This window comes from Bufo gargarizans, chromosome 11 (assembly GCF_014858855.1).
Source record: "Bufo gargarizans isolate SCDJY-AF-19 chromosome 11, ASM1485885v1, whole genome shotgun sequence".
In the NCBI taxonomy this organism is placed as follows: Eukaryota; Metazoa; Chordata; class Amphibia; order Anura; family Bufonidae; genus Bufo; species Bufo gargarizans.
This window is the reverse complement of record NC_058090.1, coordinates 29685784-29829962: the sequence shown is the minus strand read 5'-3', so window position 1 is coordinate 29829962 and position 144179 is coordinate 29685784. Positions and strand designations below refer to the sequence as shown.

General features: G+C 44.6%; 1 protein-coding gene across 3 annotated transcripts; it reads left to right on the top strand.

Annotated features, from left to right (window-relative positions):
* The first annotated feature begins 27949 nt into the window (after positions 1–27949).
* AKT1 (AKT serine/threonine kinase 1) lies at positions 27950–139537 on the top strand. Of its 3 annotated transcripts, none has more exons than XM_044271908.1 (14): positions 27950–28243; positions 42250–42373; positions 89638–89766; positions 96874–96985; positions 103871–104018; positions 108443–108574; positions 109838–109903; positions 112726–112794; positions 115838–115963; positions 120740–120868; positions 128893–129107; positions 130173–130260; positions 132742–132844; positions 139425–139537. In XM_044271908.1, exons 2-14 carry the CDS (start codon positions 42328–42330, stop codon positions 139502–139504), a joined length of 1443 nt encoding a protein of 480 aa, XP_044127843.1. In that variant the 5' UTR covers positions 27950–28243; positions 42250–42327; the 3' UTR covers positions 139505–139537. The 3 variants fall into 3 exon arrangements, with proteins under 3 accessions (XP_044127843.1, XP_044127842.1, XP_044127844.1); XM_044271907.1 differs by having other exon boundaries at positions 27950–28561; XM_044271909.1 differs by lacking the exon at positions 27950–28243 and having other exon boundaries at positions 42270–42373; positions 89709–89766.
* Positions 139538–144179: the final 4642 nt, after the last annotated feature.

The window sequence follows — 144179 nt, the reverse complement described above, 5'->3', positions numbered from 1 at the left end:
CAATCTGGCTTCATGTCAGCAGAGAATCAGTCTTCATATCATAGCAGAGAATCAGGCTTCACGTCAGCCACCAATGCAACAGTCCATTGTCAGATATTTAGGCCCAGCACCCAGGCAGAGGAGAGAGGTCCCGTAACAGACAATCAGGCTTCACGTCAGCCACCAGTGCAACAGTCCATTGGCATATATTTAGGCCCAGCACCCAGGCAGAGGAGAGAGGTCCCGTAACAGAGAATCTGGCTTCATGTCAGCAGAGAATCAGTCTGCATGTCATAGCAGAGAATCAGGCTTCACGTCAGCCACCACTGCAACAGTCCATTGTCATAAATTTAGGCCAAGCACCCAGGCAGAGGAGAGAGGTCCCGTAACAGACAATCTGGCTTCATGTCAGCAGAGAATCAGTCTTCATATCATAGCAGAGAATCAGGCTTCACGTCAGCCACCAATGCAACAGTCCATTGTCAGATATTTAGGCCCAGCACCCAGGCAGAGGAGAGAGGTCCCGTTACAGACAATCAGGCTTCACGTCAGCCACCAGTGCAACAGTCCATTGGCATAAATTTAGGCCCAGCACCCAGGCAGAGGAGAGAGGTCCCGTAACAGAGGATCTGGCTTCATGTCAGCAGAGAATCAGTCTGCATGTCATAGCAGAGAATCAGGCTTCACGTCACCCAACATTGGAACAGTCCATTGGCATATATTTAGGCCCCGGCACCCAGACAGAGGAGAGGTTCATTCAAATTTGGGTAGCCTCGCAATATAATGGTAAAATGAAAATAAAAATAGGATTGAATGAGGAAGTGCCCTGGAGTACAATAATATATGGTTAAGGGGAGGTAGTTAATGTCTAATCTGGACAAGGGACGGACAGGTCCTGTAGGATCCATGCATGGCTCATTTTTATGAACGTCAGCTTGTCCACATTGGCTGTAGACAGGCGGCTGCGTTTGTCTGTAATGACACCCCCTGCCGTGCTGAATACACGTTCAGACAAAACGCTGGCCGCCGGGCAGGCCAGCACCTCCAAGGCATAAAAGGCTAGCTCTGGCCACGTGGACAATTTAGAGACCCAGTAGTTGAATGGGGCCGAACCATCAGTCAGTACGTGGAGGGGTGTGCACACGTACTGTTCCACCATGTTAGTGAAATGTTGCCTCCTGCTAACACGTTGCGTATCAGGTGGTGGTGCAGTTAGCTGTGGCGTGTTGACAAAACTTTTCCACATCTCTGCCATGCTAACCCTGCCCTCAGAGGAGCTGGCCGTGACACAGCTGCCTTGGCGACCTCTTGCTCCTCCTCTGCCTTGGCCTTGGGCTTCCACTTGTTCCCCTGTGACATTTGGGAATTCTCTCAGTAGCGCGTCTACCAACGTGCGCTTGTACTCGCGCATCTTCCTATCACGCTCCAGTGCAGGAAGTAAGGTGGGCACATTGTCTTTGTAGCGTGGATCCAGCAGGGTGGCAACCCAGTAGTCCGCACACGTTAAAATGTGGGCAACTCTGCTGTCGTTGCGCAGGCACTGCAGCATGTAGTCGCTCATGTGTGCCAGGCTGCCCAGGGGTAAGGACAAGCTGTCCTCTGTGGGAGGCGTATCGTCATCGTCCTGCCTTTCCCCCCAGCCACGCACCAGTGATGGACCCGAGCTGCGTTGGGTGCCACCCCGCTGTGACCATGCTTCATCCTCATCCTCCTCCACCTCCTCCTCATCCTCGTCTCCTCGTCCTCCAGTAGTGGGCCCTGGCTGGCCACATTTGTACCTGGCCTCTGCTGTTGCCAAAAACCTCCCTCTGAGTCACTTCGAAGAGACTGGCCTGAAAGTGCTAAAAATGACCCCTCTTCCTCCTCCTCCTCCTGGGCCACCTCCTCTTCCATCATCGCCCTAAGTGTTTTCTCAAGGAGACATAGAAGTGGTATTGTAACGCTGATAACAGCGTCATCGCCACTGGCCATGTTGGTGGAGTACTCGAAACAGCGCAACAGGGCACACAGGTCTCGCATGGAGGCCCAGTCATTGGTGGTGAAGTGGTGCTGTTCTGTAGTGCGACTGACCCGTGCGTGCTGCAGCTGAAACTCCACTATGGCCTGCTGCTGCTCGCACAGTCTGTCCAGCATGTGCAAGGTGGAGTTCCACCTGGTGGGCACGTCGCATATGAGGCGGTGAGCGGGAAGGCCGAAGTTACGCTGTAGCGCAGACAGGCGAGCAGCAGCAGGATGTGAACGCCGTAAGCGCGAACAGACGGCCCGCACTTTATGCAGCAGCTCTGACATGTCGGGGTAGTTCTGAATGAACTTCTGCACCAACAAATTCAGCACATGCGCCAAGCAAGGGATGTGCATCAAACTGGCTAGTCCCAGAGCTGCAACGAGATTTCGCCCATTATCACACACCACCAGGCCGGGCTTGAGGCTCATCGGCAGCAACCACTCGTCGGTCTGTTGTTCTATACCCTGCCACAACTCCTGTGCGGTGTGGGGCCTGTCCCCCAAACATATGAGTTTCAGAATGGCCTGCTGACGTTTACCCCGGGCTGTGCTGAAGTTGGTGGTGAAGGTGTGTGGCTGACTGGATGAGCAGGTGGAAGAAGAGGAGGAGGAAGTCGAGTAGGAGGAGGTGGCAACAGGAGGCAAAGAATGTTGCCCTGTGATCCTTGGCGGCGGAAGGACGTGCGCCAAACAGCTCTCCGCCTGGGGCCCAGCTGCCACTACATTTACCCAGTGTGCAGTTAGGGAGATATAGCGTCCCTGGCCGTGCTTACTGGTCCACGTATCTGTGGTTAGGTGGACCTTGCTACAGATGGCGTTGCGCAGTGCACACTTGATTTTATCGGATACTTGGTTGTGCAGGGAAGGCACGGCTCTCTTGGAGAAGTAGTGGCGGCTGGGAACAACATACTGTGGGACAGCAAGCGACATGAGCTGTTTGAAGCTGTCTGTGTCCACCAGCCTAAATGACAGCATTTCATAGGCCAGTAGTTTAGAAATGCTGGCATTCAGGGCCAGGGATCGAGGGTGGCTAGGTGGGAATTTACGCTTTCTCTCAAATGTTTGTGAGATGGAGAGCTGAACGCTGCCGTGTGACATGGTTGAGATGCTTGGTGACGGAGGTGGTGGTGGTGTTGGTGGTACATCCCCTGTTTGCTGGGCGGCAGGTGCCAACGTTCCTCCAGAGGTGGAGGAAGAGGCCGAGGCGGCAGGCAGCAGAAGAGGCCGAGGCGGCAGCAGCAGAAGAGGTAGCAGGGGGAGCCTGAGTGACTTCCTTGGTTTTAAGGTGTTTACTCCACTGCAGTTCATGCTTTGCATGCAGGTGCCTGGTCATGCAGGTTGTGCTCAGGTTCAGAACGTTAATGCCTCGCTTCAGGCTCTGATGGCACAGCGTGCAAACCACTCGGGTCTTGTCGTCAGCACATTGTTTGAAGAAGTGCCATGCCAGGGAACTCCTTGAAGCTGCCTTTGGGGTGCTCGGTCCCAGATGGCGGCGGTCAGTAGCAGGCGGAGTCTCTTGGCGGCGGGTGTTCTGCTTTTGCCCACTGCTCCCTCTTTTGCTACGCTGTTGGCTCGGTCTCACCACTGCCTCTTCCTCCGAACTGTGAAAGTCAGTGGCACGACCTTCATTCCATGTGGGGTCTAGGACCTCATCGTCCCCTGCATCGTCTTCCACCCAGTCTTGATCCCTGACCTCCTGTTCAGTCTGCACACTGCAGAAAGACGCAGCAGTTGGCACCTGTGTTTCGTCATCATCAGAGACATGCTGAGGTGGTATTCCCATGTCCTCATCATCAGGAAACATAAGTGGTTGTGCGTCAGTGCATTCTATGTCTTTCACCGCTGGGGAAGGGCTAGGTGGATGCCCTTGGGAAACCATGCCAGCGGAGTCTTCAAACAGCATAAGAGACTGCTGCATAACTTGAGGCTGAGACAGTTTCCCTGGTATGCATGGGGGTGATGTGACAGACTGATGGGGTTGGTTTTCAGGCGCCATCTGTGCGCTTTCTGCAGAAGACTGGGTGGGAGATAATGTGAACGTGCTGGATCCACTGTCGGCCACCCAATTGACTAATGCCTGTACCTGCTCAGGCCTTACCATCCTTAGAACGGCATTGGGCCCCACCATATATCGCTGTAAATTCTGGCGGCTACTGGGACCTGAGGTAGTTGGTACACTAGGACGTGTGGATGTGGCAGAACGGCCACGTCCTCTCCCAGCACCAGAGGGTCCACTAACACCACCACGACCATGTCCACATCCGCGTCCCTTACTAGATGTTTTCCTCATTGTTATCGTTCACCACACCAACAAAAATATTATTTGGCCCAATGTATTGTATTCAAATTCAGCTGAATATAAATTTGAGGCCTAGTATTTAGGCGCTGGGTGACCGGTATGGATTTACTGACAGAATTAGACTTGGAAATGCACAGTAGCGTGTGTGTGAAGTTATTCTGAATGACCCTATGTGCACCTTGAATATTATATACCCTTTTAGGGATAGATTTCAAATAGCTCTGATATAGCAGAAACCACTAAATTATGAAATTGCTAAATTGGGAATTGTATTTCAACCCAGAACAAAAAATGTGCTTTGACGGACACTAAATAACTTGCCCAGCCAGAACAGTACAGCGGTAACGACAGATTTAGCGGGATATAAATTTGAGGCCTCGTATTTAGGCGCTGGGTGACCGGTATGGATTTACTGACAGAATTAGACTTGGAAATGTACAGTAGCGTGTGTGTGAAGTTATTCTGAATGACCCTATGTGCACCTTGAATATTATATACCCTTTTAGGGATAGATTTCAAATAGCTCTGATACAGCAGAAACCACTAAATTAGGAAATTGCTAAATTAAGAATTGTTTTTCAACCCAGAACAAAAAATGTGCTTTGACGGACACTAAATAACTTGCCCAGCCACAACAGTACAGCGGTAACGACAGATTTAGCGGGATATAAATTTGAGGCCTAGTATTTAGGCGCTGGGTGACTGGTATGGATTTACTGACAGAATTAGACTTGGAAATGCACAGTAGCGTGTGTGTGAAGTTATTCTGAATGACCCTATGTGCACCTTGAATATTATATACCCTTTTAGGGATAGATTTCAAATAGCTCTGATACAGCAGAAACCACTAAATTAGGAAATTGCTAAATTGGGAATTGTTTTTCAACCCAGAACAAAAAATGTGCTTTGACGGACACTAAATAAGTACTTGCCCAGCCAGAACAGTACAGCGGTAATGACAGATTTAGCGGGATATAAATTTGAGGCCTAGTATTTAGGCGCTGGGTGACAGGTATAGATTTACTGACAGAATTAGACTTGGAAATGCACAGTAGCGTGTGTGTGAAGTTATTCTGAATGACCCTATGTGCACCTTGAATATTATATACCCTTTTAGGGATAGATTTCAAATAGCTCTGATATAGCAGAAACCACTAAATTATGAAATTGCTAAATTGGGAATTGTATTTCAACCCAGAACAAAAAATGTGCTTTGACGGACACTAAATAAGTACTTGCCCAGCCACAACAGTACAGCGGTAACGACGGATTTAGCGGGATATAAATTTGAGGCCTAGTATTTAGGCGCTGGGTGACCGGTATGGATTTACTGACAGAATTAGACTTGGAAATGCACAGTAGCGTGTGTGTGAAGTTATTCTGAATGACCCTATGTGCACCTTGAATATTATATACCCTTTTAGGGATAGATTTCAAATAGCTCTGATACAGCAGAAACCACTAAATTAGGAAATTGCTAAATTAAGAATTGTTTTTCAACCCAGAACAAAAAATGTGCTTTGACGGACACTAAATAACTTGCCCATCCACAACAGTACAGCGGTAACGACAGATTTAGCGGGATATAAATTTGAGGCCTAGTATTTAGGCGCTGGGTGACCGGTATGGATTTACTGACAGAATTAGACTTGGAAATGCACAGTAGCGTGTGTGTGAAGTTATTCTGAATGACCCTATGTGCACCTTGAATATTATATACCCTTTTAGGGATAGATTTCAAATAGCTCTGATACAGCAGAAACCACTAAATTAGGAAATTGCTAAATTGGGAATTGTTTTTCAACCCAGAACAAAAAATGTGCTTTGACGGACACTAAATAACTTGCCCAGCCAGAACAGTACAGCGGTAACGACAGATTTAGCGGGATATAAATTTGAGGCCTAGTATTTAGGCGCTGGGTGACCGGTATGGATTTACTGACAGAATTAGACTGGGATATGGCCAAAAAATAACCACACTATTGCTGGTTAAATGCACTTGGTGTGACAGCTTGACCAACCACACTACTGAGGGTTAAATGCACTTGGTGACAGCCGCAGCTTGCCCCTGATGTAGTATATGGCCAAAAAATGAACAGCCTATTGCTGGTTAAATGCACTTGGTGTGACAGCTTGACCAACCACACTACTGAGGGTTAAATGCACTTGGTGTCGGGCGCAGCTTGCCCCTGATGTAGTATATGGCCAAAAAATAAACAGACTATTGCTGGTTAAATGCACTTGGTGTGACAGCTTGACCAACCACACTACTGAGTGTTAAATGCACTTGGTGACAGGCGCAGCTTGCCCCTGATGTAGTATATTGCCAAAAAATAAACAGACTATTGCTGGTTAAATGCACTTGGTGTGACAGCTTGACCAACCACACTACTGAGGGTTAAATGCACTTGGTGTCGGGCGCAGCTTGCCCCTGATGTAGTATATGGCCAAAAAATAAACAGACTATTGCTGGTTAAATGCACTTGGTGTGACAGCTTCACCCTGATGTAGGCTTTAGCCAAAAAACAACCACACCATTGAGGGTTAAATGCACTTGGTCGCAGCTTGTGCTGGCGCACCACAAGACACAAAATGGCCGCCGATCACCCCAGAAAAAAGTAACTGACAAACGGTCTGGGCAGCCTAAAAACAGTGAGCAATTGAATTTCAGCAGCTCAATGATCCACAGCTGCAGATCGATTGATTAATTAAGTCCTTTGGAGGAGTTAATCTGCCTAATCTCGCCCTACTGTCGCAGCCGCAACCTCTCCCTACGCTAATCAGAGCAGAGTGACGGGCGGCGCTATGTGACTCCAGCTTAAATAGAGGCTGGGTCACATGGTGCTCTGGCCAATCACAGCCATGCCAATAGTAGGCATGGCTGTGACGGCCTCTTGGGGCAAGTAGTATGACGCTTGTTGATTGGCTGCTTTGCAGCCTTTCAAAAAGCGCCAAGAAAGCGTCACAAAAGCGCCAAGAAAGCGACGAACATCGAACCCGAACCCGGACTTTTACAGTTCGAGTTCGCTCATCCCTAATAAGGACTAATATTTACTCTGAGCTCCAGAGCAATTCACCTAAAAATGTTCGAAGATATGTCAACTGACGCATTCATCAACGCCTTGAGATGTTTCATAGCCATTAGAGGTACCGTCAAAGAGCTTAGATCTGACCAAGGATCTAATTTTGTCAGAGCGAAGAATGAATTGAAGAAAGCTCTAAAAGAGATCGATAAAGAAAAAGTAACTGAGTATTTGTTAGAGAAACAGTGTGATTTTCACATGAATTCTCCACTTTCAAGCCATACAGGAGGAGTTTGGGAAAAACAAATCAGAACTGTAAGAAATGTGTTAAATTTAGTGTTGAAAAGGAACGCCGGAAGAATAGATGATGCTTCACTACTATTCTATGAAGTAATGTCTAATGTCTATTGTTAACTTACAGTTGATAACATCAACGATCCAACAAGTTTGGACCCTTTAACTCGCAACCATCTACTTCACCTTAAGTCTGATTACATATAGCCACCACCTGGCAAGTTCACCAAAGAGGATTTACATGCTAAAAGGAAATGGCGAAGAGTTCAATATCTATCAGAATAGATGGAGGAAAGAGTACTTAGCCAATCTAATGCTAAGAAGTAAATGTCAAACACCCAGAAGAAATGTCCAAGTTGGTGACATACTGTTAGTGAAAGAAGATTTACCTAGAAGTCAATGGAAATTGGCCAAAGTTCTAGAAGTTCAAAAGGATCAAGACAAACTAGTAAGCAGTGTGTTGTTACAAATAGGAGACTTAAAATTTGACAAAAAAGGAAAACGTCTCACTACTCCACTCAAGTTAGAACGTCCTATACAGAAGTTAGTTGTTCTACTTGAGAGTGATAAAAGACACTTGGAAGTTGAGAACCTGATAGGAAAGTTCAAGTTCTACCACTAAGAACATCGAATTTTAGGTAATTTTGGTGGGAGTGTAGCTGGCCAGCTAAAACCTGTGCTAGGTTGCTTATATGTTTATACAGCTAGACCTGCCAATAACCTTAATACAGGTCCTATGTTTATATGATACAAACAATTTTCTGTGAGGGGCATGGCAAGTTCCTAGAATTTTTATTATTTTTTTTGGCACAAGTTAGCGGAAAATTATATATATTTTTATTTTTTATTTTTTTTCTTACAAAGTCTCATATTCCACTAACTTGTGACAAAAAATAAAATTTTACATGAACTCGCCATGCCCCTCACGAAATACCTTGGGGTGTCTTCTCTCCAAAATGGGGTCACTTGTGGGGTATTTATACTGCCCTGGCATTTTAGGGGACCTAAAGCGTGAGAAGTAGTTTGGAATCCAAATGCGCAAAAAATGCCCTGTGAAATCCTAAAGGTACTCTTTAGAATTTGGGCCCCTTTGCGCACCTAGGCTGCAAAAAAGTGTCACACATGTGGTATCGCCGTACTCAGAAGAAGTAGGGCAATGTGTTTTGGGGTGTCTTTTTACATATACCCATGCTGGGTGAGAGAAATATCTCTCTAAAATGACAACTTTTTCTCTGTTTGTACTGCCCTGGCATTTGAGGGTCTCCACAATAATTACATGTATGGCCAGCATTAGGAATTTCTGCTATTCTCCTTAAATTGAGCATACGGGTAGGCTGAAAGATAAAATGAACGGCACAGATTTCTTCATTCGCATCGATCAATATGGATGAAAAAATCTCTGCCAAAAAATGTGCAAAAAAAAAAAAGAAGGGGAAAGGCGTCTGCCAGGACATAAGAGCTCAGCCCAACATCCAAACCCACTCAGCTCGTATGCCCTGGCAAACCCAATTTCTCCATTCACATCAATCGATGTGGATGAATAAATCATTGCCAGAATTTTTTATTTTTTTTATTTTTATACAAAGTGTTTGCCAAAGTATATGAACACCGCCCCTCAGCTCATAAGCCTCGGCAAACGTATCTTTTTTACTGCAGAGGAGAAATCTCGGCTTGCAGCGCCGCATACACCGACTTTTGTGTAATCTGACAGCAGCGCAATGCTTCTGTCAGAATGCACATCAGTGCTGCAGCTGGTTGATCGCTTGGTCCACCTAGAAGGTAAAAAAAAATTTTAAAAACAGGCCGCAACGCAATAAATGTATTAACATTAACTTTATATAACATTTGAACAGAACATTAACTTTTATAAACTTTATTGAACTTTGGAAACTGAACATTAACTTTTTTGGTTACCTGTGATTTTTTTTTTGATTTTTTTTTTTACCTTGAGAGGACAAACCTCTCCTTCCCCATAGGACAATGTGCAAAGCGCAAATCGCCCAGAGATGTGGCGAAGTACTTTATGCACTTTGTCCCAGGTGAAAGGAGAGGTTTGTGGCAGCTCTGTGTGAAAGGGCCCTAAGACCCCTTTGGGCCTGTCCTGTGTCACGCAATCCCTATACTAATAGTGTACCTGTGTGTGGTACTTGCGGAAACACTTCCCTAAGCATAGGGCAGGCTGGTCAGGACAGTCAGGACAAAAAAAGGTGGTGTCACACCTTATTCCACCCCTGCTACAGACGCAACATCTTTTTCATGGGGAACGTTGAGTTGGGGTACCAGGATAGACACTGGGGAAGTGTCTGCCATGTAGCCGGCTCACTACATCAGGGACTTGGGGAATTATTACCCCAGAGGAGAGGAGCTGAACAGACATTCACTCCACTAAGAGCTGAGCTTTATGGAAGCAAGAGGCCAAAATAGGTATTTAAAACAGTTATATAATGTTCCTATTGTTAGTATTGTGATTAGAACTGTATATTGAACCAGTAATATGTATGTTTACTTACAGTTCCAGCATACAACCACACAATCCAAATTGCATACGAATTCCATACAAGTTGCAAAATGCATACAAACTACGAACTGCTCATACCAGGTCATAAGCAATTGTATAGAGCAAACTGCAAACCAAGTTGAGCAAGTAGAACGATTGGTTAACCTCAGATATACCTCTCAGAGAGATCATAAAGCGCTTAAATAACTTAGAGTGACAGTACAGATACTGAAGAGAGAAATATATCCACCATTTTATATTGAATGACAAGATTGAACAGTTGAACCACCATCTTATGCATACCGCTATTTGTGATACTTTATTCAACACGTGTTTTGTACATAGACTATCTGCTGTGGAGGCGGCAGTGTTATATATGAAGAAAAGTTGAAGTTAATAAAGAAGTTATTTCAAGCATTTGATGTGCTCTTTAAACCTACTGTTTCCATAGAACGGCGCTAGAGGAATTACAGAGTAATAGACAGTCTGGTTAGACTAAAAGTCAGAGATATCAAAATTCTTCTAATGCCGCAGTGCAAAAGGCACTTCATAGTGCTGCGCCTGACACACTATCCCAGCTCAGGGTTGTATCCTTTCTGCTGCAGCTGGTGGCAGTTGAAGAATGGAACTGAGCATGTGCTTCCATCTCAGTGAGCCAGACAAAGAATTTAGAAAAAGAGCAAACAGCAGGTGGCGCTATACAGATATACCAAATTTTTAATTAGATGCAATTACAAAAGTATTCAGATCCAGGTGCTGGTTTGAAAAATGTAGAATATTTTTTGTGCAACAACCCTTTTAACTCTAATACCCAGTTCTAGTACAGTATACAATGATAACTACATAAGCTTTTAGATGGGAAGTTACATATAGGGGTCCCAAGGGCCACTGATGGTAAAACATTGGAGGATGAATCTGGGTCTGATCTGGGCCTGATCTCAGAGGAGTAAATACTTCTCCCCCATGTCTGTGATGAGGATCCAGACCTTTGCATTTGCTTAATGGGATATTCCAGTTTGAACAGCGGCTGGTTCAGCATGTGCACTGCCACTCCACTTAGCTCTATGGGCTGAGTACAGCTCTCTGCAATCTCTGGCAGTCCCATAGACTTTGAAAGAGGTGGTGGCCATCACTCCATTGGACCTTGGACCTTTGTTCTCATGATTGATGGAGGTTTCAGCAGTTAGACCCCCAACAAATCTAAGAGTGGATAGGAAATAACTTTTTCTAACTGGAATACCCCTTTAAGTATCATGACCGGTCCTCTTTTTATATTGCAAATATAATACTAAAATTTAGCTTCACATCTGCCACATCCTCAAATCTTCTTTGGCAGTTTCTTGCAGAATCAGCTTGGCCAACACAACTTTTTGCTTCTATTTACTTAAAAAAAGGAACTGATACTTTCCCCTTTTCAGTATTGTCTGAAATATTTCCTCTTAGCTTCCTGTGCTGGTTTTTGACAAACCTTTTTTTTTTGTTCATTAGATTTTAAGTGCAATGTCTATGAATGAGTTCAAAGGATCTTTCGGCTCTCCTATGTGGTGTAGTATAGCGGATCTGTTGGCTCTCCTGTGTGGTGTAGTAAAGAGGATCTGTCAGCTCTGCTGTGCAGTGTAATATAGAGGATCTGTCGGCTCTCCTGTGTGGTGTAGTATAGAGGATCTGTCAGCTCTTCTGTGTGGTGTAGTATAGAGGATCTGTCAGCTCTCCTGTGTGGTGTAGTATAGAGGATCTGTCAGCTCTCCTGTGTGGTGTAGTATAGAGGATCTGTCAGCTCTCCTGTGTGGTGTAGTATAGAGGATCTGTCAGCTCTCCTGTGTGGTGTAGTATAGAGGATCTGTCGGCTCTTCTGTGTGGTGTAGTATAGAGGATCTGTCAGCTCTTCTGTGTGGTGTAGTATAGAGGATCTGTCAGCTCTCCTGTGTGGTGTAGTATAGAGGATCTGTCAGCTCTCCTGTGTGGTGTAATATAGAGGATCTGTGGACTCTCCTGTGTGGTGTAGTATAGAGGATCTGTCGGCTCTCCTGTGTGGTGTAGTATAGAGGATCTGTCGGCTCTCCTGTGTGGTGTAGTATAGAGGATCTGTCGGCTCTCCTGTGCGGTGTAGTATAGAGGATCTGTCAGCTCTCCTGTGTGGTGTAGTATAGAGGATCTGTCAGCTCTCCTGTGTGGTGTAGTATAGAGGATCTGTCAGCTCTCCTGTGTGGTGTAGTAGAGAGGATCTGTCAGCTCTCCTGTGTGGTGTAGTATAGAGGATCTGTCAGCTCTCCTGTGCGGTGTAGTATAGAGGATCTGTCAGCTCTCCTGTGTGGTGTAGTATAGAGGATCTGTCGGCTCTCCTGTGTGGTGTAGTATAGAGGATCTGTCAGCTCTGCTGTGTGGTGTAGTATAGAGGATCTGTCAGCTCTCCTGTGTGGCGTAGTATAGAGGATCTGTCAGCTCTGCTGTGTGGTGTAGTATAGAGGATCTGTCGGCTCTCCTGTGCGGTGTAGTATAGAGGATCTGTCGGCTCTCCTGTGCGGTGTAGTATAGAGGATCTGTCGGCTCTCCTGTGTGGTGTAGTATAGAGGATCTGTCGGCTCTCCTGTGTGGTGTAGTATAGATGATCTGTCGGCTCTCCTGTGTGGTGTAGTATAGAGGATCTGTCAGCTCTCCTTTGTGGTGTAGTATAGAGGATCTCTCAGCTCTCCTGTGTGGTGTAGTATAGAGGATCTGTCAGCTCTCTTGTGTGGTGTAGTATAGAGGATCTGTCGGCTCTCCCGTGTGGTGTAGTATAAAGGATCTGTCAGCTCTCCTGTGTGGTGTAGTATAGAGGATCTGTCGGCTCTCCTGTGTGGTGTAGTATAGAGGATCTGTCGGCTCTCCTGTGTGGTGTAGTATAGAGGATCTGTCGGCTCTCCTGTGTGGTGTAGTATAGAGGATCTGTCGGCTCTCCTGTGCGGTGTAGTATAGAGGATCTGTCAGCTCTCCTGTGTGGTGTAGTATAGAGGATCTGTCAGCTCTCCTGTGTGGTGTAGTATAGCGGATCTGTCAGCTCTCCTGTGTGGTGTAGTATAGAGGATCTGTCAGCTCTGCTGTGTGGTGTAGTATAGAGGATCTGTCAGCTCTGCTGTGTGGTGTAGTATAGAGGATCTGTCAGCTCTCCTGTGTGGTGTAGTATAGAGGATCTGTCAGCTCTGCTGTGTGGTGTAGTATAGAGGATCTGTCAGCTCTCCTGTGTGGTGTAGTATAGAGGATCTGTCAGCTCTGCTGTGTGGTGTAGTATAGAGGGTCTGTCAGCTCTCCTGTGTGGTGTAGTATAGAGGATCTGTCAGCTCTGCTGTGTGGTGTAGTATAGAGGATCTGTCAGCTCTCCTTTGTGGTGTAGTATAGAGGATCTGTCAGCTCTGCTGTGTGGTGTAGTATAGAGGATCTGTCAGCTCTGCTGTGTGGTGTAGTATAGCGGATCTGTCAGCTCTCATGTGTGGTGTAGTATAGAGGATCTGTCAGCTGTCCTGTGTGGTGTAGTATAGAGGATCTGTCAGCTCTGCTGTGTGGTGTAGTATAGCGGATCTGTCAGCTGTCCTGTGTGGTGTAGTATAGAGGATCTGTCAGCTCTCCTGTGTGGTGTAGTATAGAGGATCTGTCAGCTCTCCTGTGTGGTGTAGTATAGAGCAGTGTTTCCCAACCAGTGTGCCTCCAGCTGTTGCAAAACTACAACTCCCAGCATGCCTGGACAGCCTTTGGCTGTGCGGGCATGCTTGGAGTTGTAGTTTTGCAACAGCTGGAGGCACACTGGTTGGGAAACACTGGTATAGAGGATCTGTCGGCTCTCCTGTGTGGTGTAGTATAGAGGATCTGTCAGCTCTCCTGTGCGGTGTAGTATAGAGGATCTGTCAGCTCTGCTGTGTGGTGTAGTATACGACGATCAGTGTAGTTTCCGTTTGAACTGCAGCTAAGTTTCTGCTTTTAGCTGCAGTCAATTTGAAAACTGCAGCAATCAGAACATTGGAATAGTTATGGTCGAGTTGTGGCCACGGAGCATCCACTGTGTGTGAACACAGCCTAACTATGTAAATACATTGTTGTTGTTTTTTATCCTCTTGACCTGAGTTATACTTCTAAAGGTCTCTCAGAATAATAATTGTGTCCGTGTTGGGATCAGATGGATGAAGAAGTATTATTATTTCTCTTCTTCCTATCTGTATAATTATTGCTGTGTTCTCCATCTGCCCACAATTATAAGATGAGTCCCCAGCTCGTATGAGAGAGGCACTCAGGTTTATAATGTCTAGAGTGGAGATGAAGTGTCCGTTTAGTAAATGGTTTGAGAACGAAACATCTTTGTAATATCTTATGTGTTCTCAGTTTCCCTGCTGAGAGTGTATTGCCTAAAAATGTCTGCACTTCATTTACATTGCATTATTATTTGGCCAGCATCTCCAAAGCATCAGGTCCGGAGTAGAGTTTGCGGTATGTGGTCCAAGGAATGACAACTGGTCTTGGGCACATACCTTCCAACTTTGTAAACAAACAAAGCGGGACACGTGCGGCGCGCAAAAGTTCTTCAGCACTAGGCCACGCCTCTAACTCAAAACATAACTATACACCTAATCCCACCCAGTCCCCTAATGCCCCCACATAGTAATTATTCCTCCTTCATGCCATAGCACAGTATTTATGCCCACATTGTGTCTTTACAGAATTATGCCCAGCTGTGCCCCCATTAATATGCCCAGTTATGCGCCCCCAGTAATATGCCGTTATGTGCCCCCAGTAATATGCCCACATTGTGCCTCCCAGTAATATGCCCACAATGTGCCCCCAGTAATATGCCCACAATGTGCCCCCCAGTAATATGCCCACATTATGCCCCCCAGTAATATGCCCCCAATATGCCCCCCAGTAATATGCCCACAATGTGTCCCCCAGTAATATACCCACATTATGCCCCCCAGTAATATGCCCACAATGTGTCCCCCAGTAATATGCCCACAATGTGCCCCCCAGTAATATGCCCACAATGTGCCCCCCAGTAATATGCCCACAATGTGCCCCCCAGTAATATGCCCACATTCTGCCTCCCAGTAATATGCCCACAATGTATCCCCCAGTAATATGCCCACAATGTGTACCCCAGTAATATGCCCACAATGTGCCCCCCAGTAATATGCCCACATTATGCCCCCCAGTAATATGCCCACAATGTGTCCCCCAGTAATATGCCCACATTATGCCCCCCAGTAATATGCCCACAATGTGTCCCCCAGTAATATGCCCACAATGTGCCCCCCAGTAATATGCCCACAATGTGCCCCCCAGTAATATGCCCACAATGTGCCCCCCAGTAATATGCCCACAATGTATCCCCCAGTAATATGCCCACAATGTGTACCCCAGTAATATGCCCACAATGTGTACCCCAGTAATATGCCCACAATGTACCCCAGTAATATGCCCACATTATGCCCCCCAGTAATATGCCCACATTATGCCCCCCAGTAATATGCTTACATTGTGCCCCTCACAGAAAGTAAAAAAAAAATAAACACCACATACCTTCTTCCTAGCAGCATCAGGACATCGGCTGCTCTAGTCTGTGAAGAAGGCGGAGCCGAGGCTGACTGTCGTCCGGCCCCGCCTCCGCACAGACCAGAGGTGTGGAGAGCTGGCAGGGAGGAGGAATGATGAAGCAGGGAGTCGATGCGACTCTCTGCTTCCTCATAATACAGGCAACTGTCTCTGCTTCGTTTGGAAGTCCAACATAATTGGGGGTTTGCCCCAACCCCCCTCCCTATTCTTGCACAACCCTTTTAAATTGGCCCTGGAAAAAAAACTAAAAGTGGCTCCCATGTTGTAGGCGGGACAGAAGGTAGGCCTAAACAAGTAGGTGGGGCCAGCAATACTATAGTGCAGCACAAAATACTGCCCCAGCGGAACCACATACCTTGGTGCTGTACAGAATACTTCTCCAGAAGCTGCCGTTCTGTGGTGGCCAGCACCAGATGCCACGTTCTGTCTTCCTCCAATTGTTTCTAATTAAAGTGGTTGCCTGGTTTACCAATGACCTATCCTCAGGATCAGGGAGCAGGGACAACGGGCCAATCAGGCTTGATGCCGATGTCACATGATTCCTGTCAGTGGGAGATAAAAAAGGCAGCTGCTGGCAACCAGTGCCTGTGATTGGTCTTGCCACACGTACGTTAGTATATTCTGGAACTCCTGGATCTTGACTTCTGCTTTGACTTTGACCTTGCCTCTGACTGCTGATTATATTTCTGATGTTACCTCCTAGTATTGACTGTTATTTGACTCTGTGACGATATTCTGTTTGGGTTCTGATGTTTTACCTTCCTATTCTTTGTCACTTGGCATTTTTACCTCTTATATTTAGTCCCGTGCACTTACCGTAGTTAAGTTAGGGACCGTTGCCCAGTTGGAGGCCTTCATTTAGGATAATGGAGTGGTAGGGATAATGGAGTGGGTGGAAGTTTAGAGCTGTACTATTCCCTATCTAACATAACACTCTACCTTCGGCATGCTACCTGGATTGCCCCTAGCAATGAACCCTAAAGTGCCCCTAGTGGTATGCTCCCCAAGTGGCCATTAAAGGAAAAAAAAATACTGGAGTCTGATTCCAAGCTGGTGTCTATTACAACTTGCATCCTTGCACCATTTGTACATTGCCTGTGGTCTGTGGCCTATGAGGGTGAACAGCCAGGCAGAGAACCATGGGCCCCCAAGCCCTGCTGCAGTATTCAATTGTATCACCATCCTGAGGATGGCAATACTATTGAATTTAGGAGGCCAATGGTGGCCACCGGCCAGGTACATACTGTAAGTACGGTATCTGAAGCTGTAAGTGATAATTAACAGTGAGAGCGTCATATCATTATGTACCCGGCCAGTAGCCATGAGCTGGGCTTAGGTGGTCTCCTGAGGATCGTCCCACCAGGATATTTCCCTGTAGGGTCTATAGCCGGTACACCTCTTGGACTAGACAACGGCGCAATAGAAGAAGGTGGCCTAGTCACTTACCTGGAGAAATGATGGCACCTGATGCAATATAGAAAGAAGACAACCCAACAGAGACAATGTGATGCTCTAGGCAATGTTCTACTGGGAAACCTTGGATCATGTGGATATGACCTGTACCACCTACTTAAACATTGTACAGACAAGTCTCCCCCTTCATAGCAATGCTATTCTGTAAAAGCAGTAGTGTGTTTCAGTCGGCAGGTTTGAGGAACACAACATCAAGGTGTTAACTTGGCCTCCAAATTACCTAGATTGAAAGTTGACGACTTTGTGTCATCTACCAAGGTACACCTTCTGAGGTCTTGTGGAATCTATAACTCAATAGGTCAGTATTGTTTTGGTAGCGCAAGGGACCTACACAATATTAGGTGGGAGTTTTTAATGTTGTGGCTAATTATTGTGTATTCTATGACCCCATGCCTCTGATCAGCTAACCGGAACTGAATTTTGCCAAACTTATATGACTTTTAGGGCTGATTCACACGATCGGCCCCATTTGTCGCCTGCATCTCCTGGGCCGACCGCATCCCCCCTGACCAGAGTAATTTATGATACAGTCAGTTCCTATCTAATAGTGGGTCTATTGTACTGTGCTTACATGAGCACGAGTACGATATAATAGACCCACGATGACCAATCCAATAGAAATTGACTGTATCATAAATCATTATAATGTAGTCAGTTCAGGTCAGGGAAGCCGCGGTTGGTCCAAGAGATGCAGCCGGTACACCTGTCATGCTTCCCAGACAGAGGAAGTTATATGAGTCAGCCCTAACTTGTATGAATTTTTAGATCTACTTTATTGTTTGTTGAGTTTTTTTTGGAGTTTTTTACCCCTAAAAAAGCCATAGAAACCGTTTGTGTTTTTTTTTTTCAATACTTAGTAAAAAATAATTATTGCATTTTATTCAGTGAAGCTTTGTCAAAACATATGTGTAGATGGTGTTTTTTCATGCCTTTTTTTCATCTCCTTTTTAAGAAAAAAAACACCATTGCTAAAAAATGCCAGTAGCTAAAATACACTTGCTGGTTTTGCATTTCATAATTCCCGTAGACTTTCAGATAACATCTGCAGCAGTTATTTCTTTCTGTAAAAAAAAAATGCACCAGAAACTTCTCTGTGCAAAAAAGAAAAAAAAAACACAAAAAAAGTCACAAACAAACCTATGTTTGAATCCACTCTAATGGCTAATGCACATGTCCGTGGGTTTTGTCCGTATCAGAGCCGCTTTTTTTGCGGATGGGATGTGGACACATTCACTTCAATAGGGCTGCAAAAGATGCGGACAGCACTCTATGTAATCTCTGCTTCCATATATCCGTTCCGCGGCCCCGCAAAAAAAATAGAACATGTCCTATTTTTGTCCGTTTTTTGGGCAAGGATTGGACCGTTCTACAGAGGGCAGGATGTTCCGTTCCGTAAAATCCAAAATGCACATCTGCAATTTGCGAACCGCAAAAATGGCAATGGCCGCGTGCATGAACCCTAAGTAAAACAAATGGCCTTGGGCTGGTGCCACATAAGGCTGGTGCCACATAGCGATCTTGGCCACGACATCCATTGCACGACCAAAGGGTACTAAGTAGCAGTGCAGACATTGCACCGAGTGCTGGAATTTTTTTGCAATTCTGGGGTCTCTTGCAAGTTGCGCTGCTTCGCCATTCAGTTCAGTGGCTGCACTGCGATTTTTGGTCACACAAAGGGTATCGCAGCCAAGATCGCCATGCAGTCTCGGCCATCCTAAGACTGCGTTCAGGGACACAAGTTTGGATCGTTTTTAACCTTTCTTATGTCACTGCACAATTTCACAGCAGATTTGCAACATACAGTATTTGCAGACAGAATGCCCTAAAATCCATGTGCATTGGGGGTCATTTACAAGACCAACTTTTTAAGCTGCTGGAGGATTCACCTGAATTATGACAAGGCCAGGCATAAAAAAAATAGTAAATGTGTCAAACCTGATGCCCCGTCACTCCCTCACCACCCCCAAGTGGAGAGGACGGAGTAAAAAGGGCCACTGCAACTTTTTGTTTACGCCAAGAGCAGGCAGTGCAGGACTCGCAATGAAGATCTGCGACAACCTCTCCCATCTGAATGTGCCCTAAAGGAGTTTTCAAGATTTATTCAAGTCTCAGAATACCCCGTCAACAGAAATGCCCCATTTACGTATACATCCCTATGTGTCTGCATGGGAATTAAAAAAAAAAACTATTTGCATATTTATTTTGAAATTGGTTTTCTTCCCTTTAAGACAGTAATCTAAAACAATTATTAAAGAGGTCACACAGAATTCAAAAACGGCATCAAACCTGCCCATAGAATTTGCATGGTTTTGCTGCTCATTTCTATTTGCTTCATTGGAGCCAAACTGCTATACCATCCACAGCCCGAGGACAGGAGTGGCGCTGTTTCTGGAAGAAAGTAGCTGTCTTTTTCTAATTGTGGACAACCCCTTTAATTATTCCAGCGAAGCAGTTCAGTGGTTAACGCTGCTGCCTTTTTGCACTGGCATCATGGGTATGACGTCACAATGGTGTCTTTAGTCTTCTGGCATTTCGGACCATGTCTCATCATCTGCTGCTTCATACAAGCTGAAGTGTGGGGTCAAATGCTCCACTTCTGTGGGTAAACAAAGGATCTACTTTTTGTCTTAAACTTGAGTCCTGCCTCATCTCCCTTTGTATTTTTTAGGGAACTAAGGATCAGATTCCCCAGGTCTCTGCAACAATGGAGGATCCGTTATCTCAAAGTATCCACAGAGCTGCCTTTATGAATGCAGACAAGCGAGATGGACAAAGGTTTGTAGCCGATGGGGTACTACTGAAAGACATGACTCAAACTGCAGTTACATAAAGGGGTTGTCCAAACCTTTACAAGTGATGGCCTATCCTATGGATCGGCGCGGGTCTGACGCTCCGCACCTTCGTCGATCAGGTGCTCTGCAGTAGCTCCAGCACCTGAACAACACAGAGCTGCTCCCATTGAAGTGAGCTGCTGTAGAACAGCTGGTCAACGGGGGTGCGTGGTGTGGGACCCCACTGATCAGATGTTTTCAGCTTTTATTGAGGATAGACCATCACTTGTAAACGATTGAGCAGCCCTTTTAATGTACTTTATTTTTTTATGTCATAGTATATATTACTGGATGTAAACATACAAGGCCGAGATGAGGGGTAGCCAGAGTAGACAGTCGCCTATGGCATCAATGGTTAGGGTTAATGCAATTTATAGTCCTTATCAATTAGACACCATGGTGGTCATTAATTAAGACTAGCATTTTAGGCACCTGCTTAGAAGCTGAGCAGGTGCTGTCGCCGCTGGGTGCATGATGTTTTACATGTCCATGATTGGCGATAACGCCAATCACTGACTTTTAACCCATCAGATGTCGTGGTTAATTGAGACCACGGCATTTGAGCTATGAAAACCTAAGAGCACCATGGCATCCCCAAGCCGAGATTGAGGGAGAATCAGAGGCCTGCCACAGCGATTTTCCTGTTAGGAACATAGCGAATCTACCATATACTGCAATGTTAAATTATTGCAGTAAATGAGAGAAGCGATCAGACGATTGCATCTTCAGGTCTCCTAAGGAGACTTAAAATAGGTGTTGAAAAAAATAAAAAGGTTTTTTTTTAGTATAAAAAAATTATATAAAAATTCTAATTAACCCCCTTTCCCTATATTAAAAATAAAAATAAACATGACAAAATAATTGCCATCGGCGTGTCCCAAAATGCCCTTAGTATTAAAAAATAGCAGTATTTGTCCATTGTGGTGAGCGTCATGATGGAGAAAAAAATCTAAATGGCTAATTCACTGTTTTCTGTCGCTTCACAGCCCCCCCCCCCCCAAAAAAAAATTTTTTTTTATAAAAAAGGGATCAAAAAGTCATAAACACTCCAATATAGTATCAATAAAAACTACAGCTTGCCCCACAAAATGTGATCCCTCACACAGCTTTGTAGAAAAAAATATAAAAAAATGTTATGGGGTCAGACTATGGCAATGCAAAGAAAAAATCATTTGTTAAAAAAATAAAAGTGAAAACAAACCCATAAATTATGGTGAAATTGCATATTTCCATATTTCCAATTCCACCTAATTTTACAGCTTCCCGGTACATCCTACTCAATAAGATGCCATTACAAAGTAAAACTTGTGCCACATACAGCTACATGAATGGAAAAATAAAAAAGTTATGGCTCTGGGAAGGCAGGGAGTAAAAAATGAAAACAAAAAATTGTCTAATTCCTTAATGGGGGCTTGTCCCCAATTTTTCCCTTTTTTTTTATTCTACTCCACCCAGTGGGACCTTTGTAGAGATCTATACTTACCCGCAGCTCTGTGGGTTCCGGGTTGTCTTCACTGAATTTCCACTCCTCACCTGTAAATTTCCTGCATGGACGGGGTCACGTGTGCTGCAGCCAATGACTGGCCTAGACATGTCCCTAAGTGTTACATCACTGCTGGCTCACATGCCGCTTGGGGACATGTTGCAGCGTTGCACGTGACCTCGTCCTTGCAGGAAGTTTTACATGTGGGGACAGGAAGTGCAGTGAGGAAAACCCTGAGCCCATAGAGAAGCAAGGAGCAGGTAAGTATTGTTCCTATTGGGATGGGGGGGGGGTAAAAAAATTGTGGACAATCCCTTTAAGCACAGGTAAGCCATATAATAAAAGAGGAGGGCCATGTGCAAATGTTTGATGCGGGATCCCATATTTCTCTTTATTAAGGCGCTCTTACTCAGAGTTCATTTTTGTGTGTAAACAATTTGCAACATTGCTCGTTGGAGGTTTGTATCTGTGATAGCCGAGTACAGGAAGTGGGTGACAATGTTTCCAATAAATACAACCGTATTGCACAACTCTGAAAAACACAAAACACTGCTTAAAGGGAAAGCGTCATCCTTGAAAGGTCCCTTTATGTTAAGGCATCTAGTAATACAAAGTGTCCAAGAATATGTGGCATATAAGCCCTTCGCCCTTGGGTCATTTCATTCATGCAGCATAGAGGCGTTACACGACGCACTTCCACACAGCGCAGACTCCCTGTATACAGTGGGTCTCATGCGTTAAAACTGTTCTAAAAACAGACTTACCATAGACCCTACAGGGAAATTTACCGGTAAGGCCGATGACCAGGGGCCACCTGAGCCCTCCTCACGGCCACCAGCCGGGTACATAACAATCAGATACTCTCAGCATTAGGGTCCATTTAGACGTCCGCAAAACACCGGACCGCACATGGCCGACACCCCAATAAAAATGCCTTTTCTTGTCCGTGTCTGCGGACAAGAATAGGACATGCTCTATTTTTTTTTTTGCGGGGCTGCGGAACAGAAGTGCGGATGTGGACAGCACACTGTGTGCTGTCCGCATCCGCACTTCCGTTCCGCGGCCCCATTAAAAAAAGGAATGGGTCCGCACCGGTCTGCAAAATGGCGGAATGGTTCCGGAAGCATTCATATGGACTTGTGAATGGACCCTTAATTAATGCTGGAGCATCAGGTACTTATGCACCTGGCCAAGAGCAGCATGTGCCCTCCTGAATTCAACTCTGCATCTTGTGCAGCACTGTGGTATGTGGTTCTGCTGAGGCATGGGCCGACTGGGCCAAAAAAAATACTACCCCTGGAAAAAAAAACTGAAAGTGGCCCCATGTTGTAGGCGGATCGAAATTGACAGAAGGTGGGCCAAGACAAGTGGGCAGAGATAACAGAAGTAGGCGAGGCCAGCAATACTGTAGTGCAGAAGAAAATACCGCCTCTGCAGAACCAAATACCACAGTGCAGCATAAAATACTGCTGCCCTCGCTTCAATATTTAACTGTATCACCATCCTGAGGATGGTGATAAAGTTGAATTCAGGAGGGCTCCTGCAGCTGCCGATCAGGTGAATAAGTACCTGATGCTCCTAGTATTAATGCTGAGAACATCAGATCTTTACCTGGCTGGTGGCCCTGAGGATAGCTCGGTGTGTGGACCCAACTACAACATGGAGCCATGTTTTTTTTTTTTTTCAAGGCTACTTCAAGTTCTCAGTCCACCCCTGAATATCAGCATTGCCAATTAGACTCATTTTCCAGCTAGTGGATTGATCCAATTGGTTGCAAAATTTTTATTTTCTTGACAGGAGGAGGACCACTTACCACTAAACCGGCACTTTAGGGGTGCAATAGTGCCCACTAATCTATAAATATAGTAATTATATTAATGATGGCCAGGGTCTGGGGGTCAAAAAACACTCTGCATGGTGGTGGTTGGGACTATGACTGGCCTTAGTGGTGTGTGATGCATGTGGTTGTACAGGGAGCATCACTTGTCATTATGGAAATGCATTCCACTGCTGGTCACAACCTGGGCATCTGGAGCCTGCACCCCTGATCCTGCATGGGGTACGTATTCAGTTATCACATTTGAGAAATCTGCTAAGAAGAAACAGATGACCTCTACTGTTTGGACATGTCACAAGGATTCCTCAGGATGAGTGTCTCTCCTAGGTCTTGGTGGGACATGTGTCATCAATGTCCTCAACCCTGGCCCTTGCTATAAGGCTTCTTCTAGCCAAACCTAGACATTTAAGTTCTGGGGTTACTTGACTGGAAGCCTAGACAGGCACCAAAGGACAGGTAGGTCTCCATAAGCTTTGGTGAGGGAAGGTGGCTTGTTTCTGCCCTTTGCAGTTTTTTGGGGGCTTGGAGGGTTTGGGGAATTGGTTATGGGCTCCTCTCAGTGCCCTAATGGAGAGGACCTTCAATCGTCTGCATCCTTGTGGGAGCACACCCAATGCACGGCAAACAATGTCTCTGTTCTTTCATGAAGATGGCACCTGCAACTGATTTAGGCCTCATGCGCATGAACGTTGTTTTGGTCAGATTTTGCGGCTTGGATGCGGAGCCATTCACTTCTTCTACCTTCTTTTGCATCCTATAGAAAGGAGTAGGTTTTTTTAGCAAATAAAAATTGCAAATCCTGCCACACAGAGTTTTTTTTTTTCCTGGGAATTTAATTTACATGAATTTATTTTTGTCTACTTCTCCATGACCCCATGGCCACTCCTGGAGTTTCCTGCCGCTTCTTGTTTTCTATAGTGCATGGTGACATGTCATCCTTAAAAATGACACATCTCTCCATTCATTACTATGTGACTCATGGTCAGCCTTACAGGAACCATCAATATCTGTGCTTGTTATCGTCACTGAGGTCATTGTAATAGTGGCAATATACAATCGGTTCAGACAAACATACCGGAAAAAAATGCAAAATATGACCTAAACCTAATGAGCCGAGACCCTCACAGTTTTCCAGGAAAAAGCGGCCTGGTTTAAGTCGAAACTGCCAAATAAAACCCTGCACACCTCATGGGTGGAGAGCCACAGCAGCAGCCGCTCCAACTGTTTTTAGGACCCTTTTGCACAGGCTGATGACCAGGAACAAAATCGCTAGTCTCCGATCATTGGCCTGTGTAAACATTCCTTCGATCGACCAAAATTTTATTTTGTCAGGTGGTCGCCTCTTTTATGCGGCACCAAAAATTGTCTGTCATCAGCTCATCGCCCTGTGAAAGCAGGAGATGTGCTCCCAGCAACATGCAAACTCAATGGGGGGAGATGAAAAATCGTAGTAATTATTATTCATCCCCCATTCAATGTGCATCGGGCCATGTAAAAATAGAGCGCCGATCGTTGATCTGCCATTGTTCGGGATTGAAATTGCCCCAATTAACCAGACCCTGACCCTAAATAAGGTTTCCCTCTGTAATCTATGATCAATAAGATATGCCATTAATGTATGATGGTATGAAGGTCCAGCTACTGAGACCCTCACTATTGCGTAGAACAAAGGGGCCACGTTGTCTTATGCTACTACTGCAGGCTCTTTTTAAGTCTTTTTTTTAATAAGCCATCCCAGAGCCACGGCCTCGCTGTAAGTAATGTAGAGGTCCCAGAATTTGGACCTTACTCATCTAATCAATACGTCATCATTGCATAAGGTTAGGGACTGGATATATGTGCAACCTGTACAGCTTCCAGAGATCACTGAGTGGTTGTACTGTGGCAGTCCCACAGAGCTGAATGGAGCGGTGGACACAAATGCATGTCAAGGGGCGCAACGGCCATAGACCCTACAGGGAAATTTTGCAGTGGTCCAATGACAATACTTGCAATGGCAGGTACCTATGCATCTGGCAGGCAGCCACAGGTGCCCTTCTGAATTCAACTTTATTGCTGTCCTGCCGGCAGTATTTTGTGCTGCACTGTGGGATTTGGTTCTGCTGGGGCGGTATTTTGTGCTTTTTGTACTGTACTGAGGTATTTGGTCCTGCTGTGTCAATATTTCATGCCACACTGGGGTATTTGGTTCTGCTGGGGCGGTATTTTGTGCTTTTTGTACTGTACTGTGGTATTTGGTTCTGCTGGGGTGGTATTTCGTGCCACACTTGGGTATTTGGTTCTGCTGGGTTGGTATTTCGTGCCACCCTGTGCTAATTGGTTCCGATGGGGTGGTATTTCGTGCTGTACTGTGACATTTGGTTCCACTGTGGCGGTAATTTGTGCTGCGCTAAGGTATTGCTGGCTCCCGCCTCAGTCTGTTGTCCCCGCCTATTTGGATTGCCCCTCCTTCTGTCAATTTGGACCTGCCTACAACATAAGAGACAATTTTCGTTTTTTTCAGGGTCATCTTAATTTCCCAGCCTGCCCCTGTGCGAGTCTGCCATTCCATTCAAATGGGGGGCACGCAGCCCCCATGTCGTAGTTTTATTCCGGCTGCCTCTCGGCATGTTTGCCGCGGACCTGTGAATGGGGCCGGAGCGGACTTCCGGCACACGGTGCACTAGCGGTAGCAGGGATCCGGCAGGCTGTTCCCTTGCTGGAAAAGGCTGCCTCTAGTGTGAAACTAGCCTTAGATTGCATGTAAGGGACCAAGGAAATTCATGTCATGGCTTGCAATTGGTGGACTGTATAGAAATAGAGGAGTCCTCTGTCATGTACTTGTAGAGACCAAGGTACTGTTTTTACGTAGGGGTCCTCTGCTGTGTCCGACCTTGTTTATGGTAGAAACCCCCCTTTTAGGACATCTCCAAATAGCACCAAAGGGGCACATTACTGTCCAACATTGCTGCCTCATTCAGCAAATATGCGCTGTACCCAGTTCATGAACCTTTTCTGATGACTGTAGTTAGGGCTCATGCACACGGCTGTGGCCTGCTATGCGGTCCGCAAAATAATGGATACCGGCCATGTGCGTTCCGCATTTTGTGGAATAGAACAGTCCTATCCTTGTCCGCAGACAAGAATAGGACATGTTCTCTATATTTTAGATTTGTTCTATATAATTTTTGCAAACGGCACGCAGCCCTATGGAAGTGAATAGGTCCGCATCCGACACGCAAAAAATGCGGACCCAAACCATGATCGTGTGCATAAGCCCTAAGGGCAGGGTCAGCAACCTCCGGCACTCCTGCTATGGTGAAACTACAACTCCCAACATGCTCCATTAACTTTTATAGGAGTTCTGACAAAAGCCAAGCCAGTGTACATGCTGGGACTGGTAGTTTCACGACAGCTGGAGTGCCGGATGTCGCTGATCCTTGCCTTAGGCCTCCTGCACACGAACGTTTGCGCCCGTGGGGCAGCCGCAGCGGATCATGGACCCATTTACCTTAATAGGTCCGCGATCCGGCTGTTCCGCAAAAAGATAGGACATGTTCTATCTTTTTGCGGAACGGAAGTACGGGACTAAACCCCACGGAAGCACTCTGTAGTGCTTCTGTAGGGTTCCATTCCGTGCTTCCGTTCCGCACCATTCCGCATCTACGGATATGCGGACCCATTCCTGTGAATGGGCCCGCATCCGTGATGCGGAATGTCCACGGAACGGCACCCCTGTATTGCGGATCCGCAAATGCAGTCTGCAATACGGCAACGGGGCGCACACGTTCATGTGCGGGAGGCCTTAGGTGTACGCTATCCAGGCATGCTGGGAGTTGTAGTTTTGCAACAGCTAAATAAATGCATAAAATAAATAATAAAACAGCTGGAGGGCCACAGGTTGGATATCCCTACCTTAAGGGCTCATGCACACAAACGTATTTTTTTGTCCATGTCCATTCCGATTTATTTTAGTGGCCCGTCTGCGGAACCATTCATTTCAATGGGGCCGCATTAAAAACGGAAATGACTCTGTGTGCATTCCGTATCCGTATGTCCGCAAGTCAGTTCCGTAAAAAAAAAATAAGAACATGTCCTATTCTTGTTCCTTTTGCAGACAAGGATTGTTACAATGGATCCATAAAAATTACGAATGTATCACTGACATCATCCGTTTTTTTTGCGGATCTGTGTTTTGTGGACCACAAAATACATACGGTTGTGTGCCTGAGCCCTTAGGGCAATAACCTATTTGCCCTAGCCTTGTCTCTAAATACCCTGGCCAGGGCTGATTGGCATATTGGCACCAGGGGCACATGTCCAACTTCTCTGGTTTATCACCATGCCCTTTAGTTAGGCGACAGATTATACTGGCAATACCTTTGTGTGCACACATATTGGCACAGCAACAGTTTTTCTTGCCTTACCTTTCAGTGCAATGCAATGCATTACTACCCCCTGGACACTTACCTTACCTCTAACCATAGAAATCCTTGCATGCATGATTGCATACACCTATTGGAGAAAGAACTGCAAATGACAGCAAGTCCAGGACAGTGCGTTCTCTTCCAGCAGCTCAGAGGTTAAAGCTCACCTGTCTGCTGGGTACACACACACACATGGCTCCTCCCTTTGTAGTGCTGTGGTGGCTTTCCTAGCAGACAGAGAGACAGAGAGCTAGCTGCAGGCGGTAGGACCCAGTGGTCATCCTAGAGGCAGAAGGGTGTAAGATGCACAGAGGGAGACACATAGACACAGAGAGGCTGGAGAAAGGAAGAGAAGGCAGGAGGAGGAGGACTAGCACTCTGTGCAAAGAGAGGAAGAGACGTTATTAAATACTGTGCAACCAGGGAGGGGAGAGAAAGAGCCAGCAAGCAGCACAACAACAAGAGCTAGGAGGGCAGCTGATCCTCTGCACCAAGGATGATCCAGGGCTGAAGACTGCACCAGCTGATCCTGCACCCAGCAAGGTGACAGCACAAAAAGCAGCAGCAGCAGCAGATCCTCCCATCCCTCCATGCAATCAATGGGCTGAATCTGCAGCAGCAGCAGCAACACTACAAGCAGCAGCAGCCCTATCCTTCCCCTCTTCCTCCTCCTCCTCCTCCCACCCTCTCCCCCTCTCTCTGTCTGCTCTCCTCTCCTCCCCCCTCCTTCCTTCTTTCCTCTCCCTTCCCTCTCATGCTCCCCTCCGTGATGGTGAGGCTTCAGCTGGCTGCAATCCACCACTAGGCCCTGTGGCTCTCCTTCTCCTGCAGGCACAGCTCCTATACACCTCTTGCATCCATGTAAGTCAACTGCCTCCCCCCCCACCACCCCTTTGTATGTCTTGATGATGCATGCACACACCCTAGGGTAGCATCAATACCCAAGGCAGGGCCTTGCTGCAAGACCCCCTCTCTCTCTCATCATGCCCATCTTCTGTACATGTTCCCCTTCCCCAATCTATCTAGAGCCCCACCCCCTGCAGGGTATATAGATGGTTGTTCCAAGCTGCAGCCTTAAGCCTAGGCCCTGGTATATAGGATGTCTACAGTCACATTGTATATTTTCTCCCCCCTGTCACCTAGACTTGTATGGTGTCTGACTGCTGGGGATGGATACGTGGTGACTGTATTGTATATGGTGTGTGATGCAGGATGGGTTTTTGCTGAAACAGTGCTTATTTCCAGGGCAGGGCTGTGGCTGATGCTGTTCTCTGCAGGGAGTCAGCAGGCTTGTATTATCTCCCCCCTTATACCGGGCACCCATTGCCAGAATCCGGTGTGTGTTTACCATAGTGCTGATACATTGTTTATAAATACATGACTGCTCTGTGGAAAGATACATTTTTTTTGTATTGTTATGATGCATTGTCTACAATGTATCCATTGTTCCAGCTGGGGGTTTATTTAGATTTTTTTTTTACGTTCTAAACCCCCCCCCCCCCCTTTTTTTTTTTTTCTTCTTGCAACCAGTTTAATGCTATCACTTGAATGTGCCTCTCCCAATTATGCCCACTTCCTGCGTACATACTGTAAGATGTATGGCTGTGCTGGTTTACCATGACACATCCCACTCCGGCCTCTGCAAACCAGCCCTGCTATGTGGAGCAGAATCATTGCTCCTGGTACCCAGCCTTCTAGGAATAGAAAGGGCGCAAATGTTCACCTGGAACATATCAGAATATTTGGTGGTTGGCACTGTACCCTAAGCACCCAGGCCTACGTTTAACCCCGATGTGGCCTGTGGACGCTGAAGATGCACAACGAGTGTTTTAATGGACACTTACTTAGCATTGCAGTTGATATTATGGGACGTAACTCGGAAGCTATAGAGAGCGCCCGTTTGACACGTGCAGTCAAAAAAAAACTGTGTTGTAATGAAATATTAATATTGCTAATTTTTTATTTATTTTTTTTGCGTCGGAATGAGAGACAGAAGCCAGTAGTCCTTCCTGCTGCAAAACTACAACACTCATCGTGCCATGACGACCTTTGACTGGGAATTGTAGTCTTGAAACTACTGGGAGGGTCGCAGGTTGGAGACCAGTTTACTTAATACTATGCCTGTTCGCACATGGTGGTGACTGCAACCGTTCTCCAAAAGTTTTTTAAAAATCACGGTGAATACTGCCATGTGTGTGCAATAAGCCCCGGGTCACGTGGTACCTTTCAAATCAAAGACTACACCAGAGATCGGGCTGATAGTTGTTCCTTTGTGGCATTGTCTTACAGACTAAGCATCAATGACAAGTTGTTCAGAAAGCGGGCACCTAAAATGTTGGGGGTGAAGCCGGCTTTAGGCTCTATGCACGTTGTTGGGTCTGGTCTTTGATTGGTGACGCACGTAGCGAAGATTTCCAGACGGATACTGTAACATAAGCATGCAGTGCCCATAGACTTCCAATATAAAAAAAAAGTGTACCACGCAGTGCGTGTGTCATATAATATGAAAATATATATTTTTTGCAATAGAGCACTGTATAGAAAAGCGCAGGCTGCAGGTGAAAACAAAGGTATGCGGACATATACCAGTTGATGAAGGCTAAGGCCTCAAGCACGTGAGCGTATCCATTTTACGCTCTGGCCGCATAAAATGGATATCCTCTGTTCAAAATGCCCATTCTTGTCCACAAAACGAACAAGAACAGGACACGTTCTATCTTCTTTGCAGGATGGCGGAACGGAACATGTGGATGTGGACATCACGCGGTGTGCTGTCCGCGTGTTTAGGGCCCCATTGAAATGAATCAATCAGATGCGGACGAAATACGGTCATGTGCATGGGGCCTAAAGGACAATTATTCGGCCTCCGTCAGGTGTATGGAACCCGAACGTAAAGCTTAGATACAATATGCACGGAGCCCAAGGGGGGGCCTTCACAAGCGGCAGGTTTTGTTGCAGTTTGTTGAATATTGGAGACTGAAAATCGGTTCTGTTCATCTGAATTAGGGCGGCTTTGGTGAGAGGCGCATGGATTTCCGTAAGGGTGGGTTTACATCACGTTTTTCCCATCCTTTTAAATTATACTAAAAATGTATACATTAAACAGATGCCTCAGACTCATGCCATACAGTGGGATCTTTTAACCATAGACTTTCTTTTTAATTTTTATATATATATAACTATTGTAAAAAAAAATATATATATATATAATATATATATATATTTTTTTTTTTTTTTTTTAAACGAACTGTGCAGGATACAAGAACGCGGTGTGCTGCGTTTTTTTGACCGAAATGAAGGAAAGCATGGGTGTTACGATACAACTGGCAATGACGTTGGCCTCGAGGATCATCTCTTACAAAATCGTCAATCTTTCACCCAACCAACCCCTAAAATCACCCTCCCTTTTTTTTTTAAACCTCTAAGTAAGGCTAGGTCTACATGACGACACCAATGTCGCATGTTGCAGTCTATGGACTGCAACATGCGACATGCTGCGACTCGACAGTCGCAGAAAAACCCATCTCAAAAGGATTTTCTGCGACTGTTGCGTCGCAGCATGTTGCATGTCGCCGTGCGACACCATAGACTGCCATTATAAAAATTGTCGCGCGACAAATGTCGTCGTGTAGACCTAGTCTAAGGCTACATGCACACGAACGTTGTTTGTTTCTGTGTCCGTTCCATTTTTTTGTTGCGGATAGGATGCGGACCCATTCATTTCAATGGGTCCTCAAAAAACGCATCAGTATGTCCGTTCCGTAGCTCCGCAAAAAAAATTGTGCATGTCCTATTTATTTTTTTTTTTCTAGTTTGCGGACAAGGATAGGCATTATTACAATGGATCCGCAAAAAAAAACGGACGCCATACGGAACGTCATCAGTTTTTTTTGCAGACCGCAAAACGCATACGGTCGTGTGCATGTAACCTAATGCTTAGGCTGCAGGGTTACATGAAATCCTTACCGAAATTTTGGGATTTTAAATCCTCAAATTGTATGAATTTTTAATAGATGGGTGATTGCTATTTTCATACAAGTCGCATGCGAGTTTTAGGCCTCTCTAGGGTTTTCGCCTATTACCGGTATGTGACTCGAATTCCATCTGACTTTTTTGTTTCCATTTTTAACTTCTTTTTTCCCCCTTAGGCAAAAAACTGAAAGTAGTCAAGTGAGTGATGACTAACTTGTAAAATATTTGCTTGTTGAAATTGGAAACATAAATGACAAGCATGATTGTAATGATTAAAAAAAAAAGGAAAAGGAAAAGTTCCAACGGTAAAGGAAACTCTTTCCGACAGCGCTTGCAGGTTTCGGGTGGCTGCACACCTTGCAGATTCATGTCAGAAAATCAGCACAAAAATCGCCCAAAAAAAACAGACCTAAATCCATGCTATTTATTTTGTTGTTCTTTTTTTCTTCGTGCGGTATTTATGCATCGTTTGTTTGGTGCGGATTTTCCATAGATCTCAGCCTTTCCTATTGAAAAGGTTGAACTCCACACAAGCAGAACACGGCCGACACGCTGCAGATGTCAAAATCCGCACAGCAGGTCAATTTCCGCACCTAGGAAAAAAAAAAAGCAAAGTGTACAAGAGATGTATCTAATCTCCTATAGGGCTCATGCACACGGCCTTGTGTATTTCACGGTCAGCAAAACACGGATGTGCAAAAAATGGGTGACCTTCATTAGACGTCCGTGTTGCATCCGTTTTTTTTTGTTTTTTTCCCCATTGTAACAATACCTGTCCTAGAATAGGACTCGTTCTATTTACATTTTTATTTTTTGCGGAATGGACATGTGGACATACGGAAACGGAATGCATACGGAGTCATTTCATTATTTTAATTTTTTTTAATTTTTTTTTAAGCCCATTGAAATGAATGGTTTCATATATAGACCTTGTGTATGAGCCCATACTTGCAGGACGCACAGTATTTATTTATTTATTTATTTTTTGCTTGTGGCGGTTTTGTTTATTAGGGAACATTTTTTGTCTTTTCTGGGGTTTGGTTTAAAAAACACAGCGTGCTGGAGATGTTGAGGTTGTGTGTGTTTTTTTTATTTTTTATTTTATTTTTTAAATTTTCAGTTTTTTTAGGACATCTCCTCTTTCACACGTCAGTGAACCATGGAGTGTGCTGTATGGGGTCTCCACCAACAGTGCACCTATCCATTGACTTTAATGTTTGCATCAGTGGTTTTCCACGCACTGTGGATCTGTGGTGACACCACGGGAGCATGCCCTATTTTTGTCCGTTATCGCGGATCCCTCACACACATTATAGACTGTTACGTGGGTGAGGGATCTGTGATAATGGGGAAAAATGGGTCCATGAAAACCACTTGCACAACATGAATGACATCAATGTTTGGTCCATTATTTTCATGCATTGTTGATGGGAAATGCTCTGGAAATGAGTTTTCAGCCTAGCGGTGTCCGTGGAATATGGATGACAAACGGAGGGCAAAAAAAACCACACGCACACCCAATATAGGATCCTTTGATGAACCACTGACCATCTGGTCATGAATGTCATCATGGACATGTGAAAGAGGCCTTAGAGGAAAAATGAAATAAAAAAAACGATAGCGCTCAAACACACTGTTAGCTATTAACGCTAGGAAAACAGGCTACAAAAAAAACAAAGCCAAAACCACAGGTAGACAAAAAAAAATAATAATAATTCCCGCATTTCTGGTATGTTTGCAAAACCCCCCAAAAAGTGCAAATTCCTGTTTGTAAGGACTGTAAGGCGGATGCGCACACAATGGCTTCTCCAGCGGAATTTTGGCTCTGACATCCACGCTGAAATTTTCGCCAAAAACTCGCTGACGGCCATGTTCTTTCTGCCTCCCATACATCTCAGTGGGAGGCACCACCGAGGCATCACGGAGCGGCGGCTTTAAGTCTCAGCCACGCCGAGAACGGACATGTCCATGCTCAGCTATAAGCTGCCGCTCCGTGATTCTCAGTCCCTCTGAGATGTATGGGAGGCACAAAGGATGCGGCCGCTGGAGGGTTTTCGGCGAAATTTCAGCGGTAAAAGTTGTTTGTCCTCTAAGGCTACCTGCACACAGGTACAAATTCTACATGTCTTGTGCAAATTCTACATGGATTTCTGTACATTTCCATGGTTTTTGGTGCAGATTTGCTCCAGTATGGCTGTAGATCTCGCCCTTGCATTGAAAAGGGTGTAATCTGCACATGAAGAATGGACATGCGGTGGATTTCAAAATCCGCATGGAAGGAATAAGCAGAGTGTACACTTTGCTGGGACTGTATTACACTGCAGTTTTTCCACACGGGGAATCCGCACGGAAAAGACGCGCGTAGTCCACAGGTGGCCTAAGGCTTCTGTTTCCACTTCCTATACCTGCACATCTCACTGGATTATATTTTACGCAGTCTGTCGTTCTCCACCCTTCATGAAGCTACAACTCCCAGTTTTCCTGCCTCAGGCATGTTGGGAGTTGTTATCCAGCATTTATACTCCTGAATAGTAGATTTGCCAAGATATGTAGGCCTCTATAACACTGCTGACTGTAGGGATGAATGTAGTCTAGAGCATAATCCAACAATCTCCAAAGAGAATGCTGGGGGTTGTAGTTTACCAGCAATAATGTGACCTATAGATGACACAAGCAGTTGTCCTTTGTACTGTACCAGATTGCAGCTTTCTGGGCTGGTTCAGACTATGAAACAAAGCATCTAATCTAGGGGCAAATCCCAAGCTGGTCGGCACCCAGCGGCGGCCCAGCCGACTGGCGGCCCCAGCGGCGGCCCAGCCGACTGGTCGGCCCCAGCGGCGGCCCAGCCGACTGGTCGGCCCCAGCGGCGGCCCAGCCGACTGGTCGGCCCCAGCGGCGGCCCAGATTGACTAGTTGTTATGGCACATTGTAAGCATGGGGGGGGGGGGGGGCCCACGACTAAAAGGACCTCACAGAGGCAGAATAGTAGACACCATAAAAGAACCCTGACTTTGGTGTCCATCATATGATGAATATGAAAAATAGGACAGGTTATATTTTTTGGACACACTGAAACCGCGGATGACAAACGGTGCATTAGCAGAGTTTTCAACGGACCCATTGAAAGTCAATGGATCCGCAGAAAATCACGAAGAACGGAACAACGGACACGGAATGAAACAACGGTCGTGTGCATGAGGCCTAAGTGTGATGTGATCAGTTGGGGGTCCAACCATTGGTATCCCCAATAACCATGAGAACTGGGGTCCTGTATACCCCCATTTGAATAGAGTAGAAGTCGAGCATGCATGGTGCTGCCATCCAAACCCTCTTGATAGCCAAAACTTGTCTATCTTCAGAAGTCCCATAGACATTTCGGTGGAGCAGCAGTGCGCATACAAAACAGACGCTGCCTTCAAACAAGGGACACAGGACCCCAGTTCTTGTGGTTGGCGGGGGGTCCCAGCAGTGGATCCAGTGGATAGGTCATAACATTTTGGTAGCAGGAAAACCCTTTTTAAAATGTATGGCATATCCACTGGATATACCATGCTGAGCATACTTACCTCCTGCTTGCTGAACCATACCAGCTTACCCCATTGAATTCAGAGGTGGGACCAGCCCTGAAAAGTTGGTTATATGCTGGTTAATTTTGCGGGTGCTGGATTTATTGAGTGCGCCCCATGAGACAGTCCAAAAATCAGTATTGCAAAAGTGCTATCAATAATTTAAAAATATTCTTGCCCCTTTCACACAGGCGAGTTTTCCGCGCTGAGTTGAGCGCATTGCACCCGCACTGAATCAGGACCCATTCTTTTCTATGGGGCTGTTCACATGAGCTGTGATTTTTCACGCATCACTTGTGCGTTGCGTGAAAATCGCAGCATGCTCTATATTGTGCAGTTTTCACGCAACGCAGGCCCCATAGAAGCGAATGGGGCTGCGTGAAAATCGCAAGCAAGTGCGGATGCGGTGCGATTTTTCACGCACGGTTGCTAGGAGACGATTGGGATGGAGACCCGATCATTATTATTTTCCCTTTTAACATGTGTTTTTATTTTTTTATTTTTTTTATTTAACTCGCCTTAATCCACTTGCTCACGCAGCCCGGCTTCTCTTCTGTCCTGTGTGCAGGAAAGGGACCTGTGGTGCCGTCACTCCGGTCATCACATGGTCCATCACATGATCTTTTACCATGGTGATGGATCACGTGATGACCGAAGTGACATCAGCACAGGTCCTTTTCCTGTACACAGCACAGAAGAGAAGCCGGGCTGCGCGAGCAAGTGGATTAAGGCGAGATCAATTTTTTAAATTATTATATTTATTTTTAACCCCTCCAGCGCTATTGTACTATGCATTCTGTATTCAGAATGCTATTATTTTCCCTTAAAATAATACAATCTACAGAACACCGATTCCCAAGCCCGAACTTCTTTTAATGAAATAGTGGAATTATTATTACAGATTATAGAATAAATGTAAATTGGGCGCTATCAGCTGTAGGGGGGACATTTTTATTTAGGAGAACCTAACACTCTTTTATTTATCTAAGTCAGATTTGTTGAATTGACGTCTATCATAGAACACCCCCAGCCCCTCATAGTGTATAGCGCACAACACTCCGCAGTATACAGTGTAATACCTCACAGTATATAACATCGCCCAGTATACAGTACACCATAGTATACAGTAGAGCAGTATAGCACCCCACACTATACAGTAGCTTACAATATATTAGCATAACAGCCCCTGTCTCCTTTTCCTGATGTAATCTTCACAACAACAACAAAAAAGCTCCACAGTTATAGCAAACTAATTCAGCAACACTTCTGGTAGAGAGTAAGGACCTTTTGATTACCTAATAGCCATGTGACCAGTACGATTGCTATGTTACTGGTCACATGGTGATGATGTCATCAAAGGTCCTTTCTCCTAAGATAATTACAGCTCTCCTTCCTTGCAGAGACATTGGGCTGAGCGCTGCTGCTCATCCCGCCTGAGCCATTCATTTAAGGGGTTGTCCACTTACTGTTGACCAGTGTGTTTGTGAGATGATTATATGGCACTTACTAATATAGTCTCTGTTGAAATTCTGCACCATTTCCATATTTTATCAGGTATGTCCCTTGTTTACAAAGTCTTTTGTGCTGTCCACACAGAGGTCCTGTCCAAAAGATGGCGGCTGATGGAGGGTCATGTGACCAGTCAAATCACTTCCATACACTGCACCTGCACTAAACTCCACAAGTGAATGGCAAGTCTATTTGAATGGAGGAGACGTCACATGGGGGTGATCTGCCTGGTCACATGACCCTCCATCAGCCGCCATCTTTTGGACAGGACAGCACAAAAGACTTTGTAAACAAGGGGCCATATCTTACAAAATATAGAAAATGGTGCAGAATTTCAACAGAGACTATATTAATAAGTGCCATATAATCATCTGACAAACACACTGGTCAACAGTAACCTGAAAGTGGACAACCCCTTTAAATGATTCAATGAATGGCAATGTCAGGATGCGCTAGCGCCGCTAGACTATCGGAGGCTGCCGCCTGCCTCTGATTTCTGAAGTCTCTCTCACAGTTCGCTGCCTGGAGGCAGGCAGGGCAGCTCCCCCTAGTATAGCTGACACCCGAGGCGGACCGCTTCCCCCCCAAGCACATCTTGATATTCAAGGTTAGTGGTGGGCAGGTGTGGGCACAGGTCCATATGTTTGGAGCATATTCTTAGAAGATGACTGTCATTTCAGAAAACTTCTGGCGTGCTTTAGGTGAAAGTTTTTATTGCTTGGCGTCTAGCTGCAGGAACCTCCTCAACAGAGCCTGAGTGCTGTGCCTCGTCAGCTACCATTGTCATTTTTTGGGGACCTCTGAGAACTGTATGTTTTGATATCTATATAAAGTATGTGAGGGCCTAATGGGCACAGTGCCCAACAAATAGTTCAAAGCTTCTGGCATCTTTATAGAACATGCTATCAATTTATCTGTAGCTGTATGGTGTGAATAGAGTGCTGCTACCATTGGGTGCCCTCATTTGCCACTATATACAGAGGTGTTCTCCCCTAAAAACATGGCACCCCCATTCCATATGAACCTGTCAGACAAAGATTGTGTATGAAATCGATGGCTTACGTTAGTACCTACGTTTCGCTCTGAACTATGGAACCATAAGGGCAACGTCACTGAAATTGTACTCGCATAATGTGGTCATTACAATTCAGTTCACTCGAGGTCCGGCAGGAAAACTGCATTATAAATCCCTAGAATACCTTGAGTCCATGTGACAGGAGCAGCGTTCAGCCCGGGAAATACTGCTGACCCTCGGGGAATACACTCCTCTGAAATTGCCCTAGGAGACTTCCCAAGGTAGGTCCACATGGAACGCAAAACGCTGCAGATTTTCCATCCATGTTGGCGGACAAAATTCCACAATGGAGCATGGTAGCCTCGAAGTGGAGGAGATCTGAGCAAATCTCAGCAGGTCTCTGATCCACTCTGGTCTCTGTGCGCCCATTGATGATGGACCCTGGTCACTAGGGAGTGACAAAGGAGGTGAACTTTATTATATTATTAATATATATATATATATATATATATATATATATATATATATATATATATATATATATATATATATATATATATATGATAGAAGAATAAACACACCGCAGCACATCCATAAGGTGAAAATGTGGGATCCTTTATTCACCCAAGCAGCGACGTTTCGGTCCGCTTACTGGGACCATTTTCTTCTGGCTATTGGACACTGTGGTAGAGTGTCGCTACCGCTGGCACCCTACATCTGCTACAAGGAGTGCTGCCCTGAAAAAAATAAATAAAATATATATATATATATATATATATATATATATATATATATATGAAACGAAAAAAGGACAGCACTCCAAGTAAAAGTGATGATGATTTAATCACCCATGTGCAGGCAACGTTTCAGCTCATACAAGAGCCTTTGTCAAGCCAAAGGCTCTTTGGCTTGACAAAGGCTCTTGTATGAGCTGAAACGTTGCCTGCACATGGGTGATTAAATCATCATCACTTTTACTTGGAGTGCTGTCCTTTTTTCGTTTCCTATTGATGGGGTAAGCTGCTACATCCCTGGACATGGCACCCTTTTTGTATTCCGGTGCCGCCATTGCTTTCCTTTTATATATATATATATATATATATATATATATATATATATATATATATATATATATATATATATATATATATATATATATATATATATATATATTAATTTATTTATTTTTGTTATGCTCGGAAATCTTTAAAAAAAAATTTAAAAAAATCGCCACAATGTGGGTCCTCCTTGCCCTTGTGGATTTCCCTACAGCTTTCTTAGGATGTGCCGTAGAAACTTCATGTGCCTAAGGGGGTCCTAGATGTTGGTTATCTGTAACCTACACTTTCTCCTTGGCCAGCCTTGCATGTTACTTCAGTAGACTGGTGGTGGGAGGTGAGCGGCTGTTCCTCCTTGTCTATACCTTGAAAGAACAAAGACCGGGCAAGTGTAATCCAAGTTCTCCATTCTCCTTGCGATTGTCTGCCGGCCGCCATAGACATCCTATATGATTTATGTCTACCCCTCTCCCTATGTATGCTTTTATATTATTTTATGAAGCTTTTTTTGAGCACAGATTAGCAAGGTTGTGGACAACAGATTGAGCAGCAGTGATCAATGATGGTCGCCAGCTGCAGGATGAGCACATACAATGCATGAGGGCTGTGGGGGCAGACAAAGGCTGGAGGCTTTATATTATTTACTGAGGAAGCTCTTGAGTATTGTATCGGGCACTAAAGATATAATGACGTTTAGGAAGGAAAATGACGGAAACAGGGATTTGTTTAACCTGAAGGAAACGTCATGGAACGTGTATTTACCTGTACACAGGTTTGGTATTTATCCAGCAGTCATTGCAGGAAAATAGAACTGGTGTGCGGCCATTGCAACTAGGATAGAAGTCCCCATGGATTTGTGGCAGAAAATGCTAAGCTGATTGTAAGCTATGGCCAGGGAAACGCTGGCGACTTGTGCAACTAATGATCACACTGTGGTAGCACGATATTGCACGCCATATTGCCCTAACCTTACTGGGGCAGGTGAAATGTTATATGGACGTCCGTCTTTTGTTTGGGACCCAGGCAGCCATTTATATTGTTTTCCTATTGGTGTTTTTACCTTTTTATGGCTAGTGGTTGCCCCCTTGATGCCGTGTATAGTGACAGACTTGGGGTCCTTTTTTACACGGGCAGATAATATCCCCCTAAATGAGAGGCGATGGACAATACATATTGATCGTTCCTCTTTAAGTACACAAAGCAATTATCATACTGTAGGGGAACGAATGATCGTTAGTGCGATTGTTCATCGACCTATGGTTTGAAGAGATGATGATCTGCTGACAAACCATCATTTTGGCTGATCGGTGGACCTCTTTATATGTGGCAATGACAGGGAAAGAGTTTGCTGGAAAACTGCAACCCATCGCCATGTCTCTGTAAAACAGAGCACAAAGGCAGTCGTTTATTATGAGGGTAATTTGTAAACTTCATGCAAAGGTCCGCAAACCATGTATCTGCAAAATACGTATATCTACCGTGTGCACTGCAGATTGTTATGACCCCCATCAACAGAAAGGACTATTCTCGTCTGCAGTGCAGATCAGAATAGGGCATGTTCTATAACGTGTGGAGCGGATATACAGATTCGCAAAAATATTAATGTGTGCTTGCCCCATAGGAAATGAACGGTTGGTGTAAAAAAATAAAAATAATAATGTCGTTGGCACATGGATGGAAGATACGGTCGTGTGAATGAAGTCAGTTTCCGCTTGAGTTTACGTTGGTGTAATTTTTGCGCCATGTTTACTGATGTCGCATGGTGTTTGATAAATTTAGAAAATATTTAGACCTTACCCTTTTGTCTAGAAATGCTACACCTGCACCTATACTTAGAACCGAGCCCGCAAAGTGCCAGAGGGTGAACTGCGCATGCGCGGCCGCCCTCCATTAATTTCTATTGGACTGCTGAAAACAGCCCAGCGGTGTGCTCGGCTATTTTCGGAGGTCCTATTTAAATGAATAGGAAACAAACTGCGCAAGTGCGACTGCCGCTCCATTCACTTCTAAGGGGCTTACGGGAATAGCCAAGTTAGCACTAGGCTATTTTCAGCACTTTCATAGAAATGAATGGAGGGCGGCCGCGCATGCGCAGTGTTCCCTCTGCCAGTTTGCAGGCTCTGTTCTAAGCATAGGTCCGGGTGCCAGAGGTGGGATCCGCATGGGGCAAAGCATAGCGATATCCCCCCGATGTCCAAGACGGGACAATCCCTTTAATGATGACTGTGGCTATAAAGCGCTGCAGAATAAAAGGTGCTGGGTAAAATAATACAGTAATAGAAAAATGTAACAGGTATTTGACTGATATATGGTGCATGTGATGGTTGATGGGAACCTGGTACGCCTCTTCCAGAGGCCCATGCATGGTCCTATATGGTTTAGGCTCGTATTGTGTATAAATAACCATATCCTATAGTGCCGTACGATATAATTGGCATACTGAAATGGGGCCAAATGATCATGCCATAATAACGCTTCCGTACTGCTGTGCCACCACCATACTAAAATAATATACTGCACAGTGTATGAACACCTTATCAGTGTCACACAGGGTATATACCGCCATACAGTGTCCAAATACAACCAACATGCAGTACCCACATAACTACTCTATACATAAAGTCATCTAATAGCAGTTTGACACCATTCATGGCCGTCACAACCTCACGTGCCAGGACATCCGAGGTGCCCCTTTCAGGAGTGGCACTGATGCGGGCAGTAAGTATGGGGGATGTAGAGGTTGCAGTTACACCTGGGACCTATAAGTTGCACATCTGCTTGTGTCTTGCATCACCTCCTTTTTGCTGCATAATACAACTAAAGGACATGGTGGATATTGAATGTATGATCATTTTTGCAATTTCCTAATATACTATACAATACATGGCTTGATACAAAAGAGGGCTCCGATGTACTACACCCGCACCCTACACCTGTGTGAGCAGGACACAGTCGGGATGTTTTGGGGTTTATGCTTAGTTTTGCTATGCTTGTGTCAGTCGTGACATGGGATAGATAATTTTTAATGATGATCATTAGGTTAAGAAACAGTTTTTTTTTTTCCCTTCTAAAATGGTTGGAGCATCACTGTAGACAAAGATGATTATTATTTATTATTATTTTAGGCAATTTATCTTCATCCTGCCCTTACAGCTATTTTCTACTTTACAGTCTATCCTGCTCCATGAAAGATATGTTTTTTAAAGAGAAAGTGATGTAATGCGAGGTCTTGCTGTCGAAAAAAATACAATTCTTGGGCGTCCTCTTCGCCTCGGGGGCACACTTTAGGTGGTGTGACATAATGTTTAACTTGTGTGGTGACAAAGAATGGAGCTGTTTCTTATGGGGCCACATGTCGCTCTTATGACTCCACTGACAAGTTGTGTTTTTCTGACCTTTTTTTTTTGTTATATTTTTGTCTCCTTTTAGATATAACTTACCAGTGCTGCTATAGTTTCCACTCCAAATCTTGGCGAGAGCTGTCCACCAAGTTACATTGCTGTCATTATGAATGAAGTAGCGATTGTAAAAGAAGGTTGGCTTCACAAACGAGGTAAGAGTGACTATGTTGATACAAGAAAGATCCATCAAGTCCAAACTTTTAACTAAGGCTGCTTTCACACTAGCGTTAATGTCTTCCGGTATTGAGATCTGTCATAGGGTCTCAATATCGGAAAAAAAACGCTTCCGTTTTGTCCCCATTCGTTGTCAGTGGGGACAAAATGTAACTGAACCGAATGCTCCAAAATGTACTCTGTTCCGTTCTTATACCGGAGAGCAAACCGCAACATGCTGCGGTTAGCTTTCCGTTCTGAGATGCGGAGCAAGACGGATCCGCCATGACCCACAATGCAAGTCAATGGGGACTTTTCTCTGACACAATAAAAAACTGATCCGTCCCCCGTTGACTTTCAATGGAGTTCATGACGGATCAGTCTTGGGTATGTTTAAGGATAATGCAACCGGATCCGTTCATAACGGATGCAGAGGGTTGTATTATCGGTAACTGAAGCGTTTTTGCTGAAACCCTGCCCTGATCCAGCAAAACTGCTAGTGTGAAAGTAGCCTTGTAGCAGGGATGGCCAACCTGAGGCTCTCCAGCTGTTGCAAAACTACAACTCCCAGCATGCCCAGACTGCCTACAGCTATCCGCCTACAACAGGGCATGGTGGGAGTTGTAGTTTTACAACAGCTGGAGAACCACAGGTTGGCCATCCCTGCCTTATAGTGTTAATCCAGTGGAAGGCAGAAATCCCTATAAGGAAGAACTCTCCATATCAGGAGGGAAAAATCTCTAGAAAATCAATGACCCATCTCCAGAAATCTCAGACCCATAGCTTGTAATTACTTCTTTTGAAGAGATGTTCCGATTGTATTGAGCTACTTTTATGGTTCTTCTAAAAGTTAAACTAGGTGGCCCAACCATAACCATTGGATGCCTAGAGCATCATCAGCGAGGGAATCCTTTGTAGATTTGGTCTTTAACCATGATGCATGAAATGAAGTGTTCCAGCCATGCACTTTGACCCTCATGCAACTTTTGGACATAGACGATCTTCTCCTCGCACTCTTAGGCTATGGTCACACTAGCGTTTCTGCTGGATCCGGTAGGGTTCAGCAAAAACCGCTTCCGTTACTGATAGTACAACCATCTGCATCCATTATGAACGGATCCGGTTGTATTATCTTTTTTATTTTATTTGCTAGTTTATTAGAGCTAGGCATGTATACCTGAGTAGTCTGTCAATAATTGTCAAAAGATCTGTAATTACCTTATAATAACAGCTTTCATTAATGTCTCCTGTCCCTTTCCACTGCTCCCTTTAAAGACAGTTGCTATGACTTGTCTGTCTCTGGCTAAGAAGACAGGAAGACAGAGGGGCGGTCCTTCACACTGCATGCCTGCATTAGGCTTCAGAGTGAGGAGGCGTGTCTCTCAGTAATCCAATCTGATTGGCTGGCAGGGAGCTGCTGGCTACAGCAAGTGTGTATGGGAAGTGAGGGAAAGCAGTTTTGGCCTCAGAGAACTGGCAGAGGAGCAATCTTGAGAAGGTCCTCATATTGTAAATGTTTAAACAGCCGTAACTAAGGGAAAAACTCAAGGGAAACAGTGGTATGTGAAGAAACTAAATATTGCTTTATGCATAATGCTGTTGCAGCAGTAACATATGCTAAAATAGATTTTTTGATGAAAACTATGTTACCCTTTAACATAGCCAAGACGGATCCGTCATGAACTCCATTGAAAGTCAATGGGGGACGGATCCGTTTTCTATTGTTCCGGGGTAAACGGATCTGTCGCCATTGTGGGTCAAGACGGATCCATCTTGCTCCGTATCCCATGACTGAAAGAAAACCGCAGCATGCTGCGGTTTGCTTTCCGGTATGAGAACGCAACTAAACGGAACGGAATGCATTTTGGAGCACTTCGTTCTGTTCAGTTCAGTTTTGTCCCCATTGACAATGAATAGGGACAAAACTGAAGCGTTTTTTTTCTTCCGATTGAGACCCTATGACCGATCTCAATACCGGAAAATAGAAACGCTAGTGTGAAAGTAGCCTAACACTGTATTAAAATTTTATATGCACAAATGCTTTCCAAGAAACCATTAAATTTTTCCTTATATGCTGGATGAGAAATACTGGTTGTAGATCACCAGGACGTACCACCAGCTATTTTTGAAGTTTTAATCTGTTGGACGCGTGATCTTGAACCTCCTCCGATGATGAGGATGATGGCATCAAAGTCCCAATCAAGGGGTTGTCTACTGTAGATGACTCTCTTCCCATGTACCCTATTAGGCTTATTATCCTAAGAGAGAGAGAGAGGGCTTGGTGCCCACCTTTCATTAGGCAGAGCTCTGTTTTTGCGGTTTCCACCATCTGGAAGACACAACTTGTCCATACATTATATGTACAGTTCATTTCTCACTGAAGTGAAGACAAGTCACCCTGGCAGATCCACATTGGACAACCACTGTAAAGTCTATGGTGCCCTATGAACATTACTTAGGAGATTCACGGATGTGTGAGTTCCTGGCATATGAGAAAATAATTTTATTTCCTGTAAAAAATGGTTGATCTAGCAATCGTTAAAATTCTTCTCTGTTCCATGCTTGTATCAGTTGGTGACTATCCAGCAAAGACATTGTACCCATAGTGGCATTGCATCAGTATAGGCACTTATGTTCACCCACAGTTTAAGCGGTGGTCTCATGAAGACCACCCCATGTCCATATCCTCTCTTAGACTAAATGGACATAATAGAAAGGGGATCTCAAGTGACTCCCGTTTCAGCAGACTCAAGCCATTCATTCACCCAACCAACCAACCACTGACCACCTAGCAAAGTCATCTATCTGCCAGGGGTGCCAAGACCATTGGCTTTTGTAGTTCCAACCTGAATGGGTTTTTGGGGGGAAAAGGGGCTATCCACCCTTTGTGTTTCTTCAGACCTGCCAGTGTGGCTGAACCCGTGTTGGTAATCATACCCGATTCCCCACTGTGGAGTTCTGGCTCCATCAATGCTCTGCGGGTCCGGCCTCTCCCTTCATCTACATTCGGTTTGACGCAGGTTCACATGACCACTGCAGTGATGTGTCACCCGTGTGGCATGTCGCTGGGTCACGTACCGCAGGGTTGACACGTGACTGCTGTGGCCAGTGGATGTTGACACAGTGGAAAACCAGGGATCTGCAAAGTTGGTGGGGTAGAGATGGTCTCGAGCAACGAGATCAGATAAGTATGATTACCATTACGGGTCCGGCCACACTGGGTTGGTGGGGGTCTGAAGAAACACCTGCCAAGGGTGAACAACCCCTTTAAGGTTATCAGATCTTCAGAGTGATTTGCTTTATCTGTGCACAGAACTGGCATCTATCTGGCAGAATTATTTGAGCAGTTATTGAAAGTCTTCCGGAGGTGGTAAAACCCTTTGATGAAGAGAGAAGTGTTTGTGACTGGGTGCGAACAATAGTGTTCACATGTACCTCAAAATCTTGATAATTTTCTCACTTTGTGAAGGAGATGCCATGAGAATTCTGTGTGGGAAGTTCTGTAGCTGACAATGAGCAGCGGTGGTGTAATGTGAGGGCAGTCGTTCCCGTGATGAGAAGACTATACCGTGCTTGTATTATCTGTGGGTTATGAATTTATGTAAGAATCGTGAATTGTGCAGAGCTCTGCGTCGTGTGTTTGGCAACAGGTCTGGTTTTATAGGAAATGGGGCCCTGGACCACAAGGAACCACAAGCATCTCTCGTAATTTTGTGATCCTTGATGGTCTTTGCGAGTGATGGAAGGGTTAAGGGGTTAATTTAACTTTTCATGTGGTCAATGGTAAATGTACGTTTCCCTTGGGATCCCTTTGTTCATGGTCCCCCTGGGAGGTCAAGGGCCCTGGGCAACTGTCCAGTTTGCCTCCTCTCAAAACTTGCACTGCCTGGTGATGTTGGGAAGGGGATGTGGGGGGGCGGGCGACTTGATCTTTTGGCTCTAGAACTGTTTCTTAAATCTCCCTGACTAATGGATTCAAAATCTTTGTTTTGGGGCAGGAGCACTGGTTTAGGGTATTTATTACTGCCCTTGCTGTTAGGCTGTGGTAGACGCGTACGCTTGTGTGTACTCTTGTTTTGGGCGCTGGCATCATCTGGGCACATGGAAACTTTTATTGCAGATGTTTAGTTAATTTCATGTGCAGGTAGGAGCATGCTCACTCCCCTGGGAAATGCTATGACCTCATCAAGGCCTGGGAAACATCTCCGCTTCTAAGACAGGTTCCTAAGTCAAAGCAAGCTCCTGGCTCTGAACCCAGTCCACTAATTAAAAGCATTTTTTTAGGAACTTAAAGGAGCAATAAACCTAAAGTCTACAGGGTGGCCAATCAGACGAGCAGCAGATGGCCTACACACATATAGCTAGAAATGGTTCTGGAGGTTCTCTGGTCTGGAGATATGTAGGTGAAGGACTAATCATGAAGGCAGGGCTATTTTTTGGAGTTGTCTTTTGGATTTTGGCTTAATATTCATGAATTGGGCAGCTCAGGATGGGCGTTTTGCAGAATCATGGGGCAGTGTCTACCGTTCAGCCCAAAGAAGTCCACAAAGATGAGACATCAGGCGTTGTTTGGTGGGTTCCTCATACTCTTCCTGTAACATAGAGGGAACAGTGAGGTCACCAGTAATATTTTTTTTTTTCTCTCCCTGACTAAAGCTGGACATACAACTAGCGTAAGTCATTTGTTGTTTTTGGCAAGATCAACCAACTATGTGTATGTACGGAGGCCTCCTGACTGTCCTGGGACTGCAGATTTTTTGTAGACCGAGGAATTCAACATAGAGAATTTTTTGCTCATAGAGGTTGACATAGGTGTCTTCCCTGACTTATCATGTTTAGGCCTCGTTCACATTTCCGTGTCATGTCCGTGAAAAAAAAGCGTCTGTAAAGATGTCCATGAAGGATCTGTGGTTGGTCCGGGTGTCAGTTTTTACCATCCGTGTGTCATCCGTAATTCACGGACATTGTTTGGAAATTAATTTTCAGCTGAGCAATCTCCTATCAGTCTTCAGTAAAAAATGGACGCAACACGGATGCCATCTGTGTTGTGTCCGTGGTTTTTACGGACCCATAGACTTCAATGAACATGCTTGGTCCGCATTACGGATCAACGTGGTGCATGTCTCTGTGATATTTTTACTGACACCTTTTAAATCAATGGGTACGTGTGCTGTCTGCAGAAAATGCGGACAGCACACGTCAGGGTAAAATGGAAATGTGGATGAGGCCTTATAGTGGAGTCAGTAGTACATGCTTAGGCCTCTTTCACACAGGCGTTGCGGGAACACGCACGATTTTTCAGTGCGAGTGCAAAACATTGTAATGCGTTTTGCACTCGCGTGAGAAAAATCACGCATGTTTGGTACCCGAACTTCTTCACAGAAGTTCGGGTCTGGGATCGGTGTTCTGTAGATTGTATTATTTTCCCTTATAACATGGTTATATATTTTTTAACTCACCTTAGTCCACTTGATCGCGAAGCCCTGCTCCTCTTCTGTCTCTCTTCTGTGCTGTGTGCAGCAACAGGACCTGTGGTGACGTCACTCCGGTCATCACATGATCCATCACATGATCTTTTACCATGGTGATGGATCATGTGAAGACCGGAGTGATGTCACCACAGGTCCTGTTCCTCCACACAGAACAGAAGAGAGACAGAAGGAGATGCCGGGCTGCACGAGCAAGTGAATTAAGATGAGTTAAATTTATTTTTTATTTTTTTAACCCCTCCAGCGCTATTGTACTATGCATTCTGTATTCAGAATGCTATTATTTTCCCTTATAACCATGGGAAAATAATGATCGGGTCTCCATCCCGATCGTCTCCTAGCAACCGTGCGTGAAAATCGCACCGCATCCGCACTTGCTTGCAATTTTCACGCAACCCCATTCATTTCTATGGGGCCTGCGTTACGTGAAAAACGCATTATATAGAGCATGCTGCGATTTTCACGCAACGCATAAGTGATGCGTGAAAATCACCGCTCATGTGAACAGCCCCATAGAAATGAATGGGTCGGGATTCAGTGCGGGTGCAATGCGTTCAACTCGCGCATCGCATCCGCGCGGAATACTCGCCCCTGTGTGAAAGGGGTCTTAAAATGATCCCCTCCCCTGACATGTCTGTTTTAACTACTTGCATTCCTCATGGAATAACATGTCTGGAGTATCTATTCTTATGACCTTCTGTTGTATTATTCTTGGTAGAAGTTATGAATTGCTAGCAGTTTGCAATGAAGGTCCAGATGGGTGTTACCAGTTGGGGGGGTGTCCCTGCAAAGTCTGACATCATCCAATGAATAATTACCCTTTTAAAAATCCATGGGATTCAGTGGTGCCCTGTTATGCCCCCTTGTTACATTCTGTATGATTCTATTCTTTGGGCACTATATGGTATAAGAATGTTATAGGAAGGTGACTGGGCCCAGAAGGAAGACGTTGTGTGGCTGAAACCTAAAGCAGCCCCAGGTCATTTGTACCCCAGGCACATTGGCTCCCCCTGCATTTGCTGCCGTTATGTTCCTGATGATCTCCCTCCTCTTTTGGCAATTTGCTGGCCGTGACAGCGGAGCACAGCTTTGTAAATGACTTGATTTTCAGTTTGCAGCTTTTCCGTAGTATGAGGCATGCTTGAGTCATCGGTTCTCCTGTTTGATAAGCCTCATTCAGTACATTGGTGACTCACGGCTCTGCCCCTGCGTGCCACCAAAGTGGGATCTGCTGAGTGGGCAGGGGCTCACGACGAGGGTGACCCTCTTTGTTTCTGAATATTTGCAGCTCCCCCTCAGGCACGCAGCAGAAGTCACAAGTCCTTCTTAACTTGCGTGAAAGCTGAAAAGTTTTCAGCTGAGTAATGGACCTAGAAATAACTTGCCTGTGAGAAATTTTAAAGGGGTCATCCAACCATAAGAGTGTGTGTGCCCTATGCACAGGATTAGGGCTGAGTATCTGATCGGTGGGGTCCGACCACTGGGAGTAAATGGAGCTGTGGGGACGCAAGGCGTGCTAGAAGAGAAGCGGAGTACAAGCACTCGACAATCTCTGCCATAGAGTTGGGAATGGGGCGTACAGGACTCCAGCACCTGAATCTTGTGATCGGTGGGAGGCCCAGTGGTCAGACAGCCACCAATTAGATATAATCCCCTATCCACAGGTTCTGATCGGACTCTCGAAGAGAAGCGGAGTACATCACTTGGCGATTGTTGGCAGTCCTAATGGAGTGGCACTGTAAATACGGGACTCCGGTACCTTATTCTTATGATTGGTAGGAGTCCCAGTAATCGGCCCCCCACCAATTAGATACTTATCCCCTAGTCTGTGGAATGCCAGGGCTTCTGAAGAGGAGCAGAGTACAGCACTTGGTGATCTCTGGTAGGTCCATACAGTGGAATGGAGGGGCAGTGCAAATACGGGACTCCAGTACCTCATTCTTGTGATTGGTAGGAGTCCCTGTAGTGACCCCCCCCCCCCCATCATTCGGATATTTATCCCCTATTCTGAGGATGCCGGAGCTGCCAAAGAGGAGCAGAGTACAGCGCTTCCGATATTTGGCAGTTCCATTGAGTGGAATAGAGCAGTAGTGCAAGTACAGGACTCTCGGATTGGTGAGAGTCCCAGTGGTCGGTCCCCCAGCATTCAGATACTTAGCGCCTATCCTGTGGGTAGAGGATATGTCCTTCAACTGTTCATGTGCAGATTTATACTATGAAGAAAGTACCCCAGTACAAATCTGTGCAAATTGATGCCCACTAGACGATTGCCAATAGTGCCACCGTGTGTAGGGCCTCTATACACTGTGTAATTGGCTATATAGAGTCATTAGATGTATAATATTACACAGTTTGTAATATGTATCCATTACCTATAATTACCATTAATATTTGTGCTTGGAAACCCTCAACAAGTTGCTGTTGACGGATCTGAAATTCTTACCGATTGTTTCCTGCTCTGTGGATGGATTGGCTCATTGAATGGATTAGTGCTCAAAAAAAATCTCTTCATGGCTAGATTGGGTGTTTCTGTCGGAAATGCCTGACTGTTTGGGATCTGGTGTGGATCTTAGTGGTCAGACCCAGGACGAGAGACGCCCGCTAAACACCCCAATGCCTCCATCTGCTCTTTAACTCTTTAATAACCAATTCTGATCCTATCATTGTAGGCTAGTTTAACAGCAGCGCTTGAGATATGGCCAGCTGTTCTGGCATCGCCGGAAGTTTGTAAGTCTCCATCTGGCCCTATCAACTATAAAGGGGACTGGCGGAGATTCGGCTGCAAATATGCCAAGAAATGGCCAGAAGAAAACCATTGTGGAACAGCCGGTGAGATCTCAAGCGCTAGTGTAGAGTCTCTTTTGAATACTCTTCCTTTTTATTACCCTCAGATATTTGGTAAGATCTGTCAAAAGCAATTTGTTTATGGTTTCTACTTGAAGTGCCCCAGGGGACCACTGCAAGGTTTAGCTATTTTGGGTTAATGTACTTTCAATGCTTTGAATGTGATTCCAAGAGTGAAATCTAGGTAAAACGGCTTATTGTGCCCTACTCAGCAGGAGGCTGGCAGGACCTGCCCCATCTGAGGGAGTAGCTGTGTAGTCTGATTGAATCAACCAGAAACTGGCCTAGGCATCCAAAGTGCGGGGAGCTACTACTGGGGTTCTCCATCCCTACATACAGAGCACAGCTGCCAGTCTCATGGGAGAGCAGATTCAAAGACTGTTTAGGACAATAAGCTACAGTGCATGATGGCAAAGGTAATGTTCGTCTTTTGGCTATGGACTTTGCTGCTTGTGGACTGGGTTAATTGCCTCTGGCACCCACCACAATTTTACAGTGGATTAGCTACCTATTGGAGCATCTACATCCCGCCGTGGGATTGTGGATTTGCACTTCTTTGGTCAATTTGGGAGGTTGTCTGGATGTAATAGAGAGATTATACAGCCATGTAAAGATTGGATGTGTATTTGCAGAGACTGACCTTATTCTTACCAGTGTTAATTGCCACGGATACCTCAGTAAAGCTTGTTGGACTTGTTCCCGTTCACTGGCCTCCATTGCCTTACACCCAACACTTGAACTACTACCACCATTACATTGCCTGCACCACCAGTGAGTCCTACCATGCACCTATCTACCCAACATCAAGGTCAACTGACCTAACACCAGACAGGAGATCAATACCAGGATGGGTCCCGAGGGAAGAACAGGTGTGCCCTCCATTCACTGCATGGTCCAGGAACAGCCAGGGTGAGGACTGCCACTGTGAACGGTGTACTGCTACTACCACCACTATCATCATATTTCACATGCAAATTACTGCTCAGTTCAACGAGGGACTCTGGGATCTTTGTTCTTGGAATCATTGGGGGGTCCCAGAACCCCCCTTAATATGTCCCTGAGTCCCCCTTAATATATCGTCCCTACTACGTACTTATAATGTAGGAAAAGATCTTAATATACAGCTTGTTTTTAGGTTATTTCTATGAACAGAAACCTTCACTTTTGTCAAAATTGTCAAAAAGGACAAAGAGGCTGAAAAGTCATTGCTTCTGGCATTCACATCTGTCAGATTTCAAGAACTTTCTGTGCGGTTATAAATGGTGTCTGTTGTACTTTCAACAGTTTTTTTAAGATTGAAAACCTCATTCAATTGATGTAGGGCAATTGAAGAGTTATCCTACAAGAAAATTCTGCATTTTTTTAAACCAGCACCTGGATCTGAATACTTTTGGAATTGTATGTAATTAAAAATGTTGTATCGCCATTGAGTTACTCAGTACAATGTATCTTCATAGCGCCGCCTGCTGTTTGTTCTTTTCGTTATTTCTCTGTCCACCCCACTGAGGTGGTCGCACAATCTCAGTTCCATCCTTAAACTGCCACTAGCCATATCTGCTGTCAGTAACTGTGACCCTTACAAGACACGCCCCCTGATAAAGGACACGCCCCTTGGGCTGTCAGCTTCATGTAAATCTAGCAGAGCAATAATGTGGAGATCTCTGGATCCATGTGAGGTACGGGGCTGGTTCTAGCCTTGTTAGGAAGGGATGATCATCTACTATACAATCTCAGATTTTTCTTCTTTTTTTTTTACGTTAATCATGGGCTAACCCCTTTAATTGATTGAAGAGAGACTGCCAGTTTTAGTAAACAATTGTTTTTCATAAAATCTGTTCCTCTGTTATTCCTCCTGGAAATGCATGAATGAATTGGCAAATGATTGTTGTCATTCCCCTCGTCAAATAGTTTTACGTTGTTACCAGATGCAAGATAGGGGAGAAGTTTCTGATCAGCGTGGGTCCGACGTAGGTCTGAGCAGCGGTCTCCCATGTCTGTCACTGCTATGTTCAACTTTGTGGGGCTCCTAGCGTCAGCTTAGCGCTGTACTTTGCTACCTCTGACATTCCCACAGAGATTAAATGGTGCAGTAGTGTGCTAGTGTAATGATCCATAGTGCCATTACCACTTCTGCACCCCGCTACTATCTTCTATGGTTAACCTGATGTCATTCTGTGTGTTTATTGCAGGACCGTCACACTGTGCATATCTATTTCTTGAAACTGTTTGTTATCATGTAATGTGCCTGGTTCAACAGTAGGTGGCAGCAAATATGGCAGAGCTACAGTCTCCTAGAATGGAGCTGTCTATTCCATTCTAACCCCCTCCTGTGGAGGAGTCGTTGAGTCCCTTTTCCTGCAGGAAGGGTGGGGACAGGTTAGTCAGTCTATCTTACCCCTGCTAGGGGAAAGTCTAGCTTACTCCCTGCTAGGGGAAGGAAGCAGGACCTGGTCCCTGCTGGACAAGCCTTGTCTAGGCCAGCTAGAGCACCTTCAGCTCTGTTCTATGTGGAGGCACAGCTTAGAGTTTCTGAAGCCAGGAGGAAAAGTTCCCTGGACTACAGAGAGAAGTTGCAGCATCCTGCAGAAGCAGAGATTGTATTTAAGCTTGTCAGCACAGCAGAGCCAGAGAGCAACAGATGTAGCAGTGTTGAGTTTGTTTGCCTGCCAGAGTTTACATGCTACCGCCTGCTGGGAACCAAGACAAAGCCTGAGACTGTTTGGAGAAACGTTTAATGAAACTAAAACTGTTATCAACATCATCACAAGGTCTGGACTCAATTTATTTCTTCATCCCCTTCATCAACAACCCTCCCTTTTCATTGCTTTGGAGCCAACGCCTAGGGTCCAGTGTATCCAAGTAGGAGCACCGTGACACGTGCACCAACATTAAGGGACATTTAGACCACCCTACACCACTCTGGCATTCCTACACCTGGGTACCTATCCACAGTATTGCTAAAAGGGGCCCTGTGGAATCACGAAAACAAGTACTTTTTTCCTCTTAAAGGGCCCTGGGAGGAGGCGCCCGTTGCACTAGCGCAATCTGCCACTGCGTTCATGCCAGAAAGCAGGACCCCCTTGTGATTGTTGAGGGCCCCAGTGGTCAGACCCTTACCAATTAGACACTTGAAGGGCTTGTCCCTTCTTGAACATTGGGGGCATATCGCTAAGACATGCCCCTCAATGTTTGATAGGTGCAGGTCCTACCTCTGGAACCCACACCTATCCTTGGAACATAACCCGCAAAGTGACGGAGGGTGCACTGCGCATGCGCAGACACCCTCCAATTATTTCTATGGGAGCGCCAAAAAATAGCTGAATGGCGCGCTTGGCTATTTCCGTAAGCCCCATGGAAGTCAATAGAACCTTGGCTGCACTTGCCATTCATTTAAATGGGACTTGCGAAAATAGACAGCTATTTTTGGTGCTCCCATATAAATGAATGGAGGGTGGTCACGAAGCAACGGTGTCCCCTCTGTCACTTTGCTGGTTACATTCTAAGGATAAGTGTGGGTCCCCAGAGGTGGTACCCGCACCTATCAGACATTGGGGGCATATTCTAGCGATAAGCCCATAATATCCAAGATGGGAATACCCCTTTCCTATTCCTATCCATTGGGACAAGTATATCGTTTATGGAATAACACCTTTTAAAAGGAATCGCTGACGTTCTCTCTTTGCTGCTCGCTCTGTCACTCGCCCTTTGTCGACCGCCCACCCTCGCACCTTCTGTCATCCTCCCTCCATTTACAAATCCCTTGTCGTGAGTGGCACACCATCCATATAAACACATTCCTCTTCCCATGTTATCAGTTCTGGTGTCTTATCTTTTAAATGATGACATATCACTTTTATAGCGGTATACGGTTTTGTATTTCGGGAGGAGGCTGGTAACTCCTCGGTACTTTCCGTCGGTATAGGATTACCACCACAAGTTGTTTGCACACTCTACAGTGAAGAACAAGGGATTTTCTCCATTAAAGGGTCTCTCTTCATGAACCTTCATTAACAGATTGATGCATAGTTCGTACTTTCTATTAGGGCTCATACACACGTTGTTCTATGGCTATTTTTTTCGTAGTCGCATTAAGGCTCCTGCTGTGGTGCACGAGGACCTTATGCGTATATCTCCAATTTCATATATATCTAAAAAAAAATAAAAAAAAAAATGTCTGTTACTTTTGGAGGCTGTATACGCTCCTCCTCTCGAAGCAAATGGCACCCAATGAAGACTTTTTAAAGGGGTTTTCCCATCACATACAATGGGGGTATATTGCTAGGATATGCCCCCATTGTCTAATAGGTGCAGGTCCCACCTCTGGGACCTGCACCTACAACGAGTATGTAGCGGGGAAATTAATGGAGGGCGCACTTCGCAATGGGGCCACCGAAAATAGCTGAGCACTGGCTCGGCTATTTCCGTCTGCCCCATAGAAATGAATGGGAGCGGGGGCCGCGCGTGTCGTGTGCTCTCCCATTTACTTGTATGGGAGCAGTGCTTGGTGGTGGACGGACCCTGGGAAACCCGGGGTCCTCCAGCCATAGGTCTCCCTGCTCCATTCTCCCTGTAGGTGTGGGTCCCAGAGGTGGGAATCGTACCTATCAGACAATGGGGGAATATCCTAGGGGATATTCCCCCATTGAACTTCATGCACTTGCTGGCGCCCCCCTCCCCACAGGGCCCTTTTAAGAGTACTAGTACTTGTTTTGTGACGCCAGTTGCAATGAAGCAACAAGGGCACAGGGCCCCTTTTAGTGATACTGTGGATGGTACCCAGGTGTAGGGTGTCCTAAATGTCCCTTAATGTTGGTGCACGTGTCGCGGTGCTCCTACCTGGATACGCTGGACCCCAGGTGTTGGCCCTGAAGCAATGAAAGTAGGGGTTGTTGATGAAGGGGATGATGACATGAATTGAGTCCAGACCTTGGGATGAAGTTCAATAACAGCTTTACTTTGCATAAACGTTTCTCCAACAGTTCCAGGCTTTGTCTTGGTTCCCAGCAGGCTTTAGCATTAACTCTGGCAGGCGAACAAACTCAACTCTCCTACATCTGGTGCTCTCTGGGTCTGCTGTGTTGACAGGCTGACTGAATAACTTTGCTTTAGCTGTCTGCTGCAACTTCTCTCTGTAGTCTGACTCTAGATTTTGTCCAGGGAAAACTCCTCCTGGCTTCAGAGGCTCCAAGCTGTGGCCTCCACATCCAGCAAGCCGGCCTAGACATGGCACGTCCCTGCGTGCACCTGCCGCACACCTAACCCCTAGCAGGGGGTAAGCTGAACCTTCCCCTAGCAGGGGGTAAGCTAGACTGACCTCTAACTAACGAAGACCCTCTCCTCCTTAGAGGGTGAGTTAGAATGGAAAAAGGGGTTCCATTCTCTGTAACTGTAACACTGCCACCTACTGGTTAACCAGGTAAATTACGCTTTAACATAACAGTTACCAACATTAGAAATGCGCCATGTTTGGACCTGAAATAAATAGATAGGATGACATGTCATTAGACAAGAGGAGACAGTAGCGGGGTGCGGAAGTGGTAATGGCACTCCTGGACATTACACACTGCTGCACTGACCTAGCGTTTCATGGAAACCTGCAATCCCCACCCTCCTTCATAGATTTCTCAGACGACTTCATGCCAAATTGCTTAGCTGCTTTAGTATTGCTGCGTTACTAGGTCATATTGGTTGTCAGACAGATTTACCAGGTGCAGGTAAAACTAAGATGCCTCTGAGATTAAAGGGCATCTGTCAGCAGTTTTGTACCTATAACACTGGCTGACCTGTTACATGTGCGCTTGGCAGCTGAAGGCATCTGTGTTGGTCCCAGTATATGCAAATGACCCTCCTAGGAGCAACGGGGGCATTGCCATTACACTTAGAGGCTCTGCTCTCTCTGCAACTGATGCGCCCTCTGCCTTTGATTGACGGGGACAGGTGTGATCACATTTACACTGCCTGTTCCTGTTAATCAAAGTTCAGAGGATGCGACTGTTGCAGAGAGCAGAGTAATGGCAACGCCCCCGTTGCTCCTAGAGGCTCATTTGCATATAATAAAACCTCATTTTTCTCAGCAGTGCGGGCACATATGAACATGGGACCAACACAGATGCCTTCAGCTGCCAAGCGCACATGTAACAGGTCAGCCAGTGTCATAGAGACAAAACTGCTGACAGATGCCCTTTAAGAAAATAAGAAGACTAAAGAAATGACCTCTGATTTCTGAGTGGCAGAGAGCAGCTCCTCGGGACGCCAGGACTGTCACTTCCATCCCTCGGCCATATTTTGGTACATACATACATATTTTCTCCTGCTGCAATTTTCTTTTTTTTTCTCCTCATTTTAATACCTTGAAAATGATGCTGGCAGCAGGTTTATCAATACGGAGCAGAGGAAGACGGCCTGGGGCTCGCCAGCTGCCATGGAGTCTCTGTTTGACAGTGCATGCTGGGACTTGTAGTATTGCAGCAGCTGGAGAGCCACAGGTTGCCACTGCACATGCTATTATTTTTTTTTCATCTGCATAGTATTTTATGAAATTCTAGAAAGTCTCATTTTCCTGTTCATATTTGCCTTGGTGGTCGGAGTCTTACTTGTATATCACTGATGACCCATGGCCTTGTATAAAGGCCCTTGGTGACATTTTGTCCAATGCATTCGTATGGGAGCCATTTTGGGTGCAGCAGGTTATGGCATGGTCTTGATGGGGTTGCTTTCTTCCTCAAACAGCGCCACATGTGTGCACAGGCTGTATGTGGTATTGCAGCTCACCCCCATGGACTGCAGTGGAGCTGAGCTGCAATATCAGACCCAGCCCATGGACAGGGATGGCACTGTTTGTGGAGGACCGCAGCCATGTTTTTTTTTTTTTTTATCCTGGACAACCCTTTTGTAATGCCTGTCCAGACCCTTGACGGGACAATGCATACCTCCCAACATCTGACGTCCAACAGCCCTACCTCCCAACACCCCTTCCCACATGCATGATTGTTAGGCTACTTTCACACTAGCGTTTTTTTTGCAGACCCGTCGTGAATCTGCAAAAACGCTTTTGTTACAATAATACAACCGCATGCATCAGTCATGAACGGATCCGGTTGTATTATGTCTTCTATAGCCAAGACGGATCCGTCTTGAACACCATTGAAAGTCAGGCGGACAGAAAAACGCTGGAAGGGTCTCCTTTTCGCATCCACGTCTATGTGGGTGTGATGGTGATTATGTGGGGTACAGAAGCTGGGCTCACCGGCTGGCTTCCTTCGACATCTACCATCCAGGTCTAACGGCCAAGATCAGAGAAAATGCAGATCCTGGCTGATTAACCCTGTTTGCACCATGATCAGTGGAGCTCACAAAGGGAAGGAATTCCATTGTTCATCTCGCCGCCAGCCCCAGCGTTGATATCCTTGGGGCCGATGGGTATTATACTGTCGGCCTGGCGCCTAACAGAAATGATCCCAAGCGCAGTCCAATATACGCCTCTGTTAGGGCATACCTAAAAGGGCTATTCCGGTTAGAAGAAGTTGCCCCCTGTCTACAGGTTAGGGAATTACATATTGGTAAAGGGTCCAACAGCTGGGACTAGCAGTCCCTTAGAGAATGAATATAACAACAGCATGCATGCTTGACCGGCCACTCCATTCTCGGGATCAGTAAGGTTCCCTGGGGTAGGACCCCCACCAATCTGTTATCCTCTATCGCAGGGATCAGCAACCTTCGGCACTCCAGCTGCTGTGAAACTACAGCTTCCAGTATGCAAGCAGGCTCGGCTGTTCTTCTAGCTCCCATAGAAGTGAATGGAGCACTCTGGGAGTTGTAGTTTCTGAAGAGCTGGAGTGCCGGAGGTTGCTGATCCCTGCTCTATCCTGTGGATTAAATAGAATAGTGAAACCAAGAAAAAAAAAAATGCAATAAACACAATGTATTATATAAATGCATTTTTATTTTAATTTAAAAAAAAGTAACTAATAAAATTATAAAAATGTCGGAATTGTATTTTAGATGTACTTCACCATTAAAAAAATTATAAAGAAATTAAACATTAATTTGTGATTTTATCATTTTAATTTAAAAATTCTTTAACTCCTCCTGTGAAAAACAATGCTCTGAGCAACTTTGTAGGTTTTAAAATAAAAATGTATTGGCCAACACAGAGGTAGAAAGCCAGTGGGCCAAAAGGGGGTTAAAGCGATGCCCTATCCGCCCTGGAATTCCAACTTCTCAGTGTATTTGTACGCCTCTTCTTTTGTAGTCCATCTTGCAGGACGGTTCTGTAAAAAAATAAATAAATTGTTGGAAGTTATGGACAGCATTCCCCAAAAATATCATTGGTTGGTGTCAAAATGGCCTCCTGACTGCCCTCTTCATACCCAGCCTCTACATTTCATAGGAGTCTGAGTAGGCAGAATGTCTCAAACTACTACCCTATGGCTTCCATCACTGGGATTGTCACCACTGTATGTCGCCGGCAGCGCTTATGTAAAGAGGCTGTAAGGTGGTTATCAACTACAATATGCAAGGACCATCAGGCACATGCAGATAGTACTGTCTATTAGTCACACGCCATACAACGGCTCCATACATACATAAATGAAGGAAGTGATTCAGAGGAAAAGATCTGGTGTTGGAACTATTGTGTGAACGGCATGTTATAATGACCTAAATTCCAAGAGTTTCCATCACCCGAAGTTGACTAAAGTTCGTGGGCAAAATTTGGCTGAGGAGATTCTGGGAAATTTATAATTGTGTTATGTTTTTTAAAGGCGTGTTTGTTTTTTTTGTAGTTTGTTTTTCCCACTTACAATCCACATGGATTGGATATGCCATAAATAACTTATGTGCTGGGGACTCCACTTTTGCAGTCTATGGAATATGGAAATGCCATAAAGGGCATTAAAGGGGTTCTCTGGTCCCATTATTTTTTTTTGCCTTTTAAACACTGCATATTTTTGCCCCATATACCTGTTTTTCTTCCCTGTTTTCAGCATCACTGCATCCTGGCAAGATGTTTACATGTAGAACTTCCTGTTTTCATCAGCTTCCTGTTTGCTAACAAGGGTGCTTTGCTCTGTAATCCTTCACAGGGCTTGCTTTACCTAACTAACATGGAATGGGAGGTGAAAGGGGTCTGACTACTGCAGATAGAACAGTGTGGGAGACCTCAATACGCCCTGATAAATATTACCAAGCAAAGCATGCTGGTTATGGTTAGCAAACAGGAAGCTGATAAAAACAGGAGGTTTTACATGTAAACATCCTGCCAGGATGCAGTGATGCCAAGATGAGGGGACTGATATGGAAAACACGTATATGGAGCAAAAATATGCAGTGTTTAGTGGCCTCTGAGCAGAAAAAAAAAACATTATGGGACTGCAGAAGCTCTTTAATGGGTTTTAACATCAGGACTACCCCTTTCTATAGGACCTTTCATATATAAATTGTAGTGTGGGATCTCCTGCTTGCAACCTCCTGTGCCAAATGATCTGTGAGAGGGGCCTATCTGATGGACCTTGTCTATCCATTCATTTCATGGACGGAAGTAGAAATGTTTGGCTGGCCATGGCTCCCCTGGCAATATTAAGTGAACACTGGAGGTAAGGGAGGATCGGCCCTAATCGACACGCTGAATTAACTTGGAAAAGAGGTGGTCTTCATGGGACAACTGTTTAGGGCCTCATGCACATGACCGTTGCAGGTTCGTGCCCGTATTGCGGGTCTGCACCATACGGGCACTGGCTGTGTGTGCACCGTTTTACTTAAAAGGGTCCACAACCTGGAACATACGGTGCGGTGGCACAGAGCGGAAGGCCATGGAAGCAGTACGGAGTGTTTCCGTGCCATTTCAGTCTGTGCCTCCAGTTGAATGGGTCCATATCCGTCAGCACCGGCCGCACGTGCATTGGGGACCGCAATTCGCATGGGCGGCATGAGGCCTAATGCAGCCCTTAAATGTGAATACCCATCCACTCCATTTCCAGTAACAGGCCACCCATGTTCATGGATGATGGGTCTCTGTGATCAGACCTATTTTATGCTTCCTGGTTCAGGGCAAACGGGTATAGTAATAGGAGAGCTAGATCTAGATATATAATTATGAAAATATATATATATTATATTTTATTTTTTTTATTATAATTTTTTGGTTGTATTTTGAACTTGTTGAGCTGCCTTCTGATTTCAGTTCCTGTTAGCACTTCATTACAGTGAGTGGTATTGCACAAGGTTCAAAAGCCGCCAGTCACACTGTAGCAGCCTATTACTCGAGTACAGTGTTACACACAAGCTCGTCTCCTCCAACTATGTATAACACAATTTCCTGTTTTTGTTGAACTGTTTATAGCCTCACATGTGAAGGAAGCCCCGAGACCAACACATTTCCAGAAATTCTTAAGCTGTGGAAAATACATTTATGATGAAAAACAGGTTGTTGGCTGTTGTATTCAGTACGGTCGGAATATCTTGACTCTTGGTTTTAGTATTATTAGATGTAATGTTGCTTAAGAGTTGTTTTCTTGACTGGTTGATTGTAAATGGACAGAAACAGAACATCTTGTGACTCCTTGTATCCCATTGAAGAGGTCGGCTCTCTGCAGACATTGGAAGCATGCAGTGGCATAACTGGAAATGGCTAGGCCCCATAGCAAATTTTTGAATGCTCCTCACCCAAGAACTTCTTCGCAACCCTGACTCCTGTGGTCAGTCAAGATCGCTCTCTCAGGCGAGGCCTGGCAACCGCTTCGTCTGTTTCATACAGTGTCGCTGTATATTTAGTCATTGTTTTAATACTGATGAGGGGGTCCCGACAATAAAATAATTTAGTTCTCCTCCTGGGTGGGCCCCTTCTGAGTTCAGGCCACAAAGCAGCCGCTTAGGCCTCTTTCACACTTGCGTTGTCCGGATCCGGCGTGTACTCCACTTGCCGGAATTACACGCCGGATCCGGAAAAACGCAAGTGTACTGAAAGCATTTGAAGACGGATCCGTCTTCAAAATGCTTTCAGTGTTACTATGGCAGCCAGGACGCTATTAAAGTCCTGGTTGCCATAGTAGTAGTGGGGAGCGGGGGAGCGGTATACTTACAGTCCGCGCGGCTCCCGGGGCGCTCCAGAATGACGTCAGAGCGCCCCATGCGCATGGATCATGTGATCCATGCGATCACGTCATCCATGCGCTTGGGGCGCCCTGACGTCACTCTGGAGCGCCCCGGGAGCCACACGGACGGTAAGTATGCTGCTCCCCCGCTCCCCACTACACTTTACCATGGTTGCCAGGACTTTAGCGTCCCTGCAGCCATGGTAACCATTGAGAAAAAGCTAAACGTCGCATCCGGCAATGCGCCGAAACGACGTTTAGCTTAAGGCCGGATCCGGATCAATGCCTTTCAATGGGCATTCATTCCGGATCCGGCCTTGCGGCAAGTGTTCCGGATTTTTGGCCGGAGCAAAAAGCGCAGCATGCTGCGCTATTTGCTGCGGCCAAAAAACGTTCCGTTCCGGAACTGAAGACATCCTGATGCATCCTGAACGGATTTCTCTCCATTCAGAATGCATTAGGATAAAACTGATCAGGATTCTTCCGGCATAGAGCCCCGACGACGGAACTCTATGCCGGAAGACAATAACGCAGATGTGAAAAAGCCCTTACCCCTATAGCTACATCACTAGGATATGCCACGATGTTTGATCTACAGCCATGCCACTCTCAAATTTAGTCCTCGGGGAACCTCAAAAAGTTATAGGTTAAAGGGTTTTCCCATGATTATGGCTGTTTTTAACTTGTCCCTGGAGTATGTGACACCTCCACACAGCTCTGTTAAGGCGCTTTTGGCTCCTTTCGGGGATCTTCCGGTTCCCAGCCCTGTTTACTTCTGGCTGGAGTAAGCTGCTGCAGCCATTCACTGCCTTCTGCGGTGATGTGACCTCCGGGGTGAAGTGATGTGAGGCCAGTCGTTTGCTAAAGTGGAACACGTGATCTTGTCCATATCCCAGCTGGAAAATCACGGAACAGAGCCTGGAGAGGTGGGAAGCAGGTGACTGATATTTTACCACAAACTCCGGGAGTTGGTTTAAAAAGGCCATCATTCTGGAAAGCCCCTTTAAGGATTTTCCACATAGAAAACGTTTGTGGGGAAAAATAAATCTTTTGTCCGATTATTGCAAGAAGGTGAAATATTGAGATTTCTGGAGGAGTAAATAACCCTTTGGGGGTTAACGTGAATGACTGTGGTAGTTGTCAGATGGCTGCTTCCTGTTCTGGCAACTGAAGTCAGGAAAAGTGTGGAGCACGGAGATCTAGGCCTATAGCAAAGTATCTGCACACGGACATAATACTAATATTATTTTGCATATTATGGCCACAACACATGGACTGACATAGAGGCAGACTGTGTGGCTACCATAGGGCTTTTCAAGAAAGGGGGTCAGCCCTGGTTGGTATTTAGGGGTGGATTGGCCATAGACCCTACAGGGAAATTTTCCTGTGGGCCGATACCCCAGGGGCCACCCAAGGCCTCCCCTCTGCCACTGACCAGGCACATAATGAGCTTTCAACAGTTATTAACGCTGTGAGAATCAGATGCTCATGTGTCCGGCAACCATGCCCTCCTGAATTCAACTGCTGTGGCCTGCACCTCACCTCCTAAGCCTCTTGCTCCATAGACAACTGGAGGAGGAGGACAGAAGATGGTAGCTATTGGGGCAGTATATTGTGCTGCACTATGGTATTGTTGACCACGCCTACTTGTGTTGCCCTACCGTCTGTTATTTTTGGACCTACCTTCAAAATGGGGCCACTTTAGTTAATTTTTATTTTTATTTTTTTCTGGGCCACTTTAAGTTCCCAGTCCGCCCCTGTTGGTATCATTCTATTTTGCTTCTGGTTGGCAAATACTTTAGCAAAGTGGTGCTGGTGCGGAATTGGCCTATAGAAATAGGGAAATGGCAGGTTCTGAGCGTCAAAAACTGACACCATCATTTTATTAATTGTTTTGAGACCCCTACTACACTGACAGATTATCTGACCAATTTCTGTCCAATCGGACCAATAGTTGGTGTGTAAACGGCCATCTGACCAATAATTGGTCAGAAAATCAGTCAGATAATCTGTTGGTGTAATACAGGCCTAAGTGTGTGGGTGTGGAGATGTGTTCTGTTTAGGCATGGGAAAACTTGTGTTTCAAGTTCGGCGTACAAAGTTCGGATTATCTAAGAATTCCGTTATGGAGTCCTCTACCACGGACCATAAGTTATTGTCCATGGTAGCCGAATCCATAACAGAATTGTAAGATAACCCGAACTTTGTACGCCAAACTTGAAACACAACTTCGCTCAACATTAGTTATGTTTTAAAGGATATTTCAAAATGGTGCCCAAAAACTAGAACCTATATTAAAAACAAATACAGTCTATATATTGTTAAAAAGGGTTCCCAGTGTCTAGATATTAATGACCTATCCTCGGGTCATCAATATCTGACCGGTAGCGGTCCAATATCTTCCACCACCCATCAGTTAGCTGATATTGATGACCTGTCCACAGGATACGTCATCAGTATCTAGAAGCTGGAAAACCCCTTAAGTTTTGTATTTTCTGGTGCAGGAAACAGTCAAATGTATCATAGATCTAAATCTAAATGGGTCTTGGTTAATGCTGCACTTTTTCCTCCTCTTGCTACTTTTTATTTTCCCCTCTTGTTGATGCTCCTTTTTCTTTTTCCTCCTCTCGCTCCTTCCCCCTGCTTCCAGTGAATCTAAAGATATTAGGTTTGGCTATTGCGAGGTTACAGCTACACTGATAACATTTCCGAGTATCTTGTGCTCCTGTTTAATCAAGTTGCATTGTAGTTGCAATGACGTCTTCGCCCTCTGCTCCGAGCTCTACCATATTTGCCATACACTGGCCTGATGTCACTTGCTTGTGTCCCAGATGTGCAGGCTACGTGCCATGGTCTACGGTTGGCAAGTTCACTTTGGAGATAAGGCTTGGTGCGTTGCTGACGATCTTCCCAAGCCCCTAAGATTGTTGCCCCTTATCAGCCACCCAGCAGTTTGCTGTTATCTCTGTAAGTTTTGGGCAGGGAAGGTGTTTAAAAGACCGGGAACGTTCCTCAGACCACTTCTCAGAAAATGTTCTTATCGTGCCGGACTTCCTTCGCCTCTGCAGATCTTGCAACATGTATTATCTGTACACAGCCTTGTATTTTGTGAATGAAAGGACATGTTCTCTTTCACGTTAACTGAACATGTTCTGCCTGGAAGTCGTTTCTTTCTTTAAACTGGGAAGAAATTTAAGAAATCTCAAAAATTTTGGTCACATGAACCAATTTCATGGTAAGTCGAAGAAGTCGCTGAAAACGCTCGTCAAGAATGTTTCCTAAGTGAATTGGAAAAATTCACATAAAGGTTGAGTCAATTGGATTATTCCAGGAGCCTGTCTGACTTCTTTATTGGTCCGATAGTAGCAGATCCCCAACTTTTTTTTTTTTTTGGGGTTGCCTTATTTTTTTATTTTTTTTTAAAGAACATTGACCACCTTGTCTCATGTCTACTCCTGATATAACTGCAGGCTTTGCGTCTGTTTTATATACTTTAGAAAGTTAACAGGATTAAAAAAAAATGCATTCTTTCTTTGAGAAACAGCGCCACCCCTGTCCATAGGTTGTGTCTGGTATTTGCAGCTGGGCGCCAGTGTACATTAAACAGGTCGTTGGAAAAATTGGAAAGAGATTGTCTCGCAAGCTAAATGTATGATTTCTGGTGGTCCAACATGCGGGAACTCCCGCTGATGAGGAGAGTATGGGTCCCATGTCCCTTGATGGAATGGAGCAGTGATTATGGTGGATAGGTGATGAATGTACCTCCTGGATCTACCCCTTTAATCGGGCCAGGCTGCAATACCACTTGGGACAGCTATGGCACTGGTTTAGGAAGAAAGCAACCATGATTTTCTAAACCGGCATGGCCAATATAAAGGGTTAATTTCATCGGGACAACCTCCCTTCATATTGCTTAGTACAACATTTCGACATCAGACAAAGGGGTCCCTCATACAGTTCGAGAGTACCTATTCTTATGACTCTATGGGGGTCATTTATTAAACAGAAATACGCCTGAATTAGGCCTCATGCGCACGGCCGTTGTTTTAGGTCCGCATTCACTTCAATAGGGCCGCAAAAGATGCGGACAGCATCCGTTGCTCCGTTCCGTGGCCCTGCTAAAAAAAAAATATAACATGTCCTATTCTTGTCCGCGCTTTGCGGACAAGAATAGGCATTTATATTAAAGGCTATCCAGTGCCGTTCCGCATACTGCGAAAACGTGCACTGACGCCATCCGTGTTTTGCAGATCCGCGATTTGCGGACCGCAAAACACACCACGGTCGTGTGCATGAGGCCCTAGGCATATTTCTGGTGCAGATTCTACTGTGCTGCAATCTACGACTTCTCCCTGTTCATGCCAGTTGTAAAAAAGTGGGCGTGGTGTGGCGGTTTACCATTTTCTAAGCCTGGTTTAGGTGTAGAAAATGGTCTAAATGTAAGATGGCAAAGAAGCAGCGGTGGATCCACCAAAGTTATGAAAAGGCCGGACTTCTTCTAACCGTGCTTCAAAATGTACAAAAACGGTCACACCATTTACAGAGGAAGTAGCTGGCTTCTTCTCCTACTTGGTTTTTAATAGAAGTCACAGTAGTCAACAGCTTGGTGATTGGGGCACCTACTGTAGATCCACTTGGCACTTTAAGTGGTGCCTACAAGACTTTCACGCTTCTCATGCAGCTTTTTAGCCAGTCACGTGAGAAGGGTTACCCATTGGTCATGAAGATGGCTGTAGACCCCAGAAGACAATGGTAGTAGGTAATGGTAATAGGAAGGGTTTGAGGGATTCGATCTTTACATTTGCGTGTAAAGAGAAGCTTGGCATTGAGGGACAGTACGTTGCCCTATAATTTTGTCACAGGTTATATCTGATGACCGGTTCTCTATAAAAAGGTGTTTATTGGAAGAGAGTAACTATGAGAAGAACTTTTGATATTTGATATCCAGATTGTAGCTGGTTAAGAATCAGTTGTTGCAGTCACCCACTGCCAAGACCACCCACCTGGTGCATTTTACACATTGATCTGCCGCCCACCATAGGCTACAGGCCATGTGCTGTTTTTTGCTTTTTTGTTTGTTCCTTTTGTTGGTCCTGGGGGCCCCAAATACGTCCCAAGACCACATTTTATGGACCAGTTGTTTCAAGCTTCAGGCAGTGACTGTGTTAAAATATGAGCAAGCCTCTTCTAAAATTAGTTCCTTGTGACGTCTTCGTAAGTGATTTTCACTATAAACAACCAAATCTGAGATGCAACTTGTTGAGTCAAGTTTATTTATCCATAAATGTGATGTTTTTGCCACCTTTCTTGGCTACTTTCCCAAAAATGTATATTTCCATTAATTGGTGGTTCCAAAAAATGGCAGAGATTTGGTGGAAAAGAAGATATGAGATCTTATTCTACCAATATTTGGGAGTCCCAGTATCTGGACCCCAATATGATATTTATGAAAAACCCCTTTAGAGGGTATGAAGACCATAACAGACCAACCATAGTGGTCGACCCACAGTGGTGATCATACTTGCCTGATTCACACCAGTGGGTTCGGTCGTTATCGCTCCACGGCCAACTCTTTCATCTCCATCTCAAATCAATATCATGTTGAGGCAAGGGGAGCAGGTCACCACTACAGCTGGTGACTGTCTGCAGCGGTCACGTAAATCACCCCCACCATCAACAGGATGTTGATTTCAGCATGGCAAGTAGGAAGTGGCAGCCAATGGAGAGCAAATCCAGCAACCCAGCAGCAGGAACCAGGTAAGTATGATCACCACTCCAGGTCCGCCACTCTGGGAAGTCTGTCATAGTCTTTGATAACCCCTTTTAATTATCCAAAAATTATGCTTTTGTGTGTGTGTGTGTGTGTGTGTGTGTGTGTGTGTTTTATTTTTTTGGCTCCCATGACGTCTTTAGTTGGGTGCCCTTTTCTTTCCAAAAGACATGGCTATTGGTATTGCACCACGACTGTGCTTGCCTTGGCTGTAGGGCCACCAATGCCGAGGTAGCTCATATGAACACAGTCCATTAAACTTAAAGGCAGTAGTCCAGATCTCTTGATAATCTGGCAGTGGGCACCTTGATATACCAACTCTCATGGCATCAATATTGGAAAATAAAAACTGTGCGACAACCCAAATTGTCATGACTACATGTCCAAGCTTTGTGGACCTTTTTTTAAGAAGACCCCTGACTTCTTAAAAAAAAAAAAAAAAAAAAAAAACTTCATCAAATGTAATTAAACCATTATAGTATACTTGCCTGCTAAATCCAGCTAGGGTGTCCAAACGCTTCTTTATGCCTTTGCATAGAAATGACGTGACGTCTGGCACCATGTAATGAGGCAAGCAAGCAGTCCTTGGCCATGATCTTTTGTCCGTAGAGGTCATATTTCCATAGCCATTGGCTGGTTTGGTCGGCATGTTCAAATAGTTTTGGACCCCACCACCACCATATCACTATGCAATAAGCATCTAGGGTACCTGGAAACCAGTACCATTGGAATGGTAAATATATTGAAACTTTTTGCCCCTTTTAAAATGCCCATTAGGTCCATGTTGACTTGTTTTTAGTCCCCACTTTTAGGCTGATGCTCCTCGCATCTAATTTGCCAGTGCATTAGGGTAACTTCCAGTGATCCGTCACCTTAATGGCCTCAGAATTCTACCGTAGTTGAGACTCTCATGACTTTTTTTTGCTCGGAGAACCGAGCCTCAGTCGTTTATGCATTTTCTTATACATGAATATAGTTGTTTTTTTAATGAAATGTGATCGCCCTGGAGGTAATGAGTATTTTGTACAGAACAAACCCATTTTGGCAGGCGCAGAGTGAACTGTTGCAGGCTGCTGCATTGTGTCGAGGCTCAGAATCATTACTGCGATACTGATGGTTTGATTGAATCTGGAACTGCTGTTAAATCAACAGAACTTCCTTTTGGTGATCGAGTTACTGCGGCCAATGTTCTCTATTCCCCCGTCCCTGCAGGAAATCACTCTTGGCATGGATTTTACGGAATAAGGTTTTCTTCTCGCTTTGAGGCCAGTTGAAATGACAGATTTTTCTATGGATCGGTTTGAATGGGTTGTAAAGATTATTAAAAGCACGGCTGCTTGCTTTCCAAAACGGCGCCACACCTGTCCTCAGGTTGTATGTGGTATTACATCTCATCCCCCATTAATTTTAGTTGAGCTGATCTGTAATACCAGACACAAGCTATGGACAGATTATCTCCAGGGAGAGAAAAAAAAAAAAAAAGATCAGGTCAAAATATTCAGTTCACCCGACCCTTCTCTATCCCGACATCCTCTGTCAGGGGAGAGTCAGGACACATTACCATTAGCAGAACCCATCATACATGGCAGGTTCAGCTGACAATACTCTAAGGTGTATGGGAGCCTTTAGTTTTTTTGGTATACAATGCTACATTGCAGATTTATTTTTACGCACAAAAAAATTGCCCGTGGTTGTCAGGGCAGTTGTAGTATTGGATCTATAGCTTGATGAGCTGTTGTCAACTGGCTGTAGGGAAACCATGAGATGCAGATGGGCAAAACTTCTTCTGGTTTTCTTCCCTAGAAAAGCGACAACTGCATTTTTAATCCTTGACAACTGTTTTAATTGTCTAGTATTATCAACACATGTCATGACTGGAGTTGTACTTTATAGAGGTTTGGATAATTCCTATGTGTTAGAGTGATCTCATTACAATATTGAGACTTCCATTGATTAGGTGTTAAAGGGGTTGTCTGAGATTGATAGGTCATCAATATCACCTCGGCAGAGGTCCGACTCCTGGCAACCCCACCGATCAGCTGTTTGAAGAGGCCGCTGTGCATCGGTGAGCACTGCACCCTCTTCCTAGGCCAGTGACGTCTCCGTTCATTGGTCACGTGGGCTCTGTGCAGCTCAGTCCCATTCTGCCATGGCCTCCTCAAACAGCTGATCGGTGGAGGTCTTGGTTGTCAGACATCTTGCTGATCTGGTATTGATGACCTATCTTGAGGATAAGTCATCAATATCGGGATCTTGAAAAGCCCCTTTAACTTTGAGACTACCTGCATCGCCACCACAGAGGAAATTAAACATTACAGTGTCTATTCAAATAATGGGTTGTCTATGAAAAGCAGGTCAGGGCAGGTCCTCCAGAGCAGATGAAGCTCTTTGAAGCCTCTCTCCACTTTGGCCAAGAGATGAGGATCCTGATTATGGGACCTTCTCTCTTAACACTGAAAGGTCATATGGAAATGTTGTAGTGGAGTTTGTGGAGAACCCCATTTAAAGGGCTTTTGTGCCGTTTCATTCAGATGGGTCCTCGACTCCTCAGGGTTGTGTCCTGAGGACATTGGAAATTCTAACACCAACTGAGAGGATTCTTGATAAAAAGGAGCAACACTGATCAGATGGCTCATTGACCCATACTAGTGTGCTTCATGTTGTCTGTCTCAGTTACATCATCATATACTACTATTGCCCACCTCCATTAAAAGTAACTCTGCATTAAACTTTCCCATAATTATTCTGACACTATTGGATATAGCAGATACTTTGTAGAATTCAAAGAAATTGGGACTAGTTATGTAGTTATGGTTGAAAAAGACACATGGCCATCAAGCTCATCCAGAGGTTGTGGATGAAAGGAGGGGACAGGGTAGTAAATTGACTGTGTTGTACCCCAGATCTGGGAGTATCTGCAATTGTTTAATATGTTGTTACCATGTTCCTTTTTGCCATGTATACCATCAGGGAGGAGGGAGGAAATGCATCTAATTCCACTGCTCCAGAGATCACTACTCCAGAGACACTGTGAGAATAATAAAGATACAGATACCCGAAAAGCTACAGCGTTTGCAGTCAGCAGAATGACTAGCGAGCCATAGCTTTTACAGACCCTGATGCAGGGGAGGGACTACAGCTCAGACACCCATCACCTAGATAACAAACTCAAAGCCAGCATTACAAAGTGGACAGCTATAGCCACAAGTGCCAGCTTACAGCTGTTGGCCAGAAGTTCTGCAGTCGAGATAGCATTCCAGAGGTGCCATTATCTGTCACTTTGCCATCAACCATATGTTATCATCTGGGGAGAGAAATTGCACTGTATACAAACGACTGCCTGAATGTGCAACAACCTTTATTTTGTAAAGAGAGAGAGAGAGAGTAAAGTAAAGAGAAACTTCTTTTATTCTTTTACTTCTGGCCTGATTCCTTATATCTCTTTTTCACTGCACTGATCCCCAGGGATCGACAGCCTGAGGCAGTACACCGTGACACATCTCATCAGGCCACTACCACTCCCATCCTCTGCACCAGCTCTTTAGGGGCTCACTGCAGTTGCTTTGCAACAGCAAGACTAAGATATTTTCAGCACTGGGGCATCTGTTTTACTGACAAGGGGAAGTGTGAAAAGCTGTAATGTTATATAAAATGCTATAACTGGAGTGGAATGACTTATGTGGGATGATGTGTGTAGCAATACCAGTATCCATCTGACTGGTATGCAGAAGTTCCCATTATGCCAGTCACGCAGCATTTACCCAGTATTATACCTTACAGTGATACATTTTGTCAACTTTTTGAATTTGGTTTGTAAATATAATGCATCTCCATATAGAAATGACGCATGTGCATTGTGACTAGAGTAAATCTTGTAATAAAGGCTGTTTGTTTTAATGATTCAATAATTTTTGCATATGTTTAAAAAAAGAGGGTGACACCTGCAGAGTTTCACATTCCTTTGTGACCAAAGTTGTCATGAAGGACTAACTGGCCATTCAGCCTTTAAAGGGATTGTGTCGCCTTCAATTTTTTTTTTTCTGCTAGTAAAATATGACACCCACACATCCCCTTTTTTTTCTGTTTTTACTTTCTGACTATAGATTTTTTTATTTTTGCTTCCTGAACACGATTATGGGGTTGGCCATCTTGTCATTTATAACAGAATTTAGAGAGATGCTTTACAGCAGTCACCATAGACACAATGGACAGGAGGGGACCTCATTGACTAGGCATGCTGTGTGCAGAGGTCAGGAGGGAGTAGATAAGCTGTGATATCACCTATTGTCAATTGAGAATCCTGTATTATCTAGATATGTTATCTGTCATTGTAATCCTGCCTGTGATGATAATAAGATGCCTGTTGACAGGTGATCTGTAGAGACCAAGAAGCGGCAACTATTTTTAAGCTTAGTGGCCAGTGTAAAAAACCTGCAAGATTTTTTTCATTTTATTTTTTTACGATATAGTGACATGGAAAATGAAAAATAACACCACCCAAAAATTATTTAGAAATATGTTGAACATAAAAACTGACCCCCATCAGTAAGTGATAACATATCCTATCAGTCAATCACCTGGAGTCGGAACCCCTCTTAGCTTAAAACCTCATGCACACGACTGTGTGCCGGCCGGGCCTGTATTGCAGGTCTGCAAAATACGGGGCCCCCGTCGTTCTGGCACAGCATCACGGATGCGGACCCGTTCACTTGAATGGGTCCGTAATTTGGAAGGTCGGTGCGGAACGGAGGCAAGGAACCCCACAGAAGCTCTACGGAGTGCTTCCGTGGGGTTCCTGTCCGCGCCTCCGCACCGCAGAAAAGTAGTGCATGTACTACTTTTTTGCGGTGCAGACCGTCGGATGCGAATCGCGGCCCCCATTCAAGTGAATGGGTCCGCGATCCGCATGCAGCGGCTCCTCAGTCGGTGCCCGTGCATTGCGGACAGCACTTACATGAGCCCTCCTGTTTATGTGCTCCATCTCTATCTAGTGGGTGCCACAGTCTTTGTAGGCTTGGTAGAGGTTCGTCCTCTTTAGGCCTTTGGTACTAGACCCCTGGGCACCTGCGTAGGTCCTTAGGATTCTGCACCAACCTGTGACAAAATTAAGATGTCACAACTCATTGAAATGAGAAAAAAATTTAATTTTTTTTGTCAAAGGTTTTTTTTTAATTTAATTCATTTTCATATTCTTAGTTTTTAATAGATTTTTTTTTTCTCTTTCTTCGAAATTCTACTAAGCAAAATCATGTAAATGACTGTTTTTATGGCCTGCAGCTGTCACCGCTCCCTTTTTGAATGGCAGGTTCCCTTTAAGTGCCCCAAACATGCAGCAATAACGCTAAATAGATTTCAATTACCGCGCACAAAATCCGGCCAAAATCTTCTTCATATCCTCCCAAGATTTTTACTTTCTTTCTATTGAATATTATCATTTTCGGTCGTCTGGATGTAGACTCGCATAACACATACGCGGCCTGTGTAAAACATCTGCTTTCCCTCGCGAAGCAAACGTTGGTGTCATCACAATCGTCATTTTTACGGTTATGGCGGCGTTTTTTCGAGTAGCAAGTTTGATGGTGTCCCAGCTTTGCGGCTATTAAAGGAGAAGTACTTTGCGGTGTGTTATGGTTGCGAGTGTCGCATTCGTCTCAACTAAGGCTCAACATATGCAAGACAAACTACATTTTAGTTTTTCAATTGTCGCGCAGGACTTTTTTTGGCGATTTATTTGTTGATGGTCCCTTAATGATGTCGCTTTGAGAGGCACAGTTTTGCTAAATGTTGTGTAAAAAGTAAATTGTAGTGGAGCAGATGTTGGTATTTGGATGGATGAGAGTACAATGGAGGGACAGAAGCAGCCATCTCTGTCAGCTGTCTTCGGTCTCCGCAGGCCTGCTGTGTGGTTACTTTGGTGTGCAGAAACAGCTTGTTTTGCAACTGGGAAGTTTGGCAAAGATCTTGGCTCCGTGCCACGAGTTTAACACTGATGCTTTTATCCGGCTTTGGGAATAAAAGACTTTTTGGGGGCTCTTAAAGGGAGCGCGGGCCCTCAACTCAAAGGCTACTCTTCTAATTTAATGGGATGAAAAAATAAATAAATAAAAATACCCGTTGTGCATGGCTTGTCCTTGAATGATCTGACAAGGACTTAAACCGTTCACTTAGATTCCGAGTGAAGTAAAAAAAAAACTAATCAAAATGATAAATACATTTTATTGATTTGAAAATTATTTTATATCATTTCAAATAATGCAGTTTTTATATTTAAAAAAAAAATATATTTTATATATATATATATATATTTTAGGCCATGTAATTTTTTTGTATTTACTAAACATTTATTAAATGCCTCCATTTTATTTTATCTATTCACTTATCCATTTTAACTTTTTATTTTATTTTTTACATATTTTACATTATAATAAAATTCAGATTTTATTTTTAATTTTTTTTATTTATTTTACTTTTATACAATTATATTTTCTATCCCACCTCCCCTTTTTGTTTTTAAACAATGGTAAGCTTCATATAGTAATTTATATTTTAACCCATGCAATTTTTATTTTATTTTTTTTAAACCTTTTATTTGCATACCTCTAGTTTAGTGCTACCTACACTTTCATTTAGGACATATTTTAATATTATTTGTATTTATTTAATTTTTTAAATTTTATTTTTTTTACATTTTTAGAGTATAATAATAAAGTTTTGGCGCTAACTTTTTATTTTACTTTTTTATATAATTTTTTTATTATTCTCTACTCCCCTTCCCCTCCCCCTCTTCTTCTTCTTCTTATATATATTTTTTTTTCCTCCCACTGTGCGGTTTTCTTATGGGAGACACTACGCATTGTTTAACCCCTGTGAACTTTTTTCAGTCCTCTGGATTTATCCAGTGGGGATGAGCTCACTCTGCTTTTCCCATGCATACATAACCATTCTATTGGTAACACCCAGACGTTTTATTGTCCATGGAAAAGCATGACCGAACAACAGGAAGAAACCTCATTTGAATACGAGCCTTGGATGTGGACTACAGACTAGGGACTATAAATGGAAATCTGATGTAACTTCTCACCAGTAACATATGCAGATAGTCCGGAGCTTGTAGTAATTGTGTAATATCAATGTCGATGATATATTTTTGGACGTTTTAGGGCTTCCTCTGTAGTACTGATTCATACTCTGTTTTTACTCCTTATTAGTCATTAAAGGCTAGGGACACCTTTTAGAGACATTTTTTTATTATTATTATGGTGTTGAACGAATCGGTGTCAAACAAATTGTCTTCGATCCGAATTTCAGGAAAAATTTGATTTGCCCCGAAGCCAAATTTATTTCCTCGCGCTTCATTGTAACAAATCTATTTTTCCTGAAATGACAGTTAAAAAATATAAAAAATCGTCACAGACGTCATCGGGAACACTGCTAGGCGTAAGCCTCTGCCTAGCAGTGTAAAAATGTAACAAAAAATCCATTGCCCTGGGCAATACAGAGCAGGGCAAGGGAAAGCATTGGAGCATGAAATGCTCTGATGCTCATGCCAGAGGGGCTGCCTGGGTGAAAATGGGGATATGTCGGGGTTCAGCTGTGAACCCGAACAACCCCTTTAAAAAATTTTAAACCTTTCTCCGGTATAGTTGTCAGTTTCTGTTTATTTGCAGACTTTCTGTTTCCACGGATTCTCGTTATGTGAAGCCCTTATCTCTGAACTCCTGACAGCTCCTAAACACTTATTTAAGCCATATTCTTATCAGTGGGATAATTGAGCTAGAATAAGTGTTTATGAGCTGTTAGGTGTCCAGAGATAACTGCTTCTCATGAGCCGTCAGATCAGTTGCCTGACTGGGACTCCATGGAAGCAGAAAGCACAGAAACTGACGGCTATACTGGGAAAAGAGCTGAACATTTTTAATAGAAACCTATTGAAAAAATTATTTTTAACCCATTGGTCTTGTAATCTGTGAGATTCCCAGTAATTGTACCCTTAGTGATCATACATGTGTCACAGCGCTCATGGTTTGGACGTTGATGACACATCCTAGTGATATGTCTTAAAGGGATTGTCTGCCTCGAGCATACATTTTTTTTCGTTAAGGGTCTCCTATTGATCAGCTGATAAGAAGAGACTCTGAGTGACCAGCTCCAATCTATCCAAGCATCCAGCAGCAAGTGTTCAATTTCCCTACAGTGCTCCCACTGGAAGAATGAAGCATTACGCACATCCCATTAAACTTAATGAGCTTTCCATGTTGTGCAAGTCACGTTGGGTCCTCCAAAGCAAAGTACTTTTAGCTGCTCCCCACATTGACTGTTATAGAAAGGTCTGGACAGAGACCCCCCCCCCCCCCAACCTGATTTCCTTAATGGGGTATTTGAATAGGGGTTTTCTAAATTTGACAACAGTAGGTCATTGACCGACTACCATTGGCAGCCTATAGTATTTCGATAAATTTGCACTGTGACTACGTTGCCTTGCTTACTCCAAGTCCCAATGTGAGTGATACTGTAAATCATGAATGCGGCAAATATTTTTGACTTTAGGGACCATTCAGAACTTATTTGAGTGTCCGCAAAAAAAAATTGACACCAGGACAGATCTCTACATGCATTGTCTCACATGCTACTCAATGCATAGACGAATTTCTGTTTAAGCAATTGTACAACATATTGTAAAGTGCCTACAGATATCTAGAAATATCTATTGTGCTTTGCGCTATTGATTAGGTCACCGTATTGACCCTGGAATAGCCCGGCTGGACGTTTCTTATTTGACCACTTCATATGTGAGCCCCAGCTGTGGATACGAGAGACAGAAGTGGGTCTTCTGGGAAAGCACTGGTAGACGGTGACTCGAGGAACAGCGTGATGTTATTTCTTTGTGATCTCAAGATTTATGAGCCGCCCCTTTCTACGGAGGTCATCTCGCGCCTTCTTTTTTTTTTTTTTTTGTGGACAAAGAGATGTCAGTTCATCCAGACAATAATTATGGATTTGAGGTTTTGTGCTGTTCTCTTCTGCAATGCAGTTATCAGATTGGTCACTGCAAGATCAGGCTACTCATGTCCTGAAATACTCTGTGCTGCTGGACATATGTTGGTTTAAAAAAAAAAAATATATATGAATCTGTTAAAAAGTTAAGACTTAAAGGGGTTGTCCCACGAAAAATATTCAACATTTTTCAAGCCAGCAGCTGCATCATAGTACTGAGAAAGGACACAACTAGGGATGAGCGAATCGAACATCCGAAGTCGATTCGCATAAAACTTTGTTCCAATACTGTACGGAGCAGGAGCTCCGTACAGTATTAGAATGTATTGGCTCCGATGAGCTGAAGTTATTGCATCGCTAAGTCTCGCGCGACTTCCGGTAATAACTTCATAAATTAATTTGTACAGTAAAAAAACATTTCCCAAACTCTGGTTCGGTTCCCAGTGGTATATGCTAGTACCTACCTGATGCCCCAGATTGGCATGTTCAGTATATAGCGCACTGTTCTCTGTGTATATAAGTGCAAGCTAACAATACCATGCCCTAAGAGTCACTTCTTACATCAGTTGGCCATAGTATCAAATCCATTTGTTTTCGGGTCAGGCCTTGATACCGAGAATTAACTGGTTCCAGTACAACAGTGAGGTGGCCATCAAAATGCGTAGGAAATTAATGGACAAACATCCATTTCAGACTTAAAGGAACCGTCTGAAGCCCCTAGTCTGACTTTTATGTGCATTTTGGCACAACCCATTTTAAGGTCGGTTTCACACGGTGAGAGTGTCCTCTGTAAGGAGAACCAGCACCTTCCAAGAACTTATTGGGAAACTGGATTCTAAGTGACTCCTTAATGTTGGGGGCAGAGTATCTACAAGGAAAATGAATTTCCTGTCCCTGACAGTGCCATCAGCAGAATACTGTCCATGTATCGTTCCAAGCAGTTTCAACGGAGAGAACAGAGAACATGATGCCTACGGGGCAGAATACTGACACATGGAGAATGAGAGAAATTCTGGAAACCGTTGGAAGTTCCCTGCATCAAAAAACGGAATACAAGTCCTGTTTAGTGACGTCTGTATTCTTTCCATTAAGAGAAACTGAGGGGTGACGGCCATCATGACTGTTTCCAGAATTGCTCTCATTCAGCCTGTACGGCGCCGCGTTACGTCTCCATGTGTCAGTATTACTGCCCCGTAGGCATCATGTTCTCAACTGGAAGCTGTAAAGGGCCCATGGTGGGGTATTTCTGTCAGCACAGATACTTGATATGGCCATGTGCATGAGCCCTAAACAGGTTTGTGTTCCCTATGGACCTCTTTAGATAAGAACTTCCTGTAGGTCATAATATACTTGGCAAAATGTTGTATTGGCAAAATATTTTCCACGGCAGCCGAACTAAAGAAAAGGGGGCAAAACTGCTTGAACTCATGGTGGCTTCTGTGCTCTTTGTATCAGCTGTGCGGCCGCTAAGATGCGTGGATTTCAGTTGTGTCCAGTTACCAACATGTGTCTGCATTCCTGTCATCCCTCTGATTCCATATGGTCACAGGGAAGAACAGTGTCCACCTGATACCACCCATCTGCACGAAGGTCATGAAGGTTCCTTCTCTGGTGTCTTAGGTAGGCAGTTTCTATAGACAGGCCCATCTGATAACTGTGACTATTTCTGTGAAGAATCCATGTTTGGTCCAGGTGTTTGTTTTTTGCTCACAGCTGAGAATAAATTTTCAGAACATCTCCTTAATGGTCCATGAAACGCAGATGGCATCTGTGTTTTTCACGGACCCATAGACTATAATGGGAGTGATGGACATGCTTCCGTGCTAAAACATGGACGTGAACATTGACGTGTGAATGGGGCCTTTAAGAGATTTTAGCAACTTCTAAGTGTGATTTTAAATACCTCCACCCACCAGTGGGACCTCTCTTCCAGCTCCGTGGTTCCACCTCTGTCTTCACTCTGCATCAGTCCCTGCATGTAAACGTCTGGCATGGACAGTGGTCACGTGCGGCGCTGTGCAGCCAACGACTACTCACAGAGGTGACGTCTCCCAAAGCCACATGTGACCGCAGTGACGCGCTGCTTGGGGACACGTCACCGCTGAAGCCAGTCACTGTCTGCAGAGACTGAAGAGCAGTGAAGACTGCATTGGGCCAACCGCACTTAGAAGTTGGACAACCCTTTTAAGTGACAGCTCAGAACAGGGGTAGGCAACCTCTGGCACTCCAGCTGTTGTAAAACTACAACTCCCAGGATGGACACTTGCTCTGCTCTTCTAAGAACTATCATAGAAATGAATGGAGCATGCTGGGAATTGTGGTTTTACAACAGCTGGAGAGCCGAAGTTTGCTGACCCCTGGCTTAGAACCCTCTTAAGGTTCCCATCATGATTGGGACTGGAGAGAAAGCACCTTCTTCGAGCATGTTTCTAGCACAGACTGTTTTTTTTTTTTTTGTTTTTTTTTCCACCCAATTAGCACCTCTATTGTGGTGCAACTGCATACAGTCGGGTTACAATGTATACAGCAGAAGGTGCAATATGAATGTGATTTTTGGCCAAAAGGACTCTCGTGGGCAGCGAGAGAGGATACTCTTTGGGAGTGAGCACCGCAGTTGAGATCTTCACACCCTGTTTATCAGTATCTCGGTGCGCACACCACTGCTGCAGTTTATTGATGTGCTAGGGATTCAACAGTTCCTCTCCGCATCCTCTGCACTTTTTATGTACGAGGAGTGCTGACTCCAGTCTGTTTGTCACAGCTGCATTGCAGGACCTCCCGGCAGTACAAAGTGCCGGCTCCTCTTACTGCTCGCTGACTTCATATATTGTATGTATGAGTATACCTCTAATACACAAGTCATTCTCACACTTTTCGAGTGTGTGGTTTTGCTCGATTCTCTCCCCCCCCCTTCGCCTTCCCCAAATCTTAACCACCGGTGCACAGCTAGACTGTTGACCGTGAACAAAAGACCTGAACAGAGTCAAAAAGAGGTCTGAATCTATTTAACCTAATGAGGGGCAGAACCATAAAAAATGAATGTTTCGGGGACAACCCTTTTGTGTGAGTGGTCTTCTGATTTGTGTTTCTCATGCCGTCTGCATTTCATTAGGACGCAGACCTTCTCGCTGTCACCATTGTGATAGAGGACCGGCAAGAGTTGGACGCTGCATTGCCGTACGTTCTTCTTTGCATTGTGTTCAGCGCTTGACTATATAGTCTAAATTTTTACCCAAAGACCATATAGTAAGGGGCGTTCATTTAGAGACCTAGTCTTCATTTTAACTGGTTGTCTTGAAGCTGCTTTCGAAGGTTTGCATTCAGAAAGATAAATGGAAGCCCCTGGGTACTTACATAAAGATGAAACCACCCTCCCCCTCCAACTTTCATACACCAGATATAATGGTGTGTCCAAGGGCTTGCGTGGGACTGTTGTCTTTCCAGCCCCTATAGCTCCCCCCACCAAAGATGAGACCTTCTCATAAAAGCTCCCCGACCATAGATGACCTCTGCCACCATATCCAGATGGGGAATGAATGGAGCAGTGACATGTGCACGGCTGTCTCTATTCACTTCAATGGGATTCATGAAAACGGCCGAGGCGCTCACATGCCTATTCCCCATTCCTTCCATCTGGATGACTTAAGGCATCCTCGTTATGGAGATAGTTGTGGGACCTGCATCTTTTGAATATGCCATAAATGTCTACGATGGGGAAATCCCTTTTAAGAAGCAAGTGGCCTAGATCGGTGTTTCTTAAAGGGGTTGACCAGGATTCAGAAGAACATAGCTGCTTCCAGATGCAGCACCAAACCCATTCACAGGTTGTGTGTGATACTACAGCTTGGTCCCATTAACATCCTTAGACCTGAGATGCAATACCAGATGCCGTCCACGGACAAGTGTGGTGCTGTCACTTGTAGAAAGCAGCCATAATTTCCCTACCCCTTGAGCTCCGATTTGTCACGTTCCACCAGCAGGTCAGGTTTTTAGGATTGGGGGTGATCCTTGTCAGTGCATCTCTGTAGGACGGGCTCATCACCTGTTAGGGGGGTCTTATAGACTGGAGTTGGGAAGCGCAGCCCTACCACTGTGCTGCTTCCTCTATAAATAATGAGCCTTTTTTCAGTTTCCCTTGAGATAAGCAGGTTCCACCCCCGTTTCTTAGTACATGCGTGTGATAACATTTTTTATCTGTGATGGCCATCGGTTGCAAAGTCCTGAAAGGGGAACAGTGACTAAAATGTGAAGTTGTGGCCTTTTTAATGGGTTGGGCTCTTTGGTGCCAGTTAAGGGGTAAACTGAGTACAACGTGCTATCAGTTACTTACTGTGTCTGTTTATATAGCGCTAGCATAGTCCACAGCGCTGTATGCAGAGTTGTTAACCTCGTACACTCACCTTTTGGGGCTCACAGTCTAAATTCCAAATTTAAAGGGTTTTTTTGGGAGTAAAATATTGATGTCCCATCGTTAAGTCATTAATATCTAATTGGTGGAGGTCAGACTCCCGGTATCGCCGCCGATCAGCTGTTTAAAGAGGCCATGGCACTCTCTGGTGAGCTCTATAGACTCTTCCTAGGCCATTGGCATCACGTTCATCGATCATATGGCCTAGGTGCAGCTGGGTCCATATATTGCCTGGGCTGCAATACCAAGTACAGCCACTATACAATGGGTGGTGCTGTTCTTGGCGTGCTGCGAGGAGGCTGTGGAGCTCACTGGGGCACCGTGGCATCTTCAAATCGATGGGGGTGCCAAGTGTCGGACCTCCACTATTAGATATTGCTTACCTGTTCTGAGGAGAGATCAACAATATTCTAATATTCTACTCCCAGAGAGCGCTTTCATAGTACAAGTACAGTACTAGAAGGGTGGATAGAGGGAGTAAGCGGAGTACTCTAAATTGTAAAATGTAATGCAAGTCATTTTTGTAAGTAAATTGCATATAAAGCAGTTAATAAATTGTTATAGGAAGGAATTAAAAAAAAAGTCTAAAGTTGCACACATTTTGTGCCTTATGGCTTGGCATAGCTCAAGCCATTAATTTTTCTTTTACATTTTTAACACTTTTTTTTAATCATTGGTCATATATAGTTTAGGCCTTAGATTTAATTTGAAGCCTTCAAGACGGTCTTTTGAGATGATATCTGCCATGCCGATAAGTCGTCGTCCAATTTTTTCTTTGTTTATTTCGTTTACCTTTCTTATGTTTTCAAATAAATATTTTTGTTTTTTATATTGTTTTAGAAAAAAAATTTCCGTGTCCTTTTCTTGACAAATTGGACTGTGTACATTGAACATCAGCCTCGTTAATAAAAGGGCGGTGGGCAAGGGGGGGGACCTGTTCAGAAGATATGATAATTAAGCAGGTGCCGGATATTGTCGCTTTGTCTGAGCGTGAGAAACGGTGCAAGTGCAGAATAGACAGGGCAAGCACTTCAGGCAGAAGCATTTCTTCTTAACCTGTTGCCAGCAGTGTCAATCATTGTCATGCGTGATGCTGCTGCTGCTGCAGGGGCCTCAGACGTAATGGACCACTATCCAGCTGCATGGAAAATGAGTGAGAATAAAGCAAGGGAGCGGATTTGCCCCGGCACTGAATTAGCTTGTTGTGACAGCGGACTGCCTTATATGGTCCGTGAAAGGCAGATAGCCGGGATAAGCTGTAAAGCGCCAGTCTGGTGCAGACAGTCTGCTGACTCAGGCTTGACCTCCCCATTGGGAAGCACCCTTGACTGCAGTCTAAGCCGTCTCATTGAGATTCAGGGCACAGCCGGAGAGTCCGCAGCTGTACGCTGGAGGCAAAGGCTGAGAACACATCCAGAGAGTGTCCAGAAGAAAAAAAAAAAATTAACAAAGAACTGGCCCCCTTCTGCACCACTGTGAATAGACAAACAAGGCAGAGGTCCTTGTCTCTTGGTGTGCATATTGGGAATTGCATTTGCATAAATTTCTTTTCCCAAGCTGTCTAAAGCCCTAACGCGACCGGCAACTGGATTCCCAATTTTTTTCCTGTCTCTCAAGAAAGTGAGAAAAACTACTTTACCGAATGAAGAAATATGAGCATCCCTTTTTTAATTTTTTTTTATTTACGCCTCGGCCCAATCGTCTCCATAAGTTCTTCAAGGACCTACATTTTTTTTCAAAAAGTTTTTTTTAGTCGTGAGTGATTATGCGCTTGTAAAAAATAAATAAAAATGTTTTGTTTTTGGCTTTGAAATTTAATTTTTTAACTGCATGAAATAAAAAAAGCATTGTACTTGACGCATCTGCGGTGCGTTGCCTTTAGATTTGAAGTTTTAGATTTAAAATAGAAAATAACATTTTTGAAATTGCAATAAAATTTTTTTTTTAAAGCATTGAGTGAGTAGACTTTTTTGTTTTCTTCCGACTGTTCTGATATTAATGGGGGTGCTGATTTTCTTAAATGACTCGGTACAGCAACAAGCAAGTAGCAGTTGGTAAATAAAGATGGATATTCTTTTGTTTCGCGGGGGCTCGTTGCTCGTTATACTCCACTTACTCAGTGAGCTTCCCAGGGAGTGGCAGCTGTTTCTTATGTTAGGTACTCTATCAGGGCTAGACAGCTCCAATTCAGGGAAGGCATTGTTGGGGGGAGGGGGGGTCGGTGCATTCTTGTTAAATTCTCAGTAGGATTAACTTTTCATATGCCAAGAGGGCAGTGGTGTCCCTCTCGAGACTCATACCGTGAAGGGGGGGGAAAAAAATCTAAGATACATGCGTTCAGCCCATACACGTAACACCCAGTCATAAAGGGTTTGTTTTGTAGACAGCAAATATTGCTGCTCACGTTGTCCAAAGTTTCAATGCTCTTGTGCTTCTTTGACAACGAACAATCTCCACCTTCATGACAAATTTTAAGTAGAGTCAAGGTTGGATTCAAATTCTATAGCCCTTAAAGGGGTGGTCTGGGTGTCTAATACAGATCTATCCTCGGGATAGATCATCTGTATGTGAGCAGTGAAGGTCCGACACCCACACCGATCAGCTGTTTGAAGAGACTTTAGCGCACCCGTGAGCTGGTCGACGGGGGTGTTGGGAGTCAGACCCCTCCCCACACTGGTCCGCATCCAAGCCACACTTTTTGAGTCTCTGACCCATTCACTTTCATGGGGCCGCAAAAGATGTCGACAGCACTTCGTGTGCTGTCCGCATTCGTATTTCCGTTCTATGTCCCTGCAAAAAAAAAAAAAGTAGAACATGTCCTATTCTTGTCTGTTTTGTGGACAAGAATAGGTATTTCTGTTATGGGCGGCCCGTGGTGTTACACAAATTGTGAACTGCAAAACACAGTGCGGTCGGCGGTCGTGTGCATGAGTCCGTATCCTGAGGATGGGTCATCCGTATTAAACACTCAGACAACCCCTTTAAGGGTCTTTACACACATGAATTTGTCTTTGGCATATTTATTTTTACCTGTAAAAAAATTTTGCAGTGGTTTTTATTTTTTGTAAATGTGTCTTACGACTAGCGTTTTCTCATGGATTTTATCCCCTGTTGAGGTGATTTCAAAACACCAAGATCTCTAGCATGTTGCGTCTTTGATAAGAAGCCAGAAAGACAAAAAGAAACGCCTAATAAAAAAAAATGGCCTTCAGCTAACATCTGGAGCTGGTGTTTTTGCTGCCAAAAATGCAGGTGCAAAACAAAAAAATTAAAAACTTAAAATGCAAAAGTGCAGAAAAATAGCACTAAAAAGTGTGAAAGAACCCTAATAGAATAAAAAATTAAAAAGCCCCAAAATATCTAGGGACCCTAAATTATTCAGCCTTTTTAATATCACTTTAACGATTACATTAATTGAATTCTAAAGAATCTTCATGCATCTGTTTATCCAAATTTATTACCGGTAGTTGTGTTAAGTTTTTTAGTTTTTTTTTTTGTTTCGTTTTTTGTGTCTATTTCTTTTAATTAGTATCTGTAGACATTTAGCAAGATAGCACTGGAAGAGAGGCGAACACAAAGTATAAATTTGATACTGCGGCAGGAAGGATACTTAAAGATAACTGAAGAAAAAAAAGGATCAAGTGCAACAAAGAGTGGATTGTTCGGAGACGTTTTCATCTCTGTAATCTGTGTCGTGTCTATTGTGAAGGTCTTTCTGGCCTAAGCCTTTTAGATTTTTTTTATGAATAGGACCCTTAAGACAGAGACAAGTGATTAAATGAAAAAAAAAAAAAAAAAAAACAAACTTTGAAGTGCCACCAAAAGATCATTTATATTGACATTTTTAAAATATTTTATTACAATTTAACCACAATTGATTTCGATCCTAAATTGTAATTTTTATAACTTTTATTTTTTATTTTATTTATTTGGATGAAATTCCAGCGAAACTTCTGCTTTCGAATGGTACACACGGAAGACCTCTTAAAAGTTAAGCAGTAAAGTTACTTTGAAGTGACGACGTCTTTTAATGATTTTAATTTTTCTTCCCGTGAAAGTGTTCTGACGGACTGTTCTTGCTTGCTTATTAAATCTGTTCCGCAGATTAGTAAATTGCTTTTAGTTGTATAAAGTACTTGCATTGCAAAATGTAAATGCAAAAAAAGTTCTCCATATGTCAGAGTGAAAAATGACAATGGCAGAAGTAATACATTGGACATCTGCTCGGAATCGTACATTTGCTGTGCATTTAAGGATCAGATGTTGCAAAACATACAGTGTATTATTTATCTCTGTATGGGAAGCAGTTTGACTTCCTTTATTGTGCCACCCTACTGTCATCTCCGTGTGCTCTAAATCACCAGCCGTGCAGTCTGCATCTCCTAGCGAAATGCCCCATGAAGCGTGATGTTGGTTTTGGTACAGAGTTGCATATTGAGGCTGAAGGAACTCTTATCAAATCCAAAAACTCTTGGAACTTTTGGTCACGTGAAGAGCTTAATAGAGGGATATTCCACAGATGCAATCCTCATATATTAAAGGGGTTTTCTAAGATATTTTAACTGATGACCCATCCTTTGATGACCTACCTGATCGGTGGGGGTCTGACACCTCGACGATCAACTTTTTGAGGAGACATCCCAGAGGATAGGTCATTTAGTAAAAATTTCTCAGAAAACCCTTTTAATTTTGCCAGGTTCCAGGGATGGACTTGGTCCATCAGACTACCAGAGGAACTGGAGGGTATATGCTCTTGACAATGAGGCTTAAAGGTGTTGTCTGGCTTACTAGACTGAAAGGATCATACTTGCCTTCTCCCGACCGCTCTGGTTCTCTGCACTGGCTCCCGCATCTCTATCTTCTGGTCCTGGCTTTTTCTTCTTTCCCAGCATGGGCATTGCATATTGAGGCTAAAGGAACTGAACCCAAAATCTCTTGGAACTTTAGGTCTTGTGAAGAGTTTAATAGAGGGATATCCCACAGATGGAATCCCCATTATATTAAATTTGCCAGGTCCAGGGATGGACTTGACCCATCAGAGTACCAGAGGAACCGGAGGGTGTTGGCTCTCACACAGTAATGAGGCTTAAAAACGTTGTCTGGGAATATATAATTTCTAACACATGCGGTTAGTCTGCCTCCAGTGCTGAAAGGATCATACGTATCTGCTCCCTGCCACTCCGGTCCTACGCGCCAGTCCTTGGTTTGTTTTCTTTCTCCCCGGCATGGTCACCTGATCTTCATCAGCCAACCGCATTGTAGCTGGGGGCACCGTGGCTGGCTCTGTTATCTGGGGGGGGCACCGTGGCTGGCTCTGTTATCTGGGGGGCACCGTGGCTGGCTCTGTTATCTGGGGGGGGCACCGTGGCTGGCTCTGTTATCTGGGGGGGGCACTGTGGCTGGCTGGCTCTGTTATCTGGGGGGGGCACCGTGGCTGGCTCTGTTATCTGGGGGGGGCACCGTGGCTGGCTCTGTTATCTGGGGGGGCACCGTGGCTGGCTCTGTTATCTGGGGGGGCACCGTGGCTGGCTCTGTTATCTGGGGGGGGGGGCACCGTGGCTGGCTCTGTTATCTGGGGGGGCACCGTGGCTGGCTGGCTCTGTTATCTGGGGGGGCACCGTGGCTGGCTGGCTCTGTTATCTGTGGGGGGCACCGTGGCTGGCTCTGTTATCTGGGGGGGCACCGTGGCTGGCTGTTATCTGGGGGGGCACCGTGGCTGGCTCTGTTATCTGGGGGGGGGGCACCGTGGCTGGCTCTGTTATCTGGGGGGGGCACCGTGGCTGGCTCTGTTATCTGGGGGGGGGGGGGGGTGAGGGGCACTTACTCCCTTGCAGCAGCCAGGATTACTTCAATTATTAGACTGTAATGGAGTTACGTTGGTGGTCTTAGCATCCCGACCTCCACTTTTACTATGATATGACATGTCCGAGGATAGAAATTTGATGCACATTATCTTTAGAGACCACGTTTTGGAATCACATAAGAAAATTCTTAGCTTATAGGGCAGGGATGCTCAACCTGCGGCCCTCCAGCTGTTGTAAAACTACAACTCCCACGATGCCCTTCTGTAGGATGATAGCTGTAGGATGTGAGGGAATCATGGGAGTTGTAGTTTTGCAACAGCTGGAGGGCCGCAGGTTGAGCATACCTGTTATAAGGGTTGTCTCATAAAGCTATATTGGATGTATAATTCAGGAATTGTTCTTTATGAAATTCCATCTTTAAAGAAGACCTCACTTTTAGTGATTTCTATGTCTTGACTCCTGCTGCAGCCCTAACAATGCTGTAAATAGCCCATGGACATTAGGAACTAAATTCCAGTTCCAAGTTAGAAAAGTTCATCAGTACAAGCAGGGGGTGAACAACAAGGATACCATTCTCTTAAAATGCCACGACATTGATTTTAATGGCATCCCATGACTATTGGCCATTTTCCGATCTTTGAAAAAAATAAAAAGAAATAGTCTTTGTGTATAAATAAGCAAATATCTGGGTCACCTGGTGGGCAGCTGTGACCCAGACAGATTAAATAAAGGGTTAAAGTTCATGGAATTTTCTATTTAAATATATTTTTTTTCTTAAATAGCCAATTTTTGTTTGAATATTTAGTAAGTGCGGAATCAGCTTGAGGAGGGGGGGGGGGGGGGGGGGTGCCAAGGAGTGATAACTGGTGAAATTTTAAATATCTTTGACTTGTAATTAAGGAGACCTGGGCTCACTAAGTATTGACTGTAGGTTGGTGGAGGTAAGACTCAGTGCCACTGTAATGAATTGTATATTTACACATCGGGCAGCAGTACAATTATCTTTATAGCCCATGATAGACAGTTAGCACCACAACCTTTTGACGAGTACTGTACTGGGCACCTTTATACTTCAAACTGGGAGTGGTAGTAAACTGGTTTAAAAGGGTTGTCTCATCAGGGCAATTTTTGTCCATATATCCAGTCGGTTGTTAACTGGTGGCATCAGCAGCCAGGCTGAAGATGGTGGCTCTCATATTTAAGCATTGGATGTAACGATGAGCAAATCGATTCTAAATGAACCTGATTCGTGCTGAATTTTCCAAAAACTTCAGATTCTGATGAACCAGAATTTTTGGTGAGAGAGATATATTCGCCGAATTGCACATGTTTTTCTTATGTGGATATCTCTTGATTTGCCTGAAATTCAATGAATGAACTACTCTTTAACAGAGCTAAGCAAAGAAACTTTGCCTGGCTGGCTCAGAGGCCTTGGTTGGCATACTATTTCTCCTTATGGAGCATGCCAAGTATGCATGAGGAGTATCGTAAGTCAGTCAACATGTCTCTGGTTTTCTGGGAAAATATATTAAAATGAGAACACCTTATATCTGCTGGCATCAGCTTATTTGAATCTTTCCTAGAAACCCAGAGGAGCATTGCCTGACCTACAATATTCTGCATGTGTACTAGGCGCTGTCCATAATATGAGAGAGTACACCCTAGACAAAATAAAGATATATGAGAAACCCAGAGTAGCATACTAATCTCTCTCTCTTTCGTCCTAGAATTTTTCTAGAGTGTTATATCCCAATTTTCAGGGCAATTGGAGTAACTGGTTCGGGTAGATAGATTTGATTCAGGTCCGAATCTAATTTTTTGAGAAATTCAATGAACCTGGAGCTAGCCGAATCTGAAAAGGTTTGCTCATCTCAAAGTGGAAGTCTTGCACTGGCACCAAATTAATTTTGGAGCACGGTGGATGGTGCCTTTCCCTTGCGAATTAGTTGAGGTCTGGACCTGTGGACCTCCAATGATATCCATGTAACCTACCAGAAGATACGGTACTTCAAACTGTATGCTGACTCTTGACACCCCTTTTTGACTTGTACTGACTGGCCTACTCCAAGCATAGCTTTTCCCAGAACAATCCTTTGGCATAGTCCACATGTTTCTGGCTCTCTCATCCACCAGAGAATGCTTTCATCCACCAGAGCCAAAGAAATTTGGAAGTCAAATCGTACCACTGTATTGTTCTCACCAGACAAGTGATGCACCTTATCAAATCAGATCTTTCAGCAGCAATTCATTGCCTTGAATTTGCTTTAAAAGTTTAGCCTGTGAGAATACCTAGCCACAATATTCTAGACAAGAGTATTCACTTCCAGGGTCATAAAATACAAGGTTTCACAGATCACTGTTTGCAGTGGAAAGCTTTTAGATATTTAGAGGTGGCCTTCAACCTGCAGCTTTTAAGAAGTTGCAACTTCCAGGATTCTGTTTTGGAGCATGCTAGAAGTTGTAGTTTTGCAACGGCTGAAGAAACCATGAAGGTAATAGTAAGACTAGGTGCATATACCCAACCGACTTGTCAAGGAGGAAAGGGATAACCTGTGGACCAAAATCGCTCCTGTGAAGAAAGTCATTGACTCCTTTGGAGAGCATGCGTCTAGTGTGCCAAAGCCTCATTATGTAGTATTACCCAGTTACAGTTGGGGGGGGGGGGGGCAGCAGGCTCTTTAGACAATTAATCCACTAGTACTTGCTGTATTCCCCATAGAAGTTAATCTCATAAACATTTCTGTCTCTGTCTAGAAAATTATGGTGGAGAAGATGTGTTAACTTTCTAACCCTAATCAACAGTTGTTCTTATATAATCCCGATTTCTTTTATAAATGACAACCTTTGTATTTTCTCACTTTCAGGTGAGTACATAAAGACCTGGCGGCCCCGTTACTTTCTCCTCAAGACTGACGGTACTTTTATTGGTTATAAGGAACGTCCTCAAGATGTCGACCAATTAGAAACCCCTTTGAACAATTTCTCCGTAGCCAGTAAGTATACGTGCACCTTCAATGCAATCCAAGCTTCTACCTGGTAAATAGAGAGATGAAGAACTAAGAATGGACATACAGATGTAGCAGACTGAGCCATGGGGCTGTAGGTTAGCTTTACTGAATTATCTCACCTGAGCGTTTTTGTGGTCCACCACCTGTGAACCAAAACTGACTTTGCTACAACTATGTTAACCTTATAGGTTATCTCAGAGAAAATTACAGATGGAGATCTTCAAATATCAAAAATGCAATCACCCAAGAAAAAAAGCTTGAAGGCAAAATACACAAAATGAAAATAATCATAGTTTATAAAGTATAAATAAAGTGGTTGTCCGTGTTGGAGCGGGCAACCCCTGTGGGCCTAGCCTGTCCCTATAACTCGCCTGTCTGCAGTCCCACTGCTGCTTCTGGTCCTCGCATGACCAGGAAGTGGCTTGATCGTGTGACCGAGTTGGCCAATCACAGGTCTCAGTAGTCACAGTGGGTCGAACATGCAGTGGTGCACTGTTCAAGCCACCGCGACTACGGAGGCCTGTGCTTTGCTACTTTTTTCACAGGATCAAGCCACTTCGCGGTCGTGCAGGGACAGGAAGTGCCTAGGACCACGGATAGATGTTCAGAGGGACAGGGGAGAAACAGAGGGGTTGCCGATTCCAAGGCCAGACAACCCCTTCAATATCTAAAGCTGGATCCTGAAAGATATGAGCCTCACAACAGACCTAGATGAGAAAGTGTGTGTTTTTTTATTTATTTTTTTATTTTATTTTTTTTTTTACTGCGATTCAGGGAAAATGTATTTGCTACCACAAGGAAATTTGCTGCAAATCGAATTTTCCTTGTAGGCTCAATGCCATGTTTTGATAGAGAGATATATATATATATATATATATATATATATATATATATATATATATATATATATATATATATATATATATATATATATATCTATCTCTAATATATATATATATATATATATATATATATAATCTCTCTAATATCTCTCACCTAAAGAATTATTAGGAACACCTGTTCTATTTCTCATTAATGCGATTATCTAGTCAACCAATCACATGGCAGTTGCTTCAAGGCATGTAGGGTTGTGGTCCTGGTCAAGACAATCTCCTGAACTCCAAACTGAATGTCAGAATGGAAAAGAAAGGTGGGCTACAACAGCAGAAGACCCCACCGGGTACCACTCATCTCCACTACTAATAGGAAAAAGAGGCTACAATTTGCATGAGCTCACCAAAATTGGACCGTTGAAGACTGGAAAAGATGTCGCCTGGTCTGATGAGTCTCGATTTCTGTTGAGACATTCAAATGGTAGAGTCCGAATTTGGCGTAAACAGAATGAGAACATGTATCCATCATGCCTTGTTACCACTGTGCAGGCTGGTGGTGGTGGTGTAATGGTGTGGGGAATGTTTTCTGGGCACACTTTAGGCCCCTTAGTGCCAATTGGCCATCGTTTAAATGCCACAGGCTACCTGAGCATTGTTTCTGACCATGTCCATCCCTTCATGACCACCATGTACCCATCCTCTGATGGCTACTTCCAGCAGGATAATGCACCATGTCACAAAGCTCGAATCATTTCAAATTGGTTTCTTGAACATGACAATGAGTTCACTGTACTAAAATGTCCCCCACAGTCTCCAGATCTCCACCCAATAGAGCATCTTTGGGATGTGGTGGAACGGGAGCTTCGTGCCCTGAATGTGCATCCCTCAAATCTCCATCCACTGCAAGATGCTATCCTATCAATATGGGCCAACATTTCTAAAGAATGCTATCAGCACCTTGTTGAATCAATGCCACGTAGAATTAAGGCAGTTCTGAAGGCAAAAGGGGGTCCAACACCGTATTAGTATGGTGTTCCTAATAATTCTTTAGGTGTGTGTGTGTGTGTGTGTGTGTGTGTGTGTGTGTGTATATATATATATATATATATATATATATATATATATATATATATATGTATATATGTATATAATACTATGATACAATTGTTGACTAATGTTGTCACTTGTATTAGTTGATACAGGTAACTTTCATAGTCTGGACTATCAGTTTGTTTCTATTTAAAAAGCAACTGTCAGCAGGACAACCCTAGCCTGGTACGGTTGATCCGGCTGAGTAAAACAATACCTGAATCGTGAAAATCGGTTTCGGAGTTCCCAAGAAAAGACATTTACTCTTTATGCAAATTAGTGCTTTCGTGCATCAAAGGGGCGGGCCTTAGCTCCTTGGTATACCGCAGCTTTCCAGTTCTAGCCACTCCCCGCACTGAAGCCCTCATTTGCATGTAGAAGTCTTTTCTCATTTTATTTTATTTTTTTTCCTTCTTGGGACTGCCACAACTGTTCTTCACAAGACGGGTATCATTTTAATTAGCAGGATCACCCTTACCAGGCAGTATGCCTGGTTTAATAGGCTTGATCCTACAGACAGGTGCTCTTTTAAAGGGGTTTTTCAACACTTTTATATTGATGGCTTATCCTTAGGCCTCATGCACACATCGTTGTTTGGGTCCGCATCCGAGCCGCCGTTTTGGCGGCTCTGATGCGGACCCATTCACTTCAATGGGGCAGCAAAAGATGCGGACAGCACTCCGTGTGCTGTCCGCATCCGTTGCTCCGTTCCGTGGCCCCCCGCAAAAAAAAAAAATCCGTTTTGCGGACAAGAATAGGTATTTCTACAATGGACTGCCCATTCCGTTCCGCAAATTGCAGAAAGCACACTGGCAGCTTCCATTTTTTGCGGATCCGCAGTTTGCGGACCGCAAAAAAACGGAATGGTCGTGTGCATGAGGCCTTAGGGTGGGTCATCGGTATCAGATCTGGCAGATACTGCACACATTCACTTGGGTGGCAGCAGTTCTTCAGTGGGGGTGCTGGGAGTCGGACCCCTGCCAATTTGATATTGATTACTTATCCGAAGAATAGGACATCTGTCAGCAGTTTTGTAGCTATGACACTGGCTGACCTGTTACATGTGCACTTGGCAGCTGAAGGCATCTGTGTTGGTCCCATGTTCATATGTGCCCGCATTGCTGAGAAATATGATGTTTTATTATATGCAAATGAGCCTCTAGGAGCAACGGGGGCGTTGCCATTACACCTAGAGGCTCTGCAACCGCCACACCCTCTGTACTTTGATTGACAGGGCCAGATGTGATCACGTTTTCACTGCCCGGTCATGTCAATCAAAGTGCAGAGGCACAGCAGTTGCAGAGAGCAGAGCCTCTAGGTGTAAAGGCAACGCCCCCGTTGCTCCTAGAGGCTCATTTGCATATAATAAAACATCATTTTTCTCAGCAATGCGGACACATATGAACATGGGACCAACACAGATGTCTTCAGCTGCCAAGCGCACATGTAACGGGTCAACCAGTGTCATAGGTACAAACCTGCTGACAGATGCCCTTTTAAAAGCTGGCTTTTGGCGTGATATTGGCATGTACTGGTTTTGCTTCCAGCAATATAGTGGCTTTTTTCCATCTAGGTTTCTTGTAAGTCTTTTATTTATCTTTTAAGATATCCTTTTGGATATTGGTTTATTTGCTATGTATTTATTAGACTTTTAAGCTGTGATAGCATTGTGTATTTTTCCTTCAAACCTTTTTTTTGGTGATTGCTACAACCGTAAGTATATGTACATAGGAGTGTGGATTGTGTAAGGGGTTAAGGTTTTTGGGTAGCGATCACCTCCTTCCTCTGGCTTTCCTCCTATTCTTTGTTCTCCACATCCACGGCTAAGCTTCCTACTTTTGTTTATGGTCCGAACACTTCTTAGCACTCTCGAAAAGCCTGACATAATAAATCCCATGTATCCCCCTCTTTTCTCGCTCTTCCTTTTGGCTGCAGCGTTAGCAGTCTAGGAAATTCTGCTTTCATTCATGCCACGTGTCGAGGTATTTTTTTGTAATTTTCTTTTTTTTTGTCATCTACAAGTCAGTCTGACACCGGCAGCACTTAGTGTCAGACTGTGCAGGGACACGCCCTCAGCAGGAAACGCCCATTAAGACCTTTACTGCACACTGCTATTCATTCGTTCGTAAACTTCTAGCAGGAATAATAGAGGAATGACCCAACATAGAGTCCTAAGAGTCAGAACGGTTATTACATGGGGAATGCATATCATTACTAAAACAGGGGCTGTCTCATGACCATGTATCCCCATTCCACAGGATAGAGGGATAAATGTCAGATCGCTGGGGGTATGACTGCTGGGACCCCCCCAAATGATCAGTAGAACGGGGACCTGTGTTCCCAATTTGCATGGATTTGCATTCAACTTTACGGGGCTGTTAGAGGTGGATTGGCAGCGTGCATGCATGACCAGGCCCCATTCTAGTGATCAATGGGGACCCCTGCTGTTGGACCCCCCGTGATCAGGCGCATGCATGATGGGCCTCCATTCTAGTGACTGGTGGGGTCCCCCTTGGTCAGACCCCTAGTGATCTAACATTTAGGCCTCATGCACACGACCGTTGTGTGTTTTGCGGTCCGCAAACCGCGGATCCGCAAAACACGGATGGCGTCTGTGTGCGTTCCGCAATTTGCGGAGCGGCACAGACAGCCTTTAAAATAACTGCCTATTCTTGTACAAGAATAGGACAGGTTGTATATATTTTTTTTTTTGCGGACCACGGAACGGAGCAACGGATGCGGACAGCACACGGAGTGCTGTCCGCGTCTTTTGTGGCCCCATTGTAGTGATGGGGTCCACATCTAAGCCGCCAAAATTGCGTCTCGGAGGCGGACCAAGACAATGGCCGTGTGCATGAGACAACCCCTTTAAAGAGGACCCGTCACCTCGCCTGACCTCTCCATTTTAGAAATAACTTGCATTCCCCGTGTAATAACAATTTTGACACATCTACCCTTATGACTCGGTTGCGCTATTCCTCTATTATTCCTCTACATTAAACAATGGTTCAAAGATTAAATAAACTCTGTTCACTCCGATCACTTCCGTTCGGATGCTTTCCCGGGTCCCATGCTCGCCCTTTGTAGTTCCTGGTCCTTCATCATGGATACGTCTACTGGTGACGACGTGGTTCTTTACGACGATACAACCGCGAGGTGCGAACGCTCCCTTAGCTTTAGTTCTGTACATAACCCACTTCACACTGTAGATTTAGTGGCCCCTCACTATACAAATATAAATGTTGGCTAAATCCAATATATCGGGCTAAAAAAAACTAACAAAAAAAGTTGTTTATTTCTCTCTAATCTGCTACCTCGGTTTGTTTTAATTAACATGACTTGTAATTAATGATGCTTTCCTGGCAAGTTAATTAAACTTGGTTTGTTTTTAGCGTTTCGCACACCATAAAGCAAAATGACGATCACAGGGGAGGATGAAATAATTTACTATGATAACCGCGCACATTATTTGACAAAGCAAGGTACCCCCCGCAGACGCCTCAGCTGATTAATTACCAAGCGGAGTGCCTGTTAATAAACAATTTGCAAATTTTTGTGACAGTTTTGCCGTTCAGGAGACGGGAAGAAACCTTCCCTCCCGACTGCTGTGACTTTGTACCTTGCATAATTTGAGATGATCTGAAATGTCACTCCGTGGAGCAGATTTATTAACGTCTAGGATAAAGGCAGTGTAAACGTAGAGGAGACGGGTAGAAGATGCGCCAAATTTTTTATTTTTTTGTTTTGGTGCATCTCAATAGACGTGCCAGGCACTTTTGTCTTCCTCTTTCTTACTCGACACCAAAATTTTGCACCAAAATCTCAGCACACAGCAATCATAAACTTTGCGCTCTACAAGTTCACTTAGCCTAACCCCTTTATTACAAACTTTTGAAAAATGTCTAAATGCAAAAACTGTCCAAAACAAGGAACACATTTGGTGCTTGTCAATATTTTGCCGCAATTTTTTTCCTATTCTGTTGGACCACATCACACTTATGGCAGACAGGGGCGGACTGTCCATAGCCCTTACAGGGAAATTTCCCAGGGGGCTGGCCAGTGGAAGTTTTTGAGAATGTATTTTGTGCTGCTGGCAGTATTTTGTAATGGACGGTGGTATTTGGCTCTGTTGGGGCGATACAATGTGCCACAATATGGTATTGCTGGCCCTGCCTTCCATCAATTTGGACCCAACTACAAAACGGGGCCACTGTTAGTATTTTTTTCAGGGCCACTTTAAGTTCCCAGTCCAGATATGACATGGTACAGATGTCCTACTCTAAATCCTCTGGACAGTCATCAGTATCTGATCGGTGGGGGTCCCACATCCAAGAGCCCCTGGATATCAGCTATTTAAGGAGGCTGCGGCCTTCTCGTAGTTTACCCTAGGCCAGAGACGTCAAGTTCATTGGTCAGCTCAGTCCCATTTAAATGAATAGGGCTGAGCTACGATGCCAAGCACCGCCGCTATCCAATGTATGGTGTTATGCTTGGTAAGCCGAGAGAAGGCCACGGCGCTCACAGGCCAGTGAGCGCCGCAGCTTCCTCAAACAGCTGATCGGTTGGGCTCCTGATTGTCAGATCCCCACTGATCAGATACTGTTGAGGATAGATCATCAGTATAAAAAATTCTGAAACCCCCTTTAAAGGGAATCAGTCTATCAGCAGTTTTGACCCTGTGAAACTGCTGACAGCACTAGATGGGGCCAGGGTGAGGTAGGTAATCCTACTTTCATTACAATTTTTATTTTTGAGAGGACTGATAAACTGATGCTTTATTCCACTGTGCGTCACTCCTGCAAGTGCCCAGGAGGCGGTCCCTCACTGTCAAGTGCCCTCCACTCTCTGCAGTTTGGATGCCACCGCTGTCACTCAGAGCAGAGGGGAGGGCATTTCACCATGAGGGACTGCCTTCAGGGTACTTGCAGGATCGGCGTTAAGTTTCAGTCTTTCTGATTTACACATTTAATGAATATAAATTATTTTTTATATGAAGTCTTAGTTTTCTGATGTCTAATCCGTGCACAGGAAACCGACGACATCTTTGAGGGTGCAATTTATTTGCAGCGGATTACTCCAGTGTATTTGCCAGGTATAATCAAGACAAATGATTGTTTGAAGAAGCTCAGGAACCATTTTTTTCTACTCTCCCTCTTCTCTCATGTGATAGAATGTCAACTGATGAAGACAGAACGACCAAAACCAAACACATTCATCATCCGATGCCTCCAGTGGACCACCGTTATAGAGAGGACGTTTCACGTTGATTCTCCCGAGGAGAGGTATTTTGTATACTAGTTATACACGATGGCAAAAAATTAAATACTGCCGTTTCAGGGCATCATACAGAGGCTTTTAAGATGCCCCTCCAGCTGGCAGGCCTTCTCAAAAGGGTTACTGGACCTAAACTCCAATATTTGTAGAACTGTGACACACTGCAATATAATCGATGGTCTGGGTTAGTTGTGCGGATAATGCCAGCTTCGCTAATGGTCTAGGGTTGAGAGTTTTAAAAGGGTTTTCTGAGATTTAAATACTGATTACCTATCCTCTGGCCAGCTAGATAGGTCCTAACTATCTGATGGGTGGGGGTCCTGACACCCAAGACCCCTCCGATCAGCTGTCTGGGTGTTGGTGTTGGACTCCCACCTGATCAGATACTGATGACCTATCCAGCTTCCTTGATGATCAAGCTGTTGGAGAGTGGTTAATGCTAGCTTCTCTGATGGTCCAGGGTAGTGGAGACGTTACTGCCAGCTTAGCTGATGTTCTAGGGTAGTGGAGAGGTTGATGTCAGGTTCACTGATGGTCTAGGGCAGGCATGGCCAACCTGAGGCTCTCCAGCTGTTGTAAAACTACAACTCCCACCATGCCCTGCTGTGGGCTGATGGCTGTAGACAGTCTAAGCATGCTGGGAGTTGTAGTTTTGCAACAGCTGGAGAGCCTCAGGTTGGCCATCCCTGGTCTAGGGTAGTAGGGAGGTTTTTTGTCAGTTTCCCTGGTAGCCTAGAGTATTGGTGAGGTTAATGCCAGCTTCTCTGTGATGGACTAGGGTTTGAGAGGTTAATGACAGTTTTCCTGATGGTCTATGGTTGAAGAGGGGTTATTACCAGTTTCCCAGATGGTCTAGGGTAGTAGTTAATCGTGGCTTCCTTGATAGTTTAGAGTACTGTAACGGTTAATGGCAGCTTTCCTGATGGTCTAGGGTTGACAATAGGTGAATGCCAGCTGCTTTGTGGTTTACAGTTGTGGAGATGTTTATGTTGACTTTCCTGATGGTCTAGGGTAGTGTAGAGGTTTATGTTGGCTTTCATAATGGTCTAGGGTAGTGGAGATGTTTATGCTGGCTCTCATGATGGTCTAGAGTAGTGGAGAGCTTCATGTTGGCTTTCATGATGTCTAGGGTAGTGGAGAACTTCATGCTGGCTTCCCTGATGCTCCAGTGTAGTGAAGAGGTTAATGTCAGATTCCTTGATGGTCTCAGGTAACGAAGAGAGTAATATTAGCTTTCCTGATGGTCTAGGGTAGTAGGGAGTGTGTTTTTTTTTTTTTTTTTGGTCAATTTCCCTGGTAACCTAGACTATTTAATGCCAGCTTCTCTGTAATGGTCTAGGGTAGTGGAGATCTTCATGCTGGTTTACCTAATGGTTTAGGGTAGAGGAGAGGTTTATGGTGGCTTCCCTGATGTTCTAGTGTAGTGGAGAGGTTAATACCATGATTATTATTTTTTTATTTAGATTTTTATTTTGATTTTTGGTGGTCTAGTGTTCTTACAGGGGTTGTCTTGACAAGAACATTGCTATCTAAATTTCAGACAGCCCTTCAGATTGCTGAAAGTACAGCCACATAATCTGCACCTAGTCATACTAGTCATACGTTTTCCCTGCTGTGAACAAGCAATGTAATTTTGAATGGTTGTCATTCACATAATGCTGCTGTTTGCAGTGGCTTTCTGTCCTGGTTACTGGAGTGGGTTGGTGGTGGTGGGGAATCTGAGTTGAAGGCCCACCTCTGACATTGATATGCCCCAGCAGGGCACATGGACAGGAGTTGCCCTAATGGGACAACCTCTTTATCTACTTCTCTAGCAGTGTAGAAATGTAAGTGTACAGCCTACACGGTCTTGTCCGATAGGGGGGTTGAAATGGCCTCCAGACCGGGTGGTACCCTTGCCAATGCACCTGTATGATGTCTGACGCCTCTTCTGCAAAACTCCCATGGAGATGAGGCTTTGGGCTTCTCGCACATCTGCCAGTTTTGAAAATCGATGGAGACATTTACATAGATACTGTAGGTGTATATGTTAGGCTTTATTTTTGTAGACCATATTTTTGGGTTTAGTGGCCATTTTTAACCCAAGAAGTCTAACGTTGGTGTAATCTCCGAGAAGCAGATGAGCTCTCAGCTCTGCATGAGGCAGACATTAAAGGTGCGGGTGGTGGAGTGGAGGAGGGGGGTGAAACCAACAAAACTGTGACTTCATAGCGGTCCTTTTGAAGACCTGTTCGGGAGTGTGATGATGCTTTGGCTCTGAAGTTTCGCTGCCTGTGTAAATTAAGCAGGAGAACGCCGTCTGATCGTGGAGCAGCGGCTATAAATGAATCGCTGCCGCCGAGTAAGAAGCGACCTTTTCATGTTAGGAGCCACATTTACTATCTAGATATTTTTGCTCAGTCACTTCATCTAGACAAGTATAATTTAATAGTCTAAGCAAGCTTTACTTGATCTTGTGAATTGTTTTTCTCTTTGGTTCAAACTTTTATAGATTAATTTAAAAATACTGATCACAAATAATACCAAGTACAATTACACTTATATGTGGTAATTCACATCAACTTTTACAAACATACTAAAATTACACTCTTATATAAATCATAAACATCAGTTATTGAACTGTCCCTTTAAACTGTGAGCCAGGCCAACTTGGTATTATTTGTGATCAGTAAATTTTGCTGCAGGGTGAGCAGCGGGCCGCGCTTCGGTGAGCATCCCCTATATTATACATACCTTAATTTAAAAATAATTTTTTTTTTTAATTAATTGAATTACATTTTCGGAAGCCTAATCCCACCAAATTGGCTAAAGAAAGACTAGGGGAGTTTTAAACTTCTACAGTTCATCTTTGGAGTGAGAAAGGTTAGTGGCAGCTTCCCTGGTGGTTCTAGGGTAGTAGAGGGGTAAAGGGGTTATTCAGGTCCTTAGGATAGGCCATCAATATTAGATTAGTGCGGGTCCAACTCTCAGCACCCCAAACAGGAGGGTACATGGTGTATGGGCGAACACTGCGTACTCTTCGTTGTTCACATTGTTCCATACACCTGCATTTTTCGTACTTTTTGTAGTGATTGCACTGGGTATTGCAGTGTTGTCCGGTTTACTAGAATGGAAGAAAACTGCAATACCTAGAGCAGCCACTGAAAGAAGTATTGAGAAATGTAAACAGGCCACAGCGCTCGCCTCTTAAAATATCTAATCGGCAGGGGGTACCGAGAGTCAGACCCCCCACAGTGATCTAATAATGATGGCCAATCTTAAGGATAAAAATTTTGCAATATGGAGTGGCTCTACTACTCCGTAGGATAGAGAGGTGCTCAATATCTAAGTGTGAACTCCAAACACCAGAGAGTTTAAAAATATTGAATAATCTTAAGGATAGCCTTCACTTTTGAAAAACCTGGATAACTAATTTAATGCCAGCTTTAATGGATTTAAAGGTGCTTTCCAGTATATAAATATATGCCTAAAGGCTGGGAGTGTCAAACGCTTGGCCCTCCAGCTGTTGCAAATTTACAACTCCCAGCATGCCCTGATAGCTGTAGGCTCTCTGAGCATAATGGACTTTAAACACTTTGCAACGGCTGGAGGGCCACGGGCTTGACATCCCTGTGTTATACTGTGACTCCCTCAATGCTACATGGTGATACCATATGCAGTCCAAAGTCATTGTCCGTAGTCCAGTGCTGTGACCTATCCTTGAGAATGTTCTAATGTTAAGGATTTTGAAACTGAAATAAGTAGATGTGCGCGGAGGATGCGGCACATCCAGCTGTTGATCTAGAAATGCAACTTTTTTATGGGTGTAGGAAATAAGCATGGCAAAAATAGCAAAGTGAATCTTCTGCAGACGCTTCAGATGGACCATACGTTCATGTGCTGCATCCGGATCTGTCAGTGCAAATTACAATTGTCCCAGCGGCACTTCACGTGTTGACCACTTGTCCCAGAAATGTCTTATTTTATAGCTTTTGACTCCTTCACTCTTCTAATTTACTGCCACGATTTTCATTCAACTCGAGGGAAAAGTGGAGATAAGTAATGACCGTGGACAGTTCCCTTTTCCTTCGGTTTTCTTATTCCCACCTAGCACAGTCATTTCAATGTTCTTATCGAGATCTGACGGTACTATTCGGTTTGTCTTGGGAAGATGATACAATTCTGGCTGCCTGCAACCACCACTTGGGGGAGCTTATTGAAGACTGACTTAACTGGGTTAGCAAAGGCTTTCCTTTAAAGAGCACCTTCAGTTATACACTGCCTGTCCAAACCTGGACACCTGGATGTTACTAAGCAAATGGTTATAAGCCTCCTATTGGATAATTACTGCATGGGCGATTATCTTTCAGCTGGCAACAGGTTATTTAACCCCAACTGGTGCAATGAGTTGCTTCTCATTTCTTAAACAACCTTGTCGAAAGACACATCTCGTGGTCGTGGAAAAGATGTTCGTCTGTTTGAGAAGAGTCAAATCATTGGCATGCATCAAGCAGAGAAAACATCTAAGGAGATTGCAGAAACTACTAAAATTGGGTTAAGAACTGTCCAACGCATTATTAAAAACTGGAAGGATAGTGGGGACCCATCGTATTCGAGGAAGTAATGTGGCCGGAAAAAAATCCTGATTGATCGTGATCGGCGATCACTTTAATGTTTGAAATCAAATCGAAGAAAAACAACTGTAGAACTCAGGGCTATGTTTAATAGTGAAAGTAAGAGCATTTCCACACGCACAATGCAAAGGGAACTCAAGGGACTGGGACTGAACAGCTGTGTAGTCGTAAGAAAACCACTAATCAGTGAGGAAAACCAGAAAAAAAGGCTTTAATTTGCTAGGGAGCATAAAGATTGGACTCTGGAGCAATGGAAGGAGGTGATGTGGTCTGATGAGTCCAGATTTACCCTGTTCCAGAGTGATGGGCGCATCAGGGTAAGAAGAGAGGCAGATGAAGTGATGCACCCATCATGCCTAGTGCCTACTGTACAAGCTTGTGGGGGCAGTGCTATGATCTGGGGTTGCAGCAGTTGGTCAGGTCTAGCTTCAGCAACAGTATGTGCTCCAAGAATGAGGTCAGCGGACTACCTGAACATACTGAATGACCAGGTTATTCCATCAATGGATTTTTACTTCCCTGATGGCACGGGCATATTCCAAGATGACCATGCCAGGATTCATGGGGCTCAAATGGTGAAAGAGTGGTTCAGGGAGCATGAGACATCATTGTCACACATGGATTGACCACCACAGAGTCCAGACCTTAACCCCATTGAGAATCTTTTTTTATTTTATTTTTGGGACAGGCAGTGTATCAACCCTATTAAAACAGGTACTGATTTCCACAAGACTGGTATCCATTTCACCAGCAGGGTCGGCCCTATCAGGTGATATGTCTAACATGATAGGGTTGAGACTGCTGATAGGTGTACTTTAAAGGGATATTCAGGGAGGTGAAAATGTTTATTTTAAAAGGGCCACAATGAGATAAAAAAAGAAAAAAAAAGAAAAAGAAAAGCATTATGGTGCTTAGCAGTCCCCTAAAGTTGCTTTGGTCTCCACTGCTTCCTGGTCCGGGCTCCACACATAGACAACGGCTGGAAATGAACACTCAGCCAGGCGCTGGCCGCAGCGACGGCTATAAAAAGTACAGAGCCGTGCCTGGTAAACAAAGAAGGGAACTCTGCACTTGCAGGAGTGTTGTGGCCCCCTCAAACAGCTGCAGAGACCCAGATCTCCTACACCAGGGGTAGGCAACCTCCGGCACTCCAGCTGTTGTGAAACTACAACTCCCAGCATGCATACTTGCTCTGTTCTTCTCAGAACTCCCATAGAAATGAATGGAGCATGCTGGGAATTGTAGTTTCACAACAGCTGGAGAGCCGAAGGTTGCTGACCCCCTGTCCTACACCATTAGGATGGACCATGAACTTTAAGGTTCCAGATAACCCCTGTAAGGCCTCTTTCACACGAGCGAGTTTTCCATCGGGGTGCGACGCGTAAAGCAAATGCATAGCCTCCGGACTGAATTCTGACCCGTTCATTTCAATGGGTCAGGATTTAACATGAGCGTTATATTTTGTGCATCATTTCACAGATAGTTGCTAGGAGATACACATGAAAAAAGCTGAACGCAATCGCAGACAAAACTGACTGAACAGATCCTGACACAATCCGTATCATTCGTGTGAAAGAGGCCTAAGTGCAACAGGATCTGTATAAATGAATTTTCAGTAAGCTCCCCCTAGTGGCGGATGCAGGCAGCCAGAATTTTATGACTTAAAGGGGTTGTGTCATCCAGGACTTCCATGGCCTATTGCTAGGATATGCCATCAAAGTCAGATAGGTGCAGGTCCCACTTATCTCCAGAACAGGGGTGTGCGCAGTGTGCTCTTTCTATGGAAGCGCTGGAGATAGCCGATCCAGCACTTGGCTATTTCCAGCAGTCCTATAGAAACGGAGAGCACACAGCTTTCCTCTCCCTTTGGGGGCTCGTTCTGGAGATAGGTGCGGGTCCCAGAGGTGGGACCCGCACCCATCTGACCTTGATGGCATGTCCTAGCTATATGTCGCCATTATCTCAGATGAGACAACCCCATTATGCCTGTCGAAGGGTTCTAGGGGTACTGGATACTTCCACCTCCAAACATTACAAAATGAATCTGAGAATAATTTTTGATCCATTTAGATCAAATCTAAACCTAAATGATGGCTACTGTATAATCTTCGGTTCTGGGGTTCTTTTTAATTCTCCTGAAATGACTATCCGGGCGGGGTATTGTGTAGACCTGAGATTTCAAGTGTCTGACACATGGCCGGCTTTACCTTCAGCTCCAGGTTGTGGTTGACTAGCCATCACGACAGCTGAAAATTTATATGTATTTTGTCCTTTTTCCAGAGAAGAATGGATAAAAGCCATCCAGGCAGTAGCCGACAGCCTTAAGAAACAGGAGGAGGAGATGATGGATTTTAGGTCTGGCTCCCCGAGTGATAATTCCGGTGCAGAGGAAATGGAAGTCACTTTTTCGAAACCAAAACATAAAGTAGTAAGTTAACCCCATCCTATGTGTGCATGTGTGAATGAGAGCTTGTGTGTGTCTACTACCCTCTATGGAACCAGTACATGCATGCTCTAGCAAGCTGCACCTTCTGTCCTCAGGAGAGCCCATCCTGGATTCCGTCTTTGAATCAGTTGTTCTTAAAGGGGTTGTATCATCTCAGACATTGGGGGCACATTGCTAGGACCCATACCTGTCTTTAGAATGGAGCCCACAAACTGAAGGAGGGGGCACCGCCTTCCAATCATTTCTATGGGAGTGCGGAAAATAACAGAGTGGCTCGCTCGGCTATTTTTGGCAGTCCCATTGAAATGAGTGGGAAGCACACTGCGCAAGCGCGGTCACCTCTCCATTCACTTCTATGGGGCTGACGGAAATTGCCGAGCCAGCCCTCAGCTATTTTCGGCACTCCCATAGAAATGAATGAAGAGAGGCTGTGCATACGCGGTATGCCCTCCTTCACTTTACGGGTCCTACACCTATCAGACATTGGGGGCATATCCTAGAAGTATGTTCCCAATGTCTGATTCGAGGCAATCCCTTTAATCGGCAAGACCAAGTGCAGTCTTTAAAATAAGTGCTACTGTTTTTTGGAGAAAACAAGAGGATTTTTTTTAGTTTTTATTTTTGTCTAGAAAACCTATTTAAAGCGCTATTCCCATCTGGGACATCGGTGGCATATCGCTAGGATATTGCATCGATGTCAGACCTCTGGGACCCGCTCCTATCTCCAAAATAGGGCCCTGGAAGTGAAGCATGCGCAGTGTGCTCTCCATTCCTGACTATGGGAATCCCGAAAATACCTGCGCGAGCGCACATAGCTGTTTTCAGAAGTCCCATGGCATTGAACAGCGCATGTATGGCTGCTCTGTTCACTTCCGTGGAGATAGGAGCGGGTCCCACAAGTGGGATCCTATCTGACATTGATGCCATATCCTATCAATATGCCATCAGTTTTGGAGATGGGACAACCCTTTTAAGGGTACAGAACCCAGGGACCATACGCTGTGAATTTTTCACTGCAGAATTGCAGGCGTAAAAACTGCAAAGTAGATGAGTTTTAACAGACATTTATGCTGTGAAATCTGCATGTACGATAACTCAAACAGATTCTATGCAGCAAAATATGTCCCACGTCAATGTACTCTTACAAGTCCATGAAGGGGCAGAATCCATTAAAGGAGGTTTTTCCAGCTTTAGGATTTTATGATGTGACATTCAGAAGGTCACATTGTCGGGGGCTGCCTACTGGAGCTCTAGATAAAGGGGGTTATCCCACAATTTTAAAGATTTTTTCTTTTCTTTTTTTAACTGCCATATCTGGAGGACTTTCTTACCCTTCTGTGGGTGGGCAGCGGCTCATCAAGCACCTACATCTCCCAGCATGCGTTGTGATCGGCTCTTGTTAACCTCTTCCTCCTCTGCATAGGAAATAATCCCTCACATATAGCCTAGGAGATGCATATATAATGTAGTGCCTCCACAATTTCCTTCTCCGCTGTCTAGCGAGAGATATAGCTATATACTTTTTATGAATTTAGAAGAAAGGATGAATGGAAGGTGTCTGAGCCACTTTAAGATTACTTAGAGAGGAGGGGCAGGGCGCAGGGAAACTACTGAGCATGTCTGTCCACCTCTGAATGCAGGAGAAGGTGGACCCAAAGGATAAACAACAAGAGGCACTTCCAGAGATGCAAATTTAATGTACATTAAAAAAAACTAACAATATTTTTGTTGCATGTATATTGCAAAAATACTTTGTATGCAGTGCCCAGTAGGGTTGCACCGGGTATCGAATTATCGATACCCAATCGAGACTTTTGTACCTGGATCGATTCGATACCGGGATTTGCGATTTACCGATACTAGGCTGCGCAGCCTAGTATCACTGAGAGAACATGGCACGCGCCACTTTCGGCGCGCACCATGTTATCCTGAGCCGGCACAGTGGGGAAGGAAGGAGTCCCTCCCGCCTCACTGTGTGCGGCTGCCGTTGCCACCAATGAGAACAGAGAGGAGTAGGAGGGGAGGGACTGTGGCCACTGTGCCACCAATGAATATAGTTTATGCCTGAATACAAATGTAGGCTGCGGGTGCCGGCCATATAACATACTCGGCACCCGGCCTCGATCCGCCGGCACCCACAGTCCACGTTTGTATTCAGGCATAAACTATATTCATTGGTGGTGCAGTGGCCACAATGCCTCCCCTCCTACTCCTTCTTCTCAGTATTCTATTAATTGCGCCCCCCCCCATCCACAGTATTATAGTCATTGGTGGCACAGTGTGCCCCTCCCCCCAAGTATTATAGTCATTGGTGGCACAGTGCCCCCCCCCCCCACAAAAATATTAGTCATTGGTGGTCCCAGGGTGTCTCCCCTTCTCATCCATTGGTGGGGCTCCGATCGGTTACCATGGCAGCCAGGATGCTACTGAAGCTCTGGCTGCCACGGTAAGCTCCCTGCTGCCATGTGCACAAAGCACAGGGCAGCAAGGACAGTGTAAAGTCCTATTAACCCTAATAGAGCTCCATTGGGGTGAATAGGACAAGGGTTCTAGCCCCTAAAAGGACTAATAGTTAGTAAATAATAAATAAAATAAAAAAGTTTACCCCCCCCCCCCAAAAAAAATATATTACAATTTTAAATCTCTCCCTTTCCTTTTACATATAAAAACATAAACACAATAAAAAACTAAATACAGTCCTGATCAAAAGTTTAAGACCACTTGAAAAATGGCAAAAAGTCATATTTAGCATGGCTGGATCTTAACAAGGTTCCAAGTAGAGCTTCAACATGCAATACGATTTTTTGCCATTTTTCAAGTGGTCTTAAACTTTTGATCAGGACTGTATATGACATATCGCCATATCTGAAAAGGTCAGAATGATTAAAATATAAAAAAAATATATATATCTACTATGCGGTGAGCGCCGTAACAGAAAGAAAAAAAAATGTAAAAATACGCAATTTACCATTTTTTGGACACCTTGTTTCCCTAAAAAAAAAATGGGGTAGGACTGTTCTGATATGGGCCGGACGTTCCATAACGCTGGGTTCAGACCTGAGCGTTCTGAAACGAGCGCTCTGTATGCGCGATTGTACGGGCGTTTACAATCGCGCATACAGAGACAGGCGTGCACACATTGTCGAGCGTTCCCGAATATCTATGTGCGGGAACGCGCGACAAACGCCCAAAAAAAAGCTCAAGCACTTGTTTGAGCGTCGGGCGTTTTACAGCGCGATTGTACGCGCTGTAAAACGCCCAGGTGAGAACCATTCCCATAGGGAATCATTGGTTCTTGCCTGTTGTGCGTTTTACAGCGCGTAGGAACGCGCTGTAAAACGCTCAGGTGTGAACCCAGCGTAAAATGCGTAATGCACAAGTTTGTTTGTTTTTTTTGTTTTTTTTTTTTCACGTGGTATAGAGTATTGCAATACTTTTTTATAGTTAACCCCTTAATGTTCTGATGAAAGGGTCCTGGTACTCATTCAGTTGGGGTCTGCATAACTGCCAACAGTCCTTAAAAACAGATGGAAAGGGGGTGAGGCTGACCGCAAAGGGGCAGGAAAGGAGCAGGGTTTGTGCAGCTTATCCCCAAAGTGGGTGTTTTTGGTGATTTCTTTGTTATGGAGGTGGTCCCAGGATCGGTCCCTAAATGTCCCACCTATGTGTCTGCTGAATGTCCCATACTCTCATCATAGGTTTCCAGAATTCCCAGTTGTTTCAGTAGTGATGGGACCTATGCAGTCCATAGCAGGCGAGACGTATTCAATCAAGGTTCCTTTACACGGGCTGATTATCGGGAGCGAATGTCAGTATGAACGCTCGTCCCTGATAATTGCCCTGTGTAAAGGTGCTGCTGATCATCCGATGATTGATCATACACTTGTTTGTTGGGTGAACAGTGATCTGCTGCCCAGAAACAATCAATCTGTATGAGGACGAGCGATACAGTGGAAGTGATTGCTGCATGTAAATACTGTTCTCACCTCCTCTAATGAGTAGGCAATTACTGGGAACAAACAGTTCATTCCCGATAATTGCCTGTACAGCTGGCCCATGTAAAAAAATTCCCTTATTTATAGAGAGTCCTTCTTAGAGAGGGGGAGCTGAAGCTCCTGGATAAAAGTAATTCATCAGCAATATTATAAGTTAGAAAATGTAAGCATGTCTAGTTCTTTATTACTTTAGCCTTAGTTATATATTCCAGTGACCTCCTTTAATATGGGGGGAGGAGGAGGGGAAATACTTGTATGAAATACTTATTTTCACACTCTTTGAACTGGTAAACCCGCAGCGGTGAATGAATTTGGTTTGCGGCTTAGTTCAGAAATACGAACCCAAGGGAACTCATTGTGTTCTTTTTTTTTTTTCTATTTTTTTTATTTATTTTTTATATATATCCGCAGACAATGAATGAATTTGAATATCTGAAGCTCCTGGGGAAGGGAACCTTTGGAAAAGTCATTTTAGTCAAAGAAAAAGCAACGGGAAGATATTACGCCATGAAAATTTTAAAAAAAGAAGTAATAGTTGCAAAGGTGAGTCCAGAGGATTCTGATGGACCTTTTTGGGATTATTAGACATTTGACCACCATACCTATATCCAAAATTTACATGACTTGAGGAGGTTTTCTATGCTCCTGATATTGATGACCTACTCTCAAATTAATATATGATCGGTGGGGGTTTAAAACACCAGACCCCCGCTGTTCCCTGCAGCATATGGCGCTGGAACTTGCAGTTTGAATAGAACAGGAAGAACGGCTCCGTTCACAGTGTAGTGGCCGTGCTGGGTTACTGCACTTCGGCTTACATTCCCTTTTGTGGGAGCTGAGCTGCAGTTCCCCAGCATGGCCACTACAGTTTGAACGGCACTGTGTTTCCTGTTTCATTTAAAAGATAGTTCCATTGCCAGAGGCTGCAAGGAACAGCTAATCAGTGGGAGTGGGTTTTTTTGGACCCTTACAGATTGGATATTAATGAATTCTCCTGAGGATAGATAATCATATCATGAGCCCAGAAAACCCCCTTTAAACTCCACATAATTGTTGTCCAGCATTAGTAAAACATGGCTGCTTTCTTCCAAAAGCAGCACCACCCCTGCCATGGAATTGCAGCTCGTCTGAAGTAAATGGAGCCGAGCTGCAATACCACTTGCAACCTGTGGACAGTGGTGTCGCTGTTTAAGAAGTCGGCTACCTTTTTGTAATCCCTTTATATTATTTTTTTTTTACAAAGCTTGTCTTAAAGCGACAACATCCTGCCTGTGGCTGGGATCACACGGCTTTAAGGGATTTTCCAAAATGTGAATGGTGGGTTGTCTAGGGACACGTCTATTTTATTATAATGGGCCCCTGACAACTAGCTGAGCAAAACTGGCCCCCAAAGATTAGGCGGATGAACCTGGCAGACTCTTCATGGGCACTGTGTTGCCTATTGATGACCATCTGTGCAATTGACAAAGTATTGCACCGAGTAACTCTCGCCAATAGATTGGGGCACCAAAAGGGGGGGATCCTCCTCTGTTCTCAGAAAAGTTTAAAAGGGCATTGGAAAAGGGATTGTTGAAAACTTTAACCTATTGTGTGAGTGACCACTGGGATCCAGACTGATCACAATAGCGATCAGTTGCGTTTTTTAAAACATAGCGCCACTCTCATCCATCTGCTGTAACTGGTATTGCAGTTCATCCCTATTCACTTGAATGGAGCTGAACTGCAGTACCAGCAGCTAGGTGAGAGGGGCGCTGTGTCTGATACAATGACTGAAAATGGTTTTCTCTTAATATTTTTATTAATCAGGATGAAGTAGCACATACACTGACCGAAAACCGCGTCTTACAGAATTCTAGGCATCCTTTCCTAACTGTAAGTATTTAATTGCAAGTAACACACATGATATACGGTAACCTACCTGTCTGCATCGCTGTACCCGCGTCAGAGAAAGGCAAGGAAGCGGCGGCCCCTGATCAAGCGGAACTGAAAAAGGCCTTCGGCTTGTTGTCTCTGATTGGCGACTTTTTGCCGTTGGGCTTGATCCAAGGAAGCCTCTTCTTCCAAATTTGTGCAGTGTAGGCACCTGCTCGTCTGCGCAGGCAGTTCTTTCAATGCACATATCTCTGGGTAAATGATGAGGAGAAGAATCTATTCCCCTTCGGGCTCATGCACACGACCGTATGCCCTCCGAGACATACAGTCCGTGAGCAGGCCATATGTCCCGAAGCGGCATACATCGCGCGTACGGGAGCGCACAGCATCATAGGTTACAATGATGCTGTGCACGTCGGGCCCACCGCGGGGCTATTATCCTGCACTCATAAGATCATATGAATGCTGGACAATAGCCCCGCGGGGGGCCCGATGCGCACAGCATCATAGTAACCTATGATGCTGTGCGCTCCCGTGCGCATGATGTATTCTGCTCCGGGACATATGGCCTGCTCACGGACCGTATGTCTCGGAGGGCATACGGTCGTGTGCATGAGCCCTTAAATGGATCAGGGAAAAATACTGATCACCTATCCAAAGGATAACTCACCAGTATCACGTCTGAGGGGGTCTGAGTCTCGACACCCCTGCCGATCAGCTTTTTCAAGAAGCTGCGGCGCTCACTGGAGCTCCTGTGAGAGCAGGGGCCTTCCGGCCGCTTACCAAGCACAGCACTGTACATCATATAGCCGCTTTGCTTGGTATTGCAGCTCAGCCCTATGTCTAACAGCTGAATGGCGGGGGTCCCAGGTGTCGTACCCACACTAATCTGATGACCTATCCTGAGGATAGGTCATCAATATTAATTCCTAGATAATCCCTTTTAATGGGGTCGGGCACTTCTGAGGAGAGGCCATCAATATGTTATTAGTGGGGGTCCAATACCATGCATCCCTGCTGCTGATCAGCTGTTTCAGAGCAGCTCCGGCACTGGAACTACACAGCACCATGCATTCCCCAGTGGATGGGTATGGGTACGGCAGCCCTGCTCCTATTGAAGTGGTCAGCTGCTGCAGTGGCCAACTCCATCCAATATATATATATAGGGTTCGGACCGCGCGTGTCATAAAAAGACGGTATACAAACAGTTTTTTTTTCTTTTCTCCTTTTAGAAAAAGAACCGAGGGCTGCAAATGTCCTATTTGTGGATAGCCTGCAACTGATAAAAGTTATAATAGTGTAAATCCGTACGGTTGTTTTACCCTGCGGTGCACAGATTGTACTTACACGGCACTTACACCAACCAAGGTGTGTATGCAATATCCTCCGCGGCCGATTAGATTTTTCCTGGCGGAGATCCACGTTCACATACAATCAAACAGGGTTTAACCACGGACTTGATTCAGTTCAGGTATACACCAGATGAGTCTGCTACTATTCCCAATTTCTTTTCCTAAAAGTCTCTGTGGATACAAGTAGCTCCCTACCATAGTGAAGCTCCGATAACGGTTTTAAATAGTTTATTAGCACATACTCACAAACATGCTCTTTTTAAAATTCGCATTAAAAATCCCAGCGTCTTATTCTTTGCCCGACCCAGGTTTCGCTACTTCAGCTTCGTCAGGGGCACCTTCGTGACGTGCCCCTGACGAAGCTGAAGGAGCGAAACCTGGGTCGGGCAAAGAATAAGACGCTGGGATTTTTAATGCAAATTTTAAAGAGCATGTTTGTGAGTATGTGCTAATAAACTTTTTAAAACAGTTATCGTAGCTTCACTATGGTAGGAGCAACTTGTATCCACAGAGACTTTTAGGAAAAGAAATTGGGAATAGTAGCAGACTCATCTGGTGTATACCTGAACCAAGTCCTGTGGTTAAACCCTGTTTGATTGTATGTGAACGTGGATCTCCGCCAGGAAAAATCTAATCGGCCGCGGAGGATATTGCATACACACCTTGGTTGGTGTAGGGCCGTGTAAGTACAATCTGTGCACTGCAGGGTAAACCAACCGTACGGATTTACACTATTATAACTTTTATCAGTTGCAGGATATCCACAAATAGGACATTTGCAGCCCTCGGTTCTTTTTCTAAAAGGAGAAAAGAAAAAAACTGTTTTGTATACAGTTTTTTTATGACACGCGCGGTCCGAACCCTATATATATATACTCCGTAAAAGTGTGATTGACCCCACAACACTCCTCGGACCTGCAGCGCAGCATTTTTGTGGACTGGTGATTAGATAATTTTCTTTTGCCAACTCCATCCACCATGCAGTGGTCTGCAGTTCTCTGAAGTAGCTGATCGGTGGGGGTGCAGGGTGTCGGACCGCCACTGACCTAATATTGATGGTCTACTCTGTGGATAGATGCTACAACTTGATGAAGAGGACATTCAGATGTCTGGTTGGGATTTGCCTGGGAAGAGGACCATATCGCTGGTTGTAATGGTCCTCAATAAGAGTCAAGACATTTTTAGTACTTTTGGAGTTTGGTGGTTTTCCTACACGTGAGCAACAGAGACCGTTATCAGGGAGAAAATTGGCCGAGAAATAGCCATGGAAACAGTAAGGTGCCCTCGTGGGAAATAATGGTGTGACCATGGTGGGATTTGTCACATAAGATTTTCCTGTTTAAAATTTCAGTTTGGAGAAAACTGCGTTATACAACAAAGTTGCAGGAAGGTGCAGCAAATGATTAGACTGAAATATTTGTCCTTACGAGATCATAACTTTACAAAATGTTGTGTTCTTCATCTTTTCAGGCGTTAAAATATTCCTTCCAGACACATGATCGCTTATGTTTTGTAATGGAATATGCAAATGGAGGAGAGGTAAGTGTTCATTTCTGAAGGAGCTTTTAGGAATGTTTGTATAGGCCATGTGCAATCCAACCTGGAGGATGCTGATACAATGTGCACAGTATCCCCTCTCCCAGCCAGACAGAAGTGGACGCCTTTGGGGGCTTTTTTTATTTTATTATTTTCACATTTCTACTTGTTTTGTAGTATTTTTTTCAGTTGGTCTTTTTATTTATTTAATTTATTAATTAATTATAATTTTTAAAAAAATGTTCATGAATCTATCAGGGAGCTGCTTACATACACACTCATTACAGCTAAGTTCTTACCACTTTGATAAGAATTTGGCTTCAATGAGTGTTTACGAGCTGTCAGGAGTTCAGAGACGAGAGCTACAGATCGAGCCGACAGAGCAGCTCTCCGATGGGTTTAGTGTAAGGGCTCATGCACATGAACGTATTTTCTATCAGTGTCCGTTCGTTTTTGTTTATTTTTATTTTTTTTGCCGACTGTATGCGGAACCATTCATTTCAATGGGTCTGCAAAAAAAAAAAGGATTATACTCAGTGTGCATTCTGTTTCCGTATGTCCGCGTTTACGTTCCGCAAAGAAAATAGAACATGTCCTATTATCGTCCGCATTACAGACAAGGATAGTACTGTTCTATCAGGGGCCGGCTGTTCCGTTCTGCAAAATACGGAATGCACACGGACGTCATCTGTATTATTTGCGGACTGCAAAATACATACGGTCGTGTGCATGAGCACTAAAGCAGAGAGCCCGCTAGTCTGCAAAGGCACTGCAAGTGAAAGCTGTAGAAGAAAAACTGCTGAAAATTCTTAATAAAAACCAACTGAAAATATGATTTCTCGCCCAGTTTCCTTGGGGGACACAGAAGACCTTGGGTATAGCTCATCTCCATAGGAGGCGTGACACTAAGTGAAGACTGTTAAGCCCCTCCTCCACAGCTATACCCTCAGCCTGGAGAGAGAGGCTGCCAGTTTTTGCTTAGTGTCCAAGGAGGCAAGACACTCCCTGCTCTGCAGGGCTCTTTTCTCCTTGTTTAAATTTTTGATTTTTACTTTTTTTTTTCTTTTTTTGTCTGGGGTTCTGTGGGAAGCTGTGCATTCCCCACTCTGAATTTCTCTCCCCATGGTTTGGTCTTTTACTTGGTGTCAAGTGTCGGCGCTGTCTTCCTCTTCCAGCGTTCTCGGCCCCCTGGGCCTGCCAAGACCTTCTTCCTCGGAGTGGCTCTTTGGTTCCTCTGTGCTGTCCTTCGGTACCGCCCTGGGGACTTTATACTGAGCTCTCGGTGCTCCAATCTTGTCCTTGGAGCCGTTACAGAAGTTCTCTCTACCCCTTCTGTCCTGTACGGTTGTGTTCCGTATCAGTCGTGTCTCTGACGGGTGCCGGAATGGTCCTTTTTTGTTCCAAGCCTTCTGTCTTTTCCAGGACAGGGCTGTTCTACGTTCAGTTTCTTCCTTCCTTCTGAAGGTGGTGTTTGCCTTTCGCTTCAACACCTCACCTGTTTGGGCCTTGCCGCTTTTATTTGGGGATCTCCGACTCTTGTAGCCGTTCGGCCTCTTGGGTTTCCAGGAGGTCTGTGCATAGGGTTGACTGACTCCAGGGTGGTTTTTCCTCCGCTTGATCAGTTTGGCTATTGCTGAGGTTACCGCACCGAGGGCAGGATTCTGTCTTTGGTGTCACCGTTCATTTCGCCAGAGCGGTTGGTGCCTCCTGGGCCGGAGGCATTGGCTTCGGCCATGCATTTGGGCAAGGCGGCCACGGGTCTACCTTGCGCCTTGCCGTGTTCTACAGGGTGCATACTCTGACTTTGGCAGATGCTGCCTTGCCCCGCCTGGGGTTGCGGGCGGCGGTTCATTGATGCCTTTCGGGTGCTTCACCTTGGGCTGTGGTCCCTCCCCCTTTTGGACTGCTTTTGAACGTCCCAAGGTCTTCTGTGTCCCCCAAGGAAACTGGGCGAGAAAACGAGATTTTTGTATTACTTACCAGTAAAATCTCTTTCTCGCTCTTTCCTTGGGGGACACAGCACCCACCCATTCATTGTTTTTTCTCTGTACGGTTTCCGAGTTTTTTGTTGCCCGTCGGGTTATTGGCTTGTTGGTTCCTTGTTGGACTTTGCCTTTTCTCACTGCTTGGACACGCACCTGGCAGCCTCTCTCTCCAGGCTGAGGGTATAGCTGTGGAGGAGGGGCTTAACAGTCTTCACTTAGTGTCACGCCTCCTATGGAGATGAGCTATACCCAAGGTCTTCTGTGTCCCCCAAGGAAAGAGCGAGAAAGAGATTTTACTGGTAAGTAATACAAAAATCTCGTTTTTTAGCCCAAAATGAGTATAATGCAATAATAAAAAAATTTCCAATTGTCCCAAATAGCCTCAAAGGTATCCATAGCCTTTAAACTGGTGACTCTGCCCACCTATTATCGGGCTATATATGGGTACTATGAAGGCAGAACCTGCTAATGCTTTAGGGTCCATATAAGCACCGAGCCTCAGTCCAGGCTGATCCATCCTCATTCGGTTGAGTGGGTCTACATATGGTTCACAGACTGTGCAACCTGAGCAAAACGGGAGGTTAAATGGTTTGGCAGGTTTAGTAAGACAATTTTCATCTACCCTGTAAGTGGATTGTGAGATGATCCTGAGTGGAGAAATCCCTTCTATCAGCCAGAAGAGAAGGTGCTACAAATATCGTCTCTTGCTCTGGGGGACCTGGCAAATCAGACATTGCATAGACAGCCAGTGTAATTCCTTATTTCCCCAGTGGTGGCACTGCAGGAAATTCAACACTCGCTGGTTCTCCAAAGATCTTGTGGTCAGTTTATCAAAAAAGGTTTCTGAAATATAGAAGCCCTTTAAACCAGGGTCAAAGAGACACAGTGCCATTTGTGCCTACAGATCTGCAGTGTCAGAATGGGGAGGGTTCCGCCGGCATGAATCAGAAATATGAAGGCCCCATCCCCTTTGCTGTCCGTTCATAAAATTGGGGGTGAATAGAGGTGTTCAAATTCTTATTTGCCCCTAAAATCTAATTGCATGCTTCTTATATTTTCAGCTGTTCTTCCACCTATCGAGAGAACGTATATTTTCTGAAGACCGAGCGCGGTTTTATGGAGCAGAGATCGTCTCGGCATTAGATTATCTTCACTCGGAGAAAAACGTAGTTTACAGAGATTTAAAGGTATATCCGCCATGTACACATCAGGAATGCTTTTAAAGGGTTGTCTAAGATTAGAAAAGCGCAACTGCTTTCTTCCACAAATGGCGCCATCCCTGTCCATGGGTTGAGTCTGATATTGCAGCTTCATTGAAGAAGATTTAGGCTGAGCTGCAATTTTGCACGACCTGTGGACAGGAGTGATGCTGTTTTTGGAAGTAAGCAGCCACTGTCTTTCTAATCCTGGACAACCCCTTCAAACTTGCAGTAATGGACTCGACTTATGGCCACAATGGCAGTCAAAGATCAGCCATTCTTCCCTCCTTCAGGAGAAGAAAGTTGCTTTGGCAAAACAATACTGGACCCTGTTGTCCAATTGGAGATGCCTGGGGTTGGTCCATGATTGGGGCTCTATTTTTATTTTATTTTTTTACTTTGGCCCCCCTCTTCTGTATGCACAGTTGGACCTATTGGATGCCCATTCATGGACCACCCCAAAAAGAAAAATGGCTTCCACTGGTCCTTGATGTGGAATACATGATGGTACAATTACTAGCCCAGAACGATAAGATCTTGGCCTGTAGGGGGCATAAGTGGCCCACTGCAACACATGACTGCCGTTTGGGATGTGTATTCCATGTGCTTCAGTGCAAAGGCAACAAGTCCATTCAGAACATAACCAATGACGTCGCCCATGTGAAGTGTTCATAGAGAGGAGGGCCTAGTAATTGTTTTGAGGGCCTAAAAAAATGTCAGAGTACATCATAGTTTTGGACCCCCTACACCCATCTATCACATAGGAATTCCTGCACCGTGCTAGACAAAGAAAACAAAAAAAGAGGCCACTACAATACAACATAATTTCACTAATGGGGTCCTACCTCTGTGACCCTCACCAATCTTGATTTTGAAGGAAAAAAAAAGGGAGGATAGGACCCCCTGCACCTGCATGCAAGTAAATGGGGCTGTCCTGTATTTTTCTGCAAAGTAGGGAGGGGAGCAGCACCATTCAGGGATCATATGAAAAGGTTACTGTCCACGTAAGGTATATGAAGCTTCATCCTAACGGTCAAGGTTGGGCATAAACCTCAGGAGAATTATTATAATACTGTATTAATGGATCTATCTTTAGGATTGGTGGGGGACTGCCTGAAGGGGCTGTACTTTTGGCAGGGGTTGTGCCCAATACTACAGGAGATGTCTCAGCTGTAATACCAGGCACTACCATGTGTACAGCACTGTGCCTGGTGAAAAATAATGGGCACACAGCACTCGCTGTGGCGCCTCAGTCCTTTTAGTCAGCTGATCATTGGGGTAGTGAAATTCAGACCTTCTCCGATCAGAGATCGATGGACTATCCTAAGTATATATCGGGGATCAGCAAGCTTCGGCACTCCAGATGCTGTGAAACTACAACTCCCAGCATGCACACTTTCTTGGCTGTTCTTTTTACTCCCATAGAAGTGAAAGGAGGATTCTGGGAGTTGTAGTTTTCGAACAGCTGGAGTGCCAGAGGTTTCTGATCCCTGGTATATATTATACTCCTGGGGAAAAAAATCCTTGAAGTGGAAATGGGTTGTCTGACCTAGGAGCTGACAACCTCAAGGCTTCGATCCTGTGCCTCCATTTAAAAAAACTAAAATGCAAACATTGACCTGTCAGAGGTTCCACACCACTGCCCCATTCTCATCCACTTCTGGTCCCTGCAGGACCAGGAAGTGGCTTGGTCCCATGGCCGCTGTGACCAATCTTAGTGGTCACATGTGCTTGATCCAGATGTGACCACTAAGGACAGATTAGTGTTTTTTGTTTTTTAATGGGCACAGTTTAGGTCCATTAGGGTTGTCGGCTCCTAGGCTGGACAACTCCATTAAAGGGGTTGTCAGAGTTATGAAAAAAAAGATATTTAGCACAGTAAATCTGATGGGCAGCAATATATAACTGAGCTAAGCAAGTTTTAGGTAAGAAAAATTATATTTCCTCATTTCCCTGGTTCTCTTCTGGCCCTTTGTTTACCTGCAATAACAGCAATCTCTGCCCCTCCCCCTGCTCTGCAAAGGGAGTGAATAGAAGTGCTGCCCTGAGTGACATGTCTGACTGCTGGGAGACTCTGCAGCATGTTGTATGTGTAGGACTACAAGTCCCAGCTGTACAATGACACTGCTGATACACACAGGATCTTCCCCCTACCTGTTCTTGTGCAGAACTCCTCTGGTCTGTCAGCTCCTGTGCCCAGCATTTGTCTCCTCACTGCCTGCAGCTACTCAGTAAAGCCTTCAGCCCTGAGTCTGTGCTCCTGAAGGGGTTAATCTTTCCTGAAGTATCCAGTGGGAGGGAGACACAGGGCAGAGAGCAGCAGCAGACGGCAGAGCAGGGGGGCGTGGCAGCCCAGTGACGTCTCGTGTACAGGCTCATATCTGCTCTCTCAGGCTTGTGCACGAAACATCATCAGAGCAGGGAGAGAGGCTGACATCACAGGTCATGTGACCCTCAGTGAAATCTGAGAAACCAGCAACTGGAGATAAAGTGAGTCAATTGTAAAGTCCTTTCATTTGCCTAGTTAGAAACATACAAAGAACAAAAAAATAACTCCGACAACCCTTTAAGGAGCCCAAAGGGACACTGACAGGCCCAATTAGCATATTTAGGTATATATATGTCAGTACAGGTCTTCTAAAGTCTATTAAAATCATCTAAGTAGCCCCCCTGTCCACCTTATAAATACCGAAATATAAAGTTTTATAACCTGCCTGCCTCCTCACCAATCTGCCCAAGGGGCGGCGTTTCATGTCAAAATGCGCCCAGCCAGCCGCTCCCAACTGCCGTTCTGAAGCCCCGCCCAGCTCATCAATATTCACTTCGCTGGGCGGCGGCTACAACTCTCCCGACTCACAATCCTGCGCATGGCCCATTCAATCCTCTGGGCACGTCCTCCGTCCAATCTTCAGCGCATGCGCCCGACCGGGGTCATATCGCGCCTGCGTACAGAGCGCTGCAGCCTCTGCTTTATGCGCATGCGCCGGGCACTTGAGTCGGGAGAGTTGTAGCCGCCGCCCAGCTAAGTGAATATTGATGAGCTGGGCGGGGCTTCAGAACGGCAGTTGGGAGCGGCTGGCTGGGCGCATTTTGACATGAAACACCGCCCCTTGGGCAGATTGGTGAGGAGACAGGCAGGTTATAAAACTTTATATTTTGGTATTTATAAGGTGGACAGGGGGGCTACTTAGATGATTTTAATAGACTTTAGAAGACCTGTACCGACATATATATACCTAAATATGCTAATTGGGCCTGTCAGTGTCCCTTTAAAGGGGTTTTCCGTTAGGTAAAATATATTCCCTATACACAGGATAAAGGATAACTATCAGATCGGTGGTGGTCCTACCGATCTCCCTACCGGAACTCCCATAGAAATGACTGGAGCGGCCGTGTGCATGTGCGACTGGCCACTCCAGTCATTTCAGGGGGCCTGCAGAGGTACAGGGCCCCCGTTCTCGTGATCGGTGCGGTGTCCCAGCAGTAGGACCCCCAACGATCTGATAGCTATCCCCTATCCTGTTGATAGGGGATAACTTTATACCTACCGGAATACCCCTTTAAATTGCCAGCTTATAAGGGTGCAAAGACGTGCTATTGTTTGTGTGCACTCCTCATCGCGGTGCGGACCCATTGAAGTCATGTGATAAAGTCGTGATCCGTGGCCAAAGATAGGACATGTCCTATGTTTTTCGGTGTGTTGGCACAGGACCCAGAAGTACACTTAAAGCTAGCCATACACTTTAGATAGCCTCTGGCTAATGCTTGTTCGGCTCCTAGTGAAATCAGCGTTTTTGGCTTGGCATGGTGGTTCGACTCCCCCATACAGATACAAGCTTGGCATGCATGTATCTAGGGCTCCAGCACCACCTCTCTGGTGGTCCCTGTCAGTCCTTGTTCACTACCTGCAGCCTTGATGTGCCGTACGTCCACGTGACCACTGCAGCCGATGGTCACCGACCTAATCAGTCTAGTGCCATACGTGCAAGCATCACCACTGAGGCCAGTGTCATGGTCATGTATGGTACATGATTGCTGCAGGAAGTAAACAAGGACTGACGGGGACCACTGGAGTGCCGGCCATGTGGGAGCAATAGGGGTTTCAACAATTATTTCAACAACTTTGCTTTCGATTAAAGTTTTTGAAATCTCAGGCAACCCCATTAAGGCTGGTCAACTTGCCAGAATATGGAAGGACCTCATGGTCAACCTGTTCCCGTTCAGTGGTTTGGGAGCCCAGATTCTCACGACAGGTTCCCTTTAAGCCCTGCGTCTTATGTCCATGTATCTAGTTATAGTATCCTGCACTAGGAATGATATAATAATAAATCCCTGTGTCTTTAAGGCTGACCTTTCCTTTCTTGCTCTCTTGGCATCCTCCGTAGAGTTTCGAGCCAATATTTTGTACTGGCGCGGCCTGAATGTTGACAAAACAGAATAGGGTAAAATTTTATCTGTCATGGAAATCCTGGTGGAACGGCTCCGCTTACCTGCCTGACACCATAAATACTCCCCTCTGCCTCCTCCGACCGGATGACCAGACGAGGAGAAGTGAAGGGCTGTTTTTATTGTGTGTTGGAAACGTCTGATCTGGATGCCTGGGTTATCTGAGGTGATGCCCCCGACAGATGTGAAGTTAATTGGTGGGGGGGGAGCAGAACATCTGCACACGGTATTCTTATTATAATTGTACAGAATTTGATTAACCCCAAATGAAGTTTTAACTATAGTTAGTTTTTTTGTTTGTTTTTAATTTATTTCCAGTTGGAAAATCTTATGCTAGACAAAGACGGACACATAAAAATAACAGATTTTGGCCTCTGCAAAGAAGGTATAAAGGATGGGGCGACGATGAAGACTTTCTGTGGTACCCCAGAATACCTCGCTCCCGAAGTAAGTCTGGTTTTTCATCGTTGTTGTTCTGTCTAAATGCAGTTATCCCATCATTATGTTTAAAAAATAAAAAAAATCATCAAAAAGACATCATACTAGTACATGACAATCTCTTTCTAACAAAGCTAGGACCAGCCCTGTACCTCACATGGATCCAGAGGTCTCCTCATTCATTGCTTTAGATCAATTTCATTGCTCCTTATCATAGCTCAGGAGGTGTGTCCTTCCTGCTGCAGCTTTCTCCCTATCACAGCTCATGGGGGTGTGTCCTTTCTTCAGCAGCTCTCTCCCTATCACAGCTCAGGAGGTGTGTCCTTCCTGCTGCAGCTCTCTCCCTATCACAGCTCATGGGGGTGTGTCCTTTCTTCAGCAGCTCTCTCCCTATCACAGCTCAGGAGGTGTGTCCTTTCTTCTGCAGCTCTCTCCCTATCACAGCTCATGGGGGTGTGTCCTTTCTTCAGCAGCTCTCTCCCTATCACAGCTCAGGAGGTGTGTCCTTTCTTCTGCAGCTCTCTTTATCATAGATAAGGGGACATGTTCATTCTGATTCAACTCTCTCCCCATCACAGCTCAGGAGGTGTTCCCTTCCTGCTGCAGCTCTCTCCCTATGACAGCTCATAGGGGTGTGTCCTTTCTTCTGCAGCTCTCTCCCTATCACAGCTCGGGGCATGTCCGTTCTGCTACAGATCTCCCTATCAAAGCCCAGGGGGACATGTCCTCTATGTTGCATCTCTTCCAATCACAGCTCAGGGGGGCATGCCCTTTCTACTGCAGCTCTCTTCTTATCGCAGCTCAGGGAATGTGTCTTTTCTGCTGTGGGTCTCTCCTTATCATAGCATTTCAGTTCTGCTGCAGCTCTCTTCCTGTTGCAGCTCAGGGGATGTGTCTTTTCTACTGCAACTCTTTCCCTATCAAAGCTCAGGGTGTGTCCTTTCTGCTGCACCTCTCTCCCTGAAACTGTTACAGCTTCATATAACTGGTAGCAATTGAAGGATGGAACTGAGCATGTGCGTCCATGTTTACTGAGGTGGACAAAGAAAAAAAGAACAAACAGCAGGGGGGGCAAGAATCCCAAAACTGTGCAGTATACTGATGAGACTCTGGTTTGGCAGACGGGAGTTAATTTTCATATTGTACTTTGTGCCAAAGGCTCAGTTTTCCTGCCAAAAAGTATACAGATGCGCGAGCCTCTATTATTATGACGTTCCTTTATTATTCCGGGCATTACCAGGTAGCGGTGTGTCCCTGCCCAGTCTGACACTATCCAATCAGTGCTGTCAGTGTCTGACTGTGCAGGGACACACCCCTTAACTGGTAACACCCATCTGGACCTCCATTGCAAACTGCTAGTTTTTCATTCATAACTTCTAGCAGGAATAATAAAGAATTGGCACAACATGGAGTCATAAGAATAGATGTCTCAGAATTGTTATTACATGGGGGAATGCAAGTAGGTACTAAAACAGACCTGTCAGGAGAGGGGACGGGTCCAAACCAAATAATGGCTGGCTGCTTCAGCGTCGCTATGCTTAATGACCTACAAGTAAGTTGCCTATGAGTCACTTCTTCACCCTTCTGCTGTCCATGCTTTACACTGCAGCTTTGCTTTCTCAGATTGCTGTGTATAGGCATATTAGGGAGAGAGTTGATTTTCTGAAAGACCATAAAACATACCGCTGTACTGCCTGTAAGCAAAGGACTATCAGTTATGACTCCACCCCACTCCAAAAGTGGAGATGCATTGGTAAAATAACCCTATATGCACTGGAAAATTAACCCTTTATGCACTGACTTGTGAAGGTGCGAAATGTCACAGTTCCACCCCCAAGGTATGCCGGGCCGCAGATAGAAATGACATTTCTCGCATGCTTTTTGCACCGTGGAGCCAGCTCTCGTGTTGATGCAGTTGCCGCCTGGTTGTTTCTTTTTGTTTTCCGTGGTGTTGGCTGTGGTTGGAATCTGTTGCATGAGCAGCAGCGCTCGGGATCTGTCTGCTTTGATGTGTCCGGGATTGTAGTGGGGACAGCTGTTGTGCCGTCTCTTGTAAATTCCACAGTACAGCTGTCAGGAGCTGCTCCTTGTGGATTGACGGTCAGCCGGGTTTAGCATATGACTCTGGCGCATTAAGCTGCGCGCTGATGATGGAGGCGTGCTGTCACAGTCTGAACACTGTCTAGGTGGTGGGCTTCCAAGGGCTGGGGTGACACTAGGTTCATTGGTTCCTACTATAGGATTGTGGGCTGTGGAGTGGAGCAGCAGATGCTGTCATGGGGGCCTGGGTTGGCCCGAATCGCACGTTTTAATCAAATGGATACATTGTGTATAGAGTCATATATTGCTAATTTTGTAATGGCGGGAGAAATCCACAACTCAGCTCTAATAAGGCATGCTGGGGGTTGTAGTATTGCAGCATCAGCAGCCTAAATATCCGATGCACACGCATTAGTAATTTTATTGCAAACCATGAGTACGGTTGTTCTGCCTTATTTCCGTACAGAACTATCTACTATTCAGCGCTGAGTTCCTCGTTCCGTCCGTTTCTCCCTTACTGGACTATCCAGTAATGTGTCAGTCTACACTGAAAGTCTGGCATTCTCTTCCTGAACAAGGAAGAGCAGGATGTGCAATGCTGACTCTGCTGCAGTATATGAAATAGGGTGGTAGATGTAGAGCAGGGATCAGCAACCTCCGGCACGCCAGCTGTTCTGAAATTACTACTCCCTTTCACTTCTATAGAAGAACAGTGTGCATGCTGAGAGTTATAGTTCCTCAGCAACTGGAGTGCTGAAGGTTGTGATGCATAGACTAGGATGATGCCAAAGGAGAGGCATGCCGTTTATACTAATGGAGCAGACTGTCTCTCCTGTCCTGCACCTGAAGGATATAAACCGTGCACGCTCGCGCAGGTTCCCCTCTGCTGTGCGGGAAGGAACGAGACATAATATATATTTCTTGGGTTACTGTTTTACTGGAATAATGGCAGAGGGCATAAGTCGCCTCTGTGCATTGTGTGTGCGGTTATTTCTGGAGCGTGTTGTACGTAAATAGTTGTCAGCTGATGGTAGTCGCCGGCATTGTTATTGGTGTTCAGCGAGCTCAGTGCTAGTAAGAGCAGCTCTCAGGTCACTCGTGATTTTTAGGCCATTTCACCGAGAAGGTCCTCACTGCACACGACCGTTTTTTTCCCCCCGTTTACTGGCCGTTTTTTGCTTTCCGTATACGGAACCATTCATTTCAAGGATTCCGCAAAAAAAACTGAATGTACTCCGTATGCATTCCGTTTCCGTCGTTTCCGTTTTTCCGTTCCGTTTAAAGATAGAACATGTCCTATTATTGCCCGCAAATCACGTTCCGTGGCTCCATTCAAGTCAATGGGTCTGCAAAAAAATGGAATGCATCCGTATGTCTTCCGTATCCGTTCCGTTTTTTGCAGAACCATCTATTGAAAATGTTATGCCCAGCCCAATTTTATCTATGTAATTACTGTATATGCCATACGAAAAAACGGAACAGAAACGGAAACACAACGGAAACAAAAAACAGAACAACGGATCCGTGAAAAACAGACCGCAAAACACTGAAAAAGCCATACGGTCGTGTGCAGGAGGCCTTATTTGGGCGTAAGAGAGGGAGAAAATTGTAATTCTTGGCTATTTACACCGTCGGCTCAGAGCCAGTATGGAGTCACGTGAAGGCCAATTTACACACCACAATTAGCACAGATGATAAAAGTGTAACAATAAATTCTCCACCTTTTTTAAAGGGGGTTTTCCAAAAAGTTTTAGGACTTCAGGATAGGTAATCAATACCTGATCGGTGAGGGTCCGACTTCTGGCATACCCCTGACTTTCGTCAATGTGACCTCTTCAAACCGGGAGCGGGACCCCTACTGATCAGATATTCATTGCCGGTCCTGAGGATAGGCCATCAATAATAAACTCTCAGAAAGCCCCTTTTAAAGGAGTTTTCCAAGATTTTTAAAAACGTGGTCCAGGGCATGGAGCTATATGAAATAAAGGAAAAGGTTTTTTTCATGTCCCGCCGCTCCAGTGCCACGTCAAATTTCGTCATTTACGTGACAGATGTTGCCTTTCGCTGGCCTCACTGCATCAATATCAGATCCGGAGGGGGCGTCTGACTCCTTGCACGCCCACCAATTAGCTGATTGCACAGGCTGCAGTACGTAGGTTATTAAAGTCCAGGACCCCCCCCCCTCCCCCCCAACATCATCTAATTTGAGGTTCAGCATTATGCGCTATTTAATTACTTGCTATAGCTTTAGGATAGTAAAAAAAAAAAAATGCCGGGGTAAGATATTACATGCTAGCCAATAGTAAATTATAAAATGCGTAGTTGCGTTTTAAGACCGTTTTCTTGAATTTTGGTGCTTTTTAAAAATGTGGTGCTTTTTAATAAATCGTTGCGTGCTCTGGGTGTGGTGATTAGCCGATGTTTTCCTATAGACCTCTCTATAGTGGGGGAAAACACAAGAAAATAATAAAATAAAAAATAACAAAAAAAAAAAAGCTGAAGTAGCAGCCTTTAGCGGTCGTTCTTCTTTCTTTTTTTTTTAATGAGCGCAGTCAGCAAACGCTAGAAGGGCGATCTTGCCACAATGTTTTAACATGAAGGGGCTCTCCCATGAAGACAACCCCTGTGCTGTCGGAGGACATAAGGACCATCCTCTAAGCCAAGATGAAAAACCACCCTATGAGAGCAGCTCCCCCTCTGGTGGACACAGGTGGCCGACTCTTCAGATAGGTGACGGTTCCCCAATTCAGACCCAAACCTTTCCAGTGCAATAAGTGTCAGATCTTCTCCACGATGGGGGGAATAGACACCCCATTCTCAGAGTTAGTTACTCGTGGATGGGAGCAATGAGCTCCCTCCAATTCAAAGTTGACAGTGCTGTGAAGTCCATGCGCCCAAGCTATACCTGAACAGCTGATCGGTGGGAGTGCGGGGTGTCGACACCCCTGCCAATCAGTTAGTAATGATCTATCCTCAGGATAGGCTGGACAATCCTTTTCAATTTAGGAATCTGTAGTATTTCTTGCCATAGATGGATTTGGGTAACTTCCTTGCTTACTTCAGAAGAGCTCTGTTTCCAATTATGGCAAATGGCACCCCCTCCATTTCTGAAGGCACCATAATATTGATCAGGGGCAGAAGAACTAGCCTAAGGAACATGCCAAAGAGGAGGCAAGTGAGCTTAGGCTCCTCCTTTCCGGGTATGAGGAAACAACTATAGGAGCATGCCATGTGGTCCCAGTCACTGAGCATGCTCACTATTACTTTCGGTTTTGATTCTTTGAAGGTGTACGCTCACTTGATATTGCTGGTTAGGTAAAGATCCTAACCTTTTGACTGATGCAAAGGGTCTTTTACTGCAGTCACTTCTTGCCCAGCTGCCCGGTCACCAGATCTCCTCTTAGATCCCCCCCCCCCACATTGTCTTCTCCAGAAGCCATACAGAAAAGATGAGAAACTTTGCTCTGCGCCTTCCCTTTTGACGTCCAGTGATGCTGTTTTCACACAACACCCAGGCGCTCTCGGTTGGCTGCTCGCCCTGCTTTTATAAGTCGCCGCCTGGGTTAAGCCGGAATCTGTGTAGAGTTGGCTGATGCCGACGGCCTAATGGGAAGCACCCAAAAACGTCCTCATAAAAATTCTATTTGGCTGTTTTTGCATTTATCTCAGGGAAGGAGGAGGTGATGAGCAATAGGAACCTCCTAAGGTGTTGTCACCCAGCTTTCCAAAACTGGTGGCATGGTCTCGTTCTGTGGCACATAAATTGGAAATTTTATTGTTAATATCAAAGCGCCATTAATTCCTTGGTGCTGTACATCTAAGAGGGGGCACACACATAATGTAAACACAAGTACCATGAACTTAGTAACAGACTGGTACAGACTGGGTGAGGACCCGGCCCACGAGATCTTACAATCTACAAGGGAAGGGGGAAGGACATAGTAGGTGAGGGTAAAAGCTGCTGGTCTGGCTGAGTGGTGGCACCATGTTTATTACAGGTCGTAGGCTTTCCCGAAATGGTGGGTTTTCAGGTTGCTTTTGAAGGTTTGGATGTTGAGTAAGAGTCTGATGGGCTGGGGTAGTATGTCCCAGAACAAGCAAGAGGAGGAGGTCTTGTGAGGATCAGAGATTACATCTGGGGATGTATCGGGAAAGCCAGTCCAAGATGTAAGGAGGGGACCGATGGTGGACAACCTTATATGTAATTGTTATTATCTTGAAATGAATTTGTGAGGAAATGGGGAGGAAGTGACGGGAGAGGCAGAGGAGAGAGGTGGATTAACTGGGAGTTGAGGATAGATGGGAGGCCGCAAGGGAGGATGCTGCAGTAGTCCAGGAGGGAGAGGACAAGGGAATGTGTCAGTGCTTGACTACGTTTGGATATACCGAGTACCATCCTCTGTGGCACTCGTAGTGCTGGTGATTTTGCTTGCCACCCAAAACCCTAGGCACTCAATGTCTGAATGTGCCCAGTTTTTTGCCTGTTGAAGTCCAGTGAGTAGTAATTTACCTATGTTTATCCCGATCTCGAATGAATGGAACTATAAAGCAGCTCTGTCTCTGGGAGATCGTGAACTCCTGAGCATTCTGGTAAAGGATGAGGCTGGCTCCTGGCAGACCGGCAGCTGTGCTAGCCTTGTACATATATGGGGCAGCTGCAGCGCCAGCTGTCGTTCGCTGTGAATCATACGGCAATAGCTGCTGTAAATAGACCTTAGTGGAGTAACCTAATACCTGCCAGCTTTTTCCTTTTGCATCCTTACTGCAGGACCTCAGATCACCACTGTACTCTACCACCACCCCCCCCCCCCCCCCCCAAGCATAAAGTTCAATGTGCCCTCTAAACAAAGCATTAAAGGGATCCTGCGTGTTAAATAAGGTTTGCCCGTTGGATACCCATTTATCATTTTTCTTAATTTAGCCAGATTTTCCTCTTCCTCGCTCTTTTTAAACTCCATCAAGGGATCCATTGAAGAGATATATTGGCGAGAGGGATGTGCAGCCGCTGACAGAACGGGCCGTCATTAGCGGTGTTTACCACAGTAATGTGAATTTAGAAGCCGTTAACGATCTTGTAATACAATTAATGGGCCATTTTCCTTTTTTTTTTATTTTTATTTTTTTAAAGTGCTTATCAGTAGAGACTGGCAGCGCGCTACGAACATGGTGGTGGTGGGGTATTAGACGCAAAGAGCCCAATGCAATATAGAAAAGGTTGTAATGATGCAGAGAGGTGGATATGGGCATCTAAAAGGAACGGGCTTGCCCTCTATAACAGGGAGGCCTCCAGCTGTGGCAAAACTCCAACTCCCAACATACCCTGATAGTTGTAGACTGTCAGGACATGATGGAAGTTGTATTTTTGGAGGAGCTGGAGGGCCGCAGGTTTGGCAGCCCTGCTCTATTACGATATATATGTGTAACTAGAATACGTGGTCGGCACGTGATTACTAATCTTTGGTCTTATCGGCTATAAGAGTTTGAAAATTTTGTTTTATTGGTTCTTAAACATTTTGGGGGTTTTGCAGTGTAGCAGACAGTAACAAAAAAAAATTTGCAGATAGTGGAAGTGTAAGGCCCTTTAAAAGGCGTTGTCTCACCAAGCTTACCCGTTTTAGCATTGAGGCCGGCCTGGTGATCACCCGGTCCCTGCAGGTCCAGCTTTGACACCTGGCTGTTATGATGTGGCTTGCCACAGTTTTTCCCCACCTTGTATTATATAGATGGCTAAGTGTCCTCTATGACGTCCTCGGAGAACCCCTCTGTCTCGAGCCTCCTGGCAAATAGCTGATGTTACTGGGCAAAGACACTGCCAACTGGGCGCTTCCCCTGCAGCGATGGTTGCCATTGTGTGTGCGTGGATGGCATGAAAATGAGCAAGGATGGGAGTTATCTTCATGAGACAACACCTTTTAAACACCTGCGTGGGTACCATGAATATTTTAGGTGGCCAGACAACCCCTTTAACACCTTTTTATATACTCTTTCGACAGGTACTAGAAGATAATGACTACGGCCGTGCAGTGGACTGGTGGGGTTTGGGCGTCGTCATGTACGAAATGATGTGTGGCCGGCTCCCCTTTTACAACCAGGACCACGAGAAACTCTTTGAACTCATCCTTATGGAGGAGATTAGATTCCCTCGCACTTTATTACCGGAAGCAAAATCGCTGCTCTCGGGTTTACTGAAGAAAGACCCAAAACAAAGGTAAGAACGTGAAGACCCTTGTTCCCATCTCATGTCCCTCCCTGTAACACCTCCATACAATGAGACCAAAGTTTTGATTCTGAAAAAGCCAAATTCACAATTCTGTGGAGTGTGCAATGTGGGAATTTAGATGAATGGGGTTTCCAGGAATAGGAAAATGGTCTGATTTTTCTTCTTTTTAGAAACAGCGCCACTCTTGCCTGTGGCTGTTGCCTGGAACTGCAGCTCATCCTCATTCAAGTGAATTGCACTGCTGTGCCTCTATTACTAAGAGAAAAAAAAAAGTTATCCTGACTGCTTGCTAAGCTGAAGGTTTGTTACTGTGTACCAGTTTAGGCAATCCTCTCTAATCAAAACACAGCACAAAGCTATCCTAGATAGCTGTCATCTGCACTAATACATTGTCACAGACCATCAGCTGTATGCAGTCAGGAGTCTGCCAGAATTAGGGCCACTCCTTAAAAAAATAAGAGGTTGTACTCACCTGACCAGTCCCTTTACGCCGCTGATCTGATGGTGCCCGGGTCCCCGCTGCCCTCCATTTCCTGCTGATGCCCTGACACAGTAGGATATGAGTGGGAATGCTGCTCAGCCAATCACTGACTGAGGTGGGTCATCGATGCAGCCAGTGATTGGCTAAGCTTCAGTTCCAGCCATTTCCTGCAGTGTTTGAACTGGAGCAGGAAGTGGAGGGTAGCGGGGACCCAGACACTGTTAGGACAGTGGCAGTAGGTGATCCGTGAGGTAAGTGCAAACATTCTGCCCCTTTAAGGCCCTAGCCTAGAATGGCAAATGCAGCTGTCATACTTGCATCTATTAAAGGGGTATGGTGCTTGTTCTACCTCCAGTTCCATGACACTGCTTGCTCAGCATTTTCCATATCCCCCATAGACTTCAGTACAGAGGGCCACTGCCACCTCTCTGTTGACTTCTGTGGGTAGGCATGGACCTCGCTTCTCCCGAGGGTCCCAGAGGTGGGATACTTCTTTAAGAGGTGTATTTTATCAGTTAGTAACACAATTTATTTTCTCTGTCTTTATGGTACCTTCTCTTTCGCGTGTTCAGGTTAGGCGGTGGACCAGACGATGCTAAGGAGATCATGCAACACAAATTTTTTGCTGGAATTGTATGGCAAGATGTATACGAGAAAAAAGTAAGTATCAGTATGCCTACGGAACCCATTTGAATGTAGTGCACTTTTCTTACCTATCCCTAAATCGGGGGGGGGTTTGGGGGTATGATTTGCAGAAAAGGTAAATCTATAGGGTGCAGTCCAAACCAACGTACTGAAAATCTCCTCTTAGAAGGAGCAGAGTAGTCTGTACATCATCTGCACTGCAATAACCCCCCACCATAAATGTCTCCCCCACTCTGGAGTGAAGAATAGCACAGCTGTTGCTGCTAATGGCAGCTGTGCTGGCACACACATGCTTGGCAAGAGGGGAGGGGGGCTGAGCGTCCTGGCACAATCTGTAGAGACCGTGCAGCTTGTGCACGCTGCATTCCAGAAACCAAGATGGTGCAAAATGTCCCAAATTTATGACACAATGCACGCCACAGTCCTGCCAGTCAGCAATGAAAGGCCTGCGAGAGGGGTGGGGGGGGGGGGGGGGCGCGCTGGAGTGTGCGGCAAGCTGTCGGTTCTATAAATAGCTGCTTTCTAAAGAACGGCGCCGCTCACATCAGGTTCAGCACTGAATAAATGGCCTCTGAATTTGAGGACTTTGATATTTAATTTTTTTCTGTAATTTGCAGCAAAACAAATGTTTTTCTTATCATGTGTGGGATGAACCTGCAGTGGTATATACTCTCTGGACAATCTAGAGCAGGGGTGCACAACCTGACGCCAGAAGGAATCGCATGAGGCCCTCTAACCTGCTAGATGTGTGTAGTTTCCATGTCAGACAAATGAGGAGCGGCACACGAATGGGTTATTGATGGAGCTCTTGGTCCCCATAAAGCAAAAGAAATAGATCCCTTTGGCTCGTTTAGAATTTCAAAAATGAGTATATGGGTTAGAGAGGTGGCCATCTTTGCATGTGGCTCATTCAATTATAGTTGATCAAACTTGTGAAATTACCACAACTCCCAGCATCTTCAACAGAGAGCCACATGCATGGTCTGCCACATCTCTCTGGAGTGCTGATTGGGGGAAAAGTTGACCCCGATGGGTGTGCCGAATGATTGGGGGAAAAGTCGACCCCGTTGGGTGTGCCGAATGATTGGGGGAAAAGTCGACCCCGTTGGGCGTGCCGATTGGTTGGGGGAAAAGTCGACCCCGTTGGGTGTGCCGATTGATTGGGGGGAAAAGTCGCCCCCGTTGGGTGTGCCGATTGATTGGGGGGAAAAGTCGACCCCGTTGGGTGTGCCGATTGATTGGGGGGAAAAGTCGACCCCGTTGGGTGTGCCGATTGGGGGGGAAAAGTCGACCCCGTTGGGTGTGCCGATTGATTGGGGGGGAAATGTCGACCCCGTTGGGTGTGCCGATTGATTGGGGGGGAAAAGTCGACCCCGTTGGGTGTGCCGATTGATTGGGGGGGAAAAGTCGACCCCGTTGGGTGTGCCGATTGATTGGGGGGAAAAGTCGACCCCGTTGGGTGTGCCGATTTGATTGGGGGGAAAAGTCGACCCCGTTGGGTGTGCCGATTGATTGGGGGGAAAAGTCGACCCCGTTGGGTGTGCCGATTGATTGGGGGGAAAAGTCGACCCCGTTGGGTGTGCCGATTGATTGGGGGGAAAAGTCGACCCCGTTGGGTGTGCCGATTGATTGGGGGGAAAAGTCGACCCCGTTGGGTGTGCCGATTGATTGGGGGGGAAAAGTCGACCCCGTTGGGCGTGCCGATTGATTGGGGGAAAAGTCGACCCCGTTGGGCGTGCCGATTGATTGGGGGGAAAAGTCGACCCCGTTGGGTGTGCCGATTGATTGGGGGGAAAAGTCGACCCCGTTGGGTGTGCCGATTGATTGGGGGGAAAAGTCGACCCCGTTGGGTGTGCCGATTGATTGGGGGGAAAAGTCGACCCCGTTGGGTGTGCCGATTGATTGGGGGGGAAAAGTCCACCCCGTTGGGTGTGCCGATTGATTGGGGGAAAAGTCGACCCCGTTGGGTGTGCCGATTGATTGGGGGAAAAGTCGACCCCGTTGGGTGTGCCGATTGATTGGGGGAAAAGTCGACCCCGTTGGGTGTGCCGAATGATTGGGGGAAAAGTCGACCCCTGTTGGGAGTCCTGGTAGTGAAACCTGGACTTTTGATATAATTTATTGAAGCCCTTGATAGTTGTGCAATGTGGCCCTCGGAACAGAAAACATTGTGCACCCCTGATTTAATGTGTGTTTCCCATTTAACGACCAACACCCTGACATGAAAATTGGAAATAGGGGGCAAACCTTTTGGTTTAGACAAAAATAAATGAATAAAAAATCATGGAAAAGGCAGATGTCACCTACGTTCATTGTTGATGTGGCACATAGGTCTTTATTATTTCCTATGGAGGTGACCATCATCTTTAGATGCAGATGGTTGACCGTTCCAGGTTGCCTGTCTAGATCAGTATAACATGGAGGGAGGGGTCGCTATGACACAGATGTGCAGTCCTCAGATCTCTGCTTACCATGTCCATGTTCATATGTTTTCAGCTTGTTCCACCTTTTAAGCCACAAGTTACATCAGAGACAGATACAAGGTATTTCGATGAAGAATTTACGGCGCAGATGATCACGATAACCCCTCCTGACCAAGGTATGTGTCCATTTATTCACCTAGTGTGGGGCATTAAGTAGGGGGTTGTCCAGGATTAGAAAAACATGGATGCAGTCTTCCAAAAACAGCACCACCCCTGTCTACGAGTTGTCTGGTATTGAGGCTCTGCTCCATGGGAGTCAATGGGGCAGAACTGCAATACTGCATCCAACCTGTGGTTTTTGGAAAAGAGCAGACAAGTTTTATCTAAACCCAGACAACCCAACTTAAAGGGAGTCTGTCACCTCCCAAATCATTTGAGAGTAAGCATACCCCTCTGTAGAGTAGGTACCCCAGAACATAACCATACCCATCATGTGAAAATCCAGTCCTATAATCCTGAGAAACGGTCCTTTTTAATGGCAAGAAGGTTTCAGTGCACCGTGGTCAGGACCTCAGGATCTCTCCACAGCAACACTGCCTAGTGCCTCCCTCACTTGTTTGAGAGTCCCTAAGATTTCAGAGCTGATAATGGTGACCAGGGGGAACCCAGGTGCAACCAATGGAGCGGCCCTATCCATGGTGCACCGAAAACCTTATTTGTATAAAAAATAAAGTTTCAAAAGTAAACATTTACCCATATAGGGTAGATGCCCCAAAATATAGCCATACCTTACTTGTATAAAAAAGAAGCATGGACCAGATTTTTACATGAAAGGTTTTTCGGTGCACCTGGGTTCGCCTTTGTCACCATTATCCGCTCTGACATCTTAGGGACACTCAATCAAACAATAGGGGGAGGCACTGGGCAGTGTTTTGGTGGAGAGATGGTGCACCAAATGGAGAGTTCCCGCCCATGGTGCACTGAAACGTTATTTTCATAAAAAGGACCTGATCAGATTTTCACAAGCTGGGTATGGTTATGGTTCAGAGTATCTACCCTAAATGGCAGTATGTTTACTTTGAAACTGATTTTGGAGGTGATAGACTTCCTTTAATTTATTAAGAGAGAAGAGCCAGCGTTTTCTTATATATTGCTTACTATTTTTAAGATTTTGTACAAGCTTGGAATTTTTTTTTTCCTTCAAAAACAGTGCCACCTATTAACGAACTTGAGCTATAACCCTGTGGACAGGCGTGACACCGTTTTTTTTTTTGTTTTTTTTTGTAATTCTGTACAACCCCTTTAAATCTGCATCTATAAGTAACCGTTTAAGCCAAATAGGGCTATAACACATAAAGCAGATGTCCTGTTGTGCCTGATTTCATAGAGGGGTTTCTTTGCTTGGGACCCCCTCTATTAGGGCCCATTCACATGACTGTATTTCTCGATCGGTGCAGACCCATTCATTTCAATGGGGTCGCAAAAGACGCATCCGTACTTCCGTTCCGCAGCCCCACTCAAAAGATAGAGCATGTCCTACTCTTCAGACAAGAATAGGCATTTCTATCATAGAGGCGGCCATGTGCGGTCCGCAAAATGCGGAACGCAGGCGGAGAGTATCCAAAATTTGCGGACCGCAAAACACTATGGCCATCTGAATGAGCCCTCAGTCAGAGCACCTACCACAATGTTGGACTAGGGCCAGGCTATATAGTACACTGAGTACAGGGTCACCCATTCATTTGCCTCCAAGTACACACTGCAGTATGCAGGCAAAAAGTGTGGTCGGCGCCACTTCCTGTCAGTTCATCCGCTCGCCCAGGGTTCCAGAAGCCGATCACTGGACTCGCTGTATTTAAAAATGGGGTCATCTTGTCAGTGCAGCCCCTGATTTTACTTTTTTTTTCGGCTGATGACACGTCAGAAGTGTCCTGGCGGAAAACTCTTCTCAATAACCTTTCATGACCCGCTGCTGTTGATGAGGTTTCTTGAAAGGCAAAACCAGTTCTAGTGTTGCAGCGGTGCCCCCTGCAGGCCTCGAGTCTTTACTACATCCAGTGGAGAACTGTGATGGGAAGAACATATTCAATTTAAAAAATTGAACACATTTTTTTACTGGTTCTCCTGTAAACCAAAAACTGTAGGGCAGTATCCATATGTAAGGATGGAGTTCCCCTTTAACAGGCACATGACTGTGTGATAAGGCTACATTGCTGTGTCACCTCACCTTGTCAGAGGGGCAGAATGCAACTTTTTTTTTTTTTCTCTCCATAGACCTCCCATGACAGTGTATGACAGCCGTTTTCAGAACCATTGAGGTCTACTGGCCTATTCACATATTTTAAGAGGCCTGTGAAAAATAGCTGTCACAAAATAGGACATGTCCTATTTTGGCCGTTTTTATGGACCAACAGCCCCCATACAATTGAAGGAGGCCATTTGTAACTGCAGTCTTTTGGAATGCAGCTGTTAAAAAAGGTCTGCTTTGGCGTTTAATTTTTATATATATATTTTTTTTTTTTACTTTCATGTGACTGTAGCCCTACTGTGCGATTTCTATGGACTATATCTTTTGGATATGTAATATATAATGTATCATTAGGGCTCCTGCATACAGCTATTAGGGCATGCTGGGAGTTGTAGTTGTGTAACAGCTGAAGGTTGAGCATCCCTGCTTTAAAAGGACACCAGATATTCTATCCTTTTTAGGTTGTTTTTTTTCATCCCCAACTTCCAAGATTTTTTATTTTATTTTTTTTTCCCATTAAGGGCTTTTTTTTAATTTGTTTTAGATGGGTAGTGGCAGCAATTCAGCATTTTTCCTGCGTTCACTGTGAGGCATAAATGACATCACTTTACTCTACGGGTTGATCCCATTACAATCATACTAAATTGTTTAATTTCTTACTACTTGTCCACAATATCTCTGAGACCCATAACTTTTTTTTTTTTATATTTCTGTAAAGAGAGCTGTGCAAGGGCTCTTACTGATATAGGTTTGGATAACTTTCTAGTTTGGATTGTTACAAATTTATTTTTATTTTCAATTTTTTTACTTTTTTGGTCTTTCTAACCACTTAAGTGCCATGGTCCATAGTAAATGTTGCATCTAAGGGCTTAAATACCTAATCTTGGGTGTAATGCTAGAATTTTTATTTTATACAGAATGTCGCCTGAGAGGTCACACTGCCTCTACTGACTACGTAGGTTTTATTGAGTGATGCTTGGCCCCACGTGATCTTATGGACTTCAATCCAGTAGTTGTGTGGTCTGCTTTCAGAGAATAGTCATCACAGAAGTGATGGAAGCCGGTAGAGGAAGACTTAACATAATTCTAAAATGTTAATTCTTAAGAATACTGTCCCAGTATAATAATAATAATAAAAACTTCTAGGCAACCTTAAACGATTGATTTATAGTCATTCTGGTAACCAGTATTGTTACTTCCATGACCACCTTGAACTAGTGAATAGACTTTAAAAATGAGATACCTATAGTTACCACAGCTTACCCCTTTAGTACAGTGTGGCAGACTGACCACGGAGAGCCTTTCGCTACTTCAGACTATGCAGATCAGGTCCATAGTTGGCAAAATTTCCATGACATGGTTTACCGAGGGTGACAATCCCATTAGCTCATGTGCATTGGCCAAGTGGAAATGTCATGGCTTAGTTGCGTGATTGAAGGGGGCTCAGACTTTCATGTATTCCCCACCCCGCCCCTCCATTACCATACAGAACCAAGAGTCTGTAGGAGGCTAGACGTGGAGGACTGCAGGGGTCCCGGAGCAGTTGGTTCCAGCTTTTATGCCAGAGTCTGAGGAGGTGGCAAGCTCACACCCATGTCCTTCTGCTTCTGACATACTCCAGTCATTCAGGAAATTCAGTCCCTGATCAAAAAGTTATTAAGACCCAAACGCCAGATGCAAGACTTCAAGAAGTGGCATAATGTTTCACAGGATAAACTCGTTAGATGTAGAGACGACGGATGCCACCCACTCTGCAGAACAGAATGCAGCCTGTCGGAACACGTGTTTAGCGCTTTTCCCTCATTTAACCTCCCAGCTTCCAAGTCCTTGAAGAGAAGTCTGAGAATTGTAGTGTGAAGAATTGGTTAAGTCTAAGGACAAATCTAAAAATTTGAATGTTGAGGGATGCAAGTTTTAATTTGCTGGTGAAACTGTTGTCGCCTGGCAAAGGTCAGACATTGGGTTCAGTATCTGAACAGGTTTAAAGGTCATGAGCTATAACCTTTCATTATATCGTTTTCTTCGGTACAGTCTCCCATAAAAAAATATAAAAAAATTACCATTTGACAGGAAATTGAAAATCTGAGGCCATTTTTTTTAGAATAAAAAAATAATAATAATTGAGGTTTGATATCAGATTTATGAATGCTGAGTTTGGCACTTTGGGAAGTGATTAAAGGTGGGTTGTTTGCTGTGTGCAGGAACAGGACCTGTGGTGACGTCACTCCGGTCATCACATGATCTTTTTCCATGGTGATGGATCATGTGATGACCAAAGTGACGTCACCACAGGTCCTGTTCCTGCACACAGCAAAGACAGAAGAGATGCCGGCTGCGCAATCAAGTGGATTAAGGCGAGTTAAATTATTTTATTTTTTTAACCCCTCCAGCGCTATTGTACTATGCATTCTGTATTCAGAATGCTATTATTTTCCCTTATAACCATGTTATAAGGGAAAATAATACAATCTACTGAACACCGATCCCAAGCCCGAACTTCTGTGAAGAAGTTCGGGTTTGGGTACCAAACATGCGTGATTTTTCTCACACGAGTGCAAAACGCTTTACAATGTTCCCGCAACGCACCCGCACCTTTTCCCACAACGCCTGAAAGAGACCTTAGAAATTTGCGTTACCGCAGAATTGCATTATGGATCCCATGACCACGGACCATAAGTTATGGTCTGTGGTCACATGATCCATAACACAATTCTGGTAACCTGAACTTCTAAAAAATAAAAGTTTGATTATCCCTACTGATGAACTTCAACGTAGTAGCAAGCTCCCCTGCTACAGTTTTGCTGGTGTTGTGTAGCTCTGGTGCTTCCTTCCAATTGAGTTACACAGAGTAGCTGATTGGCGGGGTTTGGGTTGTCTGAGCCAACCCAAACCCAGCCAATCAGCTAGTGATGGTCTATACGGAGGACAGGCCATGACTTAAAGAATCCCAGGGCTGTAAAGTCAGTAAAAATGTACCAACTTCCAGTGACCTCACTGTTGAAGTCAGTCATTGGCTGCAGCGGCAGACGAAATCCCCCAAGAGGAAGTGAGCAAGCCAGGGACTGGAAAACTGCCAGAGTTGGGGTGCAGGACAGTATTAGGCTACATGCGGTCCGCAAATAGAGGATCAGTGTTCCTGTTTTTTTTACATCTACATCCGTTCAATTTTTTTTAGGTTGTGTGTCTTCAGGCTGTAATTCTTAAAATTTGAATATATACAGGTTTCCCAGCAACCATCCGCAAAAAAAAAAACTGATGCGGCTGGCTTCTGTTGGTCACCCGCAATTTTTTGCGGACCCATTGACTGTTTATTGTGGACAAGAATAGGACATGCAATACTTTTTTTGCGGACGGGAGTCCACCGCATTTTTAACGAGATCCATAGAAATTAATCGGAAACCATCCAATCCGCAAACAAAAATGTAGCCTTATTCTTTCCCTAGGCCAAACATATTGGACTTATTTTATTGGGGACCCAATCAAAGAATGTACTTTTTAAAGGTCAGACACAGACGAGAGTTCAGTGCGAGAAACTTGCTGCATGTGTCAGTTCCTGTTTTCAACTCTGTTCCACTGCCGGGATCCTACTGCATTATACTGATTTATAAAGCCGTGTGTCCCTGCGAGACATGGAATCTACTGAACTACACTGACAGCATGTAATTCAGTAGATTCCAGGTCTCGCAGGGACACACGGCTTTATAAATCAGTATCTCGCACTGAACTCGCTCATATGTGTCAGGCCTAGCTTTTCTTAATTAAAATAAATACTGTACAGAATTCAATGAGCCCTTTATTGCTACAATTGGGTGTAGTGTTGTAGCAGAATTTTTACTTTTATTCTTATGCATGAAGTGCTCTGAGCACAAAGGGACTAGCCTAGCCCCTCGGAGCAGCACTTCACCCCCTCCTCATGCCCTCACTGTTCAGATGCCTGACCCAGAACTCTCCATCAGTATGTTCAGTTGGCACATGTGTAATTGATCTCCTGAGGGTTGCCCTACTGTGAAGCCTGCACTGTGCAAGTGCCGATGATGACATCAGGCTCCGTGCCAGCGCATGCACAGGAATTCAGGGCCAAGCATCTAAACGGTAAGGATGCCTGGCCCTGTCAGTCGGGGCAGGAGAAGGAGTGGTGACTGGGGAGAGGAAGTGGTCAAATGGGGCTCCTAGCACCTAATTTGCATAAGAATAAAATAATTTTACTGCAACACTACAGCCCATCGCAGCAAGAGGGCATCCGCCTTTAATTCACCATGATCAACCCTACCAGGCAGTATGCCTGGTTTAACAGGGTTGATCATGGTGACAGATGCGCTTTATAAGGTGAATAAAAAGAAAATTGACAATTATGGTAAGCATTGACAGGTGTAATTGTGTGCTTTTATTGTTTTGTAAAATAAAAAAAATTGTAAAAGTTACTACATTTCAAGATTTTTTTTTTCGAACTTTTAGCTGAATTTATTGAGAAGCTACATATAAAGTATTGTTTCTTATGTCTTTTGCAGATGAGAATCTGGAATTTGTTGACAATGAAAGAAGGCCGCACTTTCCCCAGTTTTCGTATTCTGCAAGTGGAAACGCTTAGATGTCTCACTTTTTTTTATTTTTTTCCTTTTTTTATTTTCTTTCATTACAAAACACACAGACTTCATTTTTTTTGGGGGGCACTAAGTTCATCAGACTTTGTACAGGACTTTCTATAGCCAATGAATTACAAACTATGTTTGTATGACCACAAAAGAAGTTTGACGAATGTCTGGGGGAGGAGGAGAAGGAAAAAAAAAAGTCTGTATGTAAAAAAAAAAAGTTCTCATTTCACATTTGCAAAGAAAAAAAAAATTCATCTTATTTTTTTCTATGTATGTATTATTTTTCTATACATACATTCATATACTTCATGTTGGACAATGCCACGTGGCTGAGGTTTTGAGAATGCGCTCAAAAAGGAACAAAAAAAAAAGGAAGAAAGAGCATATCATAAGAAAAAAAAATACAAAAAAAATAAAGTTACTCTTCTCACTTCCCTGGTCACACTGTACCATCAACAATGGTTTATTTATTTCATAGGTTTTAAATATTGAAAAAAAAAAAACGTGGGCAATTGGATTGTAGTTAGAAAGGTTATAGAAGGTATAGCAAATAGTGCAATAATACAAAAAGGTGAAACGTGTTTTGAAGATTTTTTTTTTTTTTTTTTTATATTGAAAACTGCGAAGGGTCATTTTAAACAAGAGACCAACAACCGGACCAGCATTATAGCCTCAGTGAGGTCAATCATCAAACAAGAGTTCTTATCTTGCTGTAGAATGACAATACATATCGGATTAATTGGTTTTAGAAAAGTTGAATATGTAAAAAAAAAAAAAAAGTTAACTTCTATAGTTTTTATTATTTTAGCATGCTTGATTTAACAAAAAAAAGGGGGTTTGCTTGCAAAACTGCTTCTAGATCTAGCAGATGTAATTGTGAATGACACACGCGTAACTCTAGCCAGTATTTTCAAGCAAAGGCGAAAAAGAACACAAAACTATACTATATATGGTATAATATATATATAAATATATATATATATATTAAAAAAAAAAAAACTTTTAAAACCTAAACCACTCACACTGCGATTTCGATAGAGATGTAATACACGAGGTGAGGTAGTGCTGAATCAAATAAAACAAGGGGCCCTCATTTACCAAAAAGGTCAGGCCTTGTTGCCCATAGCAACTAATCCATATTCACTGGTTGCTATGGGTGACAAAACCATTTATTTTATTTTTTTGATAAATGGGGCTTTTTTTTTTTTTTTTCCTTTTTAGCTTTGAGGCAACACTACATTTAGACCAATGAATAGTGGTATGCACTTTTCTCGTACATGAATTCTTAGATTGTTAATGACATTTTATGTAAGTAATTAAAACCGGATTTTTTTTATTTTTTGTAAAAAAAAATGTCCAGAAAAGATGTAAAATGTTTAGAATAAGAACTTTTAGTATGAAAATATTTCAGCTCTAGGTAAATAAATTTTACATCATTTTTTGGGGGGTAATTTTATTTTTTAAATGCTATTTTTTTGGGCACTAGCATTTCACGACAACCTAGCACTTATCTGCCTGCTATTTTCTTGGAGGAGCATGGCGACATCTGCAAATTCTACCTTGTCCTTAATCTATAAATTTGTACCATATGTTATTCCTTAGCTTTTATTTACTTCTACATGATTTTTTTTTGTCTGCCATACGGCATAATGGAGTAGCAATTATAGCACTCTTAAAGGGAAACCCATAAGCAGCCAAGACTTCCCTTAGATGATGTCCTATCAAACGTCAAAAACTGGGCCCACTGGCATCATTGTTTTTTTCCCAGAATCAAAACTTATCCTCTATTTGTAGCAAAGGAGATAAGTGCTCGATTGGTGGGACCCCCCCATCATCACAAGGCTCCCTTGTCTGCCATTTGAATGGAGCGGCAGTCGAACAAGGGACTGATGAAGATAGTCAAGCACTGTATTCAGCTGCTTCAGTCAGTCCCATGGACATGTAGCATGCATGCCCTACCACGGACGTCTGCCATGAGGCTTAGGCCTCTTTCACACGACCGTTTTTTTTATTTATTTTTTCACCTGTACGGACAGTATTTTGCAGTCCGTATACGGAACCATTCATTTCAATGGTTCCGCAAAAAAAACACACGAATATACTCCGTATGCATTCCGTTTCCGTTGAAAGATAGAACATGTCCTATTATTGCCCGCAAATCACGTTCCGTGGCTCCATTCAAGTCAATGGGTCTGCAAAAAAACCTGAAGACATACTGAAATGCATTCTTATGTCTTACGTATCCGTTCAGTTTTTTGCGGAACCATCTATAGAAAATTTTATGCCCAGCCCAATTTTTTCTATGTAATTTCTGTATATGCCATATGGAAAAACGGAACGGAAACAAAAAGAAACGGAACGGACAACGAACAATTAAAACAGACTGCAAAACACTGAAAAAGCCATACGGTCGTGTGAAAGAGGCCTTAAGAAACAGCGATTCCCGTTTCAGACAGTAGAAAAGTCATGTGATTCCTCTTTGCTTGGCTGATAGGCTGGTAGTCACGGGGAGGAGCATATTGTTGAGCTATTTTCAAGCCTTCTGGGCCAGTACTTTGAAGGGCTACATATTGGGTGTAACTGTGCCCACTGGCTCGGCACTTTTTGACAGCAAATTTTTTAATTTTTTTTTTAAAGCCTGGGCATTTTTGTTGCACATTCCTTCTTGGTAGCTCCAGAGAGGAGAGCAAATGAAAATGCAAAATCCTAAATCTGTTCAGGATGGTTTCAGTCACCCCACCACCAGGTTCTGCTCACATAATATTAGGTGGAGTTAATTTAAGCTGTGTCAAAGGAGAAAATTTTAAAAAATGTCTTCATAGATTTATCTAGATCGGGGATCAGCAACCTCCGGCACTCCAGCTGTTGTGAAACTGCAACTCCCAGCATGCATACTTGCTCTGCTCTTCTAAGAATTCACATAGAAATGAATGGAGCATGCTGGGAATTGTAGTTTCACAACAGCTGGAGTGCCGAAGGTTGCTGATCCCTGATCTAGATAAAGGAAGAATAAAAAAAAAGGCACATGTCTACCAAAATAAAATATTGATTTCTCTACGTGATCAATCATTGAGTCCTTCAGACTCCCTAATTGCATTTTTCACTAGTCCCGTTCTGCCAAGCTTTGGGCTCAATGTTTGGGAAGTTGCTAACAAGAGACACTGAAGCCAGCAGGTGACCACGCCAGATGACCACCCTCCTGTGGGGCTCTGGGTGGTCACTCACTATAAAAGTACTGATGGTGCAAACTGATACCTGGATATCAGCAGAATATGGTTGTTGGTCCCTTAGCAGTGCTGTTTGGATTGTTAGGCAAGTTTTTATTATGTGTAGGTATAAATGAGGGCCATGTTTGTTTTTGTTTTTTAAAGAATATTGTCCTTCACAGCACATTTCTGTATACCATATCAATGAGCCTAAGACTTTTTTAAGTCAAAATGAAGATAGGAAATTCCAGTCCATGGAGAGACTGCTATGATTTGGTAATTGCTTAACTGCTGTCATTTATTTTTAATTTTTTTTGTATCCCTTTACTCAAAATTTCTGACTGCTCATTTTTGTTCTGACATGTATGTATTAATGTAGTTCCCTAAGTTCAAGGCCTGTAGGAAAAATGAGTGATGCTCAACCTGCGGCCCTCCAGGTCTTTCTAAACTACAACTCCCAGCATGCCCTAATAGCTGTAGGCTGTCTAGGCATACTGGGAGTTGTAGTTTTGCAACAGATGGAGGGCTGCAGGTTGGGTATCCGTAGGGTAAAGCTAAGCTAGACAAACAGTTGTCCTTAGCACGGTTAAAGAAGTATCATGGCCGCTAGACTAAGGCCCCTTTCAAACGGGCGAGTATTCCGCGCGGATTGAACGCATTGCACCCACACTGAATCAGGACCCATTTATTTCTATGGGGCTGTGCACACGAGCTGTGATTTTCACGCATCACTTGTGCGTTGTATGAAAATCGCAGCATGTTCTATATTCTGCGTTTTTCACGCAACGCAGGCACCATAGAAGTTTTTCACGCAAATCGCAGGCACGATTTTCACGCAAATCGCAGGCACGATTTTCACGCACGGTTGCTAGGAGACTATCGGGATGGAGACCCGATCATTATTATTTTGCCTTATAACATGATTACAAGGGAAAATAGCATTCTGAATACAGAATGCATAGTAAAATAGCGATGGAGGGGTTAAAAAAAGATAAAAAAAATATATAAACTCCCCTTAATCCACTTGATCGCACAGCCCGGCTTCTCTTCTGTCTTCTTTTTTGCTGTGTGCAGGAAAAGGACCTGTGGTGACATCACTCCGGTCATCACATGGTCCGTCACATGATCTTTTACCATGGTGATGGATCATGTGATGACCAGGGTGACGTCACCACAGATCCTTTTCCTGCACACAGCAAAAAAAGACAGAAGAGAAGCCGGGCTGCGCAATCAAGTGGATTAAGGCGAGTTTAATTATTTTTTTAACCCCTCCAGCGCTATTGTACTAAGCATTCTGTATTCAGAATGCTATTATTTTCCCTTATAACCATGTTATAAGGGAAAATAATACAATCTACAGAACACCGATCCCAAGTCCGAACTAATGTGAAGGAGTTCGGGTACCAAACATGCCAATTTTTCTCACGCGCGTGCGAAGCGCATTACAATGTTTTGCACTCGCGCG

What these genes read in the sequence shown, in the direction of transcription:
- AKT1 (XM_044271908.1), top strand. Translation starts at nt 42,328, where the DNA reads ATGAATGAAGTAGCGATTGTAAAAGAAGGTTGGCTTCACAAACGAG. An exon ending in GAACAATTTCTCCGTAGCCA is followed by an intron (nt 89,767 to 96,873) that starts GTAAGTATACGT and finishes CTCATGTGATAG; the next exon opens with AATGTCAACTGATGAAGACA. An exon ending in CTAGGCATCCTTTCCTAACT is followed by an intron (nt 109,904 to 112,725) that starts GTAAGTATTTAA and finishes TCATCTTTTCAG; the next exon opens with GCGTTAAAATATTCCTTCCA.